The sequence below is a fragment of the Trifolium pratense genome, linkage group LG5 (genome assembly GCF_020283565.1).
Source record: "Trifolium pratense cultivar HEN17-A07 linkage group LG5, ARS_RC_1.1, whole genome shotgun sequence".
NCBI lineage: Eukaryota > Viridiplantae > Streptophyta > Magnoliopsida > Fabales > Fabaceae > Trifolium > Trifolium pratense.
The window spans coordinates 42,046,532-42,162,640 of record NC_060063.1 but is presented as its reverse complement, the minus strand read 5'-3'; the positions used below and the strand labels follow the sequence as shown (position 1 = coordinate 42,162,640).

General features: G+C 31.7%; 11 protein-coding genes across 23 annotated transcripts; 5 read left to right on the top strand and 6 right to left on the bottom strand.

The window, feature by feature from the left end:
• Positions 1-5,227: 5,227 nt before the first annotated feature.
• On the bottom strand, positions 5,228-7,147 carry LOC123886698 (E3 ubiquitin-protein ligase RSL1-like). Its single transcript, XM_045935990.1, has 2 exons — positions 6,273-7,147; positions 5,228-5,318 (listed from the first exon to the last, which is right to left on the bottom strand). Exons 1-2 carry the CDS (start codon positions 7,145-7,147, stop codon positions 5,228-5,230), a joined length of 966 nt encoding a protein of 321 aa, XP_045791946.1.
• Positions 7,148-15,874: 8,727 nt separating this feature from the next.
• On the bottom strand, positions 15,875-16,889 carry LOC123885100 (FCS-Like Zinc finger 17-like). Its single transcript, XM_045934332.1, has 2 exons — positions 16,660-16,889; positions 15,875-16,158 (listed from the first exon to the last, which is right to left on the bottom strand). Exons 1-2 carry the CDS (start codon positions 16,836-16,838, stop codon positions 15,972-15,974), a joined length of 366 nt encoding a protein of 121 aa, XP_045790288.1. The 5' UTR covers positions 16,839-16,889; the 3' UTR covers positions 15,875-15,971.
• Positions 16,890-24,968: 8,079 nt separating this feature from the next.
• LOC123883923 (AT-rich interactive domain-containing protein 4-like) lies at positions 24,969-34,313 on the top strand. Its single transcript, XM_045932891.1, has 16 exons — positions 24,969-25,335; positions 25,422-25,582; positions 26,756-26,944; positions 27,561-27,614; positions 27,774-27,862; positions 28,254-28,536; positions 28,837-28,893; positions 29,210-29,241; positions 29,384-29,519; positions 30,209-30,382; positions 31,156-31,791; positions 32,246-32,383; positions 32,456-32,554; positions 33,395-33,495; positions 33,632-33,722; positions 33,805-34,313. The coding sequence occupies exons 2-16, from the start codon at positions 25,430-25,432 to the stop codon at positions 33,925-33,927; spliced, it is 2,355 nt and encodes a 784-aa protein (XP_045788847.1). The 5' UTR covers positions 24,969-25,335; positions 25,422-25,429; the 3' UTR covers positions 33,928-34,313.
• A 2,195-nt stretch (positions 34,314-36,508) lies between these two features.
• Positions 36,509-40,355, bottom strand: LOC123886993 (translation initiation factor eIF-2B subunit alpha-like). The gene is made up of 5 exons (XM_045936257.1): positions 39,937-40,355; positions 38,826-38,978; positions 38,591-38,732; positions 37,103-37,344; positions 36,509-36,958 (listed from the first exon to the last, which is right to left on the bottom strand). Exons 1-5 carry the CDS (start codon positions 40,264-40,266, stop codon positions 36,752-36,754), a joined length of 1,074 nt encoding a protein of 357 aa, XP_045792213.1. The 5' UTR covers positions 40,267-40,355; the 3' UTR covers positions 36,509-36,751.
• A 1,210-nt stretch (positions 40,356-41,565) lies between these two features.
• Positions 41,566-45,785, bottom strand: LOC123885608. Its single transcript, XM_045934899.1, has 3 exons — positions 45,025-45,785; positions 42,980-43,143; positions 41,566-42,874 (listed from the first exon to the last, which is right to left on the bottom strand). The coding sequence occupies exons 1-3, from the start codon at positions 45,644-45,646 to the stop codon at positions 41,798-41,800; spliced, it is 1,863 nt and encodes a 620-aa protein (XP_045790855.1). The 5' UTR covers positions 45,647-45,785; the 3' UTR covers positions 41,566-41,797.
• A 992-nt stretch (positions 45,786-46,777) lies between these two features.
• LOC123885799 (paired amphipathic helix protein Sin3-like 4) lies at positions 46,778-54,301 on the top strand. 12 transcript variants are annotated; one of them, XM_045935126.1, is made up of 18 exons: positions 46,778-47,088; positions 47,341-47,526; positions 47,654-47,689; positions 47,985-48,106; positions 48,230-48,388; positions 48,559-48,592; positions 48,923-49,018; positions 49,326-49,478; positions 49,627-49,813; positions 49,916-50,014; positions 50,131-50,292; positions 50,866-51,151; positions 51,615-51,751; positions 53,050-53,220; positions 53,300-53,335; positions 53,449-53,516; positions 53,636-53,696; positions 53,811-54,301. In XM_045935126.1, exons 6-18 carry the CDS (start codon positions 48,567-48,569, stop codon positions 54,141-54,143), a joined length of 1,815 nt encoding a protein of 604 aa, XP_045791082.1. In that variant the 5' UTR covers positions 46,778-47,088; positions 47,341-47,526; positions 47,654-47,689; positions 47,985-48,106; positions 48,230-48,388; positions 48,559-48,566; the 3' UTR covers positions 54,144-54,301. The 12 variants fall into 12 exon arrangements, 11 of the variants coding, with proteins under 11 accessions (XP_045791082.1, XP_045791079.1, XP_045791085.1 ...); XM_045935124.1 differs by having other exon boundaries at positions 47,010-47,088; positions 47,341-47,392; XM_045935125.1 differs by having other exon boundaries at positions 47,021-47,132.
• A 7,663-nt stretch (positions 54,302-61,964) lies between these two features.
• LOC123884616 (protein LURP-one-related 11-like) lies at positions 61,965-63,485 on the top strand. Its single transcript, XM_045933752.1, has 3 exons — positions 61,965-62,379; positions 62,641-62,871; positions 62,983-63,485. The coding sequence occupies exons 1-3, from the start codon at positions 62,146-62,148 to the stop codon at positions 63,115-63,117; spliced, it is 600 nt and encodes a 199-aa protein (XP_045789708.1). The 5' UTR covers positions 61,965-62,145; the 3' UTR covers positions 63,118-63,485.
• A 6,858-nt stretch (positions 63,486-70,343) lies between these two features.
• On the top strand, positions 70,344-81,420 carry LOC123883185 (1-phosphatidylinositol-3-phosphate 5-kinase FAB1B-like). Of its 2 annotated transcripts, XM_045931924.1 has the most exons (12): positions 70,344-70,927; positions 71,305-72,198; positions 72,679-73,425; positions 74,592-74,745; positions 74,820-75,164; positions 75,523-76,386; positions 76,472-76,803; positions 77,212-77,335; positions 77,408-77,581; positions 78,086-79,558; positions 80,163-80,429; positions 80,757-81,420. In XM_045931924.1, exons 2-12 carry the CDS (start codon positions 71,537-71,539, stop codon positions 81,096-81,098), a joined length of 5,484 nt encoding a protein of 1,827 aa, XP_045787880.1. In that variant the 5' UTR covers positions 70,344-70,927; positions 71,305-71,536; the 3' UTR covers positions 81,099-81,420. The 2 variants fall into 2 exon arrangements, with proteins under 2 accessions (XP_045787880.1, XP_045787879.1); XM_045931923.1 differs by having other exon boundaries at positions 70,351-70,927; positions 77,212-77,581.
• Positions 81,421-82,521: 1,101 nt separating this feature from the next.
• On the bottom strand, positions 82,522-83,830 carry LOC123884605. Its single transcript, XM_045933741.1, has 3 exons — positions 83,573-83,830; positions 83,144-83,265; positions 82,522-82,882 (listed from the first exon to the last, which is right to left on the bottom strand). The coding sequence occupies exons 1-3, from the start codon at positions 83,738-83,740 to the stop codon at positions 82,774-82,776; spliced, it is 399 nt and encodes a 132-aa protein (XP_045789697.1). The 5' UTR covers positions 83,741-83,830; the 3' UTR covers positions 82,522-82,773.
• Positions 83,831-97,610: 13,780 nt separating this feature from the next.
• LOC123884825 lies at positions 97,611-102,816 on the top strand. Its single transcript, XM_045934056.1, has 5 exons — positions 97,611-97,766; positions 97,877-98,462; positions 99,483-99,972; positions 100,176-100,257; positions 102,513-102,816. The coding sequence occupies exons 1-5, from the start codon at positions 97,722-97,724 to the stop codon at positions 102,732-102,734; spliced, it is 1,425 nt and encodes a 474-aa protein (XP_045790012.1). The 5' UTR covers positions 97,611-97,721; the 3' UTR covers positions 102,735-102,816.
• A 1,995-nt stretch (positions 102,817-104,811) lies between these two features.
• LOC123884072 (alanine aminotransferase 2-like) lies at positions 104,812-111,232 on the bottom strand. The gene is made up of 15 exons (XM_045933074.1): positions 110,879-111,232; positions 109,992-110,042; positions 109,851-109,901; positions 109,227-109,292; positions 109,081-109,142; positions 108,478-108,556; positions 108,280-108,384; positions 108,055-108,165; positions 107,495-107,632; positions 107,308-107,382; positions 106,832-106,952; positions 106,575-106,729; positions 105,690-105,764; positions 105,341-105,544; positions 104,812-105,198 (listed from the first exon to the last, which is right to left on the bottom strand). Exons 1-15 carry the CDS (start codon positions 111,056-111,058, stop codon positions 105,082-105,084), a joined length of 1,590 nt encoding a protein of 529 aa, XP_045789030.1. The 5' UTR covers positions 111,059-111,232; the 3' UTR covers positions 104,812-105,081.
• Positions 111,233-116,109: the final 4,877 nt, after the last annotated feature.

Here is a 116,109-nt window from a genome sequence, read left to right as displayed (position 1 = left end):
AAGATTTACGACGAGCGAATTGCGACGAAATATATTTGTCACAAATTCCGTCCCGAAAATATTTTGGGACGAAATTTTCAACTATTGTGTGACGGATTTTTCCGTCCCAGATTGATTTTTTTTCTAGTAGTGAATCAACTTACTTTATTCGTTTCTAATCATTGAAACCAAACCTAAACCCCCTTTTTTACAATTCTTACTTGATTATAAATTGATAAACTGATTTTAAGAGTCCTTGTGAGACGACCGAGGTTTAACTACCTTGTTACTACGTTTTATATTTTGAATTATTTTGATCGCGTACGACAGTGATCAGAGGGTTATGAGTGGCCTAGATGAGATTTTCCCCTCTTGCATAACAGGAGTAATATCTATGGTCCCCTTGATCGAGTATGACTAAAAGTGTGTGGCCACACTACAATAAGTCAATATGAGATTAAGTATACTCGGGTATCAAGGAATATAATAATTGGACTATACAAGGATGACACATACTATGTGTTGGATTCAATTTAGATATAAGGGCAAAAAGGGTAATTATTATCACAGAAAGGTTACGTCAGATCATATGACATTCTCGTCGCTTGGGTAGCAGTGATGTGTTGCTAGATATCACTCACTGTTTATAATATTAACTATATGATTTAATATTATTGTCAACGTTCCGAGAACCTATAGGGTCACACACATAAGAACAAATAGAAGAGAGATTAATTAAATGGATGAGATTCATTTATAATTTGGTGCACCGTAAGGTACGGTAGAATTAAGTGAGAAATACAGTACACCATAAGGAATGGTACACACAAGTGGTTCTATAAATATAACATTTGTGCTGACTTATTTTTATAACCTTTGTGCTAACTTATTTTTCACTTGAAAACATTTTGAAAACCTACCCGCACTAGGATTTCTTGTTCTCTCAATCTCTCTAATTCTGATCATCACAGCTAGCACTGTAGACAGAGGACAACAAAAAGATACCCGGCCCATAAACTCACCTAGCAGAACTACAAAAAGACTATGACGACAACTCATCGTTAAGGGGAAACCTGACATCAACGGCATAACGTTCTATACCACCAGGAGTTCGCAACCAAACTTCTTTCAACACCACGAAAGATGCGAGCTAACTGCAGATTTGAAAGGAGGGAGGTACAGAGGGCCAAAAACCACTTGTCATACTAACGCCTTTTGTTGAGGTTGATTGCAATGTAAGTCCCACATTGCTAATGAAGGAAAAAAGGTCAAGGAAATTATATTTGAGAATTCCCACATTGCTTAAAAAAGTGAAGAGTGGAGGAGCTCAAGGCTATATATAGAGACCTCAAGTTCCTTGTTTCAATGCACTAGTCAGTAGCACTTTAAGCTTATATCTGACTTTTTCATTTTTCTCTTATACACTTTTATTAGAGTGTCGTGTGATGTAGTTAGGTATTTGTTTTGGAGAGTGTTGGTGTACTGGGTGTCGTGGGATAATTGAGGGTAGTTTATGTGTTGTAACAATTTTCACATAGTGGTTTTCTCTGGTTGTCGGTTTAGACAACGGTCGTGGTTTTTTCTCCGGTTTTTGAGTTTCCACGTTATATTCTTGTGTTGTTGATTGCATTCTTTTATTTTCTCTATGTCGGTTTTCCCCAACAACTAGTATCAGAGCTCTTGGTTTGATTCAGGAGGAGGGAGTTCGCTGTGAAGTTTAGGTTAGAGAAAACTGATGGAAAAATCATGTGTGGCTTGTGCAAAATCAAGTCAAGGATGTGTTGATGCAATCAGGGTTACACAAGGTCCGCCTGGAGAGGCGGTGATAATAATACTTGACATCAGTATGGAGAGGCGGTGCTAAGAATACTCGGGTTACGTCTGAAACAACAACTTATTATGAGGATGCGAAGGTGCTAGTGGAAGTTAGGAATTGGTGGAGTGTTGAGTCATGCACTTTGGAAGCTCCTATCACATGTGTTTGAAGAAGAAATACTTTTGAATCCCTAGAGCTAGTTGAAGGTGGAGTTGTTCATCTTGGGGACGGAAAAGCTTGTAAGGTTCAAGGTATGTGTGAGTTTCTTTTAACACGATGCGAGATATTTTCTTGAAACTTTGATGCATAAATATTAGGTAGATACTTGTTAGATACTTCTACTATTATTGGTTATGCATCGGTTACTAGTGGTGATTCTCATGGTTTGGTTAAGTTGTGGATCTTCGGGTGGGTACTTGTTAGTGACATGAGTTTAGTTGGACTAGTGAAATAAGGATCACTAGCTGATGTAACTAAACTGGAATTGTTGGAGCCTAACAATGGCCTGAAGGTGGTTTCAGAACAGTTTGAATTTGTTCAAGTGGCACATGAGCATCGGTTGACATGGATGCAAGGTGTGTGATGATAGCGTGCGAACATTGATTGACATTGATGCAAGGTACGCAGTTATCTCGATGGCTGATGAACTTCCGGAGAAAGCCAACATGGAAGTTGCACCATAAATTTTCAGTAAGGTTTCGAGATGAAATTCTTGGGATGGCTTGGTTCCAAGTGAAGAAAAAATCTTGGTATGGTTTAGTTCCAAGTGAATAAAATTCTTGGGATGGTTTAGTTCCAAGTGGAGTGCACTTTTTATGGTGAAGTATGATAATTTAATTTGTCTGTATAGACAATGAGAAGTATGATTGTCGGTATAGACAATGGAACGGAAGATAATGATTGTCGGTGTAGACAATGAAGATTGAAGACTATTATAATCAAGGTGGAGATTGTTGGGATTGATTGCAATGTAAGTCCCACATTGCTAATGAAGGAAACAAGGTCAAGAAAATTATATTTGAGAATTCTCACATTGCTTAAAAAAGTGAAGAGTGGAGGAGCTCAAGGCTATATATAGAGACCTTAAATGCATCAGTCAGTAGCACTTTAAGCTTATATCTGACTTTTTCGTTTTTCTCTTGTACACTTTTATTAGAGTGTCGTGAGATGTAGTTATGTATTTGTTTTGGAGAGTGTTGGTGTACTGGGTGTCGTGGGATAATTGAGGGTAGTTTATGTGTTGTAACAATTTTCACATAGTGATATTCTCTTGTTGTTGGTTTAGACAACGACCGTGATTTTTTTTCTCCGGTTTTAGAATTTTCACGTTATATTCTTGTGTTATTTTGCATTCTTTTATTTTCTCTATGCCGATTTTTCCCAACACCATTGGCCCTACATCTTGAAGAGATGGGTGTCGGATAATGAGGGGTAGGAGACGGCGGAAGAGAGAAGGCAAAGTGTACTAGCTAAAGTTCTATTTTAGTATGATATATTGCAGTAATTTTATTTTTTTTTACAAAAATATTTATATTGCAGTAACTTTTATTTGTTTAAGTTAATGTAGTATTTTACTACTCATATATTCAAAATATAACGAATTTTTTCCACTTAATCGATCTGATCCAAACTTATCTGCAAACACTATAATGCACCACATCCATGAATTCTTAACTGCAAACACCCCTATAATATACACTACTAGAAATTTTCCAGTTTCTTGCGGATTTACCTGCAGAGAAAAATCCGCAGGTACTCCTAAGGATTTTCTGTGGATTTTGCACTAAGGAGTCGTTTCCTGCGGATTTGATATTTTCAGGAAAATCCGCAGGTATTCCCAAGAATTTTCCTACGGGTTCTTCACATAGATCACTTTCCTGCGGTTTTGGCTATTTCAGAAAAATCCGCAAGTGTTCCCAAGGCTTTTCCTGCGAATTTTTGCACCCAGGTTTCATGCGGATTTTACTACTTCAGGAAATTCCGCAGGTAACTTTTGTTTTTTTTTGTTAAATTTAAAAAATTAAATATTTAATTTATAAGAAATTAAGAATTAAGAATTTAGAATAGGCCTTTGCATATATAACGTTAAAAAATGATACTGTACGATTTAGCATGTGTAAAAATTAAATATTTCAGCTATGGTATTGCAGAGTGTTGTGGTTAATTCATGTTATCCTGGACTTTCAATTTGGTTAAGTCTCAATTTTCAGTTGTATATAGCACAGTTCCTGATATTATTGGATATTATTGGCTCATATCAGAACTGTTTCTTTTTTAAATTATTGGAGTTCTGCTAAACAAGCTTTCATTGTTGCTCAGTACATTCTTGCTCCAATTTTGAGGATAAATTAAGCTAGATGCATCATAATAATCCTATTGCCTTCAGTTTTGTGTTCCAGAGTTTGGTATCATGTGTAATTATAAGCAATAATTTTAATTGTAATGTATATGTTCTCTATGTTAAAGTTAGTTGTAGGTTTAATTGTAACTTAACTATTAATGTTAGGGGTTTAGTAGTTGTAATTAAGTCCATATTTGCAGAAAATTCGGCAGGAAATGTGTTTCATGCAGTTTTTTTGCCCAAATCCGCAGGAAATAGGCAGATTTCTAGTAGTGACACCACATCCACGAATTACTTAACCAATTTGAAAATAGTTATTTAGCGAGTCTATGAAACTAAGATGTTTTTGGAAGAAGAAAAAATGTGAAAAATAATAAATTTGCCTCATACGTAAATAAATTTAAAAAAAAGCTCAAATCACCACATCACATGAATTCAATTGAAATTTGAAAGTTCTACACCATGGCATAACTTAAAAAGCTGAAGACTATATATAGATACAAAACGAAAAAAATTTAAAAAGACGCAAATTCATATAAGGAAAAGAGTCTTGAGAAAATTATCTTTGGCTCTGCTTGAGAAATTGTTGTCACATTTTTATATCTCTGGCTCTTGTGTGCTAAGAAGATTTGGTTGAAAGAGATAATTTATCTTGTCTGCTCTATGATCTGATAAAAATTAGTCACTGTTAAATTATGGTAAAAAAATTATACATATATTATAGTAAAAAAATAATCATGAGTATTTTACTCATCAATCCCATATTGTAGTTGCAATTTGATATTTTAGGCACCATGCAATTTTTATTGAGTGTTTTTATAAAATTAAAAAAAAAAAAAAAAAAAAAAATTGAGGATGCGTGAAGATTTTTTATTAATTATTAATAATATAAATAGGGTTGATAATGACACGAGCCAATTCGTGAATAGTTCGAAACTCAATTCGATAATTGACTCGTGAATTTGGTTCATGAATCAAATAACCTGAACTTGAATTAAAAATTCGTTAAATAAATGGGCTACATATTATATGATAATCATTTTACAACCGTAACCGAAAAGATTTGAATTTATACCTTTGATGCCACGAAGCTAAGTTGTTTCTTGAGTTTGAAAACAAAAATGACTACCAGTTTGATAATTCCAATCGGATCCACAGCCATAGCAAAAATAATTACCACACCTGTAGACAAGTTTGATTACAAGATCAAATAACAATTAATGTGTTTTATAAATCTTGATTTTTGACAAATATTTATGTTAAATTAATCACAGCGGTACTGCATTCAAATTTTCTAAGATATAGTAGTAACTAGCAATGAAGTATAAAGATGGCAGCTTTTAAAAAAAAAATAGCCAAATACATTTTTGTCCAAAAAATAAATAAATAAATATATGGGTTAAATTATATGTTAAATTAATCACATAACAACATGCACCTAAAAAATAAATAAATATATGGGTTAAACTATATTTCATTACCTTGTTACATCTAAATATAAATAAGCTAGTTTTAATTGACTTTAGTAGTTTTTTTTTAAAAATGTTAACATGTGCGGCAAAGGCACATGTTAAGGAAGCAAAAGTAGAAATAATATATTGAAATTTGTGCATTTAACTTCTTAAACATTAAATTCTTTTATAATATTTAATGTAATTTTCTATATTTAGAATCTTAACATATGTCTTTGATGCACATGTTAACATGACTTTTTTTTACAATTAATTGACTTAGTAGATGGTCAACGGCCTTGGTCCCTAATGAAAAAAAACATGGTTTAAACTTTGAATTTTAGGAGTGTCTAATTTGGAAGGTCTGTGCCTCTATATACTAAAGAGGGGATAGCTTGCTTAAGAAATAAACTAATTATAATGGTTTTAAGAATCAATTATACTACAAAGAAATTAAACACACATTTTTATACAATTAATTAAATTAAATTAAGAAAAAATTAAAATATAAATTCTACATCTAACTTAAATATATATATAAATTATTTAATTAACTCCAAAATATAAAGTGTATTAAAAATAAAATATTAAAGTGAATGTTGCTATCACTCACTATTCACACATTTTTATAATATAACAAACTCTTAAAAAAAATCAATTCTTAACCAAAGAGAATGGTCTATACCTGCATAGAATGCGATTACATCCTTTATTTCTTTCCACATAAAAGCTGCAGTTTGGACATCTTTTCCAATTGTTGTTCTTAGCAAGTTCCATTACCATTAGATCTTCCGCCCCTCGCTCGCCAACTTCCAAGCTTTGAAACTCTTTACAATTAACTCCGGCGTGCCATGAAACCTTACATTGTGCACAAAACAATCTATGACAAATCGGACATTCCGAAGCCGTCACAACTTTCTTTCCATCATTCACCAACATAGCTGAACAATCCTTAAAAGGACAATAAAACTTTTGTGATCCTAACACCAAATTCTCAATAGTTGCATTTTCCCATCTTTCAAACATATCCTTTGGTATAATTGAAATACAATTTTGAGGCTCCAAAATAACCTTACATTTTGGTTGAGGACATTTTATCTTTGCTATATTCTCTTGAATTTTTGCAACTAGATAACTTGCAACACAATCTTTACAAAAAGAATGTGTACACTTTCGGTTTTCGAACATTTCTTGAACATGTTTAGCTTCCATGCAAATAGCACAATAAGATTGTTTCAATCGAGATGAAGAAGATTCGCCTTCAAAAGTCTCCTTAGATATTGGAATATTTTCTTTAGCATCATGGAAAATAATGTCTTCTAAACTTTGATATTCATGTTTTGTAGAGGATGAATTTCCCTCCTTGCCCTCACAAATATTTTTCTTCAAGTCTTTATTACTAGTAAAACATGGAATGCATGAAATGAAACCCAACCATTTGTTTTTTGAAGAAGAACTTGATTTTTTTTTGTTGATTTGGTTTGAGTCTTTGGTAATGTTGGATTTGGTATTAATTTGAAGGCTAGTAAATGATTTGGAAATGGCCTTGTCCATTTCCATGGTTCTGTTTCTGAATAACCAAAAGGATATGAATTATCAGAATAAGAAAAATAATTAGATAAAAGACAAAAAAGTACTATAAGAATTAAATATAAACTTATAACTTAGAGAAATTAACTTATCCACACACTTATTATTCAACTACCCTAAAAAAAGAGAATTCAAAATTTTGATGTGTTTTTTTTTTATGTAAATTATTCTCTTATTTTTATATATAACACAGACGATCTAGATCCAAAAGAGAAAAAAATTACAGCAAAATCTTATGAGATAGTTATCTTCATGACATCAATTAACAATAAGTGTCTAATGAGATGAACATGACAAACAAATATGAAAGAAAAGCATGCTTGTTTATCTTAGAGCCATGGTTGCCTTGTCCGTAACCTAATGCAAAATCTGCAACATGCAGCAACAGGAAACAAGGTGGCGCGGGGGCGAACCGAGGAACAAAATAGGACTTTTGTGTTAAAACAATTTATGTTCGGATTTGGTTTATATCTTAATTACTACTTGTCAGGGCAATTGATGAGTATATATATCCATATATTAAAGACGAAAATAATGGCAGAATCGAGTTTGATTCTTGAATCTTGAATAAACAATCTTTAGTCAAATTTTATTTACCTTGTAGTTAAATTCTAAAGATCGATAGATTGTGTAGATATCTAGGGCTAACAAAAAAGAAAAAGACTATAAGAAGAGTTCTTTCCAAAAATAAGATGATAAAAACCAAATTTCACTAAACCCAAAACCAAGTCAAGAACATCATGAGAAGAAATTATAGAGTACAGGAGCTTACCAAATTCGAAAACTTTTTCAGCTCCGTTTATTTGTTTTTCCTTTTCACTTGGTAGACCTAAATATCATAACTTAGGTTCTTATCGGTTTAATTTTTTTTTTTTTATAAGAAAAATTGGCACCACCAAGACTTATCGATTTAAATATGATAACTTAGGTCTATTTTATAGGAAATAATAACAAAATTCTAGACAAAAAATAACTACATTTCTATTTACTAGGACAAATAAAATATTTATTGGAAAATTACACTAACCTCCCTTAACGTTTATACTAATGTATCTCACCTCCCCTCTATTTTTCTATCCAACAACAACAGCCTTTGCGGTTAAATTCATCCATCATCCGTTAAATGAAGTGAAAATTAATACTTGCTTTTCAATAAATAAAAAATTAACAAAAAGGCATAAAAAATAATTACTTATCTCGCATTCGAACTCTTAATTATCGAGCTCGGTTTCCTTGATAACCATAGGTTAAATACTAAATAAAATAAGTAAAATTTCATATCATAGTAGTATAAGTGACTATTTTTATGATATTGCCCACATGTGTCGTCTAAACTCTAAATAGTAAGAGTTTTAATTAGCAACCTTCACCGGAGAGTTATGAAAATGACCATTTAACCCACTATTAATTTTTTTTGTCAAAAAAATAATTTCCTGTTACACCATTTTGTTTAATTTTTTTTCTATCTTTCTTAATTAATTTTTTATTAAAAGATCTATATTTTAAAAAAAAATCAAAGGTATGCTCCGCGCGCAACTGCAGAGACTAATCCTCTCGAAGTAACTGAGATTTATTTAAGGGATTGACCTTCTCCATACGCATCGGCCTGAGATCGAACTCAAGACCAAATAGTTAGGACTCAAGTATTTACCACTTGTGTCACACTATATTGGTTAAAACTTAAAAGATCTATATTTGTATGAGTGAAAATTAACTCTTGCTTGCACGGTAAATTAACTCTTGCTTCACCATTTTGGTCTCTTAATTTATTTTTCAGTTTTATTTTAGTTTCTTAATTAATTTTTATTCCGTTTTTATCCTTTAAATGTACTTATGTTACTCACACAAGTCCTTACCGTTAGTTTTATGTAAGAAAAAACTCGTGTACAGGTGTTATTTTTAAATAGATTCAAAATTCTGAAAATTATAATCTCCTCATCTGTATCAAAATTCTTCAACTTCATCAATTTCTGGAAAAATAGGAAGGATCTTTCATCTTCTTAATTCATCCGTATGTGCCTCTTAAGACATCCCATTGTTATCAAATATCATGAACTATACCACTCCATAAATTCATAAACAATTTTGAGATGAAAAATCATATTTCTTAAAAACGAAAAATCAATTGACCCCGAAACCAGATTAGTCGATTTAATGTGTCGAATACTGGTGGTAAAAATTTTAAAAAAAATCAAAAATCAATCACAACCATGAATCTGAGTTTTTTTTTTTTTTTTAGATTTTGATATTGGATCTAATATTTTTGGCTGTAATTTCTTTTGGCATTTGATTTTGAGCAAAAAAGTTACAGAAACGCTTTTTTTTTTTTTTGGTTACAACAGAAACGCTTTTTAACACGAAACAAAAAATAACGAATACTAAGAAATTTTTTCAATATTTTACACAATTTTATAATAGGAAACTTTTTCCTATTTCTTTTGGCATTTAATTTTTCCTATTTCTTTTTGGGCAAATTCTATGGTACATATGTTAATTTCTAATGCACCGGCACATTATATAATTAAATTAATAGATAAATGATTATTTTCTAAAGTAAATCATTTTTCTTATCAGTAAAATAATTATAGTAACTACATATTATTCATCAAAACCGTCAAAAATATAAAATTCGATATTTTTTGGATTTTTATTCATCATAATAGCCAATATTGAATTTTAAAAAAAAAATATTAGAAAAATTAGTATAATGCTTATAAACAATAAAATTGTGTTTTTTCTTGTAATATTATTATTTCTAAAATACAATAATCGACTAATAGTTATTTAATGCATAAAAATAATCGCTAATTTAACAATTTACTGACGTGATGTACCGGTACATTCAAATTATTCGAATGTACCGTAGAAGCCCCCTTTCTTTTGGCATTTAATTTTTTAAATAATTTTATTTGACACAATTTCAATATTTTATTATACTTCCGTAAAATGTCAATATTTATCAACTACAACTTTACAATTTTTCAAGAAAAATAAATTTTTGTTGACCAATATGATTAATTACCATATTCATTTGGTTTGATTTTTTGTTTAATCTAATTTTTAATATTGATCAAATAAAACTCTAAATTCATAATAAGAAATTATATTCAATACGAATTAAATAAATATTTTTTTAACAATTTTGTTAATATACATTAATTTCATGCATGAATGTAAATTGGTCTCTTGCCTATAAATAAAAACGTTTACTCCTACTTTTATTCTCATGCATGAATTTCAAGATGGCTAGAGCAATTGGACTACTTCCACTCTTTGCCACCACCATGGCAGTCATGACCATCTTATTCTTGAGTAAGTTCAATTTCTTAATATTCATTTCTAATAATAAGTATCAGTGTTATGTCAATGCCTAATACCAACACATATCTGACACCGAGACACGACTAATATAAAAAGTGTCCTTGTTCTATATTGTTGTATATAAACTCATATTTGCTTTGAGAAATTAGTGAAACATTCTTACTATGATACTAATAATTTAAGTTTGTTGAATAGGTTTGGACAAAGTGGTGGGTGATGCTGCTCAAAGCCCGGTAACACCGTTGTCTTGGCCGCCGTCGGAATGCCCGCCAAATACTAAATTTGATAAGGTGTACAAATGTACTGACAATTTTGTTGGACCTTGTGCTCCTGGTCAGCATGATGCATGTTGCGACCATCTTTGCAAGCACTACGGCAATGAAAAAGGAGGCTTTTGCAAAACACTTCAATTTAAACAACCAGCACCACATCATTTTTGCCATTGTTATTGTTAGATGTTTATTTTGTACCAATTAATAATTAGTAATTGCCACAACTGCAATTATTTATCAATGATGATTTTATTTATATGATTGAATACTTTGTTTAAAGTGCCAATGTCAACAATATATTTCTTTTATATTTGATTCCATGCTAAAATAAAAATAAATCAAAATCAATAGTACTATATATTTTATAATTTTATTTTGATGAACTTTTGGTGTAAAAATTAATTATACTATCGACCAATAACAAATACCTTTATTGTACCACTTCGACTTATGAATAAAATAGTGTTGTCTTTGAATTAGATTCCAAGATTGTGGTTGATGGCTTCAATAGTACTACCACAAATGTGTCTGATTTTGGAGCTGTTATTAGTGAATGCAGGCGTATTTATTCTTCTTATTTTAGAAACTCTCATGTTAAGTTTATTAGCAGATAAGAAAATGAGGTTACTCGTAATCTTGCTAGAGTGGCCACATCCTTAGCTAGTTCCCATACTTTTACTACTATTCCTACATGTATCCAAGATTTGATTATTAATGAAATGCTATGAGTTTATTGCGTCAAAACAAAAAAAAAAACTTTTATAATAATGATTTTTAGTTGACCAATATTATTAATTACCATATTTGCTCTTTTTTTAAAAAAATATACATAATGGGGAAATAGATTTTTATCAAATTTGACACAAACGGTCAATTTACAACGGTCTCCAAAGTAATTTGATTTTTCTCCCCTGAAATCATAAGGTTAATCTCTTAAAATTGAGCTACCACCTTATGAACTTTAGATGACAATATTGTTAATAAAAAAGGAATTGTTTTTATTGAGAGAGAAATTATTAATTTTTTTGAAGGGAGAGAAATTATTAATAAACAATATCCGGCTAGTTTGAGTAGTTTGTTGCTTATGGATGTAAATGGGAGTTACTACCCCTAGAGTCATCTCCGTTTAGCTTAGGTCTCTTTTGTATCCAAAAAAAATTATTAATAAACAACATTGTTATTGTATTTGGGCTTATGCCCTCCTTGTAGTAAAAAAAAAAAACATTGTTACTGTATATCTTACCAATGAGATATGTACTTATATTTTACTTTATCAATGAGATAATTATCTTGGTAACGGAGTTTATTTGGCGCATGCATAATAATATTTTATTTAGAGGTGTTATTTTTAATGTTTCCTTGTTAGTGAACCATATTATGTATTTTGCTTTGTTTTGATTTATAGGTCGATTGGGGAGCAATGTAAATTTTGATTTTCATGACTGGTGTAAAAATCCCTTGGGTTGCTTTCAATGTACCTAAGGTGTTTGCTTCTGAATTGTAAGGGGTGAGTATCCCTTTGTACTCCTTATAATTCAATTTTTGCTTATAAAAAAAAACCTTGGTAATGAAGTTTTGAACTCAATTATCTCGAAAATATGACATCCTAACGTAATAAACAACAATTAGTTGGCTGCAGACAATTGTAAGATTTTTTTTTTACCATGGTATTGGTATGAAGTTTCTACCACTAGCTGCTATTATTGATGATTAATCTCCATCAGGGAATCTGTTGCACACATAAGGTGGGTTCTCCCCTTCTAACCGAATTTTCTCCATATACATGAGTCATGAATCGAACCTCTAAATTGGAACAAGTGCAATATTGATGGAGCTTCTAAAAGTAATCCAAGCATTGCTTCATATGTGGTGCCATTTTTAGAAATCATGAAGTTGATTTCTTATATGGTTTTGCTGAGCATTTGGGAATTGCCTCCTCATACCAACTTGAACTTTGTGGAGCTAAGAAAGCTAAGTTGCACACCAGATGAATTGGAACAATCTTTGGTTGGAAAACTCACTCAAACTTTTAGTGGTTTTAGCATTCAAAAATAAAGCTACCCCTGTGACTTAGGCTTTAATTAAGAAACAGATGACACAATGTTTTGATTCTTCTCAGACTAGCACAGTTACTCACATATACAGAGAATGTAACCTACTGGCTGATGTCCTTGTTAATCATGGTCTACTACTACTACTACTATATTATGCACTTTGTCATTTCTTTTTCTTTCTCTACATTAATCATATGATTGATTACATAAAAAATGTGAGATATTTTGAGCAAAGGTACTCAATAACACAAGCAACCAACCTTTATTGAACTCCCTCTCCAATTCTTTTTCTCTGATTGATTTTCTGTTACTTTTTTAAAAAAAATTTAAAGAAGGTTTTTTTTTCTGTTAAGCAGAAAGTTTGAAAAGAGCAAAAAAAAAAAAATTGTTCACTGAGCTAGACCAAACGATTTTTTAAAACAGATACCAGTTTGTTTGGTTGTGACCGGTTTTTCTAGTTTTTTGTCTGGTTATATAGACTAGCGGTTTTTTGGAGTCACCCGGACCGGTGTTTGGTACAGTTCTCGGTCAAACCGATCGAATGGGCCAGTCTGACCCGGTTTCTTAAACATTGCCAAATATGATAAGGTGTACAAATGTATTGACAACTTTTGGACCTTGTGTTCAGGGACGGACTGAAGGGGGGGCAAGCAGGGGCTTCAACCCCCCCCCCCTCCCACATGCATATAGTTACTAATGACACCTCTTAAATAAATTATTGTGATTTTATTTAATAATTTTGAGTTAAATATATTTTTAGTCTTTATAAAATTATGAGTTTTTAAGTTTTGTCCTTCAAAAAATTTACTTTTAGTCCATATTTGTATTTTATAGGAACTATTTTGAGGACTAAAAGTATCAATTTTTTGTAAGAATATTTCAAAATGGAGACTATTCTTACCAAACTGCAATATTTTAAAGGATATTTTAAGTTAAAATTTAATAGGACTAAACATAAAAACTCGTTATTTTATAAGGATAAAAAATATATTTAACTCTATTATTTATTGTTAAAAAAATTCGGCCCCCCATGTGATTGATTTCTAGATCCGTCCCTGCTTGTGTTCCCGGTGAGCATGATACATGTTGCGACGGTCTTTGCAAGCACTACGACAAAGTAAAAAGAGGCTTTTGCAAAACTCTTAAATTTAAACAATCAAAGACGTGTACATATCACATATCATATGAACGCCTTACGCCTCAATCATTCCCATTGACATTATTTATAGGCAACAATTACTATAATGCATTGCAAAAACACTAATTGCAACACACATAAAGTGTTGCCTAATCTTCTTTTTAGGCAACACTTTACTTTGCATATGTTGCTTAAAAAAGTGTTAGTGACACCACATCATTTTTGCCCATACCTTTGATAATGATTTTTTCACCATTGTAGTCTAAGGGATTACCTATTCTTTTGACAATAGTTTTATTGCGTATAGGCAATCAACAATAAAAATTGTTGCCTATAACTATTAAACAGCATTTATACTTTATAATACTATTGCTTATAACTATTAAAAAGAACATTATAAGTGCAAAGAAGTGGTAGAATCATGTGAGGATCGACCTTTTTTTTCTTACAAAAATAAAAAGATATTCATTCATTTAAATTGATAAAATATATCAAATACAATTACATATTCAATTTCGCTAAAAACATAAAAGGATGAATCTGTAAACAAACTCACAGCATTCAAGTTAATGGCATACGACGGCAAATTGCCTACTACGAATAATATGATAAAATTAAAGTCACCGGAATATCCATGCTTTCGGATCTGTAACGGTGATGCCCAAATCATTGATTGAATCTGCAATGGACTAAAGTTGATCTTTCAATAGGAATAAGAGAACACCGCAACAATACGGAAAATCAAATAATGTCGCACAAGACGACGACCAACACAACGCCGCACTTAGACAACGATAACACGAAAAAACAAAAAACGATATATGTGAAAAATCACTTATTTATATGAAAAGAAGAAGAAAAAAGATGTAGAGGGGGTGATACCAAAAATGACCTAAAATCACCCCTCTATGATGAACAAAGGAAAAATTACAGTCTGTGAAGATTAACTTAAAATCAGGAAAATTCAAGTTCAAGATGAACCGATGCATATCAAGGATGCAGTGGTGCAAGCAGCCTAGAAAAGTGTGAACTAGTGCATGAACAGGATGCACTGGTGCATGGCACGATGTGAAGAAATCAGAGGGAGTTTTGAACCAGTGCAAGGAAAGTTTGAGCCGATGCAAAACTGACGTGACTGGAGCCGAAAGAATCTTGAACCGATGCATGGTAACTGGTCAGTATGCACTAGTGCATGTGTGCAGATCTGCTACTTTTATTAGTTCTTATTTTTAATCGTTTTATTTTTCTATATATATGGACTGTATTGGGCATAGAAAAAAATAAGGATTTGAAGCCGACACTCAAACTATGGTTTATAGAAAATTCTCTTGGCAACAAACACTAGGGTTGAGATTGAACCACCATTGATTCACCTTGATCAAACACTATATTAAATTGAGTTTCTTGGCCAAGGGAAAAGACTCGGGATAAAGGGTAGAGTTTGGTTTGAAGACTAATTCTTGTAACTCTTTGAAATCTTGTTGTAATGAAACTCATTGATATAGTGGAACAGATGACTGCTCTCTCAGACAGACGTATGTCATCATTGAACCGAACTGGGTAACAAATTATCGTGTGTTCTTTATTTTTTCCTTTATCATTTTTTTATCGCTTATGATTATTATTGTTATTCGCTTGATTTTGGTTGCTGTTTTTTTGCTCCAAACACCTAAAGCGAATTCACAACAAATTCGAAGTTTGAACCCCGACGCCTCTAAAAATATTTCTACTAATTACTAGCTGAGTTTTTTTTTTTTACAAAAAAGGACTAATATTTAAAAACATACGATAAAAACAATAAGAAAAGAGTCAAAAATATCAAATTGTCGGAATATCAATACAAGATATATAATCATAAGAACATGACAAAATGAAAATGAAAATTTAGAGATAAAAAAAAAAGAAAAAGAAATAGATAATAAACATGCCATATCATTATGTCGAAAAATAATGCCAAAAAATACAAATCTGACTATATAACTAATTAATTTTGGTCACATGAAATTGGTTTATACTTTAGATTTAAGTCTTTGCATTCGAATGTCCTCTAATATAAGGGATGTCTCTCTACGTGCCTCATTACAACATTGCCTATAACTTTGTACCATTTGTTTTGTAGAGATCTCTAATTCTTTCATTTCATCCAAAACTATTTGCCTGTTTCGACACTCTATGCTGCAAAAACCTTGATCTCCCCTGCATCATAATTACCAACATAAGTTTCATTAGAAAATAAATAAATAAAAAGCCACATATTTTTCTATATAAGCAAGAATTGTTAATTTAAAATTACTAAAATATATATAGGGAAAAAAATTGTTATGTTTAATTAGGATTTGATAGAATTCATTCTAGGAAATTAACTCAGACCATGGTCTTAAAAAATGTATTTGATTCTCGATAGTCGAAAAATAATGCAATCAGGTAGTCAGTGCATTACAGTCGCAAATTTTTCAATTAAAATCGGATGGTGCAAAATTAACACAAAAAAATTAGTTAAAAAGTACCGATCAAAATTAGATGACTCTTTCGAAAACAACTTAACTAACTAATTAGAAAGTACTAATCAAAAGAGTTGATGTTTAGGTAAAATAAGAGTATCAAAGAAACTCTAACAATTAATACTCTAAAAAATGGAGATAAATTAGGATCTAAAAATTTAATCTATTTACTATATAGTTAAGAATTTGTCAATACCTGTACATGTAGATATCTTTGTTTGGGCTGAGTTGTTTATTACAAAGATTGCAAGTTTTAAGGTAACAAAAATCCATAGGAATTGTTTGGTTTGACTTTTTAACTGCAGATTTGACAAGAATATTTGAGTTACTCTTTGAGCTAATAATTTTAGGAAGGAGTCTCAAACCAACTTCCATGGTGAAACTATGAATTGAGAAGAATAGAAGATGATTGAATACTAGTGTAGTGGAAATTAATAATTATGGAGAATTTGATGAGGTATGAAAAGGGAAGTAGTGGTGGATATTTAAAGGAATATAGGCCCCATGAATATGACAACATTATGTTTTAACTCTGTTTAACAATAAGTACACGTGCTACATTACAATATTAATATTATATTTTATTGATAAAGTTGTTTGTAAAAAAAAAAAATATCTATATATTTCATTTTGTATATATCTTTGTAAATGTTATTTGAATTTTATGATTTGTTTTTTTTGCTATAGAATTTAGATGGGACATTCCTTTATGCTAAATTTATTTGATATATAAAAAGAATGAATACTTTAAGAAATGTTTAAATGTTTTTAAAACGAACAGATAAAATGGAATAATTCTTTGGTACCTAAAAAGAAAATGGAATGGATTATATTGAGTATATAGTAAGAGAATAATACGTTGGTGCCCATAAAAAAAATATGGAATGGAGTATATAATAAAGAATAATATTTTGATTTTCTTTACTAAAAAAAATAAAAAAATAAAATTGATACTCATATAAAAAAAGTGTAAAGCAGAGTTTTTATTTTTCAAAGCAAAACATACATAACTCATTTCATTATTATTTATTAATCAACTAATATAAGGAGGTGCATAATCAAAGATTTGATGTCTAATTCAAAAACGAGTGAGCAACCATATTTGTTTATCTCCTTACAAACTTCACCTTAAAGATTAAAAAAAAATGTAAACTAGGTGTAAAGCAGAGTTTTTTTTATACAATCGTATCATTTTATTAATCAATAAAGATGTAATACAAAGAGGTAACAACTCAAAAGAATAGCGATTAGACCAAGAAATGGCTGCCCTCGTAAGCGTGTGAGCCACCACTCGCTTGTCGCGTTATAAACTTTACCATAAAGTTTGAATTTAAAGACAATACATTCTTAATATTATAAATTAAGGAACTAAATTTTGAGTTACCACCTTATAAGTTGTGAATAACATCCACCACACTCTTCAAATCTGATTCAAAAATGACGTATGTGATTCCTCTACGTTCCATTTCTTTCATAGCTTCGAGTAAGGTGATTGATTTCCCTACAATTATGGAACATTTTGCTTGACTCTATGAGGTTATAGCCATCACAAACTATCCCGTGTGATTTCTCAAGCACCAACCTGCACTTGTTTTATTTAATTACCGTGAAAATCAAATAGTGGAATATCAAGAATACAATTAGCAACATTCACCGGGAATAAAGACTCAATTTTTTCCTTGTCCCACATTTTCATATGTGGGTCATAAGTTGATTAACGGTAATATTATATGCACATTGTACTTGTGGTGATTAGACCCATACACCATCATTTTCTCTTAGCCAGGAATCACTCGTGACTTTTATGTTAGTTCCATTTCCTATAATCCACCTACACCCATTCATTAGGACTTGGCGAGATTCCCAAATACTACGCCATGCATAGCTCGGGTTATGACTAAGATGGAAATCAAAAAGAGTATAATTAGAAAAATAACTCGCTTTTGTAGATTTTAGCCACTAAAGTATGAGGTTTCGTCGTGATTTTCCAAACCTTGTTTTTCTACCATTGCAAAGTTAGAAGTATGTAAATCTCGGAATCTCATATCGCCTAGTGCTTTCGGGTATGCCATACGATCTCATGCCAGCCACCTTATCCCTTTGTTATTCGCCTCACCTCCCCACCTTATCAACTTGAGAGATATCAATTCTAATTTTGAAAAAATTATCACCCAAATATAGCCAACGAATTTATATGTATCTCTTAATACAGTCAAACCATTTGTTAGTTTAGGATGCAATATTGATTTATTGAAGGACATAATATGAACAACTTCATCTGATACTTTGACATGCTGCAAACCATGGGTCGATTTCCGCAGCAGTCTAAAAACAAAATTAAATATAGTTAGATATAAAATTAACAATATTATGAAACCACAAATATGGAGGCAATATTGAGATTGAAATAAATCTGATTAGGTGCATGAATGGTTACAAAATTAGATATGACTTCTCTTCTGTTAATATGAAACATGGCTTGATGAAATTATAATTTATATCAATAAGATTTTATTAGACATTGTATCCTATGTTTGGGATATTTATACAGATTGAGTTAAGTTGTTGACAAAAATTTAATTTATTGAAATTTATTGAAATGTACCGTAATTATTATGTGGTAGGTTTTATAAAACATTATGAATTGGAGAACAAAGATGATTGATGAGATGAAATTTCATTGTTTAAATACTTATGCCATTAAAATAAATTTTCTACGATCCTAAATATAAGAGAAAATTGGTTCTTTAGATTTGGTGAGAAATTAATGTATTGGAGCTATATTATGAATCAAATACATTGGATTATAAATGATTGTAAAAATTAAATTGTCTCTTATTTTTAGGACCGGAGGGAGGATCGGATCACAAGTTGAAAATAATTATAAATGTGCACCTGTAAGCAACAATACTCAAACCCCTTTACTATACACATTTTTTTTACTGTCATAGATGTTCATAGATGTAAATAAAGTTTGCTTGTTGATTGAGTTGTAATACAATTATAAACAGTGCATATAGATGGTCTAGTTGTACTTATGTCATTAAGTTTGGAAAAAGTTGATTGTATGTTAGAATATTTTTTTAATGAACTCACGGGTGTGTACCAAGTACATAACGAATGTGAAATATAGATAATCAATATATTAGCTTTTATTTAAAAATTAAAAAAAGAATGTATACTTGTAAAACAACAATGAAAAAAATAGAAAATTTGGTGTATATTATAGGTTTAATAGGTTTAAATAAGAGAAAAATTAAATTTGATATGAATAAAAAATAAAGTGTATATTGGTCTATGATGAGGTAAAAAAAAAAAATTATCTTCTATTTAAGATTGGAGGGAATAGATTTTATTCATTCATTCATAGAAGAATATAAATAAAATTGACAATGCTTTAGTAGTAGTATGATAAAGTTATAGTACTCAAGTAGTGGTGTGATAGAGTTGTAGTACTCAAGAATATTTAAAGTTGTCATAACATTGGTTAGAGAATTTTAGGTGATAAGAAGGTAGCTTGTTGAATAGAACAAAATGATTCTTAAGTCATTTTTTATATTATATTGTAATATATTAAAATAATATTGTTGTGTGTTGAAAGTAATTTTAGAAATAATCCAAAAAAAAAAAATATCGAATATATAAACTTTAACATACATAGAAAACTCTCACTTTGGTCTTTAAGATAAGGAAAATCTAATTTTAGATTAATTGATAATCCAATGTACTTAGTATATAGTATAGGATAAATATATAAAATTTATAGTAGTCTTTTATTTACAATTCTATTTAGTTACATCATCCACCTGAGTAACATGAGATATCTGCAGTAGATTAAAAAGTTTTTTGAGCATAAAACAAATAAAGTAGACAAATTTAATCAAAACCAGATGTATTCATATTATGTTATGCATCTAAAAGAAATATTTACCTTATTTCCTCCCTCCATATGAGAAACTTGAGATTTCTGCAGTAGATTAAAAAGTATTTTCAGCATAAATACAAAAAGTAGACAAATTTGAACAAAACTAGATCGAAAATCCATATGTCATCCATCGAAAGTTTTAAAAAGTTAAGTTTCAAGTACAATAAACGGTTTTAAAAGATGTTAACCTTTTTTCTACCTCCAAAGTAGTAGATCCAAGCTTCGATTTCTATAAATTCAAACAAAAAATGATTAGTTGTTTTTCTTCCTGACTCCATAAAAACCAAAAGAAGAAATAGAAGGAATGAGTTCAACAGATGTTTACCTTTTTAATCCCCTCCATCGGAAGTGCTTTACAAAGAATGAAAGCAAAATACAATGTTTGAGCTTTTGAATGAAGACTCTATTCTTGCTTATTTTCGGTTAACAAAGTGGAGGGAGAAAGAGTGTTCTTTTGGAGTAATAGCTGTTAGGATTTGACAACTTGACTTTGTGGTTCAAATTTTGGTTGGAAAATGTGAAACAAATTTAGAGAAATTCCCAAATTGGTCAATATGTTGCCCTTATAGATTGAAATTATTAGTGTATTTAGCAAAGGGCGAAATTGTCATAGACGAAAAAATTGGCCTTAGATCAATTAGAGAACTTTCATCCAAATAATCCCATTTTACCCCAACTTGAAGGAGCAAACAAAAACGAAAAAAAATGTGGCTAAAGGGCAAAAAGGGTTTTTAATGATCATCTTTCTTTCTTAGATTACTATTAGATTCTTTATCAGTTTCTCTTTTTTAAAAAAAAAAAAAAAAAATTCTAAACCTCAAAAATTAAGGAATCTAGTTTTGCTGGGAGAAAATTTAAAGAAAACTTACTCGGATTATAATCAAATCAAATTTTGTTAGTTGATAAAAAAAATCAAATTTTCCTAGACTAACTAATCTATTTTTAGATGAATACTTTGATACATATTTTATTTTAATATGTATCGATACACTGCAAAGATATAATTCTATTATTTTTTTATATTAAGTTGTGAACCTATCACAAATTAATAAACACTAACTATTTCTGTGAATTAACCACTTTAGCGGTATACCAAATAACCTAGTGCATTTTTTATTTTTGAGAATTAACCACTTAAGCGGTATATCAAATAACCTAATGCACCGGTAGTGCATTCAACTTATTTTATTTCATTGCGTTTTTTTTTTTTTGTCAAATAACCTAATGGTTAAAAATTTCACTTTAAAGGTAAGTAAGTGAAATGTACATGATTCGAAATTTTTTTTTGATAGATAGACAAAATGACAAAGTTATTATAACCTCACACACAAGTAAGAGAGCCAGATTCAAACCCATCAATTAAACTTAATTCACGAGGACTCATTGCATTTTATTTAACCTTCATCTAATAATAAACACATCGCTAATTAAAGTGAAGTTGCATGATTTTCCCGTGGTCAATAACAAGTGTATAAGAGATAACAACCTATAAATAGTATTTGGGACTAACTACTCGGACTATAATCAAATTTTGTTAGACTAATTACACTCTCATTTACTAAAATATTGAGTTCAAATAATTAATAAATTTCACTAAGGATAGATTCATTAGATTGTTCATAAAAATCTGAGCTCGTCTTTTTAGTAGAACAATTCCGGTATCAGTTTTTATTTATTTTGGGATGGAATTATTAAATTATTAAAGTACTTTTTTATTGAATGATAATATTTAATTTTATTACATTTTATTTTACCTTCTTGCTTATTTGGCCCCACACGGTGGAGTAACAAAGGACGGAGATTTATTTTAATAATTTCGAATATTCACACATGGAAAATGTGTGACTGAGACAGGAGACAAAGAAATAACATAAGATAACCAAATATTTCCTTTAGATTAAACGTGTTTTTGTCCCTGTATTTAGGGTTCTTTTAACATTAGTGCTTATCTTTAAAAAGAAAATTAGATTAATAATAATTTTGGTCTCTACTCTCTACCTCAAATTTTTTAACTTCTTTGAACTTAAAATTTTTGATGTGATATTAATTAAACTTTAAGTTTTCATGGATTTTTTTTAAAAAATTTATAAGTGTTGAGCGTTTCACATTATTATTTTTAAGCGAAAAAAATACAAATGAAAAATTAAAATTGCGTGATTTTAAAATTGAGGGGTTAATTTCGTAAGTGACATATTTTAAATGGGTCAGTCCATACAGAGCAAAATTTGACTTCAAGTGGACAGTATAATTAATTTTTCTTGAAATTTTATCGATGTTGGTACATTCTCATCACTAGATTATATGTTACGTCATTTAAAACATATCACATCACAAATTTATAGTTAGAAATTATGATAGGTGGACTAAACCTGTCATATTTTAAAATAGGATAATCAAATCTACAAAATGATAAAAATAAGACCATAACTGTTTTTTGATGGAGAAAAAAATGCTAAAAATCCATACTAAAAAAAAATCATGCAAGAATATATCATGCGTAATGCGTCCAAAGTGCACAAAAAATATTGGGCGGGTCTCTCCTTAAGTGGGAACCACACAGGTTAAAAAAATATTGTTGGGTCACGATAGGGATCAAGGACATTGGGATCTGAGCAACTATATGGGTGTGTTTGATTTGTTAAAGGGTAAGTACTGGACAGAACAGTACAAGACAGAACAGCACAACACATGACAGAACAGCACAGAACAAACTTTTGGGATATTGAACATTTTTTTTTGTCTTATACGATATTTTGTTAATAAAATGGTATTTTGGCATTTTAGACAACTTGTACTGCGGACAAAAAGTTGTGTTGTGGTTTAGTGAGGTACAAAAAATTCTGTTTTTGTCCTGTCCATTGATTCCCAGTTTGTCTAGTTCCTGAAACAGTTTTACAATCAAACACAGTACAACTACAGTTGTCCTGTCCAGTCCCTTATTTTTAGCGAATCAAACGAACCCTATAAGTGAATTGGACACCGTCTTAACTCAAAACCTTAAAACATTAGGTCTATGGGTCCTTCTACTTATAAAATGTTAAACTTCAACTTTTCTAAAAAATGTAAAATTTTACTCGCCTTACACTTGTCATAACATATATATCTTCAAGACGTAAGCACATATTTTATTTTAAAAAGAATGGTGTCATCAAACATATAAAAAAAACCTTCAAGAAATTTAACTATTATACCCTTAAAGTATGAGCTAGGGATGGATCCAGTAACTTATCATATCGGGGGCCGAAAAATAGTAAAATAATAAAAATGAATTTATTTATTGATAGAGATTATTTTTGTTTTCACCGTCCATGTAATTTCTTTTGATGCTATCATGTTATATTTACGATGTTTTCATCTGTGTTCGGTTAGCAGTGACTGGCTAATCGTCTTTGAGGAATCCGTGTAGCACAAAAAACTTCATAAAGGTTTCAATTGTATCCTCATCTTGCTTCCTTTTTTCACTCTCAATGACCGAGTTTTTCCATGAAGAAAGTGTTTAATGATGGTGTCGGGGTTAGAACATCCACATGCATAGAGTTTTCCGTTTGGTGGAGTGACGATTATTAGAATCTTGATTTGCATAGAATTAATAGTTTTGCGACTTTATTGAAAGTCCTAGTTTACGCTTTGAGAAGATCGTCTGACATTTGTTCAATTGTTCTAATTTCTTGATTTCAATATTTTTCTTGTATATTTTGATTTGTTTTATTGTTGTGTTATATTATATCCATCATATGAAGCCATTAAGTTTTTCTTTCAAGAGAAGAAAAAGAAGGAACGAAGAACCCAATAAGTAACAATGACCCAAGGTTTTGGTTTGGTAGCGACATTTTGATTTTTTGACCGACTTTCCCTTTTATAGAAAGTAGAAATCTATTCAACAATTATTATATTGCAATTAAAAATCTATTCAACAAAGAAAGTCTACTCAACAAAGTAGAAACACACACACTCTATGATGATAGCAAAGGAAATCTACTTAGCATTTATTTCAGAGATCATTTTAAAAGTTTTGAGATTTGCAGAGATCCTAAAATAAAAAAATAAAACTATATTTGTAGGAACCAAAATTATATTTAAGCATAAAATTAAACTATATAACTTAAAATAACACTTTACGTATAACAAAAGACTTGAAATCATCAATAATATACTACGAGGTAATATTTGCACGAATACTTAAATTAATATGTTTACGAGAGATTTACAATTATCAGTAATAGACTCTAAACTAATATTTAAATTAATATTTAGACTTGAAATCGTTTTAAAAATAGCTTGAAATCATTTATAAAATATTTATTTATTTTGATAAAAAAAAAAAAACTAGATTTCAAAATATATTTATTTATAAAATATTCATTTATAAAAATTATTTGTCATTTAGTGACATAAATTTTTATCAAATTTCTTAAGTCTTAATTTTTCCAACCCAAAAACAATTTTAAACTCAAACACATTCAATTTTACTTTTTTTTAGTAGAAATGCAACTTGAATGTTGGAGAACAAATTAAGTTGCAAATGAAATTCCAATATCTACTACACTTATTTTTTAAGATTATTACTCCAAATTAATATCATTCTATTTTTCACAAATAACAAAAAAAAACCCCAAAACGACATCGTTTAACCTTAAGAACAACAACAACAACATGAAAAGAAAAAGAAAAAAAAGAAAATTCGCATCGCTTTCCGAATCCTCTTGTTCATCTTCATTCATTCAATCTTCAATCTCAAATCCAAATCCACACACCGCGTTAGGGTTTTCACTTTTCAACACTTCAACTTCTCTCTTCATCACCAAATCCATCTCTTCTCTTTCAATCAACAATCACCAAATCCAACTATGCAACAAAATCTCACAATTCCTCCATAATTTCACCGTAACGGTGTTTTTCTCATCGGAAAATACTTCCCAACTAAACCTAATCAGTTTCTAACTACTTGTGAGTTTAATTCGGTTCAAATTTTTCATTATTAGTTCAATTTTTGTTTACTTACTCTTTTTGCTGTTGTTGCTTTGATTTTTTAGATTAAAGGATGTTGCAGTTTCATTCTCAAGGTGCTTCTAAGCAGAATTGTACTGTTCTTGCTGTTACTTCTGCTACAAGTTCTGTTGAGCAGAAGCTGAAGCAGCCACAGAATCATCACATATACCCTTTTCCTGAGTTGGTTTCTTCGGGGCGGCTTGAGGTATATAAATTTCACAGATAATGTTGAAGAGTGATCTTAGGGAACTTGTTAAGAAAACAAAAGTATAAATTTTTTGACTTAAGTGGTGGGTTTAACTTTTTTGAAGTTTAAAAATTGTCATTTCTGATGCAAAGTTTCTATTTTTTTTGCTTTTGTAACTAGAGTTTTAGGGCACTTGTAAAGTATTGCATGCAATGTAGGTTTAGAAGTTTCTTTGAGGCGTCTTGAGGTATATAAATTTTCACATATAATGCAAAAGAGTGCTCTGAGTGAGGGAACTTGTTAAGAAAATTAAAGTATAAAAAAACTTAATTGAAAAGTAGTGTGTTTAACTTTTTTGACGTTTAAAAATTGTCATTTCTGATGTAAAGTTTCCATTTTTTTTTCCTTTCTTAACTAGTACGCTCAGGGAACTTGTTAGCATGACCCTTTAAAGTATTGCAATGTAGGTTTAGAAGTTTCTTCGAGGCGTCTTGAGGTATATAAATTTTCGCATATAATGCTAAAGTGTGTTCTGAGGGAGCTTGTTAAGAAAATAAAAATATAAAAAAATTGACTTGAAAAGTAGTGTGTTTAACTTTTTTGACGTTTTAAAATTGTCATTTCTGATGTAAAGTTTCTATTTTTTTTGTTCTCTTAACTAGTACACTTAGGGAACTTGTTAGCATGTCCCTTTAAAGTATTGCAATGTAGGTTTAGAAGTTCAGAAAAGGGTACATGTACATGTATCGTAAGTGTAATTACCGTCCAATAAAAATTGAGTATTTGGTAGTTATTTCTAAAAAGTGTTTGTAAATAGGCTTACATGACAGTATGGTGGATTTTTATTGGTTGACGGTGTAAACTCTTTTACACCGTCAAATTGAACTTCTTAGAAGCTTTTGTTATGCATTGCTAATTTTTTATAAGTTTAATTTTGATACATTGCCAGTATAAAATGTTTTACACTGTTAACATATCACTTCACAATCAATCATAGGCATGACTTTAGAAGTAGTTATGATTGAAGTCAAATATTTTTAGTGATCTGATGATTATAAATGATTGACAATGTGAAGTATCTTTACAGTGCCGGTGTATAATGAATTAATTCCATTATTTTTTTGTTTTCAATTAACCATTGAAATAGCATGATGTGATTTTTTTTTTTAAAAAAATAATTATGAAATGAAGGTTCAAACTCTCTGTGATCCGGAAAAGGAACAGTTTCGTAAAGTTCTTGAATCCTATCAGCCGAGTTTTGTTTACTTACAAGGAGAGCAGTTAGTGAATGAGGAAGTTGGTCCACTGGTTTGGCAAGGTGTGGAATTATCCATACCTGAAGATTTATCAGAGCTCTTCGGTACTACATTGCCGACAGTTGTATGTATTCTGAACTTTAAACTGCACCTTTTTTCTTTATATATAAAATAGGGTACTAGGTTAGGCATATAAAGATTAGTGAAGAAACAGATTGGAGATATTTTAAAACGTGTTACCTTCTATGTTGTTAATTTTTTGTGGTAACTACTTACTATTATTGATTTTGGAGAAAGAAAGTAAACTGTCAAAAGTATATACTGTAAAGAATGTTAGAGACTATGGTCTGCATGAATGTCAAATCAGCTGTGTTACATATAATTTTTTAATTTGTAGTCATGTGAATTTTGAATATTGATCCAATCGGTATACTCAATACTATTCATGCTCAATTAACAAAAGTGTAGGAATACTATTCAGCTGGGTTAATGATTTATGAGCCTATAAATCTAGGAATAGTATATGATTTATGAGCCTATAAATCTAGGAATAGTATAGACGTATAGTATGGAGATGTTGCGACATATGATACATTGATCAAGAATTTTACTTATAATTTTTATATTGATATGATCTCTTTTGATGTTAAATAAAGAATTAACAAATTAACATTTTTCCTGCCTCAGGTCTCATTGTTGGTATGGTATTTTATTTTATGTAATTTGCAAAATCTTTTCAGGTTTATCTAGAAATCCCAAATGGAGAAAGTTTTGCAGAGGCTCTTCGTCTTAAGGTACTTTTGTCTAAGTTGCTTGAGAAAACTCGGATATCAAATTCAATATACTATCATTATTGATACTTGGTTGTGATTGATGATTAAAGAATGTATTACGCTCTCAAGAATACCTTGTTATAGGAAATATTGGCTGATTCAGGTTGTTTGACTACGCAGGGAATCCCGTATGTTGTATTTTGGAAGAATGCCTTTTCTCAATATGCTGCTTGCCATTTTCGTCAAGCATTTTTTTCAGTGGTGCAGAGGTAAGACACTGTTTATTTGATAATTGATTAATTGCATGAACGTGGTACATACTATATGCAATGGCTTTTTATATCTTAAATCTAACTGCTATACTGATAATACAACTTACAAGTCATATTGATGTTTGATTATGGTACTTACAAGTCATATATTTGGTTACATATATTCTTGTAAAATTTGTGAACCTGTATAGTAGTTTACATATCATGGTAGTTAATCTATGATTATCTAACTCATTTTTGTTAAGAATCTATGATTATGTAATACTATGTGGTTAGATATATTTTCTTTTCGTTTCATGGAAAAAAAACTGAAGAAATCATAGTAAAATTTGTTTAAGAATTTTGAAATATTACTCAACGTTTAATGCTGTTTTCAATTTTACTGCAGTTCCTGTACACATACATGGGATGCTTTCCACCTTGCACATGCCTCTTTCGAACTTTACTGTGTTCAAAACAGTCAAGTACTTCCTAATGATAGCAGTGATGCTGATAGCGATATGGGGCCACACCTTCTTGGGGACTGCCTCAAAATTAATGTTGACCCTCCAGAAATGGGTGAAGAAGATGAAGAAGATGAAGAAAGTTCCTCAGGCAATCTTCCTTCTATACAGATTCATGATGATGAAGTGAATTTGAGATTTCTCATCTGTGGTGCACCTTCCACTGTTGTAAGCTTCTTTGGAATTCTACTCCCTGTTTTTTTGTGCTAAAACCACAGTTATGCTTGCATAATGTTTTACATAAAGTAAATATTCATAAAACTGTCACACATTGACACACACCCACAAATGCATGTTGAAAATAATTTTTTCCAATGCATGACAAAGTAAAATGGTTTCCCAATGTGAGACAAGAAATGATCAACACACAAACACATATAACAATACATGTATGTGTAATTGTTATTCAAATATCCACATCCACAGTAGACATTTTTTCCAATTATAAACTGGTTTTTTTCTTTTCAGGATGAGTCATTGCTGAGATCTTTGGAGGATGGACTCAGAGCTCTCTTAACTATTGAAGTATGTTGACTGTATCATTTGATCAAATTTAACTTATTTGGATAAAATTTCATTTTGCAAAAATCTTACGATAAGTGTGTCTTTGAATTCATGTAAAATGTTAACTGTAAATCTATGCTGGACTGTTGTTTATCCATCATTGTTCAGTCTCGGGGCCTTCGCATGAATTCAAATTAACAAATTGATAAAAGATAACTTCCTGTTATTGAGTGGCTTTTCACCACTCTCTTGTCTGAGAGCATTTTGTTTCAATTTTTCATTTCTTCAAGGTGAAGTTTCATGAGTTTTCTCAATTTTCTTATTCTTGTCTTTTCAGATACGTGGTTGCAAGCTCCATGGCAAGTATAGGTAAACTTTCATATGACTAGTACTGATACATTTGATAACTCTTATCTCTCGTTTTATGTTCATTTATTTTTCATTAGGACTTCATTAGAAATATGAATATGGATTGCCACATTGTAATATATACCTTTATTCTGTTGTATAGTGCCCCTCCACCACCTCTCCAGGCAGCCACTTTTTCACGCGGAGTTGTGACCATGCGATGCGATATATCAACCTGCAGTTCTGCGCATATCTCACTGCTAGTATCTGGCAGTCCACAAGCCTGTTTTAATGATCAGGTACCCTCCAAGTGTCTGTGTATTGTGTTTTTATTGCTGAAACAAACAACCAATAGGATCCCATGAATTGGATTCCAAACAAATTCCCCAAAACTGGACAGAATTGATAAATCAAATGAATACTTCCTTGAATAGATTTCTGATCAGTGAATGGAAATGATAGGAATAAACAAAATGATAACCTTGCCCTCAAGGTTACCCCAAGGGAGCACTCTCCCCTCACTAGAGCACTCTCTAGTTTTAAACTTTCACAAAATGATTTTACTCCCTTCTCCTCAGACCAGTCCGTCCTATTTATAATCCATACGATTAACTGAAATACAAACAGAAAGGCTAAGATATTAAAACAGAAATGCTAACAAGTAACAAACTTAACAATTAAACGAACTCCTGATTAACTTAACTCCAGTCCTAACAAACACCCTTTATTCCAAGTCCTAATAAATGCTATCTGCACATGCTATTTAATTTTTTAATTCCAATCGTACATTATTAAGTTCAATTTTTGTGTGTGAAAAGCAGTCCTTTGACCAATTTTTTCCATTAAATTGTCTAATTAACTAATTTATTAAATATTAAATACAGTCTACATTTGAAATGTAACATATGCACTGTACAAGAAACTATTATCTGTTGAAATTTTTGGATTCTTATTCTTTGGCCGATCTGTTTTGCTTTTGACTTTTTAGCTCTTGGAGAATCATATAAAAAATGAGATAATTGAGAAGAGTCAAATAGTTCGTGCACAACTCAACAGTGAAGCAATGACACAGACTATCTCTGAGCCTCGCAGATCTGCCTCAATAGCTTGTGGAGCAACTATATTTGAAGTTAGCATGAAGCTTCCTCAGTGGGCTTTGCAGGTTTTTATAAATCTCAGCCTTATTCACACTCCGTATTGCAATATTATCTGTATTAGTGTTGTTTTATTAAATAAAATTGTGATGTCTGAACATGTCATTCCCTTCTTGCTTGTTTCTTCTTTGGAGATTCATCAATATTCAAGTCCTATATGCTTTACCTGAATATTAGTATTGTTTGTAATTTTTCAAAGCAGTTTTATTATGAAAACAGAAGCCATGTAGTTATGTTTGATAAAATAAAAAGACTTAAAAGTTGAATTTTCATCGAAGACACCTCTGTTTCTCTTTAAAAATAATATTGTAGCAGAGTTTATTATGACAATTAGTGCATAAAAAATGACAAGGATTTGAAATGTTGAGGCAAGGATTTCTTCAGTTTAGATAACAGAAAGGGAGTTACATTATCTGAGAGGTAGTCTCTAGTGTTGGGTGGGCCACTTGAGGTTACTCATTAGGAAAGGTTGAGGTAGTAACCAACCGGAACCGATAGCAGCTCTAGTGCCCTATTTCCTATGGGGAATATGGTTCTGCTAAGCTTTCTATAGTAGAGCAGTGATGTGCTCCCTGTTTTCAAATTAGATGATTTACGTTTCCACGGTAAATAATGAAATGGAAGCAGGATGGTGCCAAGGTTTTCTTGCCTATAAATACCTGGATGTAGAGTGTAGCACCTAAGGTTTTGTATATTATAAGAATAAGAATTGGAATTCTACATAGAAACATATTTATTTGTGAATTGAATCCTTAACTAAATGTCTTGCTACTATCTTCAGATTTTGCGACAGCTAGCACCTGATGTTTCTTATCGAAGTTTAGTCGCACTTGGCATTGCTAGTATTCAAGGGTTGCCTGTAGCTTCTTTTGAGAAAGATGATGCTGAGCGCTTACTTTTCTTCTATCAAAGCTCCGAGAAAGATGGATGTGAAAATGGCAATTTAGTTTTCAGCAAGCCCCCCATTTGGTTGAAGCCTCCCCCTCCTACAAGAAAGAGGTGTGAATCAAGCCAAGGGGATAGCCCTGACATACACGATGGTGTCTTTGCAGGGCAGGGTGCTGTTAAAAATGTAGATGAAGAGGATAAGGATAGGAAAATGGTGAATGGGGTTAGCACACCATTAACTCCAGCTAGGCAGAGATTAAAAGTATCTGCAATGAGGCCAATTCCTCATGTTCGTCGCCATAGAATGGCACCTTTTCGTGGACCTTCTGACATAAATGGTTTTGGTGGTGCTCATGTTGAAGCTAATGTGCCACTCGTCCCTTTGAAGCGTAGTAGTATTGGATCATCATCTGCCACACAGAGAAAATCATTTTCAAGCTCATCTCATTCTAAGCAGGTTATTTCATTGAATCCATTACCGTTGAAGAAACATGGCTGTAGCAGAGGCCCAGTACAGACTTGCTCTGAGGTGAGTTTTCCTTTGTCCATGTTTAAAATATCCATTTCAGTATCATTAGATGCCTAGTATAATAGTGTGGTCTCCAAAGTTATACTCGTGCTAAAACTTTGATGTATTACATTACTACATAATAGCCAAGGTTATGTGAGGATTTTTTGATTTAAAAAACTTAACTAGTCAGCAATCAATTATTTCACAGGTATGACTTGAAAATTTTCTATTTGTTAAACTGAAGCCTCTCAATGATGCAAACATTCAATGAGAATCCATATTCCATGAAACAGTCGTTACTTTTTTTGTTCACTTCCAAAAAATATTTAACAATATTCCATCAAATGGTGTTATCCTAAATATTACTAATAATACTAAACCATACTGGATTAGTCAAACTCTCTAATGCAAATATCCAATGAGAATATATTCTTGAAATTTTAAATTTTAAAAGTTGTAACTTTCTGTGTAGGAGGAATTTCTTAAAGATGTCATGGAGTTTCTGATTCTCCGGGGGCATAGCCGACTGATTCCTCAAGGAGGGCTTTCCGAGTTTCCTGATGCCATTCTGAATGGCAAACGCCTTGATCTCTACAACTTATATAAAGAGGTGAGTTAGTGAAACTGTGTTTGTTGAGAATTATTGTGGACGAGTTTGTGTAAAATTTGTTGGTTTTCTTAGGTGGTTACAAGGGGAGGATTTCACGTTGGCAATGGCATCAACTGGAAGGGACAAATCTTTTCAAAGATGGGAAATTACACATCAACGAATAGAATGACTGTATGTTCTATGCCTTGTGTACATTTTGTGCTTGTGCGGTTCATTTTTTATGATTTTGTTATGTTGACTCTGGAATTCCATTTTGAAACTTTTGGATTGATAAGACACAGGCTTTCCTAAGTCTTTTAATATTCATCAAACTTCTCAATTAATAAACAATTAAACACGATTTACAACCTATTATCCCTGTATAATATATAGGACTGGAAATATTATGTTAGCTTAATTTTCCAGAGTCTGAATATTGAAGAGCATAGCAGTCAGTCCCATCCCCCAGATAGTGAGGCAGAGCAGCTTACCCCAAAAAACACTAGCGGTATCACAGGTTGCAAAGCTGCTGCTATACTGAAAATAAAGATACAATATAACTAACTATAGAACACACTTATGATTATGTATGCTCAAATCTCAAAATTCAAAATTCAATACATGCAGCTTTATGGACTTACTGCGAACCTTCGACAAAATTCCTTTACCAGTATACCACAATTTTTTTTTTTGACAAATCAAGATCATCTAACTATCATCTAAATGCGTATCGATGAAAGACACCGTGTAGTACTGGACTTACTGCAGAATAATTTATCTGATAAAGATCTAAAATAGTTAAAATTGCACGAAAAAGTTCAACAACTAATTTAGATTTTTATGTAGTGACTGGATGTTTGTTGATTATGTCAAATTAACTGGCAGCCAAAGCCTCTTTGTAAACTTTGGTAGCCTATCTCGGTACATCTTGTGCTGAGGAGGCTGTTTTTGTTAATATATCTCATTTTGCCTTGTTAAAAAAAAAAAAAACTGGCAGCCAAAGCTTATTTTCTCATGAGGTTTCTTCTACAGGGAGTTGGAAATACACTCAAGAGACATTATGAAACTTACCTTTTAGAATATGAATTAGCACATGATGATGTGGATGGAGAATGCTGCTTGTTGTGTCACAGGTTTGTAAAACTGTTAAGAAGTCATTTATGATCCCTGTAAAAATTTCAAGCCAATGCCGCCAATATCAGTCAATTCATGATGATTAGAAACTAACAGCAGCTAATCTACTTTTACAATCTTTTTACTGTTCAACAGTAGTGCTGCTGGGGATTGGGTGAATTGCGGCATATGTGGCGAGTGGGCCCACTTCGGCTGTGACAGAAGGCAGGGTCTTGGTGCATTTAAGGTATGGCATCATCATTTACAATTATACATGAAGAGTATTAATTTTATCAAGGATTCATTTTTTTCATTCACAACTTCTGCAGGATTATGCAAAAACAGATGGGCTGGAATATATTTGTCCTCATTGTAGTGTTACAAATTTCAAGAAAAAACAAAGTGTTGCCAATGGATATTCTCAAGGGTCAATGTCATCGCGGCCCCTTTGATATAGTTTCCTCCACCCGCTTCTGGAATAGGGGCCAACTAGTTCGTCCCTTTGTTGATTGATCTGTAATCACTATCTTTTAGATAGATTAGGGAAATATATAGGATTCAAAAAAATGAGAATTAGGTTTAATTGACACGAATGTCATTAGGAGTAGGCTTTCCTCAACCCCTTCTACCTTTGTTCTTGATTAAGGGGGACAAAATTTCCTAATTCATATTATGGAACTGATACCAGTTTCGACTACGATCAAGCTCTCCATTATGAGCAGTGATTTGAAGTTGACTTTATTCCCACTGTTCTACTGTATCAAAAGGAAAATGTATAGACTTAGGTACTGAGCATGTTTATATGATTTAATCTAATAGATAATTTGAAGTCTTTCTATTTCATGCAGACATTTTTGCATATACTCATTCATTTTCAGGAAAATATTTAGAATAACTTGAGTAGTGATCATGTAGATTTGTAGTTCAACAAAAAGTAGTATAATTTTAGAATTGTAGTTCAACAAAAGTATAATTTTATAAAGACAAATGACTGGTGAAGGAGACTATAATGTGGACACTCAATTTGTTAAAAACATTGTAGTTTATTTTTACGGTAAAGAAAGAATGGAAGTGTTTTCTTTTTTCTTTTTTCCTTTTATCAGCACAAATATAGCTCATTTCATTATTCACCGAAGTTTCAATACAAGGAGGAATCAAATCAAAAACATGGTGACTACCAAGTATGAACATTCATATTTGCTTATATTTGTTTGTCATCTAACAAACATAACTTCAAAGTTTGGATATAAAACTAACAAATTCTTAATATTAGAAATCAACATACTAACCTCCGAGACACCAACATAATTCGAAGAGATAGCGTCAACAACATCTTGAGCATCACTTTCAATTATCACATTGTCATATTCATTATCACGCGTAAGCGGCGTAACGCTTAGAATAGGGCTGCTGCCTCCCCTTTGATGATTGAAATTCTGCTGCTGTTCTAGCTTGTTACTGCAGCCACAAACGCGCAACCGTTGTTATGAAAACTAAAACAGATGCTTGTCACTTTCCCCCCATCATGAAATCTGGTGTCCACATTATATTTCAACCGCCGCGTGTTTCTTTTTGCGCCCCTTGTCTTTCTCGTATGGCCCCTGAAATTTCCAAAATACTTTCCTCACAAGATAACCAACGTGTTGAAGGGGTGCAAAGTATGGAAAAACACCGTTAGCTATTTAAAATGTGAACTCAATTCACACTTTAACTAGCGAACCTTATAAAAATATTTTCATAGGGGTGAAGAAAGGATGAAAGGGACAAAAATATTAGATTTTACAAGATTCGCTGGTTAAAGTGCGAACTGAGTTCGCTAAGTTCGCACCGTAAGTAGGGAACTATGTTTTTCCAAATCTTGCACTCCATTGAGTTCGCACTTTAAGTAGCTAGCTGTGTTTTTCTAGATTTTACAACCCTTTAATTTTAACTGGTTATCTTGCGAGGAGGGTATTTTTAAAATCCCAAAGAGCGCGCGGGAAAAGTAGGGACCGCGAAAAGAAACACTCTCAACCAATTTAGTCTCGTTTCTCTCGAAAGGTAAGTATTTACAATTGAGCAAATTGATTTGTATGTTAATTTTTTAAAATAGAATAACTTTTTGTTGTAAGATTTTAAACCAAGACATTGGACTCAAGTGATTAATGAATTTCCACTAAGACAAATCGTTCAGGAGAATCCGAGTTTGATTCCTGGTGAGATTAATTATTTGCCAGACTTTACTTACCTCACAGCTGAACTCTTGATTACCGGATCTCCCTTCCTCTGGGACCTAGAGGGTTAATACTTAAAAAAAAAAAAAAAGGATTTTGAGGGAAAAAAATAACGTGAAATTATTCTGTAGCCTGTAGGTGTATAATTTATTTGAATGTTTTAATTTTGATTTTTAACCAAGAGAAATTTTCCTTTTATCAACACAAATATAACTCATTTCATTATTCACCGAAGTTTCAATACAAGGAGGAATCAAATCAAAAATATGGTGACTACCAAGTATGAGCAATCATATTTGCTTATATTTGTTTGTCATCTAACAAACATAACTTCAAAGTTTGGATATAAAACTAACAAATTCTTAATATTAGAAATCAACATACTAACCTCCGAGACACCAACATAAGAGAAATTTTGATTTTTAATTTTGATTTTTATGTTAATTTTTTCAATAAAAATGTCTGCTAATAATTATTAATGTTTTGCCTCAAAAACTAATCTTATTCAATTTAAAAACTTAGCATAACTGTAATGTTTTTCAATTTTCATAACATCAAATGCTTTTTGTATTTTTATTTCTCAATTTTTAAATAAACTCTTACAGGCTAACAAAACGTAAGAGAAATTTTAAGGTTATTATTGACCTGTGTGTTTGTGTACTGTAGAAACCCTTTATATTTAAGAACTTCAAATATAAAAACACAAAACCATAAAGCTAGAAGATATGAAATGGGATGCAGAGACACTAAAATGTGAACTGCTGTAGTCTGTAGTGAGATGTTTGTCCTTACTTAAACAACAAGGAGCTAGGAATTCACATTTAGTGTCCAAGTGTATCTTGAACTAAATTATTTATAATTCACATTCAGTTATATGGGTTGAACTTGCAGCCCTTGCATTTCTTCGAACCTTAGCCTAACAAATACAATTAAAAAAAAACTATCCCCAGTGATACTGAAGTTGCCAACGCACGTACTTGTATTACAAAATTGTTTCATAAGAGAAACTATCATGAACTTAAGCCAACGTTTAAAAAAATTAGACGAAAATTATATGCTGTGATTATAAGTATAGCTGGATGAGCTCATCACTAACAACTGATGGAGTAAGAACACCTAAATCTGTGAAAAGCAGAGTCAGATATTGAGGAGGAGTATAATCCCGGGCGGAGCATTCAACGTCAACCTTCAATGGAATAGGTACACCAAAATCAACTGGTCGTATGGCCGGCACCAAATCCTTTTGGTCCAGAGGGTAATGACGAGCAAACTGCAGAGTAAAACAGAACATGTAATTAGACAAGATCAATTCCTATTTAATATATAACACTTCACAGAATGATGCAGGCATTCTATAGTACTAACAACTGAAATATTAGATTGATAAGTGTTAGTAGTAACTAGAGAAAAGTACCTTGTAGCTTTCAGCAGCCACATAGACTGGCTTATTCATACTCTTTGCAACCAATGCAATTTGATATGTCCCCATCATGTTAATTATACCACCACTTTCAACAACTCCGTCTGCCCCCACAATTACCATGTCTACCTCATCCATAGTATAAGCCACTGCAGAGTCTATCACCAGTTTCACAGGAACATCGAGCTTGGCCAGCTCATGGGACAACCTTAAACCTGTTCGGTCTGGTCTCCCCTCTGCAAAGTTAGGGAAAGTAAAACTATTATAATTTATAAAGTTTGAATCTCAAATTGGTAATAATGAAAATGTTAGAGAAGAAAATGTCGTATAATATCTTGATAGTATGTTAGAGTATCTAAGTTTATCTTGTGGGATGAGTTTCTTATCTTAGAATGTATCCTAGGATTAGGAGTCTTGTATCCTTATAAATAGGGGTTAGTGTTTAGCCTCTTGTATCAAGTTTATTATACCATATTACATCATAATCATAATTCTTCATCTTTTATCTAAAACTCATAACTCCAACAGAAAACAATTAACAGAGACAAATTCCCCGTAGAGGGGAGACCATGGGATGTTAAGGAAAATTATACAGAAGACTTAAAAACATGACCAAATTAGAAGGCCAATAGAATTAATAAATACAGCTCCAACTATCTCCACCAAGCTTCTAAACATTGGAAAAAATATTCTTTATATTACTATCTTGAGAAAATAGGTCAATTACCATGAAACTAAGATGATTACATGCAAAGGTCTTGAGTTTTGGTCTGAAACTAATGTTAGGCAGTCAATGGTAGCTAAAAGTGAAAGATTTCTCCATTAATGAGCCTGAACCCACATCTTGATACAAAATCATAAGACATTAAGGAATTGTTTGGGAGTTGAAAGGGGAAGGGACAGTTTTGGAGGGATTGAAAAATTCCTCAAATCCTTTCCCACTTCTTATAATACACCAGAAACATAAAATATTGGTTATAACTTAAAATATTTGTCAAAAAAAAAAAAAAAAAAAAAAAAACTTAGAAGCCTTTACTTTCCCTCCGAAAACACTCTCAAACTAGGTGAGGGATTTCTCTTCCCTCCTCTGACGTAGACCTCAACTTCCTTTCCCTTTTAACTCCCAAAAAACCTAAATATGAGTCTAGTTACTTGTATAGTTGTATACTTGTATTATATTCACTTAACCCATTCCTAACAAACAGTGAAATCCATCGCATTAACTGCATATTTAGATTACAAGCAAACTGAATTTCAAACCAGGAACTTGTTTTAAACAATCACATTGGCTAATATCTGAACACTATATTGAGTCCTACACCATGATTTTAGCAGAAGTAAGAAAAAGTCGGTTTTCCATTGGATCAGACCAGCCATTATGAAACAAGGTATAAACGTGAACAGTCATTTTGAGGCATATGCTAATGTGCAAACATGTACTAAAGAGTTTAGACAGAGAGAGAGAGAGAGAAAAAACAAAACCTGTGCAGAAGACCCGAAAGCGTTTCTTATTATGTGCAGCCAGTTTAAGAACTTCAAAGACAACTCTGGAAAAACCATGAACCAAAATGGTACAACCATCAAATATAAAATCTTGACTAAGCATTGCAATAATTTTGCGAGCCTACAAAAACAAAACAAACAAATAACCAATTCAGGCACCATCAGGAGTAAGAAAGAGTTAACACCACAACGAACAACACACACAGAAACAAACCTTGTAGGAAATTTCCCCAAACTTGTCAGCACGCTCAATCAAGCGAGATTTAGCAGAGTTGAAGTCTTCAAATTCTAAAGCAGAGGTCCTTGTCACGTATCTCATAAACAGATCAGATGCCGCTGTCAATGAGATAGAGGTTGTATCCCATGCCTGTTAATGTAAACGTTAGATTTAACCCACATTCAACATAACAAATTCATCACAAAACTAGATAATTCAAAAATATAAAAGAAATAAAAACTACCACTTCCTATTTTTCAACACTATTATTTTTTTTTCATATCTCATTTAGGGTACATTTAATTGACTATAGGGTCTATCACACAAGTGCTTATATGTATGATTAAAGGGTTACGGTTTATCACAAAATGTAGTTAAACTACTGTTTTTATAAAATATCCTGAAAACCTTATTGAAATAAGCCGAAAACAGATTATGAATATGTCATATACTATTTTTATGAAACAAGATTTTTTTTTTTTTAATAAACTTTCCTAAAAACCTTATTGGATAAACAACTTATTTGCGGCTTATAGCACAAGCACTTATCATGATAAGCGCTTATGTATAAGCTTACATAAGCTAAGTTTATAGCAACAAATAAAATAAAGATAAATTGCTTTTATATATACCACAATCTGTTTTCATATACTATATTGGAGAACTTATGAAAATAAGCTGAAAAAACTTATGAAAATTGTCATAATCTATTTTCATAAGTTCTCCCAAACAGTCTCACAAAACTTATACAGTAAATAAGCTCAAATAAGTCAGTCCAAACAGACCCATAATGTAGCATTGACATTTCATATATAAGGTGTCTAAGTGTCAAACATGTCCATTGTATAACACTTAAACTAACACATGTGGTTACATTCAATCACTTCTATGTGTCAGTATCATTTCCGGTATCCGTGTCTGTGCCCGTACTTTATAGTTCCTAGACTAGTAGTACTTCATAGTATCATTTTCAGCATCATTTCCCAAATACTAACTAACTAGCATAAGTACATAACTGCAAATAAACTATTCACAAACAGATTCTAACCAAAAACACACTCTTAATTTACTAAATTAAGAAAAATAAGAAAAGGATAAAAATGCAAACTTTAAGAGTATCAGAGGCATTTTTGAGTTCAATTTCGAGTTGCATCATAGTAGAAGCTTTGCTAGAGCTGATAACAGCAGCAAGGGCACGAATTGCGGCAACAGCTTCGGCCAAATCGGGATGACTACGCCACCGGTTGAATTCATCGATTACAGAGAAATTGGTATCTTTATCAGTATCTGAATCGGTTGATGATGATAGAAGAGGGTTTGTTGCGGATTGAGCCTGAGCTAACCACTCTGTACTGACGACGCCGAAGTGCGCTAACCTCGTTTGGTAATAGGCTGAAATTTTAGGATTATTCTCCATTGTTGGAGCTTCACTTTCCATGCGTTTTCTCTTTCGTTTTGTTGCTATCAGAAATTCAGAATCCCTAATTTAATTTCATTGCACTGTGATTTTTCTTTTTTCAAATCATACAATAATTTTTTTTGGGTAATGCTGAATAAATAGTGACTTCCGATAATAGTTAAAGGAAATGAAAATAAATGCAAAAATTTTAAATAGAAAAATATTTTTTTAAAAAAATTTAAAACATTAAATGCATTACTTTTAAAAATTTATTTTATTCTTATAAAAAAAATATACTTTTATTTATTTAATCATTGCTCCGTGACAATGTTTTGCATTTTCTATATTTTTTAGTTGTTTAGTAGAATTTTTTTTAGGTAGTTATCAACTGAACTACTTTTAGGTGTTTTAGTTTTAGTTTTTATCCGTTTACATAAAAAAATGTTTTCTTTGATGTATTATAATAAATTTATAATTTTTTTGATACAAAAATATATAAAGAATCTAAAAACACATTAAAGAATCTAAAAAAATATATAATTTTGTGCGAAAAAAATAAACTTGTAATTTATAGCATAACCTTAATTTATTTATTTGTTCAGGAAATTTATTCATTTTACTTTGCTCCCTTTAACCAATGTAAGTCTATAACCACTTAAAATGTTTATTAATGTATCATCTTAATTCATATAAAAAAAAAATGTATCATCTTAATGGTTCAATAAATCAATGTATGTATTCGCTCTAATCTCGAATATATAAACAACAAAAAATACATATTTGGTGTTTTGATCTCAATTATAATCAAATTTAACTACTTTCACTTTAAAAATAAAAATGTTCCTAAAATATCCCTCAATGAAATAATATTTCTGTATCGACTCTTTTATTCTCGTGTATCTTCTTTGCTCCTCTAAAATCCTTTGTTGGTGGAAATCCCACAAAAAACAATTTATGAAGGAGTACAAACAAAATTCTCCTTATAACATTCTCTTAACAATCACTTTATAACTTTATGTAAGATCTATTTTCAAAACTAGAGATTCACATTAAGTTCAACCAATTAAAGAGAGACGGCAGAGAAACTGATAAAAAAGAGTGTTTCTAGCACTCTTAACAATTTAAAAAACAAGGAATTGTTTCCAAAGTAGTCATTATTTTGTGTCATTCTTTTATATTTTTTGTGTTTCAATTTAAACAAAATTCATTTCGTATGTGTTTGGTTATGCGGTTGACAGAATTGATTCATGTCTTCTGTAACTGTGGCTAGCTTTTCTTTACTGTGGCTAGCTTTGGCAGATGAGGGAAACGCAGAATAACATAACAGGACATAAGTTGTAGTGGAAGATTACTATAAAAGCAAATATTTCCATCCTGAACACAAAATTCAACTCACTGTTTAATTCCATGCCGTCTTAAGCCTCATATTGACAAGTTAATTTGATACAACTGATAATACAAAATGAGAACAAAGAATATATATAAGCTAAATTGGAAAGAAAGAAGAAAAAAAAACTCAAATATTATAAGAAAAGTAAAATGTAGAACTGCTTCTAACTGCCATAAAAAGCTATGACTTGTGACAAATCACAGCTGTGCATGATAATTCACTGTCTATACTCCATAAATTCAACTCTTCGAGCCGTTTCTGAATCGAATTCAGCTCCATCTCAGTTGACCAATATACCAATTTTTTATCTCCTAGAGAAGATTTACCAAGACCACTTGACCCAATCTTCATGCCAAAAGAAGTCTCGTCGACTCTTCTAATACTCGCACCGTTCTGTTCCAATAATTTTGGTACAATATACACAAAACTCAGGGTTGTAGAGTCTTTTCTCCCCAAAGAGTCTGCCATGGCAACAACTTTCGACACAAAGCCATTAGTCCAGATTTTCTCACTGGACGGTGAGCTTTTAGCATAAAAGAGTTCCAAATTGTTCGCAACACAGAAGTCGTCCTTGGGATCTCCAGACTCGAGCAATACATCAGAAGTGAGAAGCATGCTCCCATCCAAAACCCATGTGTTATACTTATTTTCAATAAACTTTTTAATTACATAAGCCTTTGCCACAATACCCTTTATGGTCTCTAAACTCGAACCTTGCAAAGTCAATTTATTCATCCCAATGCTACTTACAAATTGGTCTACATTGATTACAGGATGTCCCCTCCTAGCCAGATCGAATAAGGAATCAGATGGAGGACCCATGAGTATATAATTTCTTATATTTAGCCTCTCAAAGTGGCATAGTAAGTTTCTTACTACAGCATCTGATACCCCTAAAAGATTAACTAAGAAAATACTATCCCATTTCTGTAGAGAATGAAGCAAAGCTCCAAGTTCTTCGACGTTCCTCACATGCCTTCCGGGACGTACTTCTCTGAAACAAAAGTCAAACCATTTTAAACTACTCAAAGGCTGCATTTCCAAAATATTGAAGTCTAGGGATCTTTCTTCTAGTAACTGAGAATCAGGTCCAGCAGTTTTCCCATAGTTTACTCCAGCATCTCTGTGAGAGACACTTAATGCTCTCTCATGCAAAAAATTTGCATAGATATTAAAGTAACCGTGAGATTGAATAAACTTGATGAACCAAGGTGTCCATATTTTCTCCCCTATCTTCTTATACCATCCTGTAGTCACCTGTACAATTTTTCAGAACGAAAATTAGGAATGAACTGCTCATGTATACCTGAGAATTGAATAAGAGCGAAGAACAAGACATTTATTCTTTGAAGATTTTATTACCATCCCTTCAAGAAATGGTTTATTGCCTTTTGCCTTGTTTTTGTCATACCACAATCTGAACTCTTTCCATGGCTTTGGAAAGAGAATTTGCCCCCACGTACCAACCAACTGGTATAAAAAAAGTCGTGTCTGGTCATCCAACTGCAATTTATTGCCATGCTTACCTGCAAACCAGAAACCAATTTGCATCGTCAACATTACTGTATAGAAATTCACAAGATAATGAACAAGTAGAATACAATTACAAAGGCAGCAATAACGCAAAGAACACAAAAAAAGGTATTAACCTTTGTTTGACTTTTGAGTTTTGTAACTCATTAACCAAACTTGACAATAACACAAAAAAAAAAGGATTGAACTTGGTGGCACTTTAGTTGTGACCAGACCAGAATACACAAACATAGCATCGTTATGCAAAATTGATTGACAGGTTCACAAATGACAAGATACTTTCACAACGTAGCATACAAGAAAACGTAAGTTACATAACAAGTTCAAAAGCGATAGACATATTGACAAATCGCCAGAAATTTCAAAATTAATAAAGAGTGAAGGATGGTGGAATTGGGTTCCCCTTGTTGTGAGCCGGATTCGGCTAAGTAAGCAAAATTTCAGCTCATTGGAGTTGGGTAACTTGGGTTCATTTACCCCAATGGTCTGTTGGGTCCATTGCAAGCTTGCAGGTTACAACAACAATAGTTTCTTCATGTTTTCTGGTTCATGACTTTGTCTTATGGGCTATAGGTTTGAGACTCAATACAATATCATTTACCTCCATTGTATATGCGTTCACAACACTGAGGCGTTAGATGCATCTATGGATTCAAGTGCTACAACTGTGAAGTTAATGTTTAGTTAACAGTGGAGCCTTATCATTCAGCCAATGTATAATGGGTTTTAAAAAGCACTGAACCATTGTCATTTTAGGTATAGGGGAAAACTAATCGTTACGCTGAAGCCTCATTCAATCATCTTAAAACTCATGAATCTATGCAAGTTGAAACGAGTCTGTGTGTGTGTACTGAAGTTTACACAACAACTTTTAATTTAATTTTGAAACCTAGAATTGTGGATTTGTATGATTTTGAGTTAACTTGAGAGATTGACAACAAGGACAACTAACACAAAAAACCCCATATTCTCTTGTTCATTGAAACATTGGCTTCTCATAATACCAAGTTTCTTATCCTACAAAAGACTCATCAACGCATGATCCAACTGTCACTGCCACTACAACAGAGGATCATAGTAAACACCCCTTGTGAAACAAGGTCAAATAGTAATAATATGCAGCTTCCTTCCCCCAGATATCATTAGCAAAATTGACAAATAACAATATGACGGCTCTAGCTAAGTAATTCACTTCATATATCAGGCAAACAATGACCAATATGCTAAGCATCCCTGACCACCAATTTTATTCTATCTCTCTCACAAATAGCACAGGCAACAAACAATACATTATGCTCAGCCTTGCACACACTCCTGACCACTCTTATATCTATCCTTAATGGGGGATTCGCTTACACAAGGAAAGCCTTGCTTCTTTCCTCTCCAATATCTTATTATCCACGAAGTACCCACTAACCAAATTCACCCGACATCTAATCTCCATTAGCTATCAACAACCAGGTGACATATTTTAAAGCAAAAATAAAGGACAATCTTATCCTATGAAATTCCTGATATGTAGGAATCAACAGAAGAGTTACACTCCTCGTGAGCATTGTAGAAAGCCTTATATAATGATCTTGTATTTAAAAATGACTGATTGCATAACTTGAACCTATAACCAAGGTTATGAAGATGCCCACAGCCGCGATCTAGACCACTACAAAATGGTTTTTTATGTTCCAACGACTATAACACAACCATATTGATACTGCATCGGCTGCATATTACTGCAAAATCTCTACAATACCAAGAATCGCGAATACAACTTAAAACTCTGCCTATAACTATAAATCACAATGTAAATAACAATTCCAACCATTGCAACAACTCTACCTCATATTAAAGCAAAGTAAATAAAACAAAAATGGTACCTGGAACAAACCTTGCACGTTGCAATGTAACACCAAAAATGGAAGGACTATAATTAGAAGCATTATAATAGAAATTCACAATCACCGTCTTAACAAACTCATAATAAAGAGAAGAAACCTCCAAATCATCTTCAACTACAAAAGCAAACTCATCATCTGAACTAGGCCACCAAGCTTCCAACCACTGTGCTTGCAAACCCACATTCCCAGTTCTATAAAGCACAACTTTTTCACCAAATTTCCAATCAAACCCATCAACAAACTCTAAAATCCTCCGCGATTCACTCAGCTTCGAATCAACAGAATCATCATCATTCAAAACAGCAAAATGATCAATGTAGATATGGAGATGGACACGATCACCGAGGTAATCAGCGGCAGCAAGAGAACGGAGGCAGCGAGAAACGGAATCAAATCGATTAAAGGCAAGGACTTTGATTAGGAAAGTGAAATTGGGGGAAATGATGGAATTAGGGTTTATTTGAATTGGGTTTCTGAGAGTGAAATTAGGGTTTGAATCGATGATTGAAGATGGGAGAGAAGTGTTGTGGTAAGTGTAGAAAATGAATGCGGCGAGAGTGATGAGGATTATTGGGAGGAAGTGTCGTTTAGGTCCCACCATTGATTTGAGAAGATTTCATGCATACATAACATTGCTTGCAGATTAGGGTTCTTGAGAAGAATGAGGATCACATATAGATCTCAGTCTCACCATAGCAAATTCTATGATATCAAATTTTAACACTTGAATTAAATTCAAAATTTCAAATACTTTTTCAATTAATTTTTTTTTAAGGAAATACTTTTTAAATTAATAACAACATATAAAAAGCAACCAAATACTTATTTTTTTCAAATACTTATTTTTTTTTTTGAATGGGTTATATTTACTGATGTTGTGAATTCGTATACTTCACACCATTAACCTTGACAAGTAAAGCAACCAAATAAAGCGAGAACCATAATTAATCACAAACCAAAAGTTAAACACTTAGAAGAATAAAGAATACAGAATATTGTTTACCCAGTTCGGTAAAAAATGACCTACGCTGAGGGAGAGAGCAGTTCTCCGTTCCACAAATTTTTCAAAGAGATTACCAGAATTATCCTTGATCCTAATTCTACCATTTGCCCGATTTTTTTCCTGTAACCAACTAGCCTTTGTCCGAATTTCTTCCCGTGGTCAAGAAATTCAATATGAAAGTGTTTCCCAAGGTGATGAATCAATCCTCAACTTATGCCCAAGAGAATTCTCTTATAACTCTAACCTTTGAGTGAAAAGAAAGTGGGAGGAAAGAAAATTACGGAAACCAATGAATGAATTTAGACTAACTTTAGTCAAATTCGTTCATTGATTTCTGTAATTTTCTTTCATCTATCTTTCTTTCCACTCAAACAAACGGACATTTAATAATGACTTTCCTATAATTAATAAAGTACTCACTTACATAAAAGAATTAAATGTTATTAAAAAAAATGTAAAGTAAATAAGGGTATTTTTTAAAAGAAATAATCAATGTCATTGATAATTGCAAAAAAATCTTGTAAAAAATGATAAATTTTTTGTCAAACTAATTCTTATAAATAGGGACGGAGGGAATATATCCTTAAATTTTCAATATGCCATTCGGATAAGAGTTGCCAATTTTCATAGTTGGCCAAGGTATTAATACCCCACAGCCTGGTTGATGGTTTCCAAATGCTGATTAGTTTATTCCCTTAAAACACAATTAATAACCATATCCCAAAACTTGTGTCATTTTGGCGGCCAATATATATATTTAGTGCCTAATTAGTCAAAAAAAAAAAATTAGTGCATAATTTTTTTGTCAAATAGTTTATTGGCTAAAATTTAGTTGATCGGAGTTCAAACCCCGACCCCTATATATAATGCAATATTCTACCAACTGAGTTAAGCTGATAAGACAATTTAGTGCCTAATTAACAAAATAATTTGGAATAAGATTATCAATAATACTTACAGTCTGATACGCTCAATGCGCCACTGTAGATCCGCAAAATTGAGATTTCTGCTCCTGTTCACCATTCCAAAACGAGTGCCAGGTCGATTCCCTTTTTCTCGTTTGTTTTACTCGACAGTCTTTCTGGTAGGAAGCTTTTTATTTTTGTCAGGCCCAGGCTTTCTATCTGCCATCGCAGATTGCTTTTGGAGTTTGTTTGTCTCGTTTCCAATTTGTTTTGGCTATATACCCGTTTCCTTCTTCCTCCTCTTTCGTTCTATCTCGCTCTCTCGCTCTTCATTATTGTTTCTGTTCTGATTTGTTTTTTTTTTTGTTTTCTCTCCATGGCCGATAGGTTTGATTTCTTGTGCGATGCCGTTCCGGGAAGAACTGCTTGGCGATTCAAGGTTAGGGTCGCTGGGATATGGGAAGTAACTGGTTTGATTTCCTTTTCTTCAATTCTGCTTTTTCATTTATAGTTGTTCTGACTTTGTACCTATTGCTTCTTGTTTGGTTGATTGGCTTGGACTGCATCATCAAGGTTTGTATTGTTATTACAAACTTTATCTTTGGTTTATTCTTTTTTGTTTTTCAATAGATTTTGTGTGTTTTTATTTTTTGGTTCTTTAATTGAACTGTTCAATTTTGATTTTTTTTTTCTTTTGCAGGGTTTGATTTTGTTTGTTTGTTTGTTTCATTTCAAGGTTTGAACTTGTTTCTTGTTTTATTTGCATTTAATTTGAGCTTGTTCTTGTTTTTTGTAGATTTGTTTTGATGTTTTGGTTTTTAATTGGGGTTGGGCTTGCTTGTTTTATTTTGAGCTTTATCTTGTTTTTCGATTGTTTTTCTACTAATTTTAGCTTATTTTATATCAGTTTATCTTGTTACTCCAAAAGTTGTTGTTGCTTTTGCTGAGAGGAGGGAGTTTGACAAGATTCTGGTCTACTCTAAGCAGGTGCTTGTTTACTGATTAAAGAATATTGATTGACTTTGATGCAGGTGCTATAGGTTGGGTGCACACCTGACTACATCTTCCTCTTGCAAACAATTCTCTGAACAGATCCTCAGGTTTGAGAGAAAGTCTCTACATTTATGCTGTTTAATTGAGAGAAAGTCTCCTGGTGCGTCCTTGTTTTTGCTATATATATGGCTTCGTTTCTGGTGGTTTTCTCATCATCTCACTCTCTCCTCTTTTTGTTTCTTCCTGTATTCGTTTTTGCTATGCAATCGGTGATGCCTTTTAGGTCTGGGTTTGATTGTTTGTCCGATGTTGTTCCTGGGAGAACTGCTTGGGGGTTCAAGATCCGGATTTCTAAGCTTTTGGAGGTTCAAGATCCAGATTTCTAAGCTTTGGGAGGTTGTTTTATTCTACTTCGGTTGAAATGGTTCTTGTTGATACTAAGGTTTGTTTCATTTGGTTTTAGATTTATTTTGAAGTTTTGCTTTTTATTTGGAATTGGATTTGTTATTCTGAGTTTGTTTTTGTGTTTTGTGGATTTGTTTTGATGTTTTGTTTTTTGACTGTGCTCATTTTTATCTCTCATATTTCTTCATGTTTGCCCTGTTTTTGCAGAGGAGTTTATGTCTGACCTATTTGTGCATACAAGGTGAGTTTTGCTTAACAACCATTCTCTTTTAAGGTTGCTGTTTTGATTGTTTTTATCATGTGATCAAAGAATTCTTACCATCATACTTCAGAATTTGTCAACCCTGTTTTCTTAATTTTTACAGATTAACTTTCGTTTCAGACTGCAGTTAACAGTATGTTTCTTAATCATGTTTTCATTTTGTTCATAGTATTCATATTTGCGGAATATTTATTTACTTTCATACATCTTTTGCATGACTTGTTTGTGCAGTTGATTCAAATTTGTTCTTTCTGTAGCCTTTCTATTTTGTGTTGGTTGGTTTGTGTTTATTTTTTTATTTTTTTTCAGTGACGATCGAGTTGCGCTTCCATGGTTAAAGTTACACTATAGAGCATCTGGTACCATTTTTGTGCTTGATCAGACATTTGAATGTTCAATTGAGTGGTAATTTTTTCGTTTTTTTGGTTATTGCTGTGATGAAATTTTGTGTTTTTCGTGTTCTTATGTGAAATTGATGGAGTTTTTTAGATGGTTAGTATTTCATTTTCCTAATATCTTCTCTAGGGTTAGGATTTAGTAAAGTTGAAGTGTTTAGGGTTTTTTTTTCCTAAATTTTTTATTTTTTGATGGAATTTTTATCAGCAATAGTGTTTGGATCGTTCTATTGATGGATTGATTTTCAACTTTTACTGGTTAGGGTTTTGATTATTTGTTTTGGTAATGTAATACTTTGTTTTTTATTGGACTGTAGGTCTGGGCAACCTCAGATGATGAATGGAGCTGGTCAAAAACTGACTACTAATGATGCCTTAGCGTATCTCAAGGCAGTAAAGGATATTTTTCAAGATAAGAGGGATAAATATGATGAATTTTTGGAGGTCATGAAAGAGTTTAAAGGACAGAGGTATGATCATGTTGTACCACATTCTTCTTCCATCAAAACCCCTAACTTGGTGACCCAAATTATGTATTTTTATATATATATATTGGGAGAGGGGATTTGGAATTTGTTAATTGTAATTGATTTGTCTCTCCTTTTGGTGCATTTGTAGAATTGATACTGTGGGTGTCATCGCTAGAGTGAAGGATCTTTTTAGAGGTCACACAGATTTGATATTAGGATTCAACACCTTTTTGCCAAAGGGATATGAAATCACCCTTCCGATAGAGGATGAGCAACCTCACCCGAAAAAGCCAGTTGAATTTGATGAAGCTATGAGTTATGTGAACAAGATAAAGGTAAAAGTGTTGTTGAGTTTGACAGGTTCTCTTCATGCAGATTTGTTTGCATTTAGAATGAGCAGTTTTAATTTTTGAGCCTAATGGATGCTTTTCATGCAGACTCGGTTTCGTGGCGATGATCGTGTTTACAAGTCATTTCTAGAAATATTGAATATGTACAGAAAGGAAAATAAGTCTATCGACGCGGTCTACCAGGAGGTATGTGCTTTCTCTTCATGTGTATGGTATTATAGTTAAGCAAATTTTTCTCTATTTCCTCCAGTATTCGACATATTCCTTTGATACACATTTTAATCATAATTGCATTTCTTCAGGTTGCTGCCCTCTTTGAAGACCACCCAGATCTTCTTGACGGGTTTATTCAGTTTCTTCCTGACGCTATCACAGCTGCCTCTACTCATGCTGCTGCTCGGGATTCTGTGTTTCGTGATAGGCGCTCTGCAATGCCAACAGTGCGGCAAGTGCATGTTGAAAAGGTTTGTCTCCAATTCTTATGTCCCTTTCTGTAGTGAAAGGCATACCTAAGAGGCTGAACTGAGATGTGCCAGCAGTGTTGTAGTAGGCACTATAGCCATTTTGTTCAAATTCCGTTTCGCAACGGTGCTATATAGGCACTATAGCCACTCTTCCAGTGAGGTGCATGCCTCTAGGGAATTTATGGTTCATGTGAGGCATGGCTTTAACACATTATTGACAGCTATAAGTTATAACAAATCTAGTGACAGCTTTTTAATGTGCATGCTAGAATGTTAAATTGGGTAAATTAGTTATAATGTTAAGAAATATATTAATTGTTGTTTACTGCTCGAGACTCTTATCATCCAGCAGGCTAGGGTTTTGTAAATGAATGTATTTATCATTTAATTTTTTACTCTAAATGATGTTATGCTTGTGTAGTTGTCGGTATTTGCAACTTCCACCCCAATGTGTTAAAACTTTCAAAGGCCTAAATGCCCGCCTTTTGTCTTTGACTACCTTAGTTGGCTTTGTCCCCCCTCTGAGTTTCATAGTTGGTCATCAAGCTAACATTCTTCTTATCTGCTTGCCAGAGAGAAAGGACCATTGTTTCACACGGTGACCGTGACCCCAGTGTTGACCGTCCTGACCCAGAGCATGATGGACGCTTGTTCAGGGCTGAAAAGGAGCATAAGAGACGTGTGGAGAAGGAAAAGAGCCGCAGAGAAGATAGAGACAGGAGAGAACGAGAACGAAATGATAGAGATTATGAGCATGACAGGGGTCGAGATAGGGAACGGTTATCCCAGAAACGGAAATCTGATCATAAGGTTGAAGACTCAGGAGCTGAACCATTGCTTCATGCAGATCAAAATTTTGGTATGCACCCTATGTCATCAATATGGTTGATCTTAAATCTACCAACTTATCTTGTATATTTTTACCTTTCCTAACTAATGCCATGATGTAAAATGTTTGGAAACATATGCTTTCATTTTCACTTGGGAAATAAATAAATGGAGAAATATGGAACTGTAAGAACTTAAAAGCTCATTAACTTATGTGTTATGCAAAAAAATTATCACTTTTCTGCAACTTATCATAATGCTAGAATATTTATGAAAATAGCATTTCTTTTGTCGATAGGATTATCCATAATTGCAAATGATATTACTTTCTTTATTTATTATATAAAATATTCTCCTTGTTTTGCATACTGGTAGAAAATTATTTTATTCCAAATTTGATTTTTGGTGGTCTGTTCTTTGTTGAACAGTTGGTGCTTTTATTTCCTACCATTCTTATTGTAGTTTGTTATGCATCTTGAATTTTGTCATCTCAGGTATGTATAGTCAAGAGTTAGCTTTCTGTGCTGAAGTCAAAGAGAGATTACGAAATCCTGATGACTACCAGGAATTTTTGAAGTGTTTACATATTTACAGCAGGGAAATTATTACTCGACAAGAATTGCAGTCACTGGTACAGTTTATATATATATATATATATATATATATATATATATATATATATATATATATATTATTTTTTCTTAGTTACTTACTGATTTTCATGTCAGATTCTTCAATTATGGGTACTGTAATTAGTGTGGCTATGTTGATTTTCCGTAGTGAACATAGGTACCAATTCCTTAAATAAAAAATGTGATAGTAAAATTGATAGGGACCATACCATAACAATATAGAAAACTATGTCGGTAACTTTCACGACCATCCTTAAAAACCATCTTCCCAAATCTCATCACCAACAACATAGGAAATCAGAAAACTTAACCAACAAGACTGGGCTTGATACATCTGCCTAAAGCGCATTGTTCACTGTAGGAAGCACAAAAAATAATGAGAATCATATTTCAATACTTTTAATATATTCCTTCCATTTTGCATTCTTCCCCAATAACCTTGGTGGTACCTTTGTGTAAGTTTGCTTTCTGGCATTGGGTACAAAATCAAATTGCTCCAGCAGGAGTTGGAAAGGATAAGTGCCTTCCTTAAAGACTGAGAGATTGCTTCTCTTTTGTTCTGTTGCGTGGGGGTTTCGTGTAGTGGGAAGCTTTGTTTCTTGCTTTGTTACTTTCCCAAAATTTATCATTCCTTTTCCTGTTTTGTTTTGATACATTTAATGCCTTTTCGATTCCCTTTTTGATCTCCTTTTCAATTTCCTTTGTCTTCTTTCGCGTTCAATTTGCTACATGGATGGGTTTGGGTAAGCTTTTCGCCCACTTGCTTGTTTTACGTTCGTCTGGATTCAGCGGAAAGGTATTTGTCGGAATACTTTCCATTTTGTGTCGGATGCAGTCGGAAAGGGATTTGGCAAAAGGTTTGCTTTTGTGCTTGATTTGTCTCGTTTCCAATTTGTTTTGCCCATATGTATCGGTTTTGATTTCTTTCTCCTTCATTCCGTCTCGCTCTCTCTTTTGTGGTGGTTGTTCTTTTTCGTTTTTGTATTCTCTCAAATGGCTGGTAGGTTTGATTTCTTCATTAATCTAAATCCCAATTGAATATTGATTGCTTTTCCCCTGTTTCTTGCCAGATTTGTTTCATTGGTTTGTTATGACCTGATTTGTTCTTCATATTTATTTTATTTCTCATTTTTACAGTTTTATTGTGTGTTCATTACTCTCATATATACTTCTGGCTCTCCTTTATACCTGCAATTGTATGTAAAATAATCTGTTTTCATTTTTCAACAAATCAAAATGAATTAGTCCATTGAAAATTATTATTTTGGATAACTTCTGATTTCGCTATGCGTAAAAGCTTGTGATGTTAATAGGTACAAAACTTCAACATGTTGTAGCCACTTTAGCACTTGAAATCTGGGAGCAGCAGGGTCCATCTGCCAGAACACAAGTAAAGCCACGCGATGGTTTGTTTTGGTTCAACAAACCAGAGATATTGTTATGGCTAATACAATTTGTGATATTTCAGGTAAAATCTTGAATGCATTTGTAATTGTTTCATTCTTCATCGTTGTTTTTTGTTCTTATTTTCTCTATTATTCATGCAGAATGCCTTTGAAATGGCTTCATTTATTTGGACATTGGTAAGATTTAGATTTTTCAAGAATGTATCTATATGCCTATATCTATTCCATTACATGAACTAATATACTAAGTGCAATCTTTGTTAAAACAAAATTGCATGTCTATTGTGTAGTGGGGATTTAAAGAACAATCATACTTCATGAGACACCATTATATGATCATCATTCGGCTGACATGTGGGTAGGTTTCATCTCTCTCACGAATTCTTTGTTCTACATTATCGACTAATTTTCGAGATTCTACAATACTTAAATTTTTGGATTCTCTTACATTTTCTCATTTCTAAACTTGTTTTGCAGAGTTTTTGTTCAGTTCTGGTGTAGCTATATGACAGTGCCCCTTAATGTGATAGTTTCACAGGTTAGCTTAAACTTTCTAAGAAATCCTTACTCTCATATTTTGTAACATTGTTCCAACAACAATGTGACCTAAGTAAATTTATTTGATTATCATATTCATCATTGTTTACTGCAGATGGGATCGCGATGTAAGAAGGTTCTAGTGACAGAGAGTGTTAGAGATTCCTTACACAGTTGGTGTAAGAGAGTAAAACAGAAATCTAAGCATGATCAGGGACCAGTAACAGTGGTATCTGGCACTCTAACTCGAACAACTTCCTTAGACTTAGAGTCTTTGAATCAGATGACAGTAACTTCAGTAGACCAGCTGAATTTTCTGACTTCAAACAACCTCGATGATTCAACCGATTTGTCAGAATCCGTACATATTAATTCACATTACAATAATGTTGACAACGGAGAGGAAGCTAAAGTTGAGACTCTTCTTGATTTGTTTCACAAAACATGATCAATATTTTGTTTTATATAAGTCCTACTGCATAACAAGTTGAAATTCTAAAGTATAGTATAGATGTGCAAATCATTCTTAATCGCTATGAAGTATAGATGTACATTATATATATATCACTATTAGAAGTAATAAATTTAGCACCAAAATTTGGAATATTTCTCTGTATTTTTCTCGTTGTTTTCTTCCCTCTTTTTTTTTTTTTTTATCTTTAACCCTCTTGTTCTTAGTGGAAAGGGACTCTAATGCTCCGAGCTCAGCCGGAAAATAAGTAATGTTGACCAGCGATTTTCTAGATGAAATTCAAACGCGATTTCTTCCAAACCGTTGGTAATTAAGTAAAACTCGTTAACCACTTGACGATAGACAATTAGATAGTACATGTCTCAATTTTAAATGATATATTGAATTATTAAAGCCATAGAAAATTGATCCCCCAACATTTTGGAAATCAAATCCTACACATAAACATCATCAAATTCAGAAAGTAAATTATCAGTTTATCCACTCATATACACAATCGGCTGTCGCCGGAAGGAAGAGACTCGTCGCTGCCACAACCGTTCATCGGAGGCAAAAGCACAACTCGATCGTCACTGGAAAAAATAAAAAAAGAAACACAAACCAACCAACACAAAATAGAAAGGCTACAGAAAGAACAAATTTGAATCAACTGCACAAACAAGTCATGCAAAAGATGTATGAAAGTAAATAAATATTCCACAAATATGAATACTATGAACAAAATAAAAACATACTGTTAGTTACATTCTATGATTAGGATTTCCTTTTAATCAGAATGAGTCAATAATCAATCTTAATATTAAAGTTAATAAATTGATTTTTTATTTATTTATTTAACTTTGTACTAGGATACAATTCTTAAACTTTTTGAAACCCAAAAAATATTCAGCTTTTATTTTTTAAGAGACTGATTAATATTTGCTTATATTTAAACCATTGTATTTGTTGATATTTAAACCATCATATTTTAAGAGACCGATTAGGTTTATGTTGTGATTACAAAAGGGAAAACATATAAAATTCAAATAACAAATATATTTGCAACGAAAATTTTACTTCTCAGATCAACTTCTTGAAAAAAAAAAAGAAATTATAGGGAAAAAAGATATAAGATAATGCATTATCTTATATTCAAAAACTTAATTTTTTTTTTTTGTTTTATACGAATAACGGGCTACATGTGTCCCATATGGGCTAGCCCGTATTTTAAACTGAATATTATGATCGGGCTAAAAGCCATAAAAAAGAATCGGGCTAATATTTTAAGGTTCAAACTCTATATATATTCGGGTTTGGCAAGACAACCAAACAAGTTAGTCTATTTTAACAGCTCTACATTAAAAAACAATAATTGTGTATTTTTTTAATAAGAAATTGTGTATTTTCTTTATTATAGTTGCAAAACAAATTATAGTCAATAATTATTAAAAAATATTGTGTATTTTCTTTACTACGTGTCTCTTAAATATGATTAGTCAATAAGGATGCAAATTTGACCCATCCACAGTGGGCACCCGGAAAAAATACCCGCAACGGGTAGAGTAAAACCCACATTTGGATACAGGCATTGGTATGAGTAATTACCCATAAAAATGAGCAGGTATGGGTGCGAGTATGTATATCAATTTATTTTATATCCCACCACATACCCACGTACCCACATAATATATATCTATTTATTTTATTTATATTATTATATAATAATATATGTATATCAATTTTAAAAAATAAAACTCTATTAAACCTTATACATTTTTAATAAAAATGTTTATTTATAAGATAATGCAAACTCAATGTGAATATATCATCAAATATATGAATTTTAGCATGAGGTTGGTAATGATTTTGTTTATAATTTTCATTAGTCGACATTAAAATCTCTTAATTTTTTTTAATTCTCTTAAAATTATGTGATATTTTATAATTGATCGATGAGTTTTTCGTAAAAATGCGGGTAACGGGTATGATATGGATACTTAGGTACCATATGGTATGGGCACGGGCAGGGACGGATCCATAAATCTATAAAACGGGAGGCCGGAATAACTAAATAATAAATATTAAATAAATAATAATTATAATAATATTTAAATATACTCAATAAAAAATACATCACATTGTTTATCTAAATTGTACACGACATTGCTCTATATCATAAAATTCATCTACAACCGAATTTGTATTAAATTTTTTAGCAATTCTTCTCTCGGTGTAAGTAATCACATAATTAGTTTGAAATTCATTTTCTATCTTGTTTCTCAACCTATTTTTCACAATCTTCATAGCAGAAAATAATCTCTCACTTGTAGCAAATAATCAGAACTAACTTAATTAAATTTGGACTTTAGTAATGTATAATATATATTATCAAAATATTTTAAAGTAAATTGTTACAATTACTATGTTGTGGGTACATGTTTTGCACCAAAAGGTAGTTACTAATCTTTAAACACATCTCTCAAATATCAATTTATGTGTATATATGTATCTAGAACAAGTGTATCAAAAAAAAAATACGACAAGAGGGGGGGGGGTCTCAGCCCCTACTTGCCCCCCCTTATGTCCGTCCCTGGACACGGGTACAAAGGTTGTTACCCAAACGGGTATGAGAATGGAGACATGTATTTTTTCAACGTGCGGGTATGAGAATATGTATCATAGTACTCTTACCATACCTTACCCATTGTCATCTCTAATAGTCAAAATATTTATCATAAAATAATTATACAAAAATATTTTCAATGATACATCATAATTTTAGTCTAAGTTTTAATCTCCCAAAATTCTTATCATTGATATTATAAAAATTTAATTTTAAATTTAATCCACCCGTGCGAAGCACGGGTAAAAGTATATCAATCAATATCAATGGGTAAGGTATGGTAAGAGTACTATGATACATATTCTCATACCCGCACGTTGAAAAAATACATGTCTTACTTCTTTTTTATGTTTACAAAGTTTATGAATAGCATACAAGTTTGTTGCTTATTTCTTTCAACTATCTTGTCAATGTTTTTTAAGGCTATGAATTTTACTTTCTATCTGCTGTTTTCAACAACTTCTTCCTAAAATTGGTTTCATTTTTAATCCACCCGTGCGAAGCACGGGTAAAAGCCTAGTAATATTACATAGCAGCAAAACCACATTTTCAATTGTTTTTCTTTTAACAAGCAAAAATGAAATATATTAATCAAACAAAATAATCGATCTCATCAGCACAAGATGTATCAAGAAAGACTACAAAAGTTTACAAATGAGACGATCGGAAGAACTACGTGATAGACAAAGTTAATCCAGACCCAGACAAGTAAACAGGCTCAACCACCAACTATGAAAGTTTGAAACTATATCGAAATGTGTTGTCTTCGACCACTAGTAAAAATAAAGTTTAACCTTATCCAGTAATTGAGGAAGGACGTCTCTAAATTCCTGAATAATCTGTGATTTATTTCATTCCAAATAATCCAGACGCATAGAAGTCAAATAAGCTGCAAAAAGAAGCGTGGAGCTCGCGAAAACACCTGATGAATAAGTAAACTGGAGAAAATGATCTGATAGAAGTGGAGGATCTACCGACGACAAGCCAATCCACGACCTAACTGACGACCATAGAGAGACAAAGACATGACAAGAGAGAAATAAGTGCTGAGTTGATTTCATGCCTCCACAACCGGCCACACAAGACTAAGCTTCTAGGACGATGATGCATTGGGTGGCCAATTTTTATTTTTTAATATTGAAGTATTTAATTTACATGCTGTATAAAAAGTTTTTAATATGTATATATATATATATATATATATATATATTCTTAAATGAATAAGTAGTCAAATTACCCCTAAAATATTAAGGTTGCGAGCTCCAATCTTAGTTAAGTCATCAGCACAGTCATTTCCTTCTTGAACAGTACCCTCTGGTTCCTGAGAGGAGCTCTTTGATATTATAAATGATAGCCGCATAGTGGTGTCATGCATTAACATAGGTTCAAATAACAATTTGATAACGGTCTTAGAGTCAGAATAGCACCAAAGTTAGCCAAACTTAACCTGTGGTATAATGTCAATAATACCACCTAAAGGATGTTCAAAAATCCTATGTTATGAACAAAATCGTGAACCCATGCACCATCAGAATTCCGAATCAATTCTCCAAAACTGAAGACTCCAAAATTACAAATACTACTTCCATCCATATTCAGGATCATACCAAGACCACCTTGGGCATTCCATCGAATTAATCTAATGGTTGGACTCCCGACATGATTGGGGATAACTGATAACTAAATTCTTAAATTTGTTTGACATCTGACAAAATACTTCATCTTCTCCTTTCCAATACAATGAGTGACCTATAAGGCAAAATGAACCCTCAAATTTACAATTCATACAACTTCCACTAGTGCAGAAAGGAGATACAACTACTGGCCAAACAGACTTTCCACTACTGGCCGCGGCCAGTAGTAAACGCGGTCGACATTGTAAGTACACACTTTCCAGTAGTAAAAGTAAACGATTCTTATCACAAGTTAATAAGATAAAAAATACATCCAAATTATCAAAATTACATAAGTTTCAAAATACATTCAAATTATTAAAAAAATATTAGTTTATATTATAGACCAAATATATATCAGTCTTTAATGTATTAAAAAAATTAAACTTATCTATAATAATCAGAGAGAGTATAGTAAATTAGTAGTCGTTTTTCAAAAAATTATAATAAAAACAAGTCTTATAAAATATTTTAGTCTTTGTAAAATCCCTATTATGGTGTTTGGACGGTAGAGAAGAGGAAAAAATATATGAGTGTACGTAGTCCACATGACATTTTTAATCATATATGTTAATATTGACATGGTGATGTTGAGAAAATAATAAGATCAAAGAAATTTCTACCTAAGAAGAAACAAAAACGCAAACAACTAGCAAAAAAATATTTTATTATTCTCAACATGCAATTTTTATAAGAAACAAAATTGTAAATCCTCTCACACAATTATAATTTTTTAGGGATAAACTTGTAAATCTTTTCGACTACAATTTTTTTATACAGAAAATTGCAAATAATCTCAAAGGTATATTAATTCTCAATACATTTAAAAGATTAAAATTATCGTGGTGAAAAAAAATTTCAACCAACATATTTTTTTTTAATTTACAATGTTGGCGATGAGAATCGAACTTAGAACATCATGCATACTACCTAAATCTCTCTCTACTAGACCAAACTTATTGACTTAACTAACTCTTTATATACTACTTATAATATAATACAAGTATTTTTTTTTCTTCTATTTTTCTTCACATTATTTAAGGTAGGATTTCAATAAATATTCAATTTCACACGACATATTTGTGATTGTTATATATCAACGGTAGATAAATAAAAGATTTGCATGCTGTTATATAATATATAAATAATATATTATATTAAGGGTAGTTTAGTCTTTTATACTTTAGTATTTATACATTTCTATTGTTTTGTACTCAAACACTTTTTGGTTGTTCCTAATGAAACCCTAGCCACTTTATGTTTTCTCTTTCTATGGATTGTTAACGTGGTATCAGAGCCGGGTTAAGGACTGCAATGTGGGCATTTGACCCAGGACCACGCTAGGTGTGAGGGTGAGTGTTGAATATGTTGTTGTGTTGTTGGAGATTGTTTGAAGTCCCACATTGCTTAGGTTCCCGGGATGTCAAGTGTATAAATATGTGAGGGCAACCTTACCCTTTCAGCTAGCTTTTAGGGATGAGATCCAAACATATTTAACACATGCATCTTGACTAAAAGGAACCACGCTTTTAATTTTTTACTAGAAAAGGAGTCACATATGTTAGAAATCAGTTGACAGTTTTTTGTTTACATGGACCTTGCAAAGAAAAAAAATACTTTAAGCCTTGTGTTTGATCCGTTAAAGATTAAGTACTGGACAGAATAACACAAGACATAACAGCACAACACATGGCAGAACAATATAGAATAAATTTTTATGATATTGAACAATTTTTTGTTTTATATGATATTTGGTGAACAAAATGATATTTTGGTATTTTAGACAAATTGTACTTGAGACAAAAAGTTGTTATGTGATTTAGTGAGGGACAACAAATTTTGTTTTTGTGCTGTCCCTTGGCTCCAAATTTGTCCAATCCCTGAAATAGTTTTACAATCAAACACAGTACAACCGGAGTTGTCCTGTCTAGTCCCTTCTTTTTTAGCAGATCAAGCACACCCGAAAATACCATAACTACTTGAAACTATAGCTTGAAATTTGTCTAAATCTTACCATATATAACTACTTGTTTATATTTCCATGGTCTTCTTTTCTTCTTTGAAAATAATACTAATTATTAAAAATCATGTCATTGGTGTAGGAAAACAACACACTTTTAAATTTCAAAATTTACAAAATTATATCTATGTAAAATATATTCATCATAAAAGATAAAAGATGAAATGGTTCACGTAAAGAGGAGTTTGGAATCCCTCTAAAGTGTCTTTTATAAATAAAAATAATAATGTTTAAAATTGCAGGGAATTGCTCGACCATGAGATCTATAGTGAATATTGTTGTATTATCAAATCAAATATTTAATAATAACTACTTGGCCCTAAAAAGAAGACAATTGGACCCCTAATTTTTGAGGCCCGACACCATAGAGTTGTGTTCGTTAAGTCCCATATCGACTATATGTATGAGAAGAATGTTGGATTTATAAGAGAGGTGACTCATTAACCTAATGCCTTAAGGTTTTGGGTTGGGATGTGGTGTCTTCCTCTCTTGTGGTTCTGGAACATTGACCCATTTAAAACTCAAAGAATTCATCATACAGTTTCCAAAATAAAGTTTCTATTTAGACATATGTGTTGATATTGATTGCAATGTGAATCTTACATTGCTAATGAAAGAAAAAAAATCAAGAAAATTATATTGGAGAAGTTTCACATTGCTTAGAGAAGTGAAGGGTGAAAGAGCTCAATTCTATATATAGAGACCTCATCAAGTTCTTTTGTTTCAACACACCAAACGTAATACTTGAAAACACTTTAAGTTTGTATTTGTGTCATTTTCTTTCTTTTATGCTCTTGTTTCAGAGTATTATGAGATATAGTTCAAATATTTACTTTGGAGTATGAGTGTACTGAGCTCATGGGATGGTTGAGACTTGATAGTGAAGTCTATATGTTGTAACAATTTTTATATACTATTTATTTTTTGAGTGTCGGTTTTGACAACGGTAGTGACTTTTTCTCTAGTTATGGAATTTCCACTGTTATTTTCTAAGACATGCAGGGCATTCTGCCATTAGAATAGTGATTTTTCAAACAAAATAAATATACATCTTGCTAATTAGTGGGATCAACTCCTTGTCAAAGAAAAAAAGTGGATCAACTATACATGGATCAAAATTCAAAAGATGCTATAATATCTAAAACCTTAATGCTCCATCAACATTGACATAAACTATAGAAAAATATTCAAAGAATGCACCAATGAAAAGCTTTTACATCCTACCACTACAAAAAGAAATATATTATATAAATATATAAAAGTTGAATGGTATAAGATCCATCCATAATAATATGCCTTCATTTCAACATCAGCCACAAAAGTGGGACCATATTGATAAGATTGAATGGAATTTGTATTAAACTACTTATGGTTGCCGGTGTGGAATTTTGGTAAATTCCAACTAACATTTCAAGATATTATATCGAATATGAAGGACAAAAGCATAGTAGACATGATATTGTAATTTATATCATACATGTTTTGTTTAATTATTTTGTTTTCTTGCTTCATCTCAACCACTAATAATTATTCCTATATTATAATTACTAATGTAGACTTTTATTTCTTAAACCACTAATCATTTCATGATATGATTAAATACTTTCATGTGGCTAGGGTTAACCCTATATTTAGTATATAAAAGCCTTTTATTTTTGTATAATCCTTATAAAAATTTTAACCATGGGAAAAGTTCATCCTCAAGCAATAGTTTCATCTCCTACTTACAATATCACTTCCAAGCAAGAGACTTTCACTCTATGGATGAAATCTCTTGTATTGAATGGAAAAGGATGTACAGTCTTTGATTCCAATGGTCAAATAGCATATAGAGTTGATAATTATAACTCTAATCATAGAGATCAAGTTCATCTCATGGATCAAAGAGGAAATACTTTGTTTGCTATACTTAAAAAGGTAAGAAAATTTTCATAACTATATGTCAATTTTCTATAAACTAGCAAAACTTGTTCGCGGCCATAAGTGTGGCTGCAACACCGTTTTATTTGTTGTCTATGTCACTAAATCACGGACGCAATTGATGCTGCATAAGTTGTATTTTACTACAATTTTTTGCAATATAGAAAATCACGATACAACTGCAATTTAAAATTTTGTAAGTTTTCGACCTTTTAGATAAATAAATTTTAACATGTGTACGTATGTTTGTGTGTGCAGCAATATAAATTATCTAGGTTTTGGGAGGGTTACAAACTTCCGGCGACAAGGAATGATCGAAAAGGACCAAGTTTTCGAGTTTCTAAAACTTATAGCATCTCTAAATGGGATTCAACTTATGAAGTTGAACTTGGATTGGACAAAAATAAACCATATAATTACAAAATAAAAAGAAGTGCTTGCAAATCATCTTACAAAATATCTGACAAGTTTGGAGTGATAATTGCTGAGGTAAGATTTCATTTCACTTTTCTAACATTTTTTTAGCAAAATTTGGTAAATAATATATATGTTTTAAAGTTTAAACTTCATGTAATAATTTTTGTTTTTTCCTATGAGCAGCTAAGGAGAAAGAAGTCAACTTGTGGAATTGATTTAGGAGATGATGTTTTCACAATGGTGGTGGAACCAAACATTGATCTTTCTCTAATTATGGGAGTTGTTGTAGCTTATAACCTTATCAAAAGTAAAATGTAAAAAATATTTTAATAAAAAGAGTAGTGCACAACAAAAATATGATTTGAATTTTGAGGAAGTGCTTTTTGGCTTACAAAGATTAAGTTTAAGCTTTGGAAATGGCTTGTGGTGCTTGTAATCTAACCAAAGTGGTTCCAATGTTGTAACTTGCGTGCAACTGTTTCTTCTGGTCAATCTAAAGCATTTTTTTTTTGTATTAGGCTAAAGCACTTTTTTTATAGAACCTTTTTTTTTACCTAGAAGCCACTTTTGTATTTAGTGTGCTAAAGCAAATTTCTTCCTACTTGTATCACTTTTCATCCCAATTGTATCATGCAAAGATTCATCTCTTAGATGACATATATTAATCTTTTGTATTAATTGCTCAATAGCTTTACTTTGTTGAAAGTGACTTTGTAAAAAAATTATCACACGAACGATTTTGTTGAATGCTTATATTCGATCACACAGCTCTGTATTGAAGATGGAAAAAAAAACTCTATATTGAAGATTAGAAGAAAAATTGTGGTGAAATAAGTATTTCAAAATTTAGATAGGTCATCAACTCAATTGAGATATTAGGTCAATACAATCACATACTTTAAGAATACTAAAAGCGGAGATTTGGAGATTCATTATAGTTGTAGAAAATTTATATACGGACCATCTAATATCGAGATTACTCGAATCAATATGTAAATTTGGTTCTACTTCTGTTCAAAAATTGAGCCAAATCTTTTCTAAAGTCGCAATTATTTTTCTTGAAACTTAAATATATATTGGGTTTGTACCTGCAAATATATATAGCATAGTTTACTTTTAGTTTTTTTATATAGCATTGACACTCTTCAATTAAACGAGACACATTTTATATAAAGGATAAAATCATGAAGACCTCACACAACATGTAAAGCAGACAATAACTTGTAATATGGTGTGGCGTACTTAAGAGTGAAATGAATCGGTCCATATGTTACTTTTTAATTTAATTAGGTCCATGTTTACTTTGACAAGTGTTTGATTTTGTATTTTAAAAAAATAACAAATATTTTTAGATTATTTGTTAGCATACCCTAATTTAAATGTACCAAACACACCAGGTACCTTGGCTAACTATGGAAAAATTGCCAACCCTGATCCAAGTGGCATATTGAAAATTTGCATATGATGACGAAATCTCATATCTAATATTAGATAAAAATAAATTAATTGGATACAGATAATATCTCATAGGAATTTTTTTTTCTACCCCTACATTTATCTCTTTACCCCAACATATTTTAAACTATTCCCATTTTACCCTTATCTTATTATAGTATATTTTATTATTTGTTACTTTGTCGTTTTCTCACTTTTTCGATAAAATGTACACCCCTTCAAACACAATGTTCCGGTAACCCTTTTTTTTTCGGTCTGTTAATTTTACCGGAACAGTTTTCAAAAGTATTTCAGTACGATATTTTCCGGTTTGCAAAATTTTTTAGAATTTTCATCGTTTTTACCGTAACACTTATAACAAGTGTTCCGGTTTGTATTTTATTTAGAACCTATTATAATTGGTCACCGGAACACTTTAAAAATGTGTTCCGGTATAGGAAAAATTGCAAATTTTTTTTGTGGTTACCTAGTGTTCCGGTATGTTAAGAGCCACATTCTACTTGTACTGAAATATTTCCTAGGGCAGTCCCGTCCAGCTACCTCGATTGAGATCACAACTAATTTTCAAACTTCCAAAAGTACAAAAGAGCAAAAAAGTTATTTTGTTATCAATACAAAACTCCCCAGTTTCTGATTCATTAGCAACAATTGCAGTCAAGCCAGCAGATGATGATCTCCCATATGTATACAAAGATCTGGGAACAATGTTTGAAGTATACTGAAAATGATAAACTAGCACATATAAGATATTCAATTCGGATAAACCAACCGTTATTTAACCAAATTAGAAGAAAAGGGGTAGTACTTAAGAAATTGAGACTTTGCACAACTTGGATCTCCAACAACACAAACATTTATGTCCTCTCTAAGGTTGATGCCTTCATGAGTAGATTTGTGGACACCACCAACAAGCAAAAGAAGGATTGCCTGCTTCACTTCTCGATGACCAAAAATCGTTGGAGCAATACTATCAATAAGTTTGACAAAGGAATTTTGAGTACTCTGTGCTCCTCATTCGTTGAACTTCATCCAGTTCCCGTGCCTATCAATTACATCGACCAAATATAAGTTTAATTTTTTCTCAGATACCCGGCACAAATTTGACCGCAAAAATTAAGTGTATGTGTTGGGGAACAAAAAAAGTGTATAGTTTAACATACCGGAACACTTATAACAAGTGTTCCGGGGATAACAACAAAATTTCTGCAATTTGTCTCATACCGGTATACATTTTTAAAGTGTTCCGGTGATCAATTATAATATGTTCTGAATAAAATACAAACCGGAACACTTGTAAGAAGTGTTCCGGTAAAAACGATGAATTTTTTTTTTTTATAAGCAACGATGAAAATTTTGCAAACTGGAAAATATTGTTTCGGAATACTTTTGAAAAGTATTCCGGTAAAATTAACATGCCGGAAAAAAGACTTACCGGAACATTGTGTTTGAAGGGGTGTACAGTTTACCGGAAAAATGAGAAAACGACAAAGTAACAAATAATAAAATATACTATAATAAGATAAGGGTAAAATGGGAATAATTTATAATATGTTGGGGTAAAGGGATAAATGTAGGGGTAGGAAAAAAAAAATTCTATCTCATATTGTTTATTGGCTTAAATTTGAATCAATATGTGACGTAAAATCTACTACATACTACATAGGTGTTTGTTTGTACAGTACATTATACAATAATTGATTAAATTTTGTCAAATTAGTGGAAACCTATGTTGCCTAGGTACGGGTACGGTACCGGTATCCGGTACCGGTACTGGTACGCGGTACGACATTTTTAGAAAATTTAAGGTACGGGTACGTTAGTATAAAATATTAGAAAAATTATTTTTAAGTGAATTATTATCATCATGCTTTGAAGATTTAATTTTTTTTGTCTATCGTTTCAACTATTTTCATAAAAAATGAGAGATAATTGAAATATAATAAAAAATTATAATATTTTAAGAGAATTTTCAACGGTCAATATGTTTTTTCCGTATTGATCATCATAAATCAACCAAATAAAAATGGGTACGGAATCGGTGCGTACCATACGAGTACCATGGAGTATCCGGTACTGATACGTACCCGGTACGGGTACTTCACCGTTTTAGGAGTACCCATGCTACATAGGTGGAAACATAGGTGTTGCCTTCCATTTCCAAAAAAAATATTTTTGTCACCAAAAATTCGATTTCATATTGAAATTGAAATATTTTTTGAATTATGTTCTAGGTGACCCAATTTTACAAATTAAAGTTGGAAGGACTTTTAGACTTTTGTGCAAAGTTTATGAAAACAAACAAGTGCACTACTTTTGATGTGGTGTACAAAGTTTATGAAGTTAGCTATGGTTTTGCTTGTGGTAACTGATCGTTGGCTCTGGTTTTGGCTGTGACAGTTGTAAGTGTTGAACGTATTTTCACAGCTATAAAATATGGGAAGAATCAATTAAGTAATAAGATGGGTGATTAATTGTTAAATGATCGTCTTGTAACTAAATTTTTTTTGTAAATTTAATTTACGACTAATTTTAGATAACTTTTTAGTAAATTTAAGATAATTTAATTCTTGGATTAAATTTTTTTGTCCTAGTGATAATTTATGTTTGAGTCCACCATGAAGATGAGATAGTGTATTGAAAATTCAAATCCCACATAGAAAATATACTAAGATCTAGTAAAAGTTTATAAAAAATAAAAATAAAAACATATTTTGCGTAATAAACTGGTTTTGTAATGATAAGTTAGGTTCAATATAAACATCTAATAAATTTATCGAAGTAAAATAACTTAATTTCAAACTTAATTATAATTAAATTAACTATGTAAAATAATTGTTTAAACATCTCGATTGGATTTGAGTTCGGGTTTGGGATTTCCCTGTTTTTAAAAGACAAGGGTGTGGCGGGTAATGATGACATTGATACCCACCTCGAACTCGTCCCCAACCCGCCCCGCTTATATCTAATTATATTTTACATCTCTTAAATTATAAACCTTTAAATAAAGTCTTAAAGATGTTTGTTTTTATTTTTAAGTTGATTATTAAATAAAGTTGTTTTTTATTTATATTCTTTTTTTAAAACAATTATATTGTCGAAACAAAAAAGTTTTAGACTTTTACCTCTTTTTTAATAAAAAAATACCAACATCCAACCCAAGTTCATATAAAGGTGAGACTGAATGAGGATAGGATACTCGAACCCCGTTGGATATGAGTTTGAGATTTTTCTTTTCATACTCGTTAAGAATTTGGACAGATTTGGAAAAACTCAAACTTTATAGATTTGAATTTGGGAATGACAAAATCTATCCCCCGCCTCATTGCCATATGTTAGATCAAACAGTTCTAATGTGATTAAAACTGCTTAAAAAAATTGTGTCGAAAAACTATTGCATGGAATATTTTCCTCTAACTTGACCGCATACAATATAATACTAGTTGATATTTTTACTCAGAAAAGGAAATCTAATAATAGATATGGGTAAATAGGGTTTTATCCCCTGCAAAATATGAGAGTTTTGTCTTACCCCCTGCAAAAAAAAATTGTAATCACCCCATGTAATATGAAGATATTTATATCACCGTATCTTTAAACTCATTTAATTAAAGTCTTTTTGTTTTGGCATTCCTACACGAGACTATACCGACGACTTCAAGGGCAAGTTAACTCTAGTATAATAATAATATATACGGTAATTCGGCCAATTGTGGAATACATGCCTAGTCTATTGTGTTATCAAAGATTGAAAGTGGTATCAATTCTATTTTACGTACTTACTTGTTCATATAAAGATTAGTCTCATAAATGGGAGAGTATCATACTTTAAGTACTACATTGAACACTTTGATACATTCAATAATATTATCACGTTCTTTAAGAATCGACGTCAACGACGACTTTCATTCTATTGACACTTACTCAATGGTTGCCCTTTCCTTTTCGGTGACTTCAATCATCTATCGGTATTCAGTGGAACACTTTAATTCAATCCATATGTAGCTTTTTCCATGACTCAACTCTCAATGAAAGAACCAATTGTTAGGACTTAATCACATAAGGAAAGTCTAACCCAAAAGACCTATGTTTCATGGATACTCCATTTTAGACGGAGTACCGGTACCGGGTACGTACCGGGTACCGGTACGCGTATGATATTCCCCCGGTACGCACCGACGTCGTACCTAGTTTTTTTTTTTTTTGAAATGGGTATGCGTGTGGTACACTTGTGGTACGCGCATGGTACACCAATCCAAAAACAAAACATGGTTTTTTTTTTCTCTTTTTTCTTTTTTCAACGATTGCCTACAAATATAGGTTCGGTTACATATATGAAGCAGAATTTTAGCTACATGCATTTTTGGTGATCACTTGTATTAATCTATTATACTCCTCAAAAACAAGTGGGTGTATTTTTAGAAAAATGGTTATAAGAGTTACTAACTAACTTATACCTAGTATTTCTTATAACCTAGTATTTCTTAGAATGAATAATTTAAAGACATGCACCTTATGAGTGTATTTAAATATTTTTTATTTGACTAAACATTGTTGAATATGGTATTTAAACTGTTATTGCACACGGATGACTAGAAACTAATAACTGGAAGCGCATTATCACCTGAACTAAAGAATTGTCCACAATATTGCGTAACTCCCTCAAAATATAATTGATTCTCTCAACTATAAATATGTTGAGACTATCAATACACGAGAATGCCAACATTGATAACTGAAACACTTTGAAAGAATAATCTATAAATATAAATTTGTGTTTTGCAAAGAAAATTTATTTCCCAAAAGCAAACTCATTTTCTGACTAACTCTCTTTCCGTCGTAGAAAACCAAATAACAAATGGTTAAATTAAACGGACAATATCTCTATGAAGACTAAAATATTACTATGTGATATTGCCGGAGCATACCGTAATTTCAAGGCTAATGATACGGTGGACCACCTTCATAAGTGGTCCATCGTGGACAAATTATCTACCGAATATGAATTTTACGAAATTCACTGTTGGATTGAAAGTTTATATCGTATAGATCATCCATAAATTATTATTTTTTTTTTTTAAATCATTTGATATGTTATTGAGATCCATCAAGATTTACGTTATTTAATAAACCGTTAATCTTGATGTGTCTCAATAACGTATAAAATAATTTTCAATTTTTCTAAATTTTTCTACGGATGATCTATATGATATAAACTTTCATCCCAACGGTAAATTTTATAAAATTCGTATTCGTTATAATGTTATTCATGACTGGTCCACCATAACCACTTGATGAAGTGGTCCATATTAGAATTTACCATAATTTCAAACATAAGTTAATTAAATTAAGTTTGTAAGATGTAAGATAAAGAAAAAGCAAGATTTATTCCATTCTCATTATTGTTTTGACTTTTTTTTGTTATAAACTATGACAAGACATAGGTGACATGTTACTTTAAAAAACGACATGCTGAGAAAATGAAAAAATGAAGGAAAAAAACTACTCCACATAAAATATAAAAATATAGTTTTTTAAATCTAATTCTTGTGGATAAATAATACTACTATTATACTATTTTTTCTCCCTTTCATAAAAAGGGAGTTTAGAAATATAAAATTTTAATTTGCTTGAAATTTTAATATAGAATTTAAGTTATTTATCAAAATTGTTTTTGACATAATTTATTTATCAAAATTGTTAAGCTCATATTTATGAGAATGTTTAATTTCTAGTGATAAATATATATAAAATTATTACACTTAACTTTTTTTTTATGAAAAAATTTATTAGAATTTATTATTTTATTTCTTAACATATATAAAGAAATCTTGAGCTAATTTCATTTTAAAACAATGAATAATATATCATTGTTTATGTACCTACATTTTGACTCAGCTTCTTATTTCTTATATACATTTTTTACTATATAAAATAGTAAAAAATTTATAACATGTACGTTTTTAGTGAAATAAAAAACCTTAATTACAATTTTTTATTATTTATTTAAACCATTCTCTGTTAAAAAAATTATTAAAAAACATTAATTTATTTTTATTTTTTATTTATTTATCAAAAAAAAAGTCTCTGTCATTGGTCAATGGAAAAAATGGTCACTGGTATATGAAATTAGAAAAATTGATGGAACAAAACAAGAAGCAAAATGAAAAAAACGCGTTACTCAAATTCAATAAAAAAAAATCCGATTTTTTCCAAATTGGTGTAAATGGATAGAATTGTAGAGAGTTGTTTCTTACAATCATTTCATAAATTTTTTCAGTTTTTTTTTTTTGTAATTTTCCCCTGAATTTCAGACATTACTCATAATTTTGTGGACAATCAAGATCCAAAATTGAAGTTATAGATGATTGATTCTTCAACGAATCGTTTCTGGGTCGGTGTTATTTTCCCTTCATATAATCTCTATTAGCTACTTCCCAAAAATCCCCTTTTTTTATTTTTGATTGAGTTAAGGAGGATCCAATTGTGATTTGTGTGTAAATTTGTGATTTTGATCAGCATTTCATGGAACTATATGGTTGAATTTTCATCTGGTTTTGTTTGATCGGTTCAAGAATTTAGTTTTTTTTTTTGGAGATGGGGTTGACCTTTTCAGTTGGCAATTTTGAATGAAGCCTTTTTCATTTTCTTGTATGTGATGTGATTATGCAGAAAGGTATGATTTTTTTTTCTTTTGTCTTTCTTTGTTATTGCATTTAATTTGAGTTTGGTTTTTTGAAATTTGAAATATATTATATAATATATTGTTGAGACTGTTATATAGTTAGTGAAGAGTGATTTGTTGAGTTGTAGGACAATTAGGGTCCCTTTATCCTTCATTTGCTTGTTCTTGAAACCAAACAAGTGTGATAGTTAAATAACTATAAAATATTAACTATATTCTTACTGAAATTATATTTACATTTTTATACTGTTAGTTAATTATATCATCATATGTTTGTATTAAAATATATTTTAATATTTCTGGTAGGATCTTATTATATGTGTTATGTGCTTGTGATTTACGAATTTGACTGATCTTTCTGATCTTAGGTAGGATATTGATTTTGACTACTTTGATAGAGGTGAATTTTGATTGATATTTATTCAAGTGTGGATTCGGATTCGCTGACAAAGTTGTTGCATAGAACCACAGATTGCCTGATTGATTTCAGAACTTGAGTTGCGACTTACAAGTATAGCAACTTGGGATCTCCAAAGTTGTTTATATCTTGTTATTCTGAACATGGTCTGTTAGGATTGGCAAATGGGAAAATTATGATGAATGCGGAAGCTAGATTGTTTGTCGATGGATGCATTAGACAAGACCTTTTCTGAGCTTGTCAGCATTATTAAATCATGGATACCCTGGCAATCTGAGCCAGCAAACGTGTCTCGTGATTTTTGGATGCCGGATCACAGTTGTGCAGTATGCTACGATTGTGATTCCCAATTCACCTTATTTAATCGCAGACACCATTGTCGTCTTTGTGGACGAATTTTCTGTTCCAAGTGTACAACAAACTCGGTTCCTGCCCCATTTAGCAGCCAAAGGAATTCTTGGGACGAGTGGGAAAAGATCCGTGTATGCAATTTTTGTTATACGCAATGGGAGGAGGGCAAAGTCTCTTTTGATAACAGTGGTCAGGTTTCTAATCTAGATCGTACAATGTCAGCTTCGAGTGTGGCTAGTAGTAAATCTAGTGCCACTGCTAATAGTAGTAATGTTACTCTTTGCTCCATGCCTTATTCAGTTGGTTCTTATCATCAAATACAACAGGGTTCATGCGTGAATAAACTATATCAATCACCTAAGAAGGGAAAAGAAACTGATAGGGAAGGTTTATCATCCTTAGGAGGTTTGTCATCCTTAGGAGGGAGGAATATTGATCCTGTAGAAGACCTAGGGGACTCATTACCAAAGCAATGTGAGTTCTCCATGAGCAGGTATTTCACTATTTCTCTTGCATTCATCGATAGCAGAAAGAACTCAACTAATGCTTGACTGTTCACATTGATATTTCCTTAATCAGACATTTTTAATGTAGTTTTGTTTGTATATTGTTTTTAATAAATCATATTCTTCATCGTGTTTATGGAAAAATTCAAAGGCGTTTAACCGTACATTATATTTAGTTTAATAACTTGAATTGCGATGGGGATTGGATAAGTGATCAAATAAATCTTCTTGTTCTAATGGGCATCATAGTCACCAGGATTTAGGAATCACAAATCTCAATGTGTAGATGTTATTTACTAAAGGATCTGTAATTTATTTAACTAGGGCATGCATTCTCTATAAGTCTCATTTTTTTACTCCCTCCATTTTTACGTCCCATTTTTTTAGACCAATGATTTTACTGCCCCAATGAGTGCTGCTAGTTTTTCTAAGATTGTCATGGATCATATGCTTTTATCTTCCTTCAGGAGTGATGATGATGATGATGAGGAGGAGGATGATTATGGTGTATATCCGTCTGATTCCGATACGAGGCAATATCCTCAAGTGAATAGCTACTATGGACAAGCTGTGCTTGATGGGATAAGCAACATTGATGGCTCACAGAAAGTGCATCCCGATGGAGAAAATATTGATGCAAAACTCTCTTCAAATTACAATTTTGATGCAGGGGGTTTGGAAGGAAGACCAGTTATTGCAAAAAATGAAGATGAGCCTGATATCTGTGATGAAAATGAAGCACCTTCCTCGTTATATGTTTCAGAGGATGTTGATGCTGAACCTGTTGATTTTGAAAATAATGGACTCCTGTGGCTCCCTCCAGAACCAGAAGATGAAGAAGATGATCGGGAAGCTATTTTGTTTGATGACGATGAGGATGATGGTGGGAATAACACTGGAGAGTGGAGTTATAAGCGCAATTCAAATAGTTTTGGAAGTGGGGAGTTTCGACACAAAGATAGGTCAAATGAGGAGCACAAGAAGGTAATGAAGAATGTAGTTGATGGACATTTTAGGGCTTTGGTATCGCAGCTGTTACAAGTTGAGAACCTACCGGTTGAAGACAATAACGAAAACAGTTGGTTGGAAATAATCATATCTCTGTCATGGGAAGCTGCTAATTTACTAAAACCAGATATGAGCAAAGGCGGAGGGATGGACCCGGCTGGTTATTCGAAAGTCAAATGCATAGCATGTGGGAGCCGCATTGAAAGGTAAATTCCATGCTTTATACGATGTTCTATATAGTTTTGTTTCATATTCTTCTAGATCAGTTGTTGCAATTTGTCATTCTAGATGGCTTTTAGGGTAGTCAAGGTGGAGCGGAGCGGTTGCTCACCGCTATGGGATGGCTGAGAGCGGTGCAGTTAGCCTTAGCGGCCGCTACAGCCGGATTAGCGGCTATCCCGCTATCCCAGTAAAATAACATACCTTTTGTCAAAAAAATAATAGAAGAATATTAATAATAATAATAATAATAATAATACGTATAGTAAAATAATTACTTGAACATTTTTAGTATAAAAATATTCAGATTTATATAGTATAAATCATAAAAATAATATAAAAATAATAATAATTTGGAATATATATATATATATATATATATATATATATATATATATATATAAAAATTAATTAATTAGATAAAAGTAAATATTCAAATAGCGACTATCCCGCTATCCGCTATCCTAGTTTTGAGGTCGGCCGCTCCGCTATCTGGGATTGACTACACAGGTATTAAGACCTCATGATCCTGCTTCTCTCATTCATAAATGCATGGTGTGTCTTAGTGTGGAAAAACACCTGTCATAACCTGCTAAACAAATATATTCAAGAGGAATGGTGTTGTTGCTTTTGTATATTTTACTTCTGGACTCTGGTTATATGAAAATAAACTAAATGAAAACATTGAAAACAAACTGTTAGGATTATAGAATAAAGGGAAATTATAGAAGTTAATTAAAAAAACACAAACTGTTATGGAATTCAAATCTTGGGTTCCTAACACAAACCTCTCTAAAGATACAGGAGATTTGGTAAGGTATTAAAAAAACAACAAATTAGAAGGTGGGAGTTGAAATCAAATGGAAGCTGTTTTACTTTATTTCACTCCTGTATCTTTTTACTTTATTTCAAAACATGGGAATAGTAGAAATAATAAGAACTTGTAGACAAGTTGTTTTAATAAATTTCACTAAAATTTACACCACTGGGATACTTGATTTTAACTCGCATGATTTTATGTTGATCACTAGATTTTATTTCCTGTTATACCTGCAATATACTATTAAACTCTACCATGGAGCAAAGAGAATTTTTTTTATGTCACAGTCCTAGTATTCCATTTGCTTGACTTATTGGATTTATGTTCTGACAGTGTGGTGGTTAAAGGAGTTGTTTGTAAGAAAAATGTGGCTCATCGGCGAATGACGTCAAAAGTGGATAAACCTCGCATGTTGATCCTTGGAGGGGCTCTTGAATACCAGCGTGTTACCAATCTCTTGTCTAGTGTAGATACCCTATTGCAGCAGGTTGATCGTGTGTGCTACTTTTTAAGACTTGGTCTGTTATGAGTTTATGCTAATGGTTTATACTCTTTATGTAGGAAACGGACCATCTGAAAATGGCAGTGGCAAAGTTAGCTTCATTCAAACCACATATCCTTCTGGTAGAGAAATCAGTTTCTCGATATGCACAGGAGTATCTTCTTGCAAAAGACATAACACTGGTTCTGAATGTAAAGAGATCTCTTTTAGAGCGCATAGCACGTTGCACAGGCACTCAAATAGTGCCTTCAATTGATCATCTTTCATCACAAAAGTTGGGTTACTGTGAAATATTTCATGTTGAAAAGTTTCCCGAAGACCTAACTCCTGTTAGTCAGGGTGGGAAAAAACCAGTGAAAACATTGATGTTTTTTGAAGGTTGCCCAAAACCATTAGGTTGCACAGTAAGTCTTATTTATTTATTTTATGTAGTTTTAACATAGTAAGAACAAAATATGAAGGCAACTCAGTTGAAATTAAAGATAATCTTTCAAGGAAAAAGATAACCCGTTTGTGCTATGCAACCACATGGATGATTGTAATCATGTACTTCTTCTAGTACAAAGTTTTGTCAAATAGCAGCTATAATGGCGTTATAGCACTGTAGTTGAATTTGAACAAACTGTAATTTACCGTGATACACAATTCAGCAATCGACAACGCTGCTAATATGTTTACTGATTTTTTAGATGCCATTTTATTATAACTTGCTTGTCATTTGGAGTGTAAGAATTCATAGTTCTCGTGTTTATAATTAAACAGATTTTACTTAGAGGAGCTGACATGGATGAATTGAAAAAGGTGAAGCATGTGGTTCAGTATGCAGTTTTTGCAGCTTACCATTTGGCGATGGAGACATCTTTTCTTGCTGATGAAGGAGTCTCCCTACCAGAACTTCCATTAAACAGTCTGGCTCTTCCGAATAAGTCATCATCTATTCAAAGGTCCATCTCAACAGTTCCTGGTTTTACTGTTCCTGGCAATGAAAATCCCCAGGCCCTTGAACCTGACACTGGACCACGAAGAACGAAAAGTGTCACAGTTGCTGAACTAGCCTCCTCAATTTGCAATACAGGATCCTTGTCTAATGTTTCTTCTCGATCACTGCCACCTGGAACAATTCTTGATGATTCAAGTATCTTGTACTCCTCCATTGTTGGCTCAGGAGAAGACATTCCCGAGTTGTACCATAATAATCTTCTTTCCAAACAACCTCTGGTGAAAGAAACTTCTGTGGTGGATAACACTCCGGTAGTCATGGATGACTCCTTTGTAAATGATTCTGATACTGCAGAGAAAATATATCAAGGCATTTTAGCTGGAAAATCTCAAAATGAAAATGATCATAGCCAAATCTACGCAAATCAATTAAGTGGTTCAGAGTCGTTATCTCCAAATCATGCTCAAAACCATACTGAGAAGATTGTAATCACAAATGAAGAAGTTCCTCAAAAAGAAGAGTTTCCTCCATCACCCTCTGACCATCAAAGCATTTTGGTGTCATTGTCCTCGCGGTGTGTATGGAAGGGAACTGTGTGTGAGAGGTCCCATCTATTTCGAATTAAATACTATGGAAGCTTTGATAAACCATTGGGTCGGTTTCTGCGAGACCATTTATTTGATCAGGTAAATTGTCTGTTACGGGAAAAATGTGTATTTGTTAGAACTATGTCAACAATTTTTACAATTAATAAATGTCTTTACTTTGCAGAGTTATCGATGCCATTCTTGTGATATGCCATCAGAAGCACATGTGCATTGTTATACTCATCGGCAGGGAACACTTACCATATCAGTCAAGAAACTACCAGAAATTATCCTTCCTGGTGAAAGGGAGGGAAAGATTTGGATGTGGCACAGGTGCTTGCGATGTCCAAGAATCAATGGCTTTCCTCCTGCCACACAGAGAATAGTAATGTCTGATGCTGCTTGGGGTTTATCATTTGGAAAGTTTTTGGAGCTCAGTTTCTCAAACCATGCTGCAGCCAGCAGGGTGGCAAGCTGTGGCCATTCTCTACACAGAGATTGTCTTCGTTTTTATGGGTGATTATAGTCTCCCCTATTTTTGTGTTTGAACTAAACAATCAGTTTTTCCAAGTTATATGTTAACCATTCATAACAAAACTCTCATGCATGTGACCTTGATCTTTATTTTATTGGTAAATGAACTTCATGATTTAAGATACATGGTTGTGTTTAATAATTATGCACCGACAGTGTAAACAAGTTATACACACACATATAGTCATATTTCACCACCTTGCCACATCATAATATTTAGTTGTGAACCTATTTACACCAGTAGGATGGTGAAATAAGTTTGGACGTCTGTGTAAAACTTATTTACACTGTCAATGTATATTTATTGAACTTGATTATGTAATATAAATAATCTTATAACCTCCTTTGTGAGAGATGCATTAATTCACCATGCTCATGTTTCTCCTGCAGATTTGGGAAAATGGTTGCTTGTTTTCGATATGCATCAATTGATGTACACTCTGTCTACCTTCCCCCACACAAACTGATTTTTGATTACGGGAATGAAGATTGGATACAAAAAGAATCAAACGAGGTTCAATATTTGAAGTCTTGGATTTTAAAATTTGGTTGTATGAAAGTGAATCTAATTTCTGGTTGTTTACAGATGGTCAACCGGGCGGAGCTTTTATTCTCCGAAGTACTCAATGGTCTTAGTCAAATTGGAGAGAAAAGATCTCCGGGTGTAGCCCAAGGCAATAGTGGCCATAAAACACCTGAATTAAGACGCCAAGTTGGTGATCTGGAAGGGTTGTTGCAAAGGGAGAAACTGGAATTTGAGGTGAGGTCCTCGGTAATTATACATGAATTTATAGCTTCATTCATTCAAGTTCCTTAGTGTCCCTGTACAAGTACAATGGTTAATTTTGTTTTCAGTAACTTTTAGTCTTAGAGATATAAGATCATTCTTGTTTTAGAATATTAATTTATAATATAGGGTGGAAGACATATTAAGGCCCTGTTTGGATAAACAACTTAATCATATAAGTGCTTATGTATAAGCTATTTCTATAACCAAAGATAAATAAAGTCAAACTATGTTTATACAACATATAAATATGCTGTTTCCATTCTCCAATATAGCTTATGGAACTACGCTGAAAACAGCTTATGGATAACAGATAAGCTGTTTCTATAAGCTATCCCAAACAGTCTCACAAGTGCTTATGCTAGTAGATAAGCTCAAATATTATTGAAGCAACAGACCATGAATTCTATTATTGAAGCAACATGTACATATCTTTAAAGGCTTGTGGTTTAATGGTTCTCTCTTCTGTTTACTTAGGAAACTCTTAAAAAGATTTTGAACCAAGAAAAGAGAAATGGCCAACCTGGGATTGACATTCTGGAAATTAATCGATTGTGGAGGCAGTTACTTTTCCAATCATACATGTGGGATCACCGCCTTATTTATGCAGACAGCTTAGCTAATTCCAACAATGAATCTGGTCAAAGCAGTCCAGTTTCAGAGGATAAGGAAATACCTAATGATGAAAACGTGACGACTGCGGTCTCCTTGGCAGGAAGGGGATTCAGTAGTGCCGACTCTATTCATGGAGTAGTTGATGCCAAAAGTTCTCAGTCAGATGCATTTCATCAAGAAGTTGACATGGCCAAAAATAAGCAAAACGAGAAAGAAGAACATAATCTTTCAAACAGCAAAAGCACAAATGACCATTCTGACCTTATAGAACCTGAATTGGGTGTTCGAAGAGCTCTCTCTGAGGGGCCATTTCCTGTCGTACCTAGTTTGTCTGATACACTTGATGCAAAATGGACAGGTGAAAACCAAAAGGATAGCACATCTGTAAACCCTGATATATCTATGGCAGATGCTTTGACGCCCACTATACAAAGAGAAACATCCTATCTTGGGGATCGCACAGAAGACCAGAGCAGCTCCAAGAGTTTTTTTTCTGCTCCTAAAGGTCACGATAATATAGAAGACTCTTTAAGCTGGTTAGGAATGCCCTTTGTAAACTTTTATCGCCAATTTAACAAGAATTTGTTTGCTAGTAGCCAGAAGATTGAAACACTAGCGGACTACAATCCTGTTTTTGTATCGTCCTTCGGGAAGCTGGAACTCCAAGGTGGTGCAAGGATGCTTCTGCCAATCGGTATTAATGAGACTGTAATTCCAATATATGATGATGAACCCTCGAGTATTATAGCTTATGCCTTGATGTTACCGGAGTATCATTCCCAATTATCTGACGAAGGAGAGAGACCGAAAGAAGGAATTGAGTTGGCATCATCCTTTTTTACCGACTCTGTTGCCTTCCAGTCGTTTTCATCTGCCGATGAATCTGCTTTTGATTCTCAGAAAAGTTTCGGGTCGATCGACGATATGATATTGTCCATGTCTGGGTCTCGTAACTCGTCAATGTTGGACTCGTTGTCTTATAGTAAAGCTATGCATGCTAGAGTTTCCTTCGGAGAAGACGGTCCCCTTGGAAAGGTAAAATATTCTGTGACTGGTTACTATGCGAAGCGATTTGAAGCCTTAAGAAGAGTCTGTTGTCCTTCAGAGCTCAACTACATAAGGTCTCTAAGTCGCTGTAAGAAATGGAGAGCTCAAGGTGGGAAGAGTAATGTATTCTTTGCAAAAACCTTGGATGATCGATTTATCATCAAACAAGTTACCAAAACAGAACTTGAATCGTTCATTAAATTTGGTCCTGAATACTTCAAGTACCTTTCTGAATCCATAGGAACAGGAAGTCCAACATGCCTGGCAAAGATTCTTGGCATATACCAGGTAGCAACTTGTCTTTATGACTTATGTTTTCTCTAGTTTTTGTTTAAGTCATCATATTTCGTTTGCAAAAATGGAAACTACCGAGACTAGTTGTGAAATTTTATTAGAAACCAAGCAAGATACATGCCTAACTAAATTTTCGAATGAAGTTTTAGATGGTCATTTACCTTTTAAAAGGTATCTCCCATAATCATGAGGTAACAGAAGTCTGAAACAACCATTTTCTTCTGTCAAAGCATCTCATATGTACACAATTCATCATTGACAACACCTAACCATTTGCTTCGTCAAAAAAAAAAAAAACAAACTAGCCATTTGGACTATTAATCATCTACACTACAAGATATTTTTCTAAAAAAGCTTGTTCAACCAAAAAAATAAAGAAAAATCATTCTTTGTTTTGTTCATTTGATTTTCTGGAGGTGCTTTATACAAGTTTCTGAAACTTGAAATGATTTTTAATGTCTTGAATTGTACGATGACAAAAATAAAAATGGAAAAATCATGCAATAAATCATCTCTTTGAGTGTATTGGAAATTTTGTGTGTATGTGTGTATATCATCTTAACCGCATAATTTTTTTATGACATTCTATTGGAAAAAGGTTACGTCAAAGCATCTTAAAGGAGGTAAAGAGACAAGGATGGATGTTTTGGTTATGGAGAATCTTCTATATAGGAGGACCGTGACACGACTTTACGATCTCAAAGGATCTTCCAGGTCTCGGTATAACGCAGATAGTACAGGGAAAAACAAAGTTCTGCTGGACCAGAACTTGATTGAAGCAATGCCAACTTCTCCTATTTTTGTGGGAAACAAAGCAAAACGACTGTTAGAAAGAGCGGTCTGGAATGATACAGGTTTTCTTGCAGTAAGTTTCAAATCTTCACCCACATCTTTCTTTTTATACTTAACTGTATCATTTCATTTTCTTGTTTCTTAAGCTCTGTTTGGATAAATAACTTCATTGAGTGCTTATAGAATAAGCGCTTATCATATAAGTGTTTATATATAAGTTCTAGCAACAGATAAAATAAAGTCAAACTGTTTTCATAAGTTATCCAAGAGAGCTTAAAGAAATAAGCTGAAAACAATTTATGAACATGTCATAAGTTGTTTTCATAAGCTTTTCTTGTGGGGGGTTCTATTCACGTAAGTCCATTTGACATGCATGCATCTGTTTTTTCCTGTTTTGCAGTCAGTTGATGTAATGGACTATTCATTACTAGTTGGAGTGGATGAAGAAAAGCACGAGTTAGTTCTCGGAATAATTGATTTCATGAGGCAGTATACATGGGACAAGCATCTTGAAACATGGGTGAAAGCTTCAGGAATCCTTGGAGGACCAAAGAACACATCACCAACAGTTATATCACCAAAGCAATACAAGAAAAGGTTTAGGAAAGCAATGACAACTTACTTTCTCATGCTTCCGGATCAATGGTCTCCGCCATCTATGATACCTAGTAATTCTCAGTCTGATTTAGGTGAAGAAAAAGAAAAAGAAAGCAATACACAGTCTAGGACTTTAGCTGAATGATTCTTTCTTTTATGTGTTTTTGTAAATTTTACTTCCATTTTTGGGAATCATCGACTCCCTCCATATTTTTTGTTTATGATTTTGCAAATTATATAGGAATTCTTTTGGTTCAATTGTAATTTGGTCAACTATAGATATTTACAAAAAATTGATAGAAAGGTATATACACAGAGGGGCTGTTAGAAGCCACATGGTGTTTGTTTGTCTGAGGTAAAAAGTATTTGATGACCTCTGGATGAAATCTATGTATGTACAAAAAACATATAGTCATGTTTCCAGCATCAAGTTATATACATGTATAATTTTTCAGACTTGCTCTTCAGTCATGTCTTTGGCTTCAGATGTTTTTGATTTCATATTGAACGCGCTTGTCCTAAATGCTTTAGGAGATTTTCGATCTAGGGTGCTCCTTGTTATAATTTGAAGTGATCAATTATGGAAGATACCCTTTCACTTTCTTTGACAGAGCAACCTCATGTCAAAAAACCATCCTGTACTCCATATGTTGCTTTGCAGAACTCAAGGCGAGGATCGATGATTTCAAAACCATCCTGTACTCCATATGTTGCTTTGCAGAACTCAAGGTGAGGATCGATGATTTCAAAATGAGGCCACGACGTAACCTTAATCCGGATAGGAAACAATGTTTTTCTAAGATGGTACAAGTAGGTTTTGACTTATACAAAGAGGTGAGTCATAGATTGCTGAGTTCTTGTTAGCATGGACAACATTGTACATGCAGGTTGCAGCTGTTGGATCCTACTTTGGTTACTTCTCATTTGACCTTAGATCCAAAAGTTAAGTTAGGTTCCGTTTATTTTGTTAAATTTTCTATGTGCTCATTTTAGTGTACTAATAAGATTTGAGACTTAAAATTAACATACAAAATTGTCCGCAAATCTTAACTCAACTGACAAAAAATGCTGAAAGTGTTAGGCTGAATGACATGATCGGTGTTCGAACCCTGGTTTATCCACTTGTGTGTGTGAGTTTATAATGGTTTGTCATTTCGTCTATCTACCCAAAAAAAATTACAAAATAAACTAGCAGAGACAAAATAAGGTAGATGATGGAAAGATGGGATGCAAATGAGAAGTTGGTAGGGTAGTTATTTGGAAAGTAGAGATTGTGTGTTGACTATACCCATCACTATGACATTTCAAGTTTATAAGTGAAGAAGATAAGTCTTATTTTATAAGTCAATTTTGTAAAGAATAAATTAGATTTAATATAAAACATAATATAATATCCAAGTTTATTTAAAATCCATTGAATCATCTATTATCGTAACAATGTTACCTTATAAGTTGGTTTTATAGAAATCGCACGTTTTCAACTTCTCTTCATCAATGCAGACTTAATAATCATCTTAATTTGCTTTCAATTATTGGAGATAATTTAAAATTATATTATACAACCATAATTGATAAAAAGCAACTGAGAAAAACATTGCTATTATTAATTTGTACAGCTTGCAAGTAAAATAAAAATAAAAAATGTGCTGCAGGAACAAACCTACTACACATCATGTGGCATGTGCTATTTGATTCACTATTCACACTTTATAATACATACTCATATTATTATCACACTATTCAAACATCAAAGCTAAGAGTGTGACAAAAGCCAGATTAATTAGTCAAAACAAGTTAAGAAAACCATTTGATTGTGAAATTCAAATTAAATCCTCTTGCAAACGACCACCTTCAACTGCATCATCAATTTCTTCACCTTTTGCAATTTGAAACCAACTTTTCTTTAGAAGATTCACAATTTCCACATCCCTAAGCTCAACAAAAAATTCCTTTAGTAAGACAAAGTATGTATAAAAACTACAAAATTTTTAGTTGAATATTATCTCGAAGCTTCTTTTGTCACCTCATAGTTTTTAAAAACCACACTCGTTCGAAGTTGTATGAAAAATTTAAATTTATCCATTTGGACACGAGAAAAGAACTATATTTTCTCGTTGCTTGGATTAATTAATAAATCTGAAAGAGTGTGATTTTTAAGAAAGCCGCGGATAAAAGTAATTATGATGTTACCTTGATTGTTGGATTGGTCTTGAAATTTGTCTACAAGAAGGCCCTTCATCATACCCTTCACAAATTATTTCTCCATTTTCATCTTGGTAGCAAATCATGCCTTGAGATTCATCCTCATAAACCTGTTTATTATCAAATCAAATTAGACACTAATTATGAAAAATTTCCTTAATCTTAGTCTTAGCCTAGTTTCTGCTAGAAAAAATAAATTACCTCTAAGAAATAAATAAAGTTGATGTATTAATAGTTAGTACTCCCTCTGTCCTAGACGAAATCTGGAACGGATGGAGTATTAATTAGGGAAGAATTTTATATTTTTGTCTCCAAATTTTCATATTTAATTCAAGTTTTTATAGATGTATATAAATTGACTACTATATATATGTGATCACTAAAGAATATAATTAAGAAATATAATAAGATGTTAACCTTGTTCTTGATGGATGCTGTGATTTTCAATACTATTGGACCAACTGATGACTTTTTTTGTGGACCATAGCATCGTTTGGACAACAACAAATTGTTTGAATATTTCACAAATGAATGATTATATTTCTGAAGTGGGATTTGAGCTATTGAATTGCAGTGAACAGCCATTAATCTAATTCTTCAAGAACATGAAAGATGAGAGGAAGAAGAGCTAGGTGATAATAAGGAGAGAAAAAAATAATGAAATTTATGTTAGTGATAGTGAGCATAGTTTTTATCTACTTTTGTTTATATAATAATAGTTCAATTATTGTGGATTATCATGTCTTGTCACGATGCATTAATTAATTAAGTATTACTCGTGACAGTATATAAGCAAAAATTAAATTTTTAGGTTCATTGTATGTTTAATGTATCTGTCTTATAATATAGACCAGATACATTAAATATGCAATGAACCTAGAAAGATGATTTTTGCTTATATATTGTCACGGAGGGTGTATAGGACGAAGATAAAGTTTGTAGGGTCCAACATTTGTTTATCTCTTATTGACATTGTGTTGCCCAGGGAACTCTTACTCCATTCCCATGGTAATAAGGCCATAGTATTGATTAATTAGTAGGCCAATCATTGTTTATTTGAATGATATTAAATTAGATGATATTTGTTGAATCAATAGGTTAAATTAAAATTTAGTGAAATTGTTTATAATTATATATTTTTATATTCAAAATAATTACTTAACTTAATAACTTACGAGAGTGATTTTGTCAAAAAAACTTACGAGAGTGATATAGGTCGACATGTTACGTTTTAACAAATTTAAGATTTAGTGAAATATAAACTAGATAAATATGATCCTTTTGTAAGAGTATGAATTCAAATCTCAAAGTTTCTATTTATTCATCTTAAAGAATGAAATTTTAGCTATTAGAGTAATTAAAAAAAAGTACTAGAAGAGTAGTTTATAGTTTCTAGAACTATCAAAAATTTATCAAATACATTTGTAGAAATAATATTTTTGAAAATAGGATTTCTAGAAAAGGTAATCCCTAAAATAATTGCATGCCCTTGGAGTAACTTGATCCTCTCATATATATATCTATATATATATATATATATATATATATATATATATATATATATATATATGAATAATGCTAGCAACACACTCTTTAACAAACACACTCCAACACACTCTCTTTTATTGGTTGAAATTCACATGGGTCCCATAAAAAAATGTGGACCCATATAACTTTTATGGGACCCATATAAATTTTAACCAATAAAAGAGAGTGTGTTAGAGTGTGTTTGTTATTGGAGTGTGTTGCTAGCACTCCTCTATATGTATATATATATATATATATATATATATATATATATATATATATATATATATATATATATATATATATATATATATATATATATAAAAGCATGCTAACTTTTTTAAAAGAAGTAGTATATAATTATACCTTGGAAAAACAATTAAAGAAAAGTTTTGATTAGATTATTTATCTCAAAATAAAAATTAGGGTGAACGGGTTAGACATTTGATTTGGCTGGCAACTTCTTGGAACATATGGAAACTTAGAAATAGTGTGATTTTCAAGGGAGCTCTCCCAAATGCTCTTCTTCTTTTGGATGACATTAAATTCAGTTCTTGGGTTTGGTTTAGTAGTCGGTATGGCCGAAACTCTAGTTTATCTTTTAAGGACTGGTGTCACGACCCTTTGGGTTGTATTCAAAGCTTTTAATTTCTGACTTTGAATTGTAAGGGTTCGAGTACCCCTTATACTCCATTATAATATATCTTGCTTATCAAAAAAAATAAAAATCTCAAAATAAAATCATTTAAACCCACAATTTTTTGTCATCAAACACGCACTCGTGTAAAAGTTATTGAAATGTGACTCCACTTATTTTGTGGTAATTTATTTATATCGTTATTATTAGATTTAGGTAAAGTAACTTATATGTTTGTGGTTTTGTGGCTGAAATTGGAGCTACAAAAGTGGGATGAGTGTGATTACAAAGCACTTCAAGTAAACACTCAATTGTGATGTTAGTTGAAGAGCTGGTCGATCAAAGTATTGAAAAAATTAATTGAATGTTTGGCATAGTATATTTGAATTACGGTGATCCACCGTAATTATAATTATGGTAATCAACCATGATTTTATAGAAATTATAAAGTATAGTTTTTAAAAAGTTATGCCAAATTACTATAATTCTGATATGTTCACCGTAATAATTGATATATTTATCTTATAAATTCTTCTTCTAAAAATCGAACAATAAAGTTTTTTTTTACAAAAAATGAACAATAAAATTAAATATATATAAATTTAATATAATATACGAGTCTATCAATTTGATCTCTTAATGCAAAATAAATTTTACAAAAAGAATAACGGAGTTATATATCCAAAATAACAAAGTAAAATATAGTATTATATTGTGACAACGACTCGGTATATGTTTGATATTATTATTATTATTATTATTATGATCGATCGTGATGTTTTAAATAAAACAAAACATCATGATAATATATTTTTTGATGATAGAATATGATAATATTAATAACGATGACATCGGCATTGCTAGTGACAACATTGTCATTGTCAATATATCATAGTTTTTTTAATTGGATACCTTAATTATATACACCTCGAATCTACAAGGAAATTAGTGGAAAACCAAATTCATAAGCAAATGCAGTGTGAGGTGTACATGATTAATTGTTTATTGTGCACTAAAGTCGTTGATAGATTGAAAGAAATAGTAGAACGTACTCCACTTGGCATTTATAATTCATTAACCTATTGTTGAAAGGGAATTTAAATACCTAACTTAGCATGCCATAATGCCATTGCATCTAACTATGAATTAAATAAAGAAATGCTAATGAGTGTTTTTAAAGAATTATTTATGCAAATAGAAGAGATAATTTTTGCATAAATTTTTTGTATTTGTCACTTTAACAAATATTTGATTTATATTTTTAAAATAAATTCTTTTTAAGAGATGCTTTTAATAAATTCTTTAAAATAATTCTTTTTATGGATATTTTTAGAAGAGATAATTCTTTTTATGGATTCTCAAAGAACATTTATATTTTGCGTCAAAAAAAAAAAGAACATTTATATTTCTTTTTATGGATGAAATAAATACAAATTTTTTATGTGTATATGGGATAGTGATAGTATACTTTACGTGCTATTAAAATTAGGTGAATTCTTCGGTACACATATTATGTGGATGTGTACCGGTACATTGCTGAGGTGGTTAACAAGTGGCAAATATTTAATGCAGATTTTGTTTCTTTATTAAGCTTTCTATATTAAATCTTATTTTTTAATATTTGCAAATGCATCCTTCACATAAATGTAATCACTAATTATGTCCCACAATAAATCAAAGCATGCATCAAATCTTTCGATCTAGATTTTCATTTTTTTTTAACAAGATTCAAATATTTTAATATTATTTAATTTCCCTTTAAAAAAAATATTATTTAATATCCTATAAAATAATATGATTTTAGTATTTTTAACAACATTTGATATTTTTTCTTTAAAAAACACGTATGATTTTAATAACTTTTTTTTATTATTATTTCCTTTCAATTTTTTTAATATTAGTAGTGTATAAAGTTTAATATTTATTTACCGTTTAACAATTAATACATATAATTATTAAATACAATTATTTTCTTGTAAAAAAAACTTATAATTTTTAATATGTTTAAATATTTTATTGTAAGTCTGTTAATTTTTAGTGATTGGTAATATTTGATAGGGTTAAATAAGTTTTTTGCCTCTGCAAAATTACTAAATTTAATTTTTCGCATGCAATTTTAGTCATGTTGTTAAGTTGATGTGTATTTATGATGATTTTGCAAATATGTATAGAGCGTTATAAAAAGTTTGTCAAAAAATAAGGATCTCAAAATTTGATTTTTAGGTCAGAACATTCGTTACTATTATCTTGATATTTTGATCTAGAAAATTCATATTTTATTCATCTCATTTTGGAAAATACTAAAGTTTTGTAAATATTGTTCTAGACATGCTTGATTGTCGAAATTTAAATTCATAAGTTATTGTTAGTCCAATTAGGTGATATTGAACGACTTGATTGAGAAAATTTGAATTCATTAATGAAAGTAAGTATAATTAGCTAGGTTTACATATGAACTATGTTTCAAGTTGAAGTGTTTGATCTATAAATTTTTATTTCTTGAGTCACATTCGACATTATTAGTTGAGACTTAACAATCATTATTAGTTGAGGTTTAACTATTTGTTGATTGTCAAAATTTGAATTCTTAAGTGTTTCTCATTCCAATTTGGTCAAGTTGAATAGTCAGATTGAGAATACATGATCTCCTTAGTCCCTTTCAATCTAGCTAGGTGGATGTGACTTAGCAAACCTTTCATAATAACTAGGTTTCTTGAGCATTAGTTACTAGTCTAACAATATGATATTGAACCGTTAGATTGTTGAAATTCAACTTCTTAAGTATTTATTATTCTAATCAGGTCAAGTTGAACAAACTGAATGAGATGGATTGATTCCCATGGTCAAAATTGAGAAAATTAGTTGAGACTTATTTCATATGAACTAGGTTTCTTGAGCCATAGCTAATCTAATTAGTTGAGAGTTATGATTTTTGAAATTAGTAGGTTAATAGGGTTAAATATGATTTAATAAGAATAAAATTTATGCGCAGTTGAATTGACTTAGTTTTAAGCTTAGACAAATAAATAAGCTCTTATGTATTATTCATAAGCTTGTCAAAAGAATTTATGAAAACAATAGCTTATGAAAATACAATTTTCGCTAGGTAGAAGTTATAAATTAATATTTTTTTGGAGCAACTAATAAACTAATATAAAATTTTATTATTTGTATAAAATGTTTTTTATAAGCTAAAAAATAAAAAAGCAAAATAAAATTTGGTCCATGTTGAATTTTTAAGTATTGTTAGTTCAGTTAGTTGAGATTTAACAATTATTTATTTGCATAAGTCATTTTTTATAAGCTTAAAAATAAGTTAATACAAACAAACCTATTTTTTTGTAAAAGCTACTACTCTTTTTTTTTTTTTTTTACAATTGAGCTGAAAAGCGAACTATGACCTCAAATGTACAACTCAAACTCCTCACCACTAGACCAAACGATCATAATTTTGTAGACAATTTTTTTTTCCAAAAAAATAGTAAAATAAAATTTGGCTCATGATGGATTAGAATTAGAACTCAGACTATACGTTAACAACACATACAACTTACCAACAAGACAAATAATCATCTTGTTAATTGAACCTATTTGTTATTATGGGCCCGATTGAATTTAGCTTATTTTTTAGTTTATGAAAATAACTTATTCAAATAAATAAAATTTATGTTATTTTGATAAGTTTTCACCAACAAGAATTGTATCTTTATAAGTTGATTTCTCATAAACTACCTTGAAAAACTTATATAATATTGCATAAAATCTTATTTGTTTGTATTGTTAGATTGATTAGGGTTGTTCTACCTTGTTTGTTTGATCACGTTGTATTCCCGTTTAGGTTTTAGCCAGGCTAGGTTTAATGTCCTCCGGTCTCTGTATTTTTTATTTTTACTTAATATATTTTTCCTTTTGTCTAAAAAATCATTTGACCTAAAAATCAAATATCGTGCTCTTTATTTTTGGACAAACTTTTTATAATGCTCTATACATATTTGCAAAATTATCATAAAATACACGTCAACTTAACACCATGACTCTATCTGCATGCATAAACAGTTTGAAGAGATGAAAACACAATTTTTTTATGTATACGAAAAATTTAATTTAGTTGTATTTAACCCACTTTAATAACTCGATATCGCCATTATATTTCTTCAATCCAACCGTTGAATTCAAAGATCTTATTGAGTAGATCAACTCCACAAATTTTTATAAAAATTCAAAATATGTAGTTATGTATTCAGACCATTGAAATTCAACGGTTTTTTTTAAAAGTTTATCGTACGTTCAATTGAAGTTGTCAAAAAAAGTATCAAACGATTTTGAATTTTAAAAATTTTTTGTGGAGTTGATCTACTCAATGAGATATTTGAATTCAACTGTTGGATTGAAGAAATATAATGCCGATATCGAGTTATTAAATAAATCAATGGAGACTTACTCCTGGAGTCAATATATATATACACACACTAAGAATTATAAGTTTTTTTTTACATAAAATAATATATAATTATATCTATTAATGGTTCAAAGGTAAATAAATATTATACATTACAAACTAATGATATTAAAAAAATCGAAATATAAATAATATTGAAATATTAAAATCTTCGTTGGATGCAAAAATAATATAAATTTATCCGATGTTTTTTTTAAAGAAAATACCAGATGTTGTTAAATAATAAAAAATCATATATTTTACAGGATATATAATAATATTATAATATTTGAATCTTGTAAAAAGAAAATATTTGCTTAAATTTTTTTTGAAAATTTAAGTTGAAAGTTTTGATGCATACTTTGATTTATTGTGGGACATGATTAGTGATTACATTTATGTAAAGGATACATTTGCAAATATTAAAAAGTAGGATTTAATATAGAAAACTTAATAAAGAAATAAAATCTGCATTAAATATTTGCCACTTGTTAACCACCTCAGCCGTGTACCGGTACACATCCACATAATATGTGTACCGAAGTGTTCACCTTAAAATTAAGGAATGTTTGTGATTCTCTTTTCCTAGAAATAGAAAAACAAAATATTATCAAAAAAGAAATATTCTTTGGTTTATTAGTCGGTTGGATCGGGTGCAATTTTCTTTTCTTAATTAATCATTTTTTTTTTTACTTTCACCACAAGTTGAATCTAGTTCGGGGGTCAGTTCTGGCATCAAGTGGTTCCAGCCTCCTTTCGATCGCAGTTGCGGGGGATCGAACCGCGGTCCTCCCTACCAAGTTCAGCGTCAATCACCACTGAACCAACTAACGATTGATTTCTTAATAAACCATTTCTTGTATGAGAAGCCTTGCATTTTAATTATTGCTTCTTAACAACATAAGTATCTCATCCAAAATTTATATAATTTCATGTTGTAAATTTCGACTTATATGAATAGTTTTTTTTTTTAAGTAGTTTAGTAGCTAAACTCGATCGCATATTTTATATATGAATAATCTAGATTCTTGCATATGTCAATAATATATATGATTTTATGATATATATTCGTAGGATACATTTCCAGCCACTATGTGTATTGATTGTGAGGATAACTTAGCATATCTCTAAATTATAGTACAAAATTAATGGATTAACTTTTTCTTTTTTTTTTAGGTAATGGATTAACTTTGTTATTGTAGTTAAATAAATAATCAATGGATGAGTCGTATACGAAATGGTAGTCCATGCTTGCAAGGCGCCGTTTCAAATGGACACTTACCAAATGTGTCAAGTCAATTAATTGGTGGAAATATGTTTTTATAATTTTTTTTTTATAATCAAAAATATGTTTTTATAATTAATTGATATCGATGTTCAAGATCAAATATTGGTCTTGTAACAAAAATCAAATAATTGGTATTAAAAGATTGTAATAAGCCATTAGATTTAATCTAATTATAAAAAAATTTGAATAGTATATTAGATATCTTGGGTTCGAACATCTTCTTCTCAATAATTTGTCTTAAGGAAAGTTTCACTAACGACTTGAATTTAATTACTTAGTTTATAAGTTGGCACTATATCCAATCACAATTAAGTAAAAATGTTATTCATTAAAAATAAAAATTAATAAAGTACGCTTAATCCTCTCGATCTTATAAAAGTTGTGCATTTTCTTCTTTTTTTTTGAAAAATTTGTGCATTTTCAAAAGTGTCACTTCTAGGAATTTCTTTCATGAGTAGTAGAATCCTTGAAAAATAAATAATCTAATAATTTAATCTAGTAGTAGTTTTTAAGAATGACATCAATAAATAATGATAAAAATAGTTAAATATTTATATTTTTTGTTGACAAAATATATTATTTTTAATCCACAACTTGTAAAATAATAAATATAAGTACATGTGTATTGTGCCTCTACAACATTTTTTTTATAAGTCATATCCACAAGATAGAATTCTTGAATCTATATATACCATATTTTAATTTGTTTAGAAGGTATTCTAAACCATATACAAAACAAGTTCAAGCGCCTACAATATGGGTTTGTGGCTTAATAGTGTGGAAGTGGATAGTCAAGATCAAGAAATTTTCTTCAATCTCAGTCTATTGGAGTGGACTGGTCATAATTTACAAAGAGCTGGTGGTGATCAGAATAGTGTACAACGTGGTCGGATTTCTGGGCTACTGATTGCAGGGACGGATCCAGAAATATATGAAACGGGGGCCGAAAAATCTATATTAATTTTTTTTTGTTACTAGGTTATTGATACAAAGTTTTCCCTATTGTTTTCTAATTTTTAGTGGCTTTAATATTTTCTTGAAAGAAATTAACTTTTTTTTGTTACAATGTTATTGGTACGAAGTTTTTACCATTATTTAGCAGTGACTAATCTCTATATATTGAGAATCCTCTGGAGTACACAATGTAGTTCTTTCATTCCAACCAAATTTTTTCATACACAAAACATAAATAGATCGAACTCTGACTACTTGCTTAAGAGATATAAGATTCTTATTCACTAAAACCAATTTATTGTCCATGTATATTCATTCATAATATTCATAGTCTTATGTATATAAAAAGCTAATGAACAAGAGGGAGGGAGGGGCTCAAGCCCCTGCTTGCCCCTGGCTAGATCCGTGCCTGAATGCTTGTCACGCGATATGGGTTGGCGCAATAGTGGTATTCATAATCTTAATTTCCAGAGACTGAGTGAACAAGTGTAGGAAGTAGAGAGATATTGGCTGAGTTGTGGGGTATTTTTGAAGGTCTGAAGTACGCTTGGAGTTTGGGATTCAGACGTGTGGTATTACGAGTGGATTCACAAATCTTATAGAGGCTATGATACCAACTTAAAATTGTATATATAGTCGAATATGACAAACAACTAAATTTAGGACTAGTTGAATCTCTAATAGCTGAATGAAGTATAATCAAGCTAATAACAAACGAATATGACACAAACACAAGTAATCTTTCAAGCCCACACTACAATTCATGAAGGTTGTGGGGGTGTCAAAATCAATCAAAGACAAGAGGAACAAGATAGTTAAGCGTTTTGCTCGTTGATAAGTGTCAAAAAGTAGTTGAATTATATTATGAATTAAGGCAATTATTAACTTGTTTTGCAAGATTTGTGTATTTAAGTCCCCAATTATAAGATAGTTAAGCGTTTTGCTCGAGTTCTCTATAAATATCTCATTATACATGTCATTTGAACACACATAGACAAACAAATCCTTATTTACAAATTTATCATTCTGCTTTACTTTTTACTCATGCAATTCTTAATTTAGTAACTCGTAAAAAAAGTCAACTTCGAACTCGTTGAAAGAGTCAAAGAATCCACAATTGAGGGACATAATTCCTTCCTCGATGTAATCATTTGAAACGTAAAAATCAAATTATAGTTGTGAGAGCTACTACTAACTGCTGGATTATGCTTCATTTTTGTCATGTTTACTATAATTTAATTTATTTTAACATTATAATAGAGTTATTGTGTGCATGTTGTTATCTGTTTGTGCTTTCTTGTTCATACTAAATAGCAAAGTCTTTGTATTAAGGGGTAATATTTACCCTTTCCAATATCCTTCTCATATCATTTTGAATGACAAACCCTAACTAAAAACTTGGCAATGCAAAATGTCAATTCGATCGGAAGGTTCGTATGTCTAGTTTACACCCAAAAAAATTAGTTATTTACACCAAGAGGTTCAAAGAGATAAAGAGAAAGAATTGGAGAAGATAGATGTTAGTTAAGAGATAGTTATAGCTGTTACTTAGAGTACAAGTAAGTAACTATCCTATGTACAAATATAATGTATTTAACTATCCTAAGTAACTCTCATTTCTTCACTCATAATATTACTTGTAATAAATGATGTGAATATGTACCCAAAAAAATTGGTGTGAACAGAAAATCCAATATTATTTTGTATTTTATTTATTTTTTGAATGGCTAGTGATGTTTATTTGTAATTTTTTAATGCTTGATTTTTAAATGATGTTTACTCTAGGCTATGGCAATGACATTCCATGAATATCAATATCTACCAAACCAGTCTAGCAACAAAAACTTTATTTTATAAATCCGCATTTTAAAATTTGGATGTAGATTATAAATGTTGAAATTGTTTTTTGCCACCATAAGAGAGGTTCAAACTATGTATAGAGATCAGAAAATTGTTTTAAAAAAGACTTAAATGCAGTTTTGGTACCGTATTTTACAAAATGCACAATTTTGGTCCCCTATTTTATTTTGCGCAATTTTGGTCACTCTATTTTGAATAATGAGAAGTTTTGGTTCCCTTATCTTTTTTTGCGTTTTGAAAATTATTTCCGATTTTTGGTCCCCCTTTTCATTTATCCTTCAATTTTGATCCTCCAATTTTCCTTCTTCTTCATCGTGTTTTTCCTAAATATAAACATGTATCATGTGCCATGTCAGATCATCAAAATTGAAGGTTAAATGAAGAGGTAGATTAAATGACTGAATTTTTTAAAATATGGGACCAAAATTGCGCAAAATTAAATTGAATAAAATAAGAAAATCGAAATTATGCATTTTGTGAAATATGAGGAACAAAACTGCATTTAAACCTTTAAAATATATAGCAATGTTTCTAACGTGATAGGTATTTTTCAATTAATGTTTGTTTGCAAAAAGAGGCCTAACAAAAAATTAGAGGTCTTGTAGGGGACCATGAAGCAAAGGCCGGACAGGCTTCACTCTTGGGCCTATCTTATAAGATGCTCATTGACTTTGAAACAATTTCCATCCTAACATTTAAATTATACATTTACCCTCACAAATCATTTAAAATACCTAAATTACCTTTCATCTTAATTGATAGAAATTAAAATAGTTTCCAATTTTTCTTATATGTTTGTCATAACTTATTTCTATTTCGGAAAAATTGAATTAAAATTTATTGATATACTCAAATTCAACTTTGTCGAAATACATTTGTGTTCAAGCAAACTTAAATTTTGATTTTTCTAGAATATAAATGTGTTTGGAAAATTCAAACTTTGAGAAAACACAAAGCGATGAGAATTTTGTTTCTTAAAAATGTTCGGGGTAAAATTGGTTTTTACGGGATTTGTGAGAGTAGGAGTAAAATTTTCTAACTCTAGAATGAGTGAGTTATTAATATTTGGAATTCATGGATAAATGAGATGATTGGAGTTCGAACTCCGACCTCCTGCATATATAATGTAATGTCTCCGTCAACTGAATTAATCTCCCATGATTTTATTTATTTATTTAAGAATAGGATAATTTATACTTCTTTTAGTATAGAAAAATCAAAAATGTAATTTACTCATAAATACATTCTATTTAGATTAGATGAAATTTATTGACAATATTGAACTACTTATGATTTCTTTATCATTTTTCATTCTCCTTTGATTTTGATTTACTCCTATGAGATTTCTATCTATGTCATGTCATGACAGCCATCCAATTCCACATTGGTAGTAGTACTAGTATTTTCATTTAAAAAATATTAAAAATATATAAAATTAGTAAAATATTTGTCCTAAAAGAAAGATCCCTCTTCTTTTGATGATAAACAGTTTTGTCTTGTTCCTCATGCAATCCAATCCTTCTCCTCGATATAGGAAAGAGAGAAGAGAAGCAAAGTCTAAATAGGACTGTCTTTTTGGTTCCTTTACATGTGACTCATTTTATTAGTCCCCTGGTTCCAATTATGTCTGTACTTTTTTTCTTCTTCACTATCTTGTTCCACTGTTTCTCATGGTTACTTAATTTCTGCTGACTTACTGTTCAAACTTCACACATCATCATAATATTAAGTTCAATGTTTAAACGTGTACGGTAAAACTCACATAAATTCATTCATCTAGTGAAGGTGAGATATTACTATATTAGTGTGTACTTTTTGAAATATGATTACATGTAAGACCATTTACAATAGTTCAAAAACTCAATGCCCACTTTTTTAACTCCACATTTTACATCATTTTCTTTTTCTTTTACTTAATAATTCAACACTTATTTAATTTTTACCTTTTTCAATAGTTTTCCATTCAACACTCTACCTCATCACTTTTATTTCATATTTTTTATTTAAATTTATATTTATATTTTTATGATTACATAAAATTACAATTATGAATTATTGACTAAAATTAAATTAAAATAATAAATATTTAACAAATTATAGGATATAAATCACTTGTTGTCACATGTCCCTCCTTTTTTCATTCAACTATGTTGAACCCTTTCAACACTTCTCTCCTCCACATCACTTTCAACTCCCCCCTCCAATGATTTTCAACTCTTCAACATCCCTTCAACACCATAATTCAACACTCATTGTATATGTCTAATAACATTGTTAATGGAGTAATGATATCAGCCGTACGATGAGTCGTTGAGATTTATCGGTGTTAGATTAATTGTAGTTATCCTGTCTAAAATCAATAGTTGTGATTTAAAACGAGTAAACTGCCAAATATCTTCCTGAAATTTCAAAATTCGTCAAATACCCCCAAAATTTGGAAATAGGCAAATACCCCATGAAATTATAAAACGTCAATCAAATTACCCCATGACGTGGACTCTGACTGGTAGTGTCAGGAGGCAATTTGATTAACTTTTTATAATTTCAACGGGATATTTGCCTATTTCCAAATTTCAAGAGGGCATTTAACGAATTTTAAAATTTCAGGAGGGGTATTTGACAGTTTACTCGATTTAAAACGTTGAAATGGTGTCAAATATTACTGAAGCAAATTTGGATCCGTGCTTTTTTCAAAATTTCATATTCAAATTTTTCGAGTGTCGCTTGTTGTATTGGACTAATCTATACAGAGTAGAAGGACACTAACTTTAAATGAACTTCCACCGGTTAAATAATGTTCTCGAATTAGTCATGCCTTCGGCTAGATATTGAGTCTTTAAAAAATAATAAATTATAAATATTGTATGTAATGTATTTATATCTAGGCTTAATTAGTCTATTGGTCCCTTATAGACATTTTAGATTTCACAATAGTCCCTTAAAGAAAAAAAAAGTCCGGATTAGTCCCTTAAAGACACATTTGTTTCTCACATTGGTCCTTTCCGTCAATTTTTCACAAAAAACGTTAGTAGTTTAGTTGACTGAATTGTGAATGTCGTTAAGTCTAAGTGGTCCACCAAAAACCTTATTAATTTTTAAAATTTTAACAATTTGAATTTTTTGTTATATTTGGAGTTAAAATTTAACGGAAATGACCAATATGGCAAACATATATGTCTTTAAGGGACCAATACAGGCCTTTTTTTCTTTAAGGGACCAATCCAGATCTTTTTTTCTTTAAGGGACCATTGTGAAACCTAAAATGTCTTTAAGGGACCAATAGACTAATTAAGCCTTATATCTATCTATCTTTTAATTTTTATCTCTAATTCTTCATATTACACATTTTTTAAAAATACACATAAATATCAAATCACATTGTATTATTATTATTATTATTATTATATAATTAATTAAAAGTTTTGTTGATTAATCAATAACATTATTTTTTTTACCTATAACATTAGAATTTTGGTCATTTTAAATATGTGATAAAAAGTTTGATTTATGATTCATGTGTTTAAAAAATTGGTTGGAAGAGAAGAACTCACTTTATATGCAGTAGAAATTTCGTACAAAGTCACGTGAATTTAATTCAATTGACAAATACATTACATTATATATGTACGGGGTCAGGCTCGGACTCAATCATCCCATTTATCTACCTTACACTTAAAACTTTTAGCCAACAAACTACTTAATAAAAATGAAATTTCTTACTAATATAATGAAAAGTCAAAATAAATAAAAAGCTATTAACCAATAAAGATAGGTAACCAACCAAACTAGCCATAGTAACTTCCCTCCATAGTTAGAAACTCCATTTCCTTAACACTGATCAGTGACCCCTCAAACTAAGGCCATGGATCTCCCTAGCCACAAATTCATTCAACCTTCATCTTTCTTGGTACAACTTCTTACACACACATACTAAAAATCATATCTTTTACCTTCAATTCCTTTTCATCTTTTCTTTCTTTTTTTAACTATCTTTTTTTTTTTTCCTTCTAATTTCAGGAACCAACCCTTGAAAACAAGAACATGAACATGAACATGTATGGTACTAAACACAAGAACATTAACAACAATAACCCTTTTATTGATGATTTCATTGACCCTCTTTGCAAACTAAACCTAAAAGAAACATCTGAGTTTGTCAAATCTTTACCACTTCCAAATATCAATGCAGAAAACAGAAGATTCAGCAATGATTCTATAACACAAATAAGAAAACTAGAAGCACCTTCTACACCTGGTAGACCACTTTTCAGCTTCAGTTCATCTTCTTCTATTGTTGGAAGAAACAATCTTCCAAGAAAAAGTTTTCCATCTAAATGGGATGATGCTGAAAAATGGCTTATAAGCACTTCTTGTCATGACTCACCAGCTCATAAAGCTTCATCTTCAGAATCCTCAAGACAATGTGATAATAGCTTTAAGCAAAAAAGTGAAGATTTTTCAGTAAAATCAAGGGTCATTGAAGAAAAAGTGTTGTCTAAAGTTGGTCCTAATTTTCAATGTTCTTCTTCAAGTTTGGACCACAATAATAGTACTGTTGGAGCTTTCAATGGGATCTCATGTCCAACAGACATAGTACTAAAAGGTTGGTTCATTATCTTAACTTCAAAATTTGACCTTTTTCTTCTTTACAACTTTGCATTTACTTTCTTTGTTATTATCATTCTACACTTTTTGCAATCCTTATCATTATGCTTCTTTTTTTCTTTTTGTCTTTATTAAATTCCAAAGTTTTTTTTTTTACTAGTATTTCTTAAAGTTTATCATCTTTAATAGTTTCATTTGCTTCAAGGCAAATTATGAATTTGTCTTAATTTTTCATGAGTTTATTAGCACTCAATTCTCATTGACTTGACCCAAAAATGTAGGTAGGTTGAAGTTAAAAAAATTCTAGTTTTTCTAATCTCCTTGTGTTTTGAACTATGTAGTACTAATGTGAGTTGGTATCTATAATCCATAGACACTCCATGGATTATACGTGTCCCGGTGTCAGACACATGTTGGTGGTGTTCGACACCGACACTTATGATTACATTGAATTATGTAAAAAATTTCAAATTATTATGGGCGTCGGCCTGTCCATGTCGTGTCTGGTGTTTGTATCTGTGTCCGTTCTTCATATGTTGGTATGCAACACTGATACCTGTGTTTACGTTCAATTAATATATTTTTCTGAAAAATTATTACTAGGGTCAATGTGTCATTAGTGTTGTGTTCGGCGATTGTGTCTATGTCGGTACTTCATAGCTTTTGAGCTGTTGATGAGCTTGTACTCATTCTGTTCCAATGTCAAGCATTAGCTGATGTATGAAAATGGGAAGAGAACCCAAGTTCCTCTTTCAATTGGGCTTTGGAATGACAGGGCTAGTGGCCGTGGTAACGGCTATGGTCGATCGCGTCACAATCTTTGATTTCACAAAGAATTGTAGTCTAATGCTTGCAGTCGATGTGACCTAAAACATGATCCTATTGCAATCGTGCAGACATCAAAAATGTCGATGCCACAACCCAAATTATGGTTGCAGACCTTTTTCTTCTAAAATCTTGAGTCTAAATAATGAAGTTCAAATTATATTATTAATTCAACAACTATTTTGCAATGCAGATAAATTCACAGACAGCATAGAACCAATTTTACCAAAATTCAGATATTCGGAACCGACAAAAGAAGGATTCTTATTCAGAAACCAAGCATGTGATTCAATGAATGATGCTTTCACAGAAGTGGTTCATGAAGTTAAACACAAAGATGCTGGCACAGAGATGACTCCATTAGGAAGTTCCACAACTTCAAGATGTCACACACCATTCAAGAGTTCGTCGCCTGCACGCCATAACACTCCTGCTAGTAGATCAGGACCGTTGGCATTATCTAACGCCGATTGCAACGATGTTATTCAGCTAGAAGAGTGTCATTTTGATAAACTACAATATGGAACAACAAAGTATGATTTGGTTGCACCAAATTGGAGTTCAAGTGAAGAGGAGGAAAAGGAAATATCTAAAAGTTTGAGACATAATGCTAGTTTGAAAGCTGATTCTGATTGTATGGCTGCTACTTGGGAAGAAGAGGAGAAGAACAAGTGTTGTCTTAGGTAACTAAACCTCACAAAATCAATGTTTTAAAAACCGAACCAGATGGTACCATGAACCAATATTATCTATGATACGATATATTCGAGCATTTTGATCAAAGTTTTATCCTGATTCGAGCAGTTTAAAGTGGTTGAACCTTGACCAATAGGTCTCGCCATTCTAATGTTCGGTTTTTAAAATATTGTGATTTAAATTGATGCAGGTATCAAAGAGAAGAAGCAAAAATTCAAGCTTGGATAAACCTCCAAAATGCTAAAGCAGAAGCCAGGTCAAAAAAACTTGAGGTATTTCATTACTTTTCATGAATTTTGGTTAGTTTTCAATGGTTTTTAGTTAACCAATTATTAAATTTCACTTGAAAATATCAATAATGTCATACCAAAAACTATTCTAAGCTATAAATAACAATCAATAAATATATTAAAGTACAATATGTTTATTATTGTTAATGATAGTTTGGTGATGGATCATGCCCAACCTATACCCCATTAGAATCTTTGACCACATTACTAGACCTCTTTTATGAGACTTTTTTGGTTATTATCCAATGGTTTTAAAAAAATGTTTGTGGCTTCAACTACTCCAACATTAAGATTTTCTATGTATCTTTGATCTCGATCGAAGAGTTTATCGAGGTCAAAAATACTATACGATAGTTTATCAAAATGGATTTATTGTAGTTGGGAGTATCTTGTATTTACACAATCAATGCAATGATGAACGTTGGATTAAGATATGCCGGTTGACAAAAATACGCAGATGTCAATATTTTAAAAATCCAAAATACCAAACTTAAAAAATGGACCGAATGGTAGGATCTGGATCCTATATAGTCAGTAATTGCATACAGTCATGCAGTCTCACGTTTTTTACTGTTCGATTTAGATCAAACAGTCAGAAACATGTGACTACACCCGGATCCCACAATACTGAAGATAAAGATTGTGTCAATTTAGGACATTTCATTTCGAGTGCAGAGAATGTTGATCCATCTAGGTGACATTTTTTGTGTGATACACATATGGTAGCATGTTGTCCAAAAGTATGTAGAATCCAAGGCCATATTTCAGTACATAATATAGTACATTATACATTATATATACATGTACAAGTTTTGTATTGTACTAATACATAAGATTCTATTCTAGTATGAACTTTTGACTACAATAGAAGGCTTTGCCGGGCATGTTGTTGGCTTAATTCCTCGAGCCACCACCCCAAATTAATGGATACCATACCATTATTAATTATTAGTATTTTCTTCTTGACCAGTCAATATTATAGTCCACTTCTGATTTTCCTCAACATGCTTCCCTAATTTCAATAATAAGAAATCCTTAAAAACCCATAAAAATAATTAATGTTTACTAGATATTTTTAATTGAAGTGCACATGTGAACATTACACAGAAATTAGTGCCAAACTTTGTGGAGTATCTGAGTTAGCTAGAGTTTTGTCAACTTGAATACAAAATGTACTGTCAAATATAACCATTATTGCACAATATGAATTGTCATATGCATTTTAAAACAACAAAAGAATTAACCAAGTGCTTTGCTCGACTCAAGTAATTAATCAACTTAATCATTAAAGACAACAAGAGTTCAAATCTTAATACTCCATATGATCCTTATTATAAGAAGAACTTTTTTTTTTGAAAAAGTTAAAATGATAGACAAAATATACCTTGTGCTGACAACAAGGTATTATAAGAAGAACAATCCAAGTGCAGACTAAAGCCCAAAGGGAACCAAAACAGCTGCATGAGATGAATAAGTGATAAGCTGACTCTGCCTCCCCACATCAAGAACTTTACTTTAGATTCATAAAATGTTGGATGTACTAGTCAATAATTTGGACCGGATACATCCAACATTATATGAATCTAAAAAGTAATCGGAGGGAGTATACCGCTACTCAACAATATAAATTGGTTAGCACAATATTGAACTTTTTAGATAATGTTTTTTGAGATACTCTTGTGGTCATGATCAAATAATTTGGATTTAGTCACACTCACAAAATAATATCAAATCATTTAGTAATTTTTTTAAAAAAATATTATTTATTTATTTTATTTCACTTTTGTGAGCGTGACCAAATCCAAATCATTTGGTCACGTGACCACTCAAGAATATCTCGTGTTTTTTACTAATTGTTTTGAGTATCACTCTATACAGTGATTTCATGCAAGGAGCATTGTTTATTTAACTTTTTTTCACATAGTGAACTATTAAAAAAATTGAAATATATATTGGACAGCTAGACTATGAAATGTAGTCTAGGGAATCAATGTACTATATACAGACCATAAGAATAATGTTAATAATGGTAATAAAAACAAAATCCAAGTTGAAAATGAAAACTACTATATTATCTTTTCAAACCTTAACAATACAATACTATAAAATGTTTCAAAGTCATCAAAATCATTGAAAACTACAAATCTGTTTAAAAAAATGCATTACACATAACCAAGCAAATTCTTAACTTTCAAAGTTGAAAATATTGAAACTAAGCATGCTTTATTTATTTATAGGTGAAAATCCAAAAGATGAGATCAAACCTAGAAGAAAAGTTGATGAAGAGGATGTCAGTGGTTCATAGGAAAGCTGAGGAATGGAGAGAAACAGCAAGGCAACAGCACTTAGAGCAAATGGAAAAATCAACTCAACATGCTAAAAAGATTATTCATAGGCATAACTCTCAATTTTCTAGGCACAATTCATGTGGATGCTTCCCTTGCAATAACAACTATTAAATGTATTTAGTTTTGCGGTAACAAAAATTGATTTTGACTGAATTAATTTTATGAAATTGATTTTAATCGAAAGTTAGCTTAATCGCTTTTATGTCATGATTAACATTCAACAATTTCATTTTGTCAAATTATTATTGATATTGACGCATCAGTCGTGTGTGCTAGTGTTTCATAGCTTCACATTAGCCCTTCATGTTTTTAAAAGGAGATCATGCCGACATTTGTCTTTAGAACACATATTAAGATGACAAATATAAAACATTCTCTAATAATTTGTGTATTCAATATTTTAAACATTAATTTAGTCTCATTAACATGTGCTTTTAAAGTATATATTACTCCAGGTTCTTATTATAAAAAAAATAAATTACTTTTTAGATTTATAGAATATTTAATGTATTTACTTTATAATATAGACCAGATGCATCAAACATTCCATAAACCTAAAAAGTGTAGTAAATTTTTTTCTTATAATAAGAACAAACAGGGATACTATTTTCCATTAAAAATGATGGAATATGTGACTTGTGAGTAAGAACTAGTATAAGATAAATGCAAGTAAGGTTCATGGACTGAACAGTACGGTTCTGAAAACAGAAAAATTAGAAAAAGGAAAGTGATGGTTATTGGTGTTTTTATGTGGTTGTTCTCATGCATGTGTCATTTTCTATTAGGATTATAGTAAAAATATGATGAGTAAGAAATAAAGGGTATTCTGCTTTTTCAGTTTCTCTGTTATGACTCGTGAAATTACATGAACATGGCCATTTACTGTTATGCAGAGAGGCGTGTAGTAAACTATTAGATCTCGTGGTGTCACTAGTGTGACATTGTGACATTCATTTTTACTTCAATTTACCCTTCCCAAAAAGTAAATAAAAAAGAAGTGTTTGTTTTTACCTAATATTGTCTTTATATTAGTAAGTCTATGTTTGATATTTCGGTTTATTTATTAGAATTACGATGATTTATCATGATTTTTCAAAAAATTATAGTAATAATTTTTAGAAAATTACAATGAATTACTATAATTTTAATATACTTACCGTAACATCAAGCATTCACTAAATTCAGGGCGGATGCAAGGCCATGGATTTGGGGCTATGCCCTTGCAAGAAAAGAAAAAATGACTTTAATAATACTATTATTATATATTTTTATTGTAAGGAAATATCTATATATTTAAACCCCCAACAAAATTAACCAAGTCCATTATCTTACACTTATACACTCACTGCATTTTTACTTTTTAACGCCACCCTACTCATTTTGGCGCCCTACAAATTTACCAAAATACTTCCGTCCACTACTTAAATAGCGGACACCCTCAAAACACCATATTTTTATAACATCTGCTATTTAAGTAGCGAAAGGATAAAAAAGGAAAGGCATAAGACGCGTGAGTAATCGGATCTTCAACTTTTCATTATCATAAGTAAAATAAAAGTGAATTAATTTTTCTGTTTTCTAGTTTTATTTGTGTGTTATCCTCATTTTCTTCTATCAAATTATTCACACACCTTCTCATTCTCTAACTTTACTTGTTATGCAACCTTTCCTCCCAATAGAGTAACCCAAACCATTTTTTTCTCTTCTTTGTTGTTACCTACCCTTCAATATTTAAAGTTTAAATTTTTACTTCGACATCAAATAATTTTTATCTCAGATATATTCTCTCACGGTCAAAAAAATTGATGAAATAACAAAGCCATCATAAACTACAGTAAATAAAAAGCCAGCAGGGGTTTGAACCATGGTCATAGCGCCCGACCTAACAATTTCGACACTTTTTTGTCGAACCACAGTCATAACGCCCGACCTAACAATTTCGACAATTTTTTGTCATTTGAACTACGACTTGTGATTTATAATTAGTCTACGGACTTCTATTAAATTAAATGCTTTCTTAAAAGCCTACAAGTGATTGATAGCATTAGTAAAAAATTGCAGTAACACACAAACTTTACCTATATAATATATTAAGGATGTGAAATCTAAAATTTCCACACTGAGAAAGGTTGAATTCCAGGTCAAAGGTTCAATAAATGCATTCTCACATCATTATCATATATTTGCATGCTAAATAAATAATGCAGGGCCAAAGAACAGGTCACATGGCAACTTCAATTTTGATTAATTTCCCATGTCACTGTTAATAGTATATTTTATTTCAAGTCTTGGATTTTCAACATGCAACTATAAGTTGAAAGTTGAACTATAGCAAAATTTATTCATCAAGAAACTAAATTAAGAGAGCCTAGTTTCATAAAGTACAAAATTCATCAAAGTTAAATATCAAATAGGCATCCCTAAATTTATAGGGGAAAAAAACTCAAATAAGGACTACTCAATCACGAAACTCATTCATGAACTTTTCATGGAACTCTGTCAAGCGGGTGACGATGGCCGGAATCCTATCTTCCTGAGGCAATATGGTGCACCTAAAATGCCATGTGCCAGGAACCTTCAAGACAACAAATAATAATTTATACAATTAGTCCTCATTTTATTTGTCATTATGATTAAGATAATGCACACATCTTAAGAAAATCACTAATTATAATTAAGGACGCTGCATTTAGAAATAAAACAGTAAATGAACAAACCTGTCCAAAACCAGAACCAGGAACAACAACAATTCCTGTGGCATTAAGTAAGCGTTTGCAATAGAAAGCATCTGGTGCTGTCTTTTCAGCCTCTGCAGCTTTGATAGCTTTTTCGGGCAGGCGGATCCGAGGAAACAGATACATTGCACCTTCTGCTTTGTTGCAGGTTACACCCTCTAATTTGTTTAAAGCATCTTCCAGTGACTGCGCAAAGAATATAAATTCCAAAAGGTGATCAGAAAGATGGTTGGGATGAGTTGATAATATTTTGTAAATATTTTACTGATATGATTGTTGTGGCCTCCTAATGTGAGAGAATCTCTTAAAAAAAAATTGCCGGGTAACTAACCTTTGCACGCTTAGTGAGGGAAGATAAAATAGCATTCTTCTCAGCCATAAATGACTCGTAGGACTCATCTCCAACCTGCAGATATCCATGGAATTCACTCAATGTTACACGACGTGGAACTCAATATCAAACTAGTAATGCATGTCTTTTTCATTAATAACAAATAATTTTGTTAGGAATATTTGAAGGTGTATTACATTCTGTTTATCATAATTAAGGTGCATAGTCCCTACCAGATTTCTCTCATGATTGGCAATAATTAGGTGAGGTACGGAAGATGGACATGCGACTCATTGTGTGTGGAGGGGATCTTTTTACCTTTGGAGCCTTATCTAACCGATCAAGTATGATAGTCATAGGTAGCTCCAAACTTGTATTATGGTCTTTGCTCACTTAACACACCCCCCTGTCTATGTCTAACTCAGCAAACATATGACATAGTGTAGGACTCTTGGTTGGGCATCCTACGGCAGGGCATATTTAGATGGCCAGTCCTTAACATGCATCTATGGTCGGTCCTCCTATAGTCTGAATACTTGGTACTGAACATGTTTCTGCCAGTATTTCAGGTTTGCTTTTAGCAAGCCAGTGGCACAAAATATTAAAGCTCGAGAAAATGTTGTGGCACAGGACATTCTATAACATGTATGCATCATTGCCATCAAACAATTCAGAGTTCTGTTATAGGAGGGTATACTTTTATCCGAATAGAATATTTTATGATTCACCCCCCTTACACTAACCGGTATAGTGTACTCTTGATATATTAATGTGCCACTCGTGTACCCATCTTAATCAAGGTCTGTGTTATATTTAATATTCTTTATATGCACAAAATGAAGAGTTATTACCAGATAGAAATTTGTATTTAAGAGAAGGGTTAACCTTAGGTGGACTCATGATCAAACTTGCAAGAATTTGACCAGTGATGTTGGAACAAAGATTCACAGATGCCACTTTATAAATCTGTTCTCTCACATCTGGAGAAAACCCAGTCACCTCCATATAACCTCCTCGTTTTCCACACTCCCCATGATAGCCTGAAGCCAAACAGAAAGACGTTTTCAATCAGTATGGATCACATGCTAGCATAAAAGTCTATTCTCTCTCGATATAATAAGTTGAATGATATACCGACTTACCTTTGGAGACGGACTGAAAAGATACTAAGCAGAGATCATTGTCGCCATATCCCATGGATCGAGATACCTTCTTGAAAGAGTGAAATTTCTTCTCTGGAACATAAACGTTTTCTTGATATACCTACAAAATGAAATTCATCCGCAGAATAAGATTGGTATTATTATGACACATAGTTTCAACAAAAACAGTTGTTCAAAACATATATATATATATATAGACACACACACATAAGGTGAGACCAGTGTTGTCAATAGCGAATGTGGAAATTAGCAGTTTGTTCAAATTCCGCTACACAATAGTGCTATTGCGCCACTATAGCCACTATTTCACAACACTTTATACTAAATAAATAGCATATAGTGCTATAGTGCTGCTATTTAACAACACTGGGTGAGAGTGGAGTATCTTATCTTGATATCTGAAAAAGTTCCGATACCATTCAACGTCATAAACTTCAAAAAGATAGTCAAGTTACCTCATCAGCCAAAAGAACCAAACCTTCTTTCTTGCAAAATTCTACTATAGCCCGTTGATTTTCCTCAGCAAGAACCTAGAGAGACATGACAGAAATTCCATATTATCAAATATGATCAACTTTGGCGTCACATTATAATCAGCATGCATCCTCTTATATTAACACTACATAGTAATTAGTAGCTCACCTGCCCTGTTGGATTTCCGGGATTTATAACAACTAAAGCCCTAACATTGATGCCCTTGGACTTAGCATCTTCCAACTGCTTCTTGAGTTCAGATATTTCCAGTCCCCAACCAGTTGCTTCATCTAGATAATAAGGTACCTTTAAAAACAATATCAAAATCAATATGATATTCCAACCAACCTAAGTTATATAAAGCATAGTTCAAATCAAATTTTCAAAGAAACAAGTTACACGTATACTTATCAAGTTGTCAACATATACATAGATCATAGACCATTTTTTCTGATTTGTATTCTTGAAGATGGTATATAGCCTACTAAATACCAATGTTGTCAATTGCGGATCACAAAGAATAGCAGTTTGTTCAAATTCCGCTATAGCAGCAATTTGACTACACTTTGTACTAAATCGTGGAACTATAGTATTGCAATTTTAACTACACTTTGCAGTGCCACTGTAGCCGGCAATTAACAACACCGCTAAATACTTGATCAAAAATGCAACTAAACAGTTACCTAAATTAAATTATGAATTATGTGATTGTATATAGAAAACATTACCAGGTGGCCACCATGGAGGGTAATTGAGGCTGAGTAGAGAGGATACTGAGGGATGGGACACAAAATACCATCCTTTTCTGATCTAGTAAGTAATTGCATCATCATATGGACCTGAAAATAAAGAAATGATAGTCTTTAAAAACATACACAGTTTTCAAATGATTATAAGTTTACTTTGTAAACATATAAAACCAAAAAGAAAATTATCGAAAAGTAGAAACATACTGCTGGGCTTGCACCATCTGTCAAGAAAATGTCATCGGCATTACAAGGAAAACCATCACGCTCTCCGATTCCAGCGGCTATTGTATCACGTAACCCTTGAATACCCTGATATGCAAATATGAACAATTTCATGGACCGTCCAGTGAATAGTAAAGGGATAATAATCAAATAAACCAAATTGGATAACCCAGTCAGTACCTGACTATGACTATAGGCACCAGTTGCTCTCCCAGGAATTTGATCCACAATCTGCCAAGCTCGCTCTATTGAATCAGCACTGCAATATATGTCAAAGATCAACCACACAACGAAAACATAACTTATAAAGACTACAAGGGACACATTAAAACCAATGTTGTCAATCATGGTTTGAGGAAAATTGCGGTTTGTTCAAATTTCACTATGCTACAGTGTTACACAGCCACTATAGCATCTATTTGACCACACTTTGTACTAAATAGCGGATTGAGGAACAATAGCGGTTCGTTCAAATTCCACTACGATAGAGTACACTAGCACTACTATATCCACTATTTGACAACACTAATTAAAACCTACAAGTTAGACCAGAATCATCAGTAACAAAAGCAAGTTTTACTTTGCTTCACAAAATAAACTATAGCATTGTAAAAATGGAGTAGAAAAATCTGATATTCATTGACATGTTCAAATTCAATTTTGATACTATGGATAAACTATTCAAGCACTAATACATTGTCCATCCACAAAACCGCTAAGACTATTGTTCCACTATGATTAGCAATCTAAATGCTGCTACTTAGTTTTATTTTATCGCAATACCTGAACAAACCCTGTGTCTCGCTTTTGTCCAAAAGAGCTGGATAGTCACATAAAGCAAGAACCTGAGAGATGAGAACATGAAATAAGCATTGCTCAATTTGTATCAAGCCAGTTGTATTCACTATACAGAATTATAAGAAACAAACCTCTCGGAAAAAAGTAATTGGCTGCTGGCCAAGAGACTGAGGATTTCCAATGTTGCAGTAAATTATCTATTTTCAAATGAAAGAGCAGTGAGACGGGAAAAACCAAAACAACAAATGTCAAAAAATATAACTTCATGGAGTAGAACTGGTGAAGAAAATCTATGCGGTAGGTACATTTCATTGGTCAATTTTTCACACAAAATCCCAAAGATAGAACCACGGCATATTTTAACACAATGGCTGTGTTGGATTCACATTCATACCAAATGCTTCTAATTGTATATTTTACGTTTTCTCTATTTTCCATTTTTTGAACTTCTACACCAATTTATAAATTGGAATATCACGATCATTAGATAAAATGATAACATGTCATATAAATTGGAATATCACAATCATTCAGTGAATTAAACATAAGTAATTAATCGTAGGAATAGAACCTAGACACATCAGTTTTAGTTGACACCATATACCCTAAAGGTTGTCGCCTCACAGACAGCACAACCCTTCCAATGACCTTATCAGTAGCTTTATAGAACCATAATGATGCCTTTTATAAGCCATCCCGAGAATCAAAAACCAAAGAGTTCTACTTCAGACGATGAGATTGAAAAAGAAAAGTACCTCATCAAACGAATGAGCGCCTGGATTGGCCTGCAAGTCTTTTTGCAAATTCTGCAGCATTAAAGCATCGTAAGTTAGAAGAGTCCGTCAATTTCAAACTTTAAGCAGCAAAGACAATTTAAATTTTTAAGCTATATGTACCTGGGCAAGTGTAACAATCTCTCCTCGAACAGCATACTGACATTTTAGAACCTACGCAGGAAAAATCCATTGAAACAGAACATTAAATATTGGTGTCAATAAAGTGGAGCAATTACTCTGATCCAAAATCATACTTCACAAATCAAGAAACTCTTTGTTGATATAAGAAAAATTCACTTAAATAGCCAAAGTGCAAGTGCATGTTTAAATTGACGGTGAGTTTGAGTTTAATAGAATCACGGACAAAAACTACACTTTGGAGCTTCAACAAACTCACGGTGTCCGTAAGATTTCACTATGATCCCATAAAACAATTAGTCAAACTTGCTCCTATTGAAAGTATAATCTTAACAATAAAACATGTCTTTTGAGTTTTGCCACAAATTATTTCACTGATCCCATGGTAGTACACAAAAACAGCGCAAAAAACACTGAATTGAGCATAATACTACATAAATCAGCTACCAGTCCATCATTATAATATTGAACAATCCTTAATCCTTATCAACCCCCAATATACAAAAACCCAATAATTCCATCAAAAACTTAACCCCCAACCACATCACACATCAACAAACTAATAAATTAAGGTTAAAAAACAAAAAACCAGACCCAAAACCCTTATAAGCATCAAACTACACATGATCAAAAACCCAAATCATAAAAAATCATAAAGTTCAAAACTTTAAGCTCAAACACATCTAAAAACAAAAAATAACAATAAGGGCATCACTAAAAATCACTGAAAAACAATAAATCAAAGGTAAAAAAAATACCCAAATCATAAAAATGATAAAGCTCAAAACTTTAAACTCTATAACATCTAAAAACAAAAAATAACAAAAAGGGCATCACTGAAAAAGTCAAATCAAAGATAAAATAACAACCTGGGGGTTAATATTTTGAGCGGTGACAGGGAAAGGTGAATCAGAAGCCATTGATGAAAAAGGAGAAGAAGACAATGGAATAGGAGAAAGACGATGATGTTGTTGATTTTGTTGATTCCGAACAAAAACAAGTGAACGGTTGAAAAGATGCCTGAATCTGTCTGCAGCGGATTTCCGCATTGGATGGTTGGTTGGGATTATATATATATATATATTGATTTAGAGATGTAAGAGATTTGTTTTGGTTTCGTGTGTGATAGTGTTGAAAAGTATAACGTGGTGTCTCTAGAAGTGTATTGTAGCACAAGACAAGAAAACAACCTATGATTTGGTGAAACGTTTTTACTTGTCCATGAGCCGCCCCACGTTTTTTTTATCGAATATATACCTCCTTATACAGTTATACTGTTCTTGTACCCTTTTTTTTATTACATATACGTGGTTTTATATTATCAATAAAGCATTTAATGTTATTTTTCTTATTATACGTTTAACTATTTATTACTTTCTCTTCTTTCAATTCTTCAATTTATTATTTTCATACCATAAATGAAGTACAATTTTGTAAATTAACTCATAATCTCTCTTTTTCATACAATATTAGTTATCTTTCTTAATATGTGTAAAAGTGTCAAAACGACATATATTGTGGTACGGATGGAGTAGTAGCTTATAAACTAAAATCTCTGTTTGGTAACAATTTTTAAAAAAGAGTTTATAGCTTATTTTACTAGCTTATAACTTATTTTTCAAACGTTATTTTAAGTAGCATATGCACTTATAGCTTATAGCTTATCATCGTTTCTTCCAATTTTATCCTTATCATCTTACTTGAAAAAAAATAAATATTAATTTTTTTATGACATTTCACACTTATAAAGCTAGTTCAACCGCTAATTTTACCAAACACTACAAATTCAATCAGTTAGCTTGTTCGCTATAAGAAAGTTAGCTTATAAGCTATCTGTTATAAGCGCATCCGCTATAAACTATCTTATCAGCTATCCGCTATTTTTTTTACCAAATAGAGCCTTCGTGTTGAATTTCTGATCATTGATTAATTTAGTTCATAATATTTTTTTGTAAATGGTTAAAATACTTCAGATTAATCAAATGAGTCTTACTGTAAAATTTAGATGTTGAATGATGAAATGTTAAATGTTGACGTGTTCGTTTATGTCACTTTTCACGTATACATGAACTAATTTGATTCTAAAATTAGTTTATGCTAAAACACGCTTGAATTATTTTTCTGATATTTTTTGCCACAATTGGTAGAAAACATTTATTGGCTTCTTGGTTTTCCTAGTTCATAGAATCAATCAAACCATAAACTCATCTTTGGCTTTCATGGTTAATGGAGACAAAATCAAAGACAATAAATTGCTAACGTGCTAGTGTGAGAAAATATGTTATACAAAAGGAATGATGCTTTGTTTTTTTTTTTTGTTGGAGACATGATGCTTGGTTTTGTTGCCGGACAATGAGGATTAGAAATAATGGATGCAATGCATATTGTCAATTAATTTTAATGCCATTAAATCTAGCTTGATTTCTAGAATGCCATATTGTGTCGAAAATATTAACTAAAGCATACGTGATCATAATTTTGGATTGAGGGGTCCAAGATTTTTCACAATGTTTCCAAATATCATTTAATTGGAAGATTTCATATAGAAACATTTTATATCGTGGATTGACTACATAACTTTAAATACTTGCTACAATGATTTTCTAACACTATAATGCTGCATTGAGTAGAATATAAGAGGAGAGAATTAAAAGACGAGTTGTCTCTCTCAATAATTGAAGAATATTTATCGAAAGATAATGTACATATTGTTGACAAATATTAATTGAAAACCAATTTTTTTTTCCCTTTATTCTTGTGCATTGTTTACAAGAGAAACAACATATCAATGTATATATATTATATGATATATAAAGTGCTGAAAATTAACATTACAAAATAACAAGTATCAATTATGTTTGTAAATGGCCTCAGTGTAATAATTAATAATTTAGAGATCGATATATTATATGAAATTAGAACACACTTACTTGATAATCAACAATCATGTTTACCGGAGAGCCGATATCGGAACCACCGATATGTTAGACAAGGTCTTCCTTTGTCTATCACTTGCTCCGGTCTTTGAGGTTTTTGATGGGTAAGACAACAAATGAGCTTTCAGCCTATTGCTAGCTTGACGACGTGACGGCAAAGGGGACCTAGCCTATCTATTTATAAGATAACAACCCTAGTACCACCCAACATGGACTCTAGAGTTGGGCCTACACTTTGTTTCTACACAAATCAGAATTAGTGTTCAAGCCCATTATTACTGATCACAATTATTGGGCTTAAGCATCATCAAATGGATCACAACAACATCAACCCGTTTTTATTAAAACCAAAACCCACAATTGATTGCAGCCCACAAAATATTAGAAAATATTCTAACATTCTCCCACTTGGGCAAAATCAATTGTGTATATTTAATTTGAAGAAAACATTTTGAAAACAACTCTCGGGTTGACAACATATTTTAACGTGGCCACATTGATCCCAAGATGCAACATCTAATTAAGACTCCGTCCAACAAAAGTTAAATGATATCGAATCATAGCGGTAATTATATCATTATCGACATAACACCTTCCATGGTTACAAATACCACCAAACTCCGTCGACTAGTCATTTGTCTAGAGTGTAGCGAGAAAATGATATGTTTGTGATCTCAACCATACTATCATTTTCTTCGTCAGTCCTCAATTTCTCTCAAATGCCTTAAAGCCAGAGAAATTCTATGGTCCATAAGATACCACAAGTCCAAGCTCCAAAACAATGTTGACTACCGCGGTATGATGATCTAATCAACATCGAGCTCCAATATTTTAGACATAATTTCTCTCAAATGCATCAAAGCCAGAGAAATTATGTGGTTCTTAAGATACCATAATGCCTCAGCTCCAAAATAGTGTTGATCATCGGCTAAGTGATCCCGACAACACTGAGCTTATTTATTTATGTTTTCACATAATGCCTCAGCTCCAAAACAGTGTTGATCACCGGCATAGTGATCCCAACAACACTGAGCTATAATATTTATTTATATAATGCCTCAGCTCCAAAATAGTGTTGATCACCGGCATAGTGATCCCAACAACACTGAGCTCAAATATTTTTATATTTCAAATAATTTCAAATTTATAAAAGGAGTTAATATAAAATTTAAACTCCCACTAATCAAGCATATCAAAAGAATATAAGTTATCTCACACTAATCAAGTGATCTATGATGTTCAACATTTCAATGGAAACATGACTGGAGAAATTCATTTGAATCAAAACCAAATTGGATTAGTATTATCAAAGGAGGCCAATATAATAGTACAATCACCTTTGGGCAGAATGCACCAACTAAGGTCAAAACCTTAGTCAAAACCTCAGATGAGTTAATCAATAAGTATACATTGAACTTTGAAAGTTGTCACCTTTAGGTAGGCAAATTCCTCCGATCAATGCATCCTCCAATAACTTCATCTCAAATTAATTTTTAACTACAACGTATAATTATCACCTTTAGGCAGAAAATCACATGTCACAATTAAAAACATTCATCAAACTACAAAGAAAATTTCATCAATTGATATAAGCGGTCCCACTTTGATGGTAAAGGTCTATACCAACGCATGAAATCTCTTGCATAGGAATCAATAATTAAAAGTTTTCACATATAATTATATGTCTTTAGTTGGGGAGAGAAATCACGTACATGAAACAGTCAACTCATGAGAGATCATTACTGTGAAACAGTCAACTCAATATAATAAATAAATGATTTATGCAGCGGAATAATATGAGACTTAATTTAAAATATTATTGAGGATATAAAGCAAATAGTCCCGAACTTTTATAAATAACATAGGACTCCTCAATATAAGTCTCTATAAACATTTATAAATAGTTGACATGTAGAACTCTCCCACTTGATAGAGAATTATAGTTGAATTACCAATCTAAAAGTGTTAAAATATTTAAACAAATACTCAGCTATTTTCTCTATCACACAATGGACATGTCAAACAATGTCACACTAAATTTATATTTTTCCATAATAGAACTCTCAAAATATTAAACTTGAAATACTCCCACTCATTAGAGTAAAATTTTAAAATCGGAGTATATAACAAAAAATCAATTAATGATTATATATAGAGAGTTTATAATTTAGAATATTCCGTAAAAAAAAAAAAAGAATATTCCGGAAAAACAATAAAACTTTCGTATATAATTGCACATTTATCATTTTAAAAAGGAGCTAGTAGATAATGTTAGAAAACAAATTTCTCCTTATATGCAATTATATAACAAGTCACAAGAGGATAAATAATTACACCACTAACCTCCAAGAGTGTGACTTTTTCATCCTTGCAAATAGAATCAATGAGAATCAAAGACTCCGCGATAAGATATTTGACGGTGTCATCTCAAATAGTCACAAATCAAGTGCAAACCGTTATATCATAATAAAATGACTTCAATAATAATAATCGACCCAACTTATATAAATAATAAGTTACAAGGATATCAGTTTTCAATTGCCTTAAATAATTGCTCAAAAACTTTTCTCAGCATGTTTATAGAAATAAGGCAATACATATTTGGTCATAAACACATGAGTATCCAAATTCTGAACTCAAAATTACGATAAATTGCAGTGTAAATTAATTGCATCACAAAACGTACATCAAGTGCACATCTATCACCAACATTGAAATAAAGCATGTGATGCATACCACATAAATGAAAAATAGTAACATCCAAAATTAACAGTCCATAATCTGAATTTGAGCACTTATACCATAACACTTTAAATAAAAATTTCTCACCAAATTTCTCTTAACATACTTCACATGGTTGCTGCAAAATAGAATTAGTAGCAATCCCACATAGAACCATTTAATTGGTCCCAATATTGAGGAAGAAGACCCACAACATAATTAGAGGGCAAAAGTATTATAGTACTCAACTTAAATCCAATTAAACGGTTGAGAAAAGAAATTATCGAATGCAGCACATGTGTATAAACCAAAAGGCTATTAGCATCACACTATACACATGAAGCTATATGTAAACAAAATCTGTGATACAAAGTGACTGGCATATGATTTCATAGATACTGTGATACACATTTAGTTTAAATAAACAATATGAATGACAAGTG

Coding starts and splice junctions, on each gene's coding strand:
- LOC123886993 (XM_045936257.1), bottom strand. CDS start 40,266: ATGGAAAGTGAAGCTCCAACAATGGAGAATAATCCTAAAATTTCAGCC. Junction 37,345..38,590: donor CTTTCGGGTCTTCTGCACAG/GTTTTGTTTTTT, acceptor CTAACTTTGCAG/AGGGGAGACCAGACCGAACA. Junction 36,959..37,102: donor TGGCTGCTGAAAGCTACAAG/GTACTTTTCTCT, acceptor TTTACTCTGCAG/TTTGCTCGTCATTACCCTCT.
- LOC123884605 (XM_045933741.1), bottom strand. CDS start 83,740: ATGGCTGTTCACTGCAATTCAATAGCTCAAATCCCACTTCAGAAATAT. Junction 83,266..83,572: donor CAGCATCCATCAAGAACAAG/GTTAACATCTTA, acceptor GATAATAAACAG/GTTTATGAGGATGAATCTCA. Junction 82,883..83,143: donor AGACCAATCCAACAATCAAG/GTAACATCATAA, acceptor TGTTGAGCTTAG/GGATGTGGAAATTGTGAATC.
- LOC123884072 (XM_045933074.1), bottom strand. CDS start 111,058: ATGCGGAAATCCGCTGCAGACAGATTCAGGCATCTTTTCAACCGTTCA. Junction 110,043..110,878: donor CTCAAAATATTAACCCCCAG/GTTGTTATTTTA, acceptor TTTCCTGCGTAG/GTTCTAAAATGTCAGTATGC. Junction 109,293..109,850: donor GCGCTCATTCGTTTGATGAG/GTACTTTTCTTT, acceptor ATTTGAAAATAG/ATAATTTACTGCAACATTGG.
- LOC123884616 (XM_045933752.1), top strand. CDS start 62,146: ATGGGAAAAGTTCATCCTCAAGCAATAGTTTCATCTCCTACTTACAAT. Junction 62,380..62,640: donor TGTTTGCTATACTTAAAAAG/GTAAGAAAATTT, acceptor TTGTGTGTGCAG/CAATATAAATTATCTAGGTT. Junction 62,872..62,982: donor TTGGAGTGATAATTGCTGAG/GTAAGATTTCAT, acceptor TCCTATGAGCAG/CTAAGGAGAAAGAAGTCAAC.
- LOC123885608 (XM_045934899.1), bottom strand. CDS start 45,646: ATGGTGGGACCTAAACGACACTTCCTCCCAATAATCCTCATCACTCTC. Junction 43,144..45,024: donor ACGTGCAAGGTTTGTTCCAG/GTACCATTTTTG, acceptor TCTGGTTTGCAG/GTAAGCATGGCAATAAATTG. Junction 42,875..42,979: donor AACCATTTCTTGAAGGGATG/GTAATAAAATCT, acceptor AAAATTGTACAG/GTGACTACAGGATGGTATAA.
- LOC123883923 (XM_045932891.1), top strand. CDS start 25,430: ATGTTGCAGTTTCATTCTCAAGGTGCTTCTAAGCAGAATTGTACTGTT. Junction 30,383..31,155: donor TTCCTCAGTGGGCTTTGCAG/GTTTTTATAAAT, acceptor TACTATCTTCAG/ATTTTGCGACAGCTAGCACC. Junction 32,384..32,455: donor TCTACAACTTATATAAAGAG/GTGAGTTAGTGA, acceptor TGGTTTTCTTAG/GTGGTTACAAGGGGAGGATT.
- LOC123886698 (XM_045935990.1), bottom strand. CDS start 7,147: ATGGAAATGGACAAGGCCATTTCCAAATCATTTACTAGCCTTCAAATT. Junction 5,319..6,272: donor TGTAATCGCATTCTATGCAG/GTATAGACCATT, acceptor ACTTGTCTACAG/GTGTGGTAATTATTTTTGCT.
- LOC123885100 (XM_045934332.1), bottom strand. CDS start 16,838: ATGGAAGTTGGTTTGAGACTCCTTCCTAAAATTATTAGCTCAAAGAGT. Junction 16,159..16,659: donor AAAGATATCTACATGTACAG/GTATTGACAAAT, acceptor ATTATGATGCAG/GGGAGATCAAGGTTTTTGCA.
- LOC123885799 (XM_045935126.1), top strand. CDS start 48,567: ATGTCTGACCTATTTGTGCATACAAG. Junction 53,336..53,448: donor CTTCATTTATTTGGACATTG/GTAAGATTTAGA, acceptor TCTATTGTGTAG/TGGGGATTTAAAGAACAATC. Junction 53,517..53,635: donor ATCATTCGGCTGACATGTGG/GTAGGTTTCATC, acceptor CTTGTTTTGCAG/AGTTTTTGTTCAGTTCTGGT.
- LOC123884825 (XM_045934056.1), top strand. CDS start 97,722: ATGGATCTCCCTAGCCACAAATTCATTCAACCTTCATCTTTCTTG. Junction 98,463..99,482: donor AACAGACATAGTACTAAAAG/GTTGGTTCATTA, acceptor TTTGCAATGCAG/ATAAATTCACAGACAGCATA. Junction 99,973..100,175: donor AAGAACAAGTGTTGTCTTAG/GTAACTAAACCT, acceptor AAATTGATGCAG/GTATCAAAGAGAAGAAGCAA.
- LOC123883185 (XM_045931923.1), top strand. CDS start 71,537: ATGCGGAAGCTAGATTGTTTGTCGATGGATGCATTAGACAAGACCTTT. Junction 74,746..74,819: donor TAGATACCCTATTGCAGCAG/GTTGATCGTGTG, acceptor CTCTTTATGTAG/GAAACGGACCATCTGAAAAT. Junction 75,165..75,522: donor CAAAACCATTAGGTTGCACA/GTAAGTCTTATT, acceptor ATAATTAAACAG/ATTTTACTTAGAGGAGCTGA.